Source organism: Peromyscus californicus, unplaced genomic scaffold (genome assembly GCF_007827085.1).
Source record: "Peromyscus californicus insignis strain IS unplaced genomic scaffold, ASM782708v3 Scaffold_4__1_contigs__length_199733344, whole genome shotgun sequence".
NCBI classification, from domain to species: Eukaryota; Metazoa; Chordata; class Mammalia; order Rodentia; family Cricetidae; genus Peromyscus; species Peromyscus californicus.
Window position 1 is genome coordinate 114,004,143 of NW_026294562.1, and position 126,778 is coordinate 114,130,920.

At 38.9% G+C, this 126,778-nt stretch overlaps 1 protein-coding gene across 1 annotated transcript; it reads right to left on the bottom strand.

The window, feature by feature from the left end:
* Positions 1–55,562: 55,562 nt before the first annotated feature.
* On the bottom strand, positions 55,563–119,319 carry Rab38 (RAB38, member RAS oncogene family). Its single transcript, XM_052763502.1, has 3 exons — positions 119,000–119,319; positions 95,717–95,997; positions 55,563–56,433 (listed from the first exon to the last, which is right to left on the bottom strand). The coding sequence occupies exons 1-3, from the start codon at positions 119,199–119,201 to the stop codon at positions 56,281–56,283; spliced, it is 636 nt and encodes a 211-aa protein (XP_052619462.1). The 5' UTR covers positions 119,202–119,319; the 3' UTR covers positions 55,563–56,280.
* Positions 119,320–126,778: the final 7,459 nt, after the last annotated feature.

Genomic DNA, 126,778 nt, shown 5'->3' on the forward strand with positions numbered 1-126,778 from the left:
CACAGGTATCATAGTTATTTAAGTAAAAGCTCTCTAACACACATTAGCATATATTAAGCAATAAAAATCATTTGTCTTACTGGAAAAGAGAAAACCTGTGCAAAAGATGAAGTCTGAGACTTGTTGACTGGATAATCTAGAAGGTTCAAGCCTTTCAGATATTTCTATATTTTAATGCTCATTGTTCCGAGATCACCTCAATTCTTCCGAGATCACCTCAATTCTTCCATGCCTGATTGCTCAAGGAAAAGACCCAGTCACACGGTCTTTGTCTTGTCTACTTTTTATATCACCTATAGTGTCTAGTAAAGTGACAGGCAAAGGAAAGTGCTGAATTGGTGTTTTCAAAAGGAAGGAAATAAGGCAAGAAGGCACAGTGGCAGGATGGAGGCAGAGGAGGCGATAAGGAGGAAAGGAAGATAAGGAATATTTTAGGGTTTTCCAGAATTATATAAAAAAGTATTTGCTGAGCCAAGATGCAGGTAGTAGTTTATAGATATAATTAAAATAGTCTTATTTTTAAAGCATTAGAGAGCTTTTATATACAGTTCTTAGTCTCCAGTTATATTTTCAGGTTAAACAATATTTATATACATTCTACACTGTTATAACCCCTGCCTAGAACCAGTCATATTCAATAAGCAAAACAATTGTGGGTTTGGGAGCAAGCAAATAAGTATTCAACACAAAGTTCTCCAAATAGTGTATTAGAATATGGATCTCCTTCTTTCTCTTAGTAGATATGCAGATAAAGATGGGGTGGTACTAAACTAGACCTATTTTATTTAAAAGAATTGTGTGTGTGTGTGTGTGTGTGTGTGTGTGTGTGTGTGTGTGTGTGCGTGTGTGTGTGCGCGTGCGCACACGCGTGTGCACACTTTACTTTTTCTACATTAGAGAAATAATATGACAAAATATTAGTAAATATGGAACACATAAAAGTGAGCCTCATGCCAGGGGGTGGTGGCACATGCCTTTAATCCCAGCACTTGGGAGGCAGAGCCAGGCAGATCTCTGAGTTTGAGGCCAGCTTGGTCTGCAGAGCAAGATCCAGGACAGACACCAAAACTATACAGAGAAATCTTGTCTTGAAAAAAAAAAAAGGGAGTTTCATCATAGAAGTGGGTTCCATTCCAAAAGTCCTGCTCATGCACCAGGGATGGATTCTGATCCTACTGCCAGGGGGCCCCTTAAGCAGATCATGCTATACAACTGTCTCACTATGCAGAGGGCCTAGTCCAGTTCTGTGGAGGCTCCACAGGTGTTGGTCTAAATTTCATGAGTTCCCACTAGATTGGTTTGGTTGTCTCTGTAGGTTTCCCCATCATGATCTTGATGACCCTTGCTCATAGAATCTCTCTCTTCTCTCTCTTCAACTGGACTCCTGGAGCTCGTCCTGGTGTTTGGCTGTGGATCTCTGCATCTGCTTCCATCAGTTACTGGAGAAAGGCTCTATGATGACAGTTAGGGTATTCACCGATCTGATCACCAGGGTAAGCCAGTTCAGGCACCCTCTCCACTATGGTGGGATACCTGGCACAGCCTTGAGGAATGGGAGGGGGCTTGGACCTGCCTCTATTAAATGTACCTCCCCATGGGAGGCCTTACCTTCTTGTAGAAGGGAATGAGGGGTGGGTTGGGAGGGGGAGGCTGGAGGGGAAGGAAGAGGGAAGAGGGGGATCTTTGGCATGTAAAATGAATAATTTTTTTTCTTAATTAAAAATAAGAAAGCGAGTCTCATGCTCATGATTTCTCCAAAACAGCATGGAAGAAGGAAATCATGGCAGGAAATCATAAGTTCTCAGTTACAACATTGCTTTCTTTCATTAATTTAGAAAGGAACATGAAAGAATCTCATCAACATAAACTACAGAACCCCTATCTAAGCCTGTCTCTCATACACACACACACACACACACACACACACACACACACACACACACACACAGTACTTATGATCCATGTACTTTTTCTTGGATATTGAAGAAAAGAAGGGAGTATAGTGTTTACGGCAATTTAAGAACATTATTGACAGGCATGGTGGCATACTGGAAATCTGTTATTCAAAAGGCTGAGTAATCGGGATCAAGAGTTGGAGATTATCCTGGGCTACTTTCAAGACCTTTGTCAAACAAACAAACAAAATCAAAGGCAAAACAAATAGAGTAAAAAAGAAAAAAAATCAGTCAGCCTTCTTTCCTCTGTAACATTGTTGAGTTTGCAGACTGTGCCAAGCCACACACAGGTCAAGGTTGTTATTGTGAAGGATGGGGTCTATTTGACTCGTCTGGAATAAAACCTACTTTAAGAGATCTCAGTTAAAATTTAAAAGATGAGAAGGTAAAATACTACTACTATGTTCAGAAATAGTGGTCCTTCTTGAAATCAGCACAACATGCCCAAATAAGAATGATAGTTTGTGTAACTAACAGAGAGATCCTTTGTCAGATTGTTTCTGCCTATATAAAAAGGAATACAATAGTCTTTGGCATATGCACATGAACTACCAAAATAAAGTGTGAAAAATGGCCTGGGTTACACAGAAGCCAGTTTTACTGGCCAACTACTTGGCCAACAATCTTTTCAATAGGGTTGGCATGGACAACAAATATGAGGGCCAAGCATATGTGGCTAGAGAAGAGTACATATGAAAAGTATTGTTTGCCAATCTAGTGTTTTCACCTGTCACTTGGATGTGGGTCTTGTCAGAACTACAATTGACAATGAAGCTTTTTCAGACCTGAAGGGAGCTGTGGATAAGAGGCCTGTCTGTCCCTCATAATGCAATTGATTTTCTACTGATGGTTTTGAAAGCAAGGGATTCCTTACACAAGTACCACTGAAGCACACGTGGATTAGAGTGTTGCATATTATACATGTTACTTGACAGAAGATGTTTAGAAGGAACAGTTTCCTCAGTACTTAAACAGCAGCTTCACTTGTTTCCTGGGTACCACTCCTGCCATACAGCAGTCTTCCCTCCTTCCCTCTCTCCCTCCCTCCCTCCCTCCCTCCCTCCCTCCCTCCCTCCCTCCCTCCTTCCCTCCTTCCTCTTTCTTTCTATCTTTCTTTCTTTCTTCTTTCCTTCTTGTCTTTTTAAAATATTTTTATTTTATAATTATTTTAATTTTACATATCAGCCACAGATTCCCCTGTCCTCCCTCCTCCCACCCCCAAGCCTTTCCCCCAATCCACTCCCCATTCCTACCTCCTCCAAGGCAAGGTCTCCCCTGGGGAGTCAACCCAGCCTGGTAAATTCAGTTGAGGCAGGTCCAGTCCCTTCCTCCCTATGCCAAAACTGAGCAAAGTGTCTCAGCATAGGCCCTAGGTTCCAAAAAGCTAGCTCTTGAACCAAGGACAGGTCCTGGTCCCACTGCCTGGGGGCCTCCTAAACAGTTCAAGCTAATTAACTGTCTCACTTATCCAGAGGACCTGGTCCAGTTCCATGGGGACTCCTCAGCTATTGGTTCACAGTTCATGTGTTTCCACTAGTTTGGCTATTTGTCCCTGTGCTTTTTCCAATCATGGTCTCAATAACTCTTGCTCATAAAATCCCTCCTCTCTCTTGCCAATTGGACTCCTGGAGCTCCACCTGGGGCTTGGCCATGGATATCTGCTTCCATCAGTCACTGGATGAGAGTTCTGTCATGACAGTTAGGGTATTCGGCCATCCAATCACCAGAGTAGATCAGCTCAGGCACTCCCTCAACCATTGCCAGTAGTCTATAGTGGAGATATCTTTGTGGATTTCTGGGAACCTCTCTAGCACTCTGCTTCTTCCTATTCCCATGGGGGTCTTCATTTATCATGGTATCTCTTTCCTTGTTCTCCCTCTCTGTTCCTGATCCAGCTGGGACCTCCCACTCCCCTAAGCTCTCTTTCCTCCAACCATTGCCCCCAATTACCCCCTACCCCTGTTTGTTCATGTAGATCTCATCCATTTCTCTGTTGTTGGGTGTTCCCTGTGTCTTTCTTAGGGTCCTCTTTACTAGATAGCCACCCTGGAGTTGTGAGTTGCAGTCTGGTTATCCTTTGCTTTACATCTAGTATCCACTTATGAGTGAGTACATACCATGTTTGTTTTTCTGAGTCTGGGTTACCTCACTCAGGATGATTTTTTCTAGATCCATCCATTTGCCTGCAAACCTCATGATGCCATTGTTTTTCTCTGCTGCATAGTACTCCATTGTGTATACATACCACATTTTATTTATCCATTCTTCAGTTGAAGGGCATCTAGGTTGTTTCCAGGTTCTGGCTATTACAAATAATGCTGCTATGAACATAGTTGAGCATATGTCCTTGAGGTATGATTGAGCATTTCTTGGGTATATGCCCAAGAGTGGTATAGCTGGGTCTTGAGGAAGGTTGATTCCCAATTTTCTAAGAAAGCACCATATTGATTTCCAAAGTGGCTGTACAAGTTTGCGTTCCCACCAACAGTGTAGGAGTGTCACCCTTGCTCCACATCCTGTCCAACATAAGCTGTCTTTAGTGTTTTTGATCTTAGCCATTTTGATGGGTGTAAGATGGTATCTCAGAGTCATTTTGATTTGCATTTCCCTGATGATTAAGGATGTTGAGCAATTCCTTAAATGTCTTTCAGCCATTTGAGCTTCTTCTGTTGAGAATTCTCTGTTTAGATCTATAGCCCATTTTTTTAATTGGACGGTTGGGTATTTTGATGTCTAATTTCTTGAGTTCTTTATATGTTCTGGATATCATCCCTCTGTCATATGTGGGGTTGGTGAAGATCTTTTCCCATTTTTTAGGCTGTCATTTTGTCTTGTTGACTGTGTCCTTAGCCCTACAAAAGCTTCTCAGTTTCAAGAGGTCCCATTTATTATTTCTCTCAGTGTCTATGTTACTTCCAACACAGTTATGAAAAGTCTTTAAACAAATAAAAACATGTAAAAATCTAAGCAAAGAATTGGAAGGCATGAGAGAAAACTCAGTGGACAGCTTTCTTCTTTTTAAATCTTTCTCTCCTTTGTAGCACTGAGGATTGAACCTTGGGCTTTGTGTACATCAGGCGATGTTTTCCCACTGACACATATCTCTGTTCTTCTTTTCATATTTTTTCATTTAAGACAAGCTCTCTCTAGGTTGTTCAGGATGGCCTTGAACTCACCCTATAGTCCAGACTTGCCTTGAACTTACAATTCCCCTGCCTCCGTTTCTGTACTAACTGGGATTGTAGTCCCTCATCACCAGATCCAAATCTCAATGGACAACTTCAAGACTAAAGGCATAGTAGCTGAAATGAAGATCCTGATTTGTACTTAACAGTGGAATACAGTGACAAAAAATATAAAGGATCAGAGAACTCAGAGATGAATCAGTAGAAGTTGTCCAGTTTGAACAGCAAATAAAAAAACTGAGAAAGATGAAATACCTGGGAACTTTCCATGTCAAGAGAAGAAGTTCTTAGGTGTTCATATCTCCATTCAATTGTTTTAAATAAAGTTCAATGATAAAGTTTCTAAAAAAAAAACTGAGAAAGAAACAAGAACAAAGAACTTTCCTAGAGATAGTTCTACTATTACCAGCCTTATTCCCAGAAAATGGAGAGAGAGAGAGAGAGAGAGAGAGAGAGAGAGAGAGAGAGAGAGAGAGAGAGTCCAAAGAGTAGATATGGAAATATAGCATATAGATATGATAGGATAATAGGGTGGATTGTTGAACCTACTTTTAAAGAGTAACTTGTTTAAAATGTTTTACATTGATATAGATTTTAGTTTATTGATACAAGTTTAAAGTTAATTTTGTTATACTGTATGTATATTTGTATTCTTGTTTAAGGTATTATGTTTATGCAGCTCATTTAAATTGTTAGGGATAATTAAGAAATACAGATTACTATTTAGTCTTCTATGATAATCAAACTTATAGTCATGTTGAATTTTCTAGATACACATAGATGTAATTCAATTAGGTATACATAGATATAATTCAATTAGGTAGGTAATCTTCAAACACTTCAAAGACCTACAGAATATGGCATTTAAAATGTTTTAAAAACTTAGACTTTCTGGACAATGAGACACATCTGCTCCTGGTGGCACCAATCTATTTCAGAGAAGATATGAGCATTGAAGAAACTGCATATGGAGTTAACTTTCACTGTGGCAAAAGTTAGCCACTGGGCAAGAAAGTGCCCTCGCATTGACTGCTGACAGTATGCTATCCAAAATGGAGAAACAGGACACAAAACAAAGGACTACTGATCCTTGCCAAGACAAGTGTGGTTGCAGCTTTGGCAACAGGCATCCTCTGAGGCCAGGACAACATGACACCATCACTGAAATGGCTTTGTAATCCAGAAAAGGTACAATGCCCCTTTCTTCAAAGGCAATTGGACAGACAGTAGACTGATGGCTTCTGGTGTGCAGTGGAACAGTAGCTAAAACAGTTATTCTTGAAGGAGTAACTAGGCTGATGGAGTCTAACCTCTCAATAGTGGACTGGCATTTAATAAAGAAGATGAAGCCATCCATAAGCCAAGAAGAATGGGAAGCCAAATTCCAAAACACCAGCAATTTCCAGAATTTAACATCCTGAAACATGACAGGACACTGGTGGAATTCAAGTTTATCTCGTACATGGAATGCTCACACAGAATGTGAGGTTGAGCTGTAGGCCTTGTGTACATCCTGCATGCTAAGCCTGTAGGCCAAAGACGATGCCCCAACATGCAGAGAAACCTTGGGTGACTGTCCAGGCAGCTGGCTGTTTCTGTCATAACTCATTTTTTAGAAGTTGCTTGTTTGAACTTCCTGTTTTATTAGGTAATATTATTTCCTTCTCGGATCTCTGAGGGAGTTGAAGTTTAGATAGTTATAGTTACAATTTTCCTTGTTAAGAAATTCAGAAAAAAAACTCACTAAAAGATGTTAAGTGTATATTTGAAAGACATCATAAGGTAGTTTTCTGTTGGTAATATGTTAGGATAGAAAATGAATTAGGTACATTTTGAACTCACTAAAATAGGATAGATAATGGAATATTTTCACTGAATTTGTCAAATGCAAATGGACTAGCCATTGTTGATATATTTATTGCTTGTCTATATTGTATATAGTGATTGTACTTATTGTATATAGTTTTTCTTATATTAGTTATAACTTTTTATTATTTTTAAAATTTTTATTAGACAATAAAGGGGAAATATGATGATATTTTGTTTGTGTGTTAATAAATAAAGCTTACCTGGAGATCAGGGGGAAAGACTTAGCCATTTTAAGTAAACAAAGAAGTCAGGCAGCACACGCCCTTAATCCCTTAGCAAGCAGGATCTCTGTGTGTTCAAGACCACACTAGGGAATAGAGCCAAGCGGGGGTGACACACACCTTTAATCTCAGTACAAAACATAGAGATCTGGAGGTCTGTACATACACACAGACAGTGACAGAGCTGTGTAGGAAGGGGAATTAAAGTAGCTGGGCTAAGAGCCAATGAGAGGGTAGAAAAGCAAAGCATATAAGCCTGGGTAGACAGGAAGTCACTCTCCTTAGAAGCTGCAGAGTTGGTGAGGTGAGGTTAGCTGGTGGCTTTCCGTATTTCCCCAATCTCTCTAAGGCTTTAACTCAAATTTCTGGCTCCAGATTTTCTATTAATAAGTCTGCTTAGCAATTCATCTACAGATTAATGGCCTGAAAACCTTCCAAATTGTTGGTATGTTTTCCCATACATTTCAGTGCATGTGGGAATTCCAGACCCAGCACTATGAACAAGTAATATAACACAATGGGAATCCAACTGTGGATCCTGTCTAATCAAAGACTGTATAAATATTTCTCATGTGTCTTAAAGATTACTTAGGTCTTACTCATCTTTCCCTTGGTCTGTGTCTGAGTAAACAACTACATAGTCTGTTTCTTAAAAATATCCAAAGCAGAATGCTATTTGGCTCTGGTGATTTCCTCTATTTCCAGCACCTCCCCCCCCCCCCCCGACAGCAAACTGTCATTGCTGCATTATGCTATGATTATGCTGGTGGTAGCAGTTTCCCTCAAAGCTGGCTTTTTAACAGTTGAAAATCTCCAATGACCTAGAAGAAATTGAGGCCACCTTTGAAAATCAGCATGAAATCTTTCAAGTTGTGAGATCTTTCTACTTGCTGAGCCGTGGCTGTCCCTTTAAAAGAGGATGAACAGAGGTTAATATGAATTTTATATACTACCTGTCACTGCCTATTTTTATGTACTATATATATGCAAACTGTGCTGTGTTTCTCAATTTTATACATACATTACATACATATATATGTCTGCAGTTCATGCTTTCAAAAGTGTCAGACCAACATGAAAGTCATCAAAGGCTGATTTTCCTGTGAGAAAACTGCATTTATGAAAACCGTGAGGGGTCTTACTAATACCAAGCAAGAAAAAGTACAGTTAAATCCAAGTCATACCAGGAGGCCAGGCCATGTGACCAAGGCAAAAATTTCAAATGAGTTCTACTAAAAGCCTAAAATACACAGAGGACTTTTACAGGTAAATAGTTACTTTAGTTCTCAATCAGGGGCACTGTTGGAAGAAAGGACTGAAGGAAATTTTTTTTTCCCACAGCAGGACTGCTAACAAAGGGGAGACATTATTTGAGCCAATGAATGAACATTTAAAGGCATTGGAATTCATGTCACTGTTGTTCATACAGCAAGTAAAGGCTATACGACCTAGAATAAAAGATACCTACTGTAAAGCAGATGAATTTTTGACAAATTTTACATTTCCTATTTCACTTTCTGTGTGAACTTGGCAAGCATTAAACTCCCTTTATCCACCTTTCCTTAACTATCATGAATGAGATAATCATACACAAATCACATGATTATCCTGAGGATTAATGCATGCAAGGACACACAGGGACAGCTTTAAGAGCTTGGTTATTATTAAGGCAGCAATTCTGTCTGCAAAGCAAGAGTTCCTCTCAATTGAAATTTTCTGTTTTCATCTGTATTTTGGAGGCTCAAAAACCAGGCTCAAATGAACCCAACTGCCTGAGTCAAACACATCTCTGTAGAGATTTCTGTCTTCTAGCAGTCACAAGCTATATGTGTAAGATGGGGAAATAAATAATTTCCTAGTCTTGAAATATCTCAGGAAAGCAATTATGTCTTATATTTAAAAAAAAGAAATGGGAATAACCATTACATAGGAGTGTGTCAAGTATGCTTTTTTTTGCCTTTAAAATATTTTATTAAGTTTTTGAGGTTGTGATAATTTTTTTTATTTTGCAATGTAGAACTGAATTGTATTGCAAGTATGCTTTTTAATGTTCAAAGTCTTATAGCTAGTTCAGCTCATTTGGTTTTACAGAGCATCTACTGGATGTGACAAGATCTCTATCATCAGATGGTGTCCTAGTTAGGGTTACTATTGCTATGATCTAACACCATGACCAAGGCAACTTGGGGGGTAAAGGGTTTATTCAGCTAACACTTCCTCATGACTGTTCAACACTGAGGGAAATCAGGATAGGAACTCAAAACAGGGCAGGATCCTGGAGGCAGGAACTGATGCAGAAGCCATGGAGGAATGCTGCGTACTGGCTTGTTCCTCATGTTTTGTTCAGCCTGCTTTTTTTTAATAGAACCCAGGACCACCAGCCCAGTGGTGGTTCCACCCCAAACAGACTGGGGCCCTCCCCCATCAATCACAAATTAAGAAAATGTCTTACAGTGGGATCTTACGGAGGCATTTTCTCAGTTAAGGTTCCCTCCTTCCAGATAACTGTAGTTTGTGTCAAATTGACATAAAACTAGTCAGCACAGATGGCCTATAATATATCAAGGGAGACAATTCTTTCAAGTCATTCTGTGTGGAAAGTTCATAAAAGGAAAATGTCCAAAGGAACAGGCAGAACTAGGAGAGGGGACTAACTTCACTCAGGGGTACAAGTGTGCTTTACAGAGAAATTTTGATCTAAGCACAGTGTGTGTGTGTGTGTGTGTGTGTGTGTGTGTGTGTGTGTGTGGTGTATGTATAGATAGATATAGTTATATAGTGTTTTTCAGGTCTAAGGTAAGTCCAGGTTTTCCACAGAAGACAGTTTGTATAAAATCGCAAAAACAAGTGATTAATTTGAGTTATCTGCAGACATTTTTAAGTCGGCCATGATCTCAGAATAAAAAACTAGGGATGAGAATTTTTTTTTTAATGAAAGGAATGCACCATCCTACACTGTATTCCTATGTCATAAGATAAGGAACAACATGTAGATACAAAATCAAGGTGAGCAACATGACCTTGGGCAAAGAGCTGTTGAGGATTTGTCTCTAACTATAAAATAGGTGAAACGTCATCACTACTTTATTGGCCATATAAGGAATTACTGCCCTGAAAACACTCTTTAAACTACAATTTTAGGGCTGATGAGATAGATCAGCAGATAAAGGCACTTGCTACAAAAGCCTGACAGCCTAAGTTGGATCCCTGGGACCCCATGGTAGAGGGAGCAAAACAACTCTTACAGGTCTTCTTCTAACAGAGAAGTTTAAACCGTATGAATCTACACAGTTGTTAAATTTTAATGAAAGTTAACATAGACCTGATTATTTATAAATTATCAACATTAGATAATTGTAAATAGCTATATTCATAAAGGAATGGAAAAAAGTGTCCTAACTAAAATGAGAACAGAATATATGACTCCCACAGAAGTACTCTGGAAAGTACAATTGGTCTGATAAAATTCAAAAAATGTTGAATAGCTTTCAAAATGTTTAGTAACTAAGAAGAAAAAAAAACCCAATCACTTCTATAATGACTTTCCAACTGCAAAGTTTGGAGGAAAACCTTTAATAGGAACAAGTATTGTGGCAGAGTAAGTGATTTAGTGGGGTAAAACGGTACTTTGGACAAAACTTAAAAATAAGGATGGAAATATAAAGCAATATACAAGGAGGAAATAGAGGCCAAGGGAGTGTAAAGCATAGGAAATAAAGATGGTGCATCTTCCCAGGGAGACTAAAGGGAAGTGAAAGATGCACAAGAGAGAACAGCTTCAGCCTGAGCAATTCAAATGCAGTGACTCCAAGGAGGAGGGGCCAGAAGATCTGCAAGAAAGAATAACTGCAACAAGATATTGCAAAGAAGGTCTTGATGGTCCAATGATGAAGAAAGGCCTGAGTTGTTTTGTTTGGGAGTGTTCTACAAGCTCCACAAGCCTTCCAGGATACTTACAACATTTTTCTTTCTTCCTAGCATGTGTGCATGTGTGGAGCAGGTTATGGTTTATGTAATAAATTGCCTTGAAACCATAGTGTTTAGTTCTTCTCTGGATTATGACAGCTTGTAAAAGCTTATTAATCACCTGGGTATATTATAAATAAACTAAAATGCTTAATTAATCAATAGATTCAATCTTTTACTCAATCAGTCCCCTTCGTGATGCCAGGCTGGATGTTATGAGTATAAAGTGACAAAGCCACTGTTCGGCCTTTGAAATGCTTACAGGCAATGTAGGAAAATGTTCAGAGGATTTTATAAGAATGTCACTTGCTGCTTGTGTGGGAGATGCAGTGTTTCAGGAATCTCGGGGCAGGAACATCCTGTCAGAAATTAGAGTGGCAATGGATGAGAATGACTGTCAGTGAAGGATTTCCAGGAAGGCTTTCTAGAGTAGATGCAGTTTTACCTAGGAGCTTCTTTTCTTCTTCTTCTTCTTCTTCTTCTTCTTCTTCTTCTTCTTCTTCTTCTTCTTCTTCTTCTTCTTCTACTTTTTTTATCTTGTTCGTTCCAAACATTTCATAAGCACTTGGAACATTTCCTTGATATAAGCAGACCATAGAAATCACTAAGTCACTGTCAGAAAAGAACTTCCACTGTGTCACAAGGTGACACATGAACAAAGAGAAAGTAAGTCTGCAAGGCAATTTTTACATTTGCAAAAGGGTGCTCCACAACCCGAACTGTGCAAGCAAGCACACTGGGGCACTTTGTTCTCATCTTAATCCAGAGTGACAACTGTTTCTCATTCAGTTGATGGGAGTTCAGTGTGACTGGCTAGCTCACAATCAGAGGGAAGTGGAGGGTAAGATAGAAAGTCAAGTCTCAAGAATACCGGGTCTGGGGGTTGTTGGGCAACAAGCATGTTCACAAGAATTTTACAAGAAAGGGGAGATGTATAGAATACTTGGCCTTTGGCAGGCTGACAGTCTTTCATTGAAGAGTGTTTCTCAGAGTCACCCAATCTAACAGACTAACATTTATCTTCAATTTATTCAATGATTACTTTCTTCACTAAGTGAATTTCCAAGGAATATTAGTGTCTCACATGGTCTAGGTTCTAAGTGTGAGCACTGAACAAGACTGACCTGATCCATTCTCTCATTCAGCTTTAATGGAGGCTGTATAATATCATCACCACAGCCCTGGAGAGCTCAAGAGAGACCCTTATCCCAAGTTAGAAGTAGAGACTCTTCCCTGGGAAATGTATCCTCGGAAAGTCTGCCATGCTCCTGAGAATCACTCTGTCAAATCTTTGCTGGCACAAAGGATGCAAATCTTCAACCAGATATTCTGGGAGAAATTTTTTTCTTTCTTTCCTAAACCATACACCAAGCAAATGTCCTTACTGTGAAGGCTTCATTAAGCCTGGGAGCAGAATGTACTCGGGAAAGTGTACCTTTGAAGTCAAATATACCTAGGCTGAAATATTAGCCTCAAAGGTTTAGTCCTAGGACAGCTACTTGCATTTCTCAGTCCTTATTTTCATTATCTCTCCAGAAGAATAAAGGAAAGCTTAGTTAATTCAGAGTTGTGATGAGGATACAGTATGCTAACCTATGCTAATATGAGAGCATAATAATAGCTACTATGCTAATTGAAGACAGAATGTTGCAGTCAGTGTACTGTTACCCTACGCTTCAACCTCCCATCTATTTGTCAGTTCATGTGTTAACACTTTCTTAATGTCCCTAAGCAGACTGTGGAGCTCAGATGTCTTCTCTGTTCTCATCCTTCTTAAATTCAATTCTTTCTATTTTTCTCAGGCTGAGTGCTTTCCCACCAACCTACAAACTGCTTGAGCTGGGTAGCCTATCTTCAGGGTCCATGGAAGCCCCTTGCAATAACACTGCTTGGAACATTTTAGCTGCTTTCCCCTCTAATAACTCTTGGACTCACCCTTACCTTGACTTTTGCCACAAACAAGAGGTGAGCACAGAGCTCAGGGAGGGAATCCCTTGCTAAGAGGAGGACAACCCAACAGAGATTTGCAGATCTCAAGTGTTTTCTTTAATAAGACAGGCTGCTTGAGAAGCCTCTGCCTCAGTCAGAGGAAGTATTTCCTGCACAGCGAGAGCCTATGAATTTGCAAAATGAGTGGTCATACTTTTGGCAGCCAAAACAAAGAAGAAAATATGAATATTTACAAGATTTTATGTTGGAAAGAAAAAGGCAAAGACAAGCATTAGGGAAGCATCATTATCCCTGGTACTAAAACCAGAGAGTTATTTCTCTAGAGCCTCACAGAGAGGACAGCATTTAATTTAATTAACAATGCCAGCAAGAGCATCTTTGCTGTAAATTCAGCAAACAATAAAAAGGCCATAGCCAGGAAATCTGGGAGCTTTTTTTCTGGCCATTTGCAACTGTGAGAGAGACTGTTCTGTATCTGGGGAACAAATGGAGAACATAATCTTCAAAGAATCATCCATAAATACTATTTTTTCGAGCCCACTTGGAAAATGCATGACTTTGACCATCTACTCCCTGAAGAAAATAACAGCACTTTTGTTTAGTTATTAAGAACCAGAGCTGAGTTGGGGGGTAACCTTTACACACTGCTGGTGGGAATGTCAACACATGAAGCCACTATGGAAATCAGTACAAAGGCTCCTTAAACAACTAAAAGGAGATGAACCTTGGGCAAGAAAAATAGCTCAGTGGCCTGGGAAGATGGCTTATTCAACAGAATTCTTCCCATGAAAGCATAAAGACCTAAACAGGATCCTAGAAATGCCAGTCATGGTAGCAGGTATTTGTTCTGGTAAATGGAGACACATCTGAGGTTTGCTAGCCATGGAGGCTAGCTAAATCAGTGACCTCTAGGACACTGAGAAACCTGTCTCACAGAACAAGAACAGAGTCCTGAAGAATGACTCAAAGTTCATCTCTGCCCTCCATATGCATGTGCCCGTGCGCACATATGAAGCCACAAGAAGATACAATTGTTCATACAGTGAGAACAGCCACATGACCCAGCTCTATCACCCCTATAAATATCCCAAAAGGAATCCAGGTCCATATACCACAGAGACACTTGTTCTTCAGATAGAAGCTGATACTGAGGTCCAGAGGGCATCTACAGAGAGGTTCCACATTCCTGTGTCCCCATATAAGGAACTGAGCAGAGACATATAGCTGGAGTTTTCCTGTGTCCTGGCCTACTGGCAGTTGGGGCAAATCTCTCCCACTAGCATCCCCCAAGTAAACACACAGAGACTTATATTACTTATAAACTGTATGGCTGTGGCAGGCTTCTTGCTATCTGTTCTTATATATTAATTTAACCCATTTTCATAAATCTATACCTTGTCACATAGTTCGTGGCCTACTGGTATCTTACATCATGCTTCTCCTCACAGTGGTTGGCATCTCTCTGACTCTGCCTTCCTGTTCCCCCAATTCTCCTCTCTGCTAGTCCCGCCTATACTTCCTGCCTGGCTACTGGCCAATCAGCACTTTATTTATCAACTAATCATAGCAATACTTTTACAGTATAGAGAACATCCCACAGCAGAGACACACTATTGTTCCAACAGAAGCAATCCATGGTTCATTAAGAGAGTATGATTTCAAGTACAGAGAGAAGGTCCAGTAAGTAAAGAACTTGCCATGCAAATGTAAGAACCCGAGGGAGTCTCCAGAATCTGCATAGAGCCAGACACACGGCACACATTTGCAAGGCCACTGCTCTTACAGCAAGATGGGAGACAGAGACAGGAAAATCCTTGGAAGCTCTCAGGCCAACCAGCCTGCAACTACAATAGAGAGCAACAAAGACACTCTGCCTCAAACACAGTAGATGACAAGGACTAACACCCAGGAATCTTCTCTGACCTCAATTCACATGTTGTGGAGTGCAAGAACCCACAATTACACACAGGAATATGTACACATACATAGTGATTATACACATATCACACACACGTACACACATACGTGCACACACATGCAGAGAGACAGAGAGAGAGAGAGAGAGAAGAGAGGTCAGAGGAAACAAGCTTAGCAGCTCAAGGGTTCCCTGTCCAAAAAGCTGAGGTTTTTATGTCACTTCGCTGTAGGCTTTTGGCTGTATAACATGAGCCTTTGCTTGACTTGTCTGGCCTGGGTTTTTCTGTGCATGCTCTATCTACTATAGGAAGTTCTACATACAACTTCATATATCACATTTCTCCTCAGTGTCTTAAGACTCCAGGTAGGAGTGTTCTGGTATTGCAATGAGCCAGAGGCATATTGTCCTGTGCTACTGTTCCTGTGCAAGTGACTACTTTTAGATGGCCTTGGGGAGCAGAGGGGGGAGGTCCTCTTTGCCCATTGTTTGTTTTTTTATATTCAGATTTAGTAAGGATTTGGGTAAGGCCAGACATCTCCCCTCTTCTTTTGCCTTATATTTATATTTCTCAGTGCAGGATTCACAATAAACAAGATATGGGATCAGTCTAGCTATCATCAACAGATGAATGAATAAAGAAAATTAATAGATATACACAATGGAACACTATTCAACTGTAAAGAATGAAACTATGGTGCTGTGGGATGGTCTGTATGGCAAATGTGTTGCTGATTAGTCAATAAATAAAACACTGATTGACCATTGGCTAGGCAGGAAGTATAGGCGGGACAAGGAGGAGAATAAAGCTGGGAAGTGGAAGGCTGAGTCAGAGAGACACTGCCAGCCGCCACAATGACAAACAGCATGTGAAGATGCCGGTAAGCCACGAGCCACGTGGCAAGGTATAGATTAATGGAAATGGATTAATTTAAGCTGTAAGAACAGTTAGCAAGAAGCCTGCCATGGCCATACAGTTTGTAACCAATATAAGTCTCTGTGTTTACTTGGTCAGGTCTGAGTGGCTGTGGGACTGGCAGGTGAGAGAGATTTGTCCTGACTGTGGGCCAGGCAGGAAAACTCTACCTACACTATGGTGTTTCAGAAAAATGGATGGAACTGAAGATTATTGTGTTAAGTGAAATAATTAGACTCAGAAAGGCAAATGTATCATGTTTTTGTTCCTGTGTGTGTGTGTTATGAAAACAGAATGAACAATGTGGGGGTCATAAAAGTCTAAAGAGAATACAAAGGAGAGCATCAGAGAGTCATGGGGATAAATAATACAAAAATATCAGGCTTTCTCACATGTACAGAATATATATGTGTAAGTTGTATGTGTATTTTATGTCATATATATGAGAGATATGTTCATTAAAATCAATAAATATATTGAAAAATCTCATACAAGTCATACAAAATAATCCAGACTCTGGACTCATATAAATCTGACTACTGTTAATTTTGTGAATATGAAAAAGAGCAGTGAAATTCAATATGACTCCATGTCTGCAGAATCCATGTCACTTTTAAAGGGGGAAATCACTTTAAGTCCTAACTAGTCATTTCCTCCTATTGAATCTAGTTCTGCATCACCCTGACTTGTAATTTCTGTTGATTCTTGATGGGTTCTCCCTAGTACCTCTGCTAATAAACGGGATGGGATCCACTTCACTGGGCAGTATATTCCATTGGGAAAGAGCTGAAGTAAGTCTCACATCTTGGAGAAGGAATATTTTATAGTAGCCATAAATTCTGTGACTCATAGACTGTGTAGGACACATGTGCCTTGGAGGAGGCTGTCTTAATCTCTGCCTAGAGTTCCCCTTTCAGACTTCAGAGTCAAATGTTACTAGAATAGTCTGTGCTGGGGTTTCTGGGATCATCAAGTACTTACTATGTCCCAGGCACCGTGGCTGGTACCAACTTTCCTGCGGTGAACCAAACAGCATGCCTGCACACATGGCTTCAGGCCAGGTAATCCGGGGTCTCCTTGGCTCCTGTCTATCACATCTTGACACATAGTGTGAGCAGCAAGAAGTCATGCCATGTCTGACACACTACATGGATCAGCGCTGTTAGGAAGGGCTGTGGATTCCAGTGGGAACTGATGTGATTGTCTGCCCTCTGTGTTTGCATCTGCTTTCCTACATGATGCTGTGTCCTTGAGGCTCCAGTTCACTATGATTTTAAAGCCTTTGTGATTCTATTAAATCAATTCAGCAAACATTCAATTTTCTAAGTACTTACTGAGCTCAGGAAGTCAGTGGAATTGACATCACACTAATGCTTCGGCATGCTTCTTGTCTTCATGCAGTCAGTCTAGCTTTGGGAAACAGAGACAAAAGTAGCTCAGAGTGACTCAAAGCACTGCTTTGGTTCTCTTTCGGTGAGCATATTTTAACTGGGATTTCCTCTCTTTGTGTCTCCAGGGAACAGCCTATGTCTTATTAAGACCCTTAGGTCTTTTTAAGACAAAAATCCATTTTCATCTACTTCTTTGTAACTAGATTCTTGTGAAATTTAAGTATGAAAGACTTTCAAGCATATAAGGAAACTTATATATATTTTAATACCTTCTATAGACAAAGCATTAAAGTAGATTATTTACATAATTATATAATTCCAAATAGGAAATAGTATCTTTATTTTGTAGAAGGACAAACTAAAATCAGCAAAGACAAACAACTTGCCCAAGTGAACAGATGAGTTGAGAGTAAAACTCAGTTTGACTCCAAAGCCTTATACATTTTTCATAATACTAGGGTTCTTGGAAGTTGGTACTGTTGGATTTGGGGACAGATAATTCTCATTGTTTTCATATATTACATATTTTATGGTGTCTTACATCATTACTAAGCTATACTAGGAGATGTCCATAGCATTTCCAATGTTTGTGATAATCAATATCTTTTCCTTGATATTTCCAAATATCTCACAATTAAAAAAAATTACCATATGCTAGACTAAAAGAAAACATCCATTAAATTACCTACTTTTTCTATATTAGAGAGAAAATTTATATTTATCAAATTATGTAGGGTAGCATGTTGGGAACTCTGGCAGTACAAAGCTATATGTAGCATTCTACATTTGAGTATGTTAGTAAGATGGGATTAAAATGGCTGGGACTCTAGCTCAGTGATAGAGCACTGGTCTACCATGCAAAAAGCTCTAAGTTTGATCCTTAGCAACACACACACACACACACACACACACACACACACACACACACACACACACACACACACACGGATTGAAATCAAGAAAAGATTTTAGGATTGGGCAAGGTCAGCAGTGTAGCTCAGGGAGTAACATGCTTCTTGTCATAGCTGATAACCTGAATTTATCTGATCCCCAGGATAAGCATCCTAGGAGAGAATGAACTTCTAAAATTTTCCTCTGTCTCCACATATATGCCATGACAGGTGCATGCATGCCCATACAATGAATAAATAAATTAAATAAATAATTTAAAGGTGCTGGGACTTCTTACAGATATAGTAATCTATCTCATCTACCAAGAGGGGGAAACTTTTGAAGTGAAGCACTGTCATCTCTTCGATGATCTGACCAACCTCATCAACACCCTAGCTAACTGTTTCTCAGCCATTGAGCTAAGATCAAGTGTAACAGCCTTAAATGATGAGACAACATGTGAGTAGTTATTATCACAATCATAACAATTATGCTAAAAGATTGACGGGCTTTTGCTGATTTTAAAAATAAAGATGTTGAGGCTGAGAGAAATAAATACAGGGATGTCAAATCACCCATCTGTGAAAAGGAAAGGCCAGAATGTGCATTCATTTCTGTCTGTTTCCAGACAGAGTTCAGAAGCATCTCAAACACTGGACAGTCACAGATGCTATAAGAGACCCAAGTGCAAGCAGTTGCCATAAGCCTCGGAAGTAAAGTGAAAACAGCAAATTAGGCATGAGTTTCAGTGCTGTGCAAAATGAGAATATTAATCATTCATATTTGGAGAAGACAGCCCAGATGTCTAGAGACATTAGCCTGCTTATGCAGCATAAATGAAGACATCACTTTGTCTAATGATCATTTAAGAATCAAATTGTAGTATGTGTTTGCCTCAAACATGGAAGGCTGATTCTAACTAGTGACATATTAAACTTGTGCAAATTAGGAACACTGGGGCAATGGAGAGCAACCATTAAAACATAATCTTGATACGTTAGGAGAAAAGAAACACCACTAATGTAATGTTCTTTTTGCACTCCCTAGTGAAATGCCTGGAATATGTGTGAGGCCTGACTTTCCTTCACGTGATCTAGTAACAATGTCAGCAGAGAGCTTGCCAGTCTGTTCCTTTGGGAGCCCATCGGGACCGTGCAGAGGTGTTGTTATGAGAGGAAATGGTCAAGCTTACAGCGCCACTGGTTTCAGTGTCAAGTATTTGTTGGGTGAGTCTTTTTAGACTTGATTCTACCCACCCTGAAATACAATGTATTGCCCTCTTTGTGACCCCCTCAATTTCACTATTCCCAAAAATATTTTTTGTTTCATTTAAAATACCAATCTCTCTGGAATCTTCAGATGAATATATTTTCCTGTTTTGAGGAGAGGTGTTTAATAAATAATAAAAGACAAAATATTTAAACTTAGCAATTAGATGGTAATTCCATGGTGCTCTGACATGTCTATCTATAAATATTACTTCTTTATAAATGTATCTTCACATAACTGTCTCAGAGTTGCTTATGGAAAACAGAATTTGTTCTGTATAGTAAGTGGTAAACGTACACTTGCTGCCTTCAGTTAACCCAAGTGAGGCAAAAGAACATTATAGAAGAAAACAAAGAATTTAGAGACTTTGGCTTCTAGTTCCGAGTTCCCACTGGCTTGGCTTGGCTTCTGTTAGTGACTGAGTTTCTCTGGATTGAATACATCTTAACCCTCCAACCCAACTCATACTATGTATCTCCTAAATCTCCAGTAACTGAAAAACTATGGACTCATAAGTTTGTTCAATGCCTACAGGTTCCACTTTAAGTTCATGTAAATTCAGTAATCGCAGTCATTATAAGAATACCATTTCTTATTTCATGGAATCACCATGCAAACTCAAAACCATCACAATGTGCACAATAAATGTTAGCTGGTGAAACAGTGGTTGTGGCAGCCCTGTTGAAAAGTTTATAAGTGGGAAATCTAGAATTTTAATTAGTTATTTTTGAAATGCATGTCTTTTAGATACCTATAGTATCTGAATATGACTTTTCCTTGGCATAACTTGATACATTTTACTATTTTTACACACAAAGTTTAGAGTTCTAATAAGAAGCAAAATAGCCAATCGAGTCCACTAGTACAGAGCGTGAGATGAATTATTTATTAGTAGCTTAGGAATGTCTCAGTTTTTTCCTCTGGCAGAATATTCTGGTTAGTTTTAACTGTCAACTTGGCACAGTCTAGAGCTATATGAAAAGAGAGTCTCAAGTAAAGAATTACCCAGATCAGACGGACCTGTGGCCATGTCTATGGGGAGCTGTCTTGATTGTTAATTACTGAAGGAATGCCCATCCCCTTTTGGGTGGTACCACTCTGGGCAGATGTTCATGAGCTATATAAGAATTTAGAAAACATGAGCCTGTAGGTGAGGCAACAGGATGCATTCTTCCATGGTTTATGCTACAAATTCCTTCTTGAGTTCCTGCCCTGACTTCCCTCAATGAGGGAAAGAAGAAGAAGTAAGAGGAAAGGAGGGAGAAACTTGGGTTACATCATGATTTTCACTCATTTGTTGGAAACTCACTTGTTAAAAAAGAATGCTTTGCAATCAACAGATTCTATGCAATCCTCATCAAAATCCCACCACAATTCTTCACACAACTCAAAAGAACAATACTCAACTTCATATGGAAAAACAAAAAACCCAGGATAGTTAAAACAATCCTGTTACAATAAAGGAACTTCTGGAAGCATCACCATTCCTGACCTCAAGCTTCACTCTAGAGCTATACTAATAAAAACAGTTCAGTATTGACATAAAAACAGACATATGGATCAATGGAATTGAATTGAAGACCCTGACATAAATCCACACACCTATGAACACCTGATTTTTTTTTAAGATTTATTTATTATGTATTCAGTGTTCTGCCTAAATGCCAGAAGAGGGCACCAGATTGAATTATAGATGGTTGTCAGCCACCATGTGGTTGCTGGGAATTAAACTCAGGATCTCTGGAAGAGCAGCCAGTGCTCTTAACCTCTGATTTTTGACAAAGTCAAAAATATACAGTGGAAAAAAGAAAGCATCTTCAACAAATGGTGCTGGCAAAAAAGGATGGTAGCATGTAGAAGAGTGCAAATAGATCTATATCTATCACCCTGCACAAAACTCAAGTCCAAGTGGATCAAAGACCTCAACGTAAATCCAATTACATTGAAGCTGACAGATGAGAAAGTCGGATGTAGCCTTGAACACATTGACACAAGAGACATTTCCTGAATATAACACCAGTAGCATAGACACTGGGAGCAATAATTAATATATAGGACCTCATGAAATTGAAAAGCTTTTGTAAGGCAAAGGACACTATCAATAAGACAAAATGATAGTCTACAGAATGGGAAAAGATCTTCACCAACCCCACATCTGACAGAGGGCTGATATCCAAAATACATAAAAAACCTCAAGAAACTAGACAACAAAATACCAAATAATCCTATTAAAAAAGGGGGTACAGATTTAAACAGAGAATTCTCCACAGAAGAATCTTAAATGGCCGAGATATACTTAAAGAAGTATTCAACATCCTTAGCTATCAGGTAAATGTAAATCAAAATAACTCTGAGATACCATCTTACATTTGTCAGAATGGCCAAGATCAAAAACACTAATGACAGCCTATGTTGCAGAGGATGTATAATAAGCAGAACACTCCTCCACTGCTCATGGGAATGCAAACTTGTACAGGCACTTTGGAAATCAGTCTGGTGGTTTCTCAGAAAGTTGGGAATCAATCTACCTCAAGGTCCATCAATACCACTCTTGGGTGCTGTGGGATGGTCTGTATGTCAAATGTGTTGCTGATTGGTCAATAAATAAATCACTGATTTGGCCAGGCAGGAAGTATAGGCGGGACTAACAGAGAGGAGAATTGAGAGAACAGGAAGCTGGGTGAGGGAGACACTGCCAGCCGCCATCAGGACAAGGAAGATGTAAAGTACCGGTAAGCCACAAGCCACGTGGCAAGGTATAGATTAATGGAAATGGATTAATTTAAGCTGTAAGAACAGTTAGCAAGAAGCCTGCCACGGCCATACAGTTTGTAACCAATATAAGTCTCTGTGTTTACTTGGTCGGGTCTGAGAGGCTGTGGGACTGGCGGGTGAGAGAGATTTGTCCTGACTGTGGGCCAGGCAGGAAAACTCAAGCAACACTTGGGCATATAACCAATGGGTTACTCAACCATACCACAAGGACACTTACTCAACTGTGTTCATAGCAGCATTATTCCTAATAGCCAGAACCTAGAAACAACCTAGAAGTCCCTCAACCAGAGAATGGATAAAGAAATACACAATGGAGTGAAAAAAAATAATGACATCATGAAACTTGCAGACAAATGGATAAAACTATGAAAAAAATCATCCTGAGTGAGGTAACCCAGCCCCAGAAAGACAAACATAGTATATACTCACTCATAGGTTGATATTAGATGTAAAACAAAGGATAACCATACTACAATCCTCAGCCCCAGAGAAACTAGGTAACAAGGACTCTAAGGAATGTGTTGACCTCCCTGGGAAGAGGAAATAGATATGTTCTGGGTAAACTGGGGGCAGGGGGTGGGTAGAGAGGATCAGGATAGTTGAGTTGGGGGTTGGACAGAGGGAGAGAGTAGAGAAAGAGATATCTTGATAGAGGGGGCCATTATGGGGTTAGGGAGAAACCTGGTGCCAGCAAAACTCCCAGGAAACTACAAGGATGACCCCAGTTAAGACTCCTAGCAATAGTGGAAAGGGTATGTGAACTGGCCTTCCCCTGTAATCATATTGGCGACTACCCTAATTGTCATCATAGAGCTTTCATCCAATGCCTGATAGAAACAGATGCAGAGATCCACAGCCAAGCACTGGGCTGAGCTCCGGGAATCCATTTGCAAAGAGGGTAGAGGGATTATATGAGCAAGGAAGCATCAAGATCATGATGGGAATACCCACAGAGACAGCTCACCTAAGCTTGTGGGAGCTCATGGACTCTGAATGGACAGCTAGGGAGCCAGCATGGGAGTGACCTAGGCCCTTTGCATCTGGGTGACAGTTGTGTAGCTGGGTCTTTTTTGAGGCCCCTAGCGATGGGCCCAGGACCTGTTCCTGATACAAGAACTGGCTCCTTGAAACCTATTCCCTATGGTGAGATGCCTTGTTCATTCTTGAGACAGTGGGGAGAAGCTTGGTCCTAACTCAACTTGATATGCTGTGCTTTGTTGATTCCCAAGGCAGACCTTACCCCATCTGAATGGAGACGGAGGAGGAGTGAATGGGGGAGCAGTTTGAAGGGAGGTAGGTTGAGGAAACAGGAGGAGAGGAGGGAGGGGAAATGTGCTTGGTACATAAAGTAAAATAAAGAAAAAAAGGAAAATATTTACAGGAAAAAAGAAGAATGCTTTGAAGGTGATATAGATCTATTAATTTTCACATGATATTGAAAATTTTACTTATGAGGACATACATATAACAAATACTTCTAGTTTATTTTAGACTATTTAATATTATTTTCATTTTATTATTAAACACTCTTTATTGGGCTAGAATCAGAGACAGAAACAGAAAGAGAGAGAAGAGGGACCACTTGTGATTTAAACTTTGTCAATATAGTTGCTTATTTCATTAATGCACAAGGAAATTTTATCACTCCATTCCACTATGGAGCAGTATTTCATAATGCTGCCTAATGATAGGTGTGACACCTCATCACTGTTCATGTTCTCTTAGTAACACAACACAAGACTATTACACAGCTCATTCAAGAAGGGAGAAATACACATAGATATGAATATTGGATAAGAATGGCAGTGATCAACCCAAGTGTGCTAGTGTACTTTCTTTAAAAACAAACTAATTAAAGAAAACCTTCTATATGACTAAGGCCTCCACATCTAATTACCAAGGTAAAGAAGTACAAGTTGGGGGAGGGGAGGACACAACAAACATCACCACAGGCTTGCAAGCAGCAAAAGTTTAACTATAACAAACAAACAAACAAACAAACAAACAAACAAAAATTCCAGAAAACTGTTTAATTTGTTCACTAAGTCGTGAGGAAAAATAGAAAGTTATAAATGATGGAAGAAGACCAGAAAGGCATATCAATAAAAGTTGATTCTACAAATTGAAAAAAAAAAAGCATACTGAAAACCAGGTGTCTCTTTTCTTGGTACATGAGACATATTTGGTTACATTTTTGTAAGGTACCATTCTCTTTGTAATATTAGTAATGAAATATACATATAAAGTGACGCTCTACAATGGGAGCTTCCCATCAGCACACCAGTGTGTGAATTGGGGGACTTAGAAGGTGGAATTAATCTGTTCTATGATGTTCATTGCCATATACGTTGAAAATTTCCAGTTTACATAAGACTGAGTTAAAACAGTCCAGTAGAATATTTTAGCCAAATGTATAGTCTTAGGGTGTAAAACTAGTGTCTCTTGCTGTCAAGTGATTTCATGTACATAAAAAGAAAAGAAAAGAAGAGACAAGAAAAGATATTAAATTCATGGTATGGAAAACAAACAGGAAACTAATCAAGCAGAGTTTAGTATCCTGTCTATGACAAAATTTGCAGTTAGAAGCGAATAGAATAACTCATAATCTAATCAGACTCTCCCCATCATGCATAAAAACACATTATTTGACATTTGAAATTACCCTTAGATTATCAATTTTATAGCCTTGGATTTGAAATTTTGATAGCCCTCGGGAAAGCTGCATTCTTATACCCACTTGAAAATGACCTAGGAGAAAAATGATTTGGGAGATTTCTCTTTGAGTGGTACCACAAAGAATGCTGGGAAAATAAGCCATCTCCTGTCAGAAAGTATGTGACCACAATTTCACTAAGGATCTTCACTTCACCTAGGATACAGAATCTTACAAACACATGCCCAGAAGGAATTTTACATTTTTCTTTGTTCATGAAACTCCCATGTCCCACTGGAAATGGATAAATTCTATCACTGTAAAAGTTTATACTAGGACAGATCATTGTAATGTGCCATATCAGTGACTGGAGATAAACTATCACTAATGAAAATTTTGAGCTTTGGGAAAGATCCTTGTGTGATGAATGACCAAATGCAACTGTGTGAAAGAAAGTATAGTAAAAAGTTGGTATTCAGAAAGATGGACTATATCAGTCAATGGGAAAACATTTGCTATTTGCTTCTACTGGTAAATAGGAAAATAGCTTTCCATAATCCATTTGTCGTCCTTAACTATAACTATGTGACTGCTACTGGCCAATGCCATGTAACATGTTGAATGTTGCTTCCAAGACAAGCCTGTTAAACCATGTAACATTCTGTGTGTTCCTGTCTCCTACCCCTGTTTTGCATGGTAAATAAAAAGCTGAAAGAAAAGAGTCTGGACTGACATGGGTTGGCATATGAAGGCAAGTGTACAAAACTTTTGGTTCACATCAGACTACAATCGGCATCAGAAAAGAACTTAATTCCATAAGCCTCTGAAATTCTGGTAATGTTTGTTAAAGCAATGAGATTCATATTTTGGGGTAAAACCTGATTTAAGCTCTCAGAACTTAAGTAATAAGAATGTCATATAATTTGAACTGGAGTGGATTTGAAATTACCTGTGCAGTTGATAGCTTAGGGTATCTTTAATCATGGTATTTGGGAAGTTATTTTTTTAATCTTTTTTTTTTGAGGGTTTAGTGCTTACCAAATGTTATCCTTGATACTAGGAATTGATCAGAAAATAAATACCCACCTTATATATGATACATATTCTAGTGGGAAATAATCACATTCAGAAATTTGCTGAGATCTCTAGGGAAAGATAAGGCTTCATACTATATTTTTTCCATTGGTCCATGATTCTTGATTTTTCTTTTCGCCATCCCTGTTGCAATCTTTGTATGGTCAGAGATCTGTTGAGTCCAGTATTCAACAAGCTTTTGGCATCTCCCTCTCAGCTCCAGGTATGAAGGGAGAGTTTGAGAGTTATCTTTCAGCTCAATATACAATGCTCTGTGAAGGTAATATTACCTTTTCTCTGGCTTGTTTTGCAAATATTGCCACTTCTGTAGCACAACCATGTTTCACGAGTTCAATAGAAACTAAGATTTCTCCTGTAATTATTGAATCAATGTGGTACACAATAAGCCTCATCTCTTGTTATCAAATAGTCCAAATATTCTTCTTGCCCTTGGAACTCACCTTTAATCCTTTTTCTTCAATATACAATGCCCTGAGATTCTGGGATTTTAAAGGTGTTTGAGAGTGGGGAACTGCTGAATGGGGTGGAGAGAGAAATAGATAAATTCTAAAACTACTTTCCAGATTCATTGCACCTTCAAAAGCAGGTATAGGCAACAGAATATATCAATATGTTTTTCTATTCTCTTGGGAAGAGATACTATATCGAATAGTAGAGAAGAAAGGAGTAGGGAAGTCTTGATTTTTACTTTTCCACTCAAAATCTGTGTGATGTGTGTCTTTGAGCAAGCCAGTTAATCCAACTAATATATCTTACAAACAGGCATATTCATAGTAAGTCCTTGTAGGGTTGCTATGAGAACTGAATTATGTACTTAGTTAGCATGGATATTGGGTAATGGAGAGTGACCTTAAATTGTATCTCAGAAATGCACTTTTCAGTTTATGATCACTGTGACATAGAGGAAAATGTCCTTGTGATTTCAATTGTCCTGTTTGAAATTTACATTTGAGATTCAGTTTTCTGTATCTTTACAGATGGAAAGCTGGGAAGTGACATATGGGGCAAGGTTATTATAAATTTAGAAGCTGCTGCCTCATTGAAGGAGGGAACAAATCTGAAGTGACCCAGCTTTGCAAAGACACTGCTTTGTTTTAAAATCATCAAAGGAGCAAGGGCCCTTCACTGACATGATTTAGAATTTAAATGTGTGCTTGTCACAGAGGGCTAGACATCTAACAGGTTTACCTGATTGCTGAAACCCTCTCTAAGAGGCACCCTGACTCTTTGCTGGCTCACTGCACAGCAGAGGCATTGACAGCAGTTCACTACCTTCGTTCTTACTGGGTGAGCTGCCATTTCAAAATGCTGCCAAAGGTGACTTTTAAAGACCTCATCCCAGCCTTGCTACAAATTCTAATAAATACATACTATTGCCACAAAATGTATCCTGCATCTCACATCCTTACTAAACATTTACAGATGGTATTTTTTTCTTTATGAAGTTTTGTAAAAAATGTGAAAACACCATCTCTCTAATCAGTAAATTAGGTTACTTCAGATCTTGCTTCTTTCTGTGCCTCAATCTGTGTCTAAAATAAGACAATAAGAATTAGAAAGCACAGGGCAATATGCTGTGTTTTGTCCAAAGGAGTGGTGCTAAGTAGTTAAATGCAAGGGCTTTGCACTAAAAGACTTGTGGATTTCAGTTCAGTGGAGATACCAGTAAATGTGAAGTGGATTAAATAATTTGATCATTCAAGTCCTTAGTTTTTTTAACTGAAAGTAGACATAAAACCAAAGCAGGCAAACACACAAGCAAACCAATACTACAATTCTAAGCAAATCCTGTTGGCAAATATCTGTAACTCCAGTATTTGAGGGACTGAAGCAAGAAGACCATGAATAAGGCTACTCTGGGTTCCACAGACTATTCTAAGCTAACCTGGGCTGCACAGTAAGCCTCTATCTCAAAACAAACAAGCAAACAAAATAAACTAAATAAATGAAAGAAAAAAATCACTTAATTCCATGTGATATTTCTCCTGTCAGTTTCCTGTTGGGGTGTAATTTCCTAATAAGGAAACACCCATACCCAATGGTAACCAACATCTGTCAAGGCAGAGTGCATTTTTATAAGTTCATGTACTTCCTTGGGGCTATTTCCCACTCACTCTCTGCTGTTCCACTCCAGAGACAACCACCGTTCTGACTTATTTTATTTTAAATTAGGTTTCCCTTAAATGAATCTAACTGTAAATGTAAGAATGGATTTGGAGTGCTTAGAATATTTGTTGTTGCCTAGTAAATGTTCCCTTAACTATTTCCCTTATTATTAATAACATATCCACACAAAGAGAAAACTACGACATTGATGAATCATCAGCGCTAGTGGCAAAGACATGAGAAAGTCTAGATTAACAGAAATAGGGTTATATAAGGGTAGAAGTTTTGAAAAAGTAACTAGAAGCAGGAGGTTGTTTAACGCCTGTTGAATGACTGCTGGATGCCAACATTATGTCAATAGTTTATTTAATTTAATAATAATATGTCAAAGTAGATGTTCTCTCTCTCTGTCTCTCTGTCTCTCTCTCTGTCTCTCTCTCTGTCTCTCTCTCTGTCTCTGTCTCTCTCTGTCTGTCTCTCTCTCTCTCTCCCTCCCTCCCTTCACAGACAAAGACATTAAGCAGTCCTTAATATAACATTACATCACTAAATAACAGGTGCTATAATTTAAAAATGGCGGCGGGCCCAGGTCTTGGCCTGTTGGAGCGGGTGAGAGAGAGAGACACCATGCAGACAGCGCTCAGTGCTCACGTAGAGGATTTTATTAGCTGAAGGGAAGAAGGGACGCAGAGGGGAGCTCTGGAGATAAGGGCCGAGGAGAGGAGGAATAAGAAAGAGAAAGGAAGAGAAAAAGGGACAGGAAAGGGGGAAGAAAGGAGGTGCAGACGCCACCTCGTGGGAAGAGAGAGGAAAAGAGATTGGAGGAAGGGTTTGCCTTAAACGATGGGATTCGGTGCGTGTGTGTATAAACTGAATCCACCCAGAGCACGTTCACCGCAGGACCTGGGCTGTCTAGGCATTTGCCTGAATGTTAGCAAACGCATCCTGTCAGGTCCCCAAAGGGTGGGCCAGGTGATGTCTAAATGCTAACAACAGGGACGAATTTAAGCCTTCTCCCAGCTCTAGAGCTCCAGCATTTCCACTAGAAAACTGGGACTCCTGCATTAGAAAGTAGCACAGGAAAGGACAAGGACACTAGTTGAGTCTGAAAATAGAAACGCAATCATAATGGTGTTTGCTTTCCAAATATTATTTCATCTAACCATCAGAAATACCATTTTTTCTCCTTTTAGTTGTGTGGAATCTGCAGTGCAAAAGAGCTGAGCATCATGTGATTTTTCTTTAGCTTCAACTGTCAATTTTCTACTTTTCAAGAACAGAAACTAACTAACATAATGTGTTCAGGTACAAAAGCTGGAAAATGAGGCACAATATCAGATCTAACTAAGTAGACCCTCTCATTTAATGTTATGGGTATAGCTTCTGAAATTACTAAGAGACACAATCTCACAGCAAGCTCCTCAATCCTGTGGCTCTTAAAATCTCTCTGCTGTCTCTTCCATGGTATTCCCTAAACCTTAGGTGTGGGAGTTGGTTTGTAGAGATACCAGTTACCCAAGACCAAATGAGCAGCCTCTAAAACATACATACAAGCAACATCAAACAGGCTGAACAGGTTTTATATATATATATATATATATATATATATATATATATATATATATATATATATATATATATAAATAATATGGATGTATGCATCCATATATGCATGAAACAACAAATAAAAAACAGACACTATGAATTTGGAAAAGAGCAATGAGGGGGTATATGGGAGGGTTTGGAAGGGAGAAAGGATGTAATTATAATATAATCTCAACAAAAAGAAAAAAGAAAAGAAAATTATGTATGGATTGTGTTAAACACCTCATTATTAATTTAGTTGTATTTACTTTGGATAATGGATCAATTAAATTGTTTTTTAAGCTATTTTTAAAATTTTTATTATATACTTCATATGTGGAAGTACTTACTGATTGATAAATAGAGCAATAAAGAGCTCTAAACCTTATACAATCTTGAAGTAACCCATTAAAACACAGGACGTACAACAATTAATACAAAATTAAAACAACAATTAATAAAAAAAATCCAGGCCCCACTCTCCTTTCTTCTCCCTCTCTCTCCAGATGGAATGTACGGCCTCACCTTATTCTGCCTCACCATTGGCCAAACAGCTTTATTTATCAACCAATCAGAGCAAAACATATTCACAGCATACAGAAACACATCCCACAGCACTAGATAGATACAGTTACAATCTTCTTGTATCTTAGCTAGAACATATTAGTACTAGAGTCAGAATCTTCAAGATAGGACAGTTATTAGAGTAATCCTGGTAATTTGCCATTTACCTATGTTCTGGACTTTTCTGGACATTTAGCATGTCTTTCTTGTTGGATGTTATTCTTGTTAGTTGTAGTTCCATTTTTGTTTATGTTACTACCCTTTGTTTTTCCTGGACAGCATTTGATAATCATTCTTATTGTATATAGTTTACATTAAGACTAGAACCTTATCTAGACAAAAAGGGGAAATGCAGTGTTTTTGCTCCACCCATGACCTTGGGCTAAATGGCCCAAAGGAGGCAGTACTTCCTGTCATTGTACATGACCTCTTTTAAGGAGTGGGAGAAGGACCCTTCTCCCTGCTCCAGCCTGTGAGGTGGATTCTTTCCTGGTCAGATCAGAGGACGACTTCTGCTGTCTACTCTGTTCTGTAATCATGAGTGTATTTCCTCAATTTGTATCTTAATAAATTCTGTTACCCATTTAATAGACTTACATGGACTGATTCATAATAATTATTCCAAGGAGTTTTAATTTCTCAGTTAACAAAACTCCAAAATCATGTACTTACAGCTTCAGTACATTTTTTGCTAGTCTGATGATTAGTAGATGAATCAATCAGGAATAAACCCACTCTATAAGGCCATGTCATGAATAAAGCATAATACAACTGTGCATAAAGCATAAAATATGAACCTGGGCTGCTCTGGTGTGTGTTCTTGCTCAGGCTCCTTCCTTATACATCTTCTCATCTTTCCTGAAGAAATCAGCAGTTATATGTCAACCCAACTGTACCATTTATCACAAAAGCAAATGAAATGAAGAGGTAAAAATATCATATCAGAGTCTAAGGAGACACATGCCAAGGACAGCCAATGTTACTGCTCTTCCCTTTGACCATGCACAGCTTAAAGAATGTTCTGCCTTAAGAGCCTAGCTGTTAATGTTCAAAGTGCTAACATTTAATTCTGATGTGAACTGATGAGCTCTGACACATGCTCATCCAATTACTCGGCCTCAGAATACCCCAAAAGATAGATGGTAGGGCTACGATAGGAGTTCAATTCAGCATGTCCAGATCAGTCAAATGATCAATTTTGTATTTGAATTTCTTCACTATGCTAGTAAATAGTATATATGCCTTTGATGTCAGAATATTAGCAAATAAAAAAGTAGATAAACAGATAGAAAGATCAGATAAATATTTAGGTAAAGTAGTTTGGACTTTACTGTCTTCCCTGAATGTGCCTCTTGTTTTAAATGCCTCATGCACAAAATGGAGAAGCTTCCTTCATATGTCTCTATAATGCAGGGTTTGGGGGGCTAGAGATAAACTTCTTACCACAGTTCCAATTCCTAGCACCTAGTAAATGTCCAAAAAATGTGTTTATTATTTATGCTGGAAAAACACCAAATGCACTAAAACGTGGACTGCATAGTGTTCTGGAACATTGAGAAGGATGGGGAAACTTTTCAGAGTTCTTGCAACACAAATCTCACTAACACAAAGAACAAAGAGGTGCAGGGATGGCGTGGAGAGAAACTGGACATTGGTTGATTCTCTTTCCTCTGACAGGCATCACGGACCTTTCTGAGCATGATATTACTTCGGTTGAATACTAGATTTTCAGTCCTGTTACTAGAGGTCAGTCAGAGGAGGTGAAAGCTCAAGACCTACCCTGTCCCCCAGAGCAAAGCCTTCCTGAGAAACGGACTAGGGCTTACCGTTTACTCTTACTGTTTTAAATACTTAGTCATAAAGAATGTGCTCTGTGGTTGTCAATGGTAGTTAATTCCAATCTTTGCCACATGTATGATAAATTCATATAAGTCACAGTTTAGGAGTGACTAGTCAACATTTAAAAGACACTGCTCAAATGTTTTTTCCTCAGAGGAACTATACAGATTATCAAAGTTTGGGAAAAGATCTCTAAACTCATGAGAATTTATTTTAAGGGCATGTGGGATCATAAAAGAAGACAGGATTTTCTTTTAATGTAACCATACCTAACAAAGATAAGAACTCTGGAACTTGAAAATCGTGTAACATACAGGGCATCTCTTTATGCTTGTCTGGGGTCCCATTATCATCATGGCTTATCATACAAGTCTGCTTCCTTTGTTCCAAACAAGGTAAGTTAATCATCTTTCTTTATGTATGTTTCAGCTTTAGACTACTTTGGGAAAAGTTCTGATTAACTTGCAACAGCAAACTCTTTGGTGAGTCTCCACGTGCCCCCAAGGGCAGACATTCCTTAGTAAGCTACTTCACAGACTTCGGTGACTTTCTCACTGACACACCCAGAGACGCACTCTCAGTCCTCATTTCTGGGCCTGTCAGCAGCTTGTGACATTATTTCCCTCAACTCTTGAAACTCTTATTTGTGTTCCAGGAGGCTATTTTTTTTTCACCAAGGACCAGGCTTTGCTTTGTCTTTTATTTTGTTCTTTCACATCTCCCAAAATAAATGTTGAGTATATGAGGACCTCCCTAAAATTGTTTGTTTTTATAGTATTTACATGTATTTACTGTTAACATCGTAACTTTAAATACTGTGTATATGCTTTCAAAGTTTTGATAAAATCTTGCACTTTTTCTCTATTCTAATGTCATGCATCACATGTCCAACTATTTTGTATCAGATTTAACAAGCTTAAATTTAACTCCTAACCTCTCCATCATCACCACGACTTCTCTCATTCATCCCAGAACTTTTACAGTCAAGATAAAACTCTCAAGTTTCTTCTGACTTCTTAAGGTCCAATCTATCAGAAACTCTCACTGACATTTAAAACTTTGTAAGCCAGTGAGTAGCTCACCCTAGTTTGCCATTCCACTTCTGGCAAACAGACCCCTCTAAACTCTTCTAGGCATGCACTGGGTCATCCTTCTTCACAGTAATTGTTATTGATCATCTGAGAGTTCTTTTTACTCAGTTTGCATAGAAATTCTGAAAATGCAGACTCAAGCTTCCTTGTTATCAGCTCTTAGCTCTTTGTTTTTACAGCTCCAGATGACCAGCCCTTAGTGGTCACCACCTCAGCCCCTGGTTCTTCCGTGCAATTCAAGAAAAAAAATCATGAAAAAGGTAAACCCAAACTATCCAGCTGAGACATTATTGGAGCTTATGATGCAGCACAAGGAAGGCAGTACACGGGACAGTTTTTCTGTACTGTCTCCCCAAGGATGGGAGGAGTGAATCTTGCATAGACAAAAGGTATGGATTAACACACTCACAATCTGCTGTCAGCCACAGTATTTCTGTACAATCATGCCAGATCTTTGCCCTAGGCACTGCAGTTTGTTTGTACTTGAAAGGCACTCTGCTCTTTTGCTGGGTTTCTGCATTCAGCTGTCATAGGAGAGAGGTGGGATGCTCATCTGAAGGCTATTGGATATTCCCTGACAAGTGTTTGGGAAGTAAGCAGCTGAAGCAATGGTGATTGTTCATGCTGCAGAGATGGGGCAGCTGAAGCAATGCTGCCACAGCAGTCACAACATCAGATGCTCTTGCCAGGACACCCTAAGAGTGAGAACGGCTGCTGAAGCAGTAGAGCAGTCACAGCAGCAGCTACTCTCCACTGACCACCCTAATCCTGTCCAGAGATGCTGGCACCACTACAGTATCTCAGCACACCCTACTCTAAGTCCTGAGTCTCTACTGAAGGCACCTGGCATCACAGGAGGCATGACTTCTGCCTTGCCTTCATCCCATCTTGCACACAGTGCGGCCTTAGCCATCCACAAAAACAATCTGTGCACAGACAAGTGCCCACCTCAGGAAGGTGGCCTTACTCTATCTTATAATAGTTCCTTATTTTATTTGAGTCAAAATCAAGGTAAGAAGTCCTATAGTGTCTTCATACTCTTGCTACAGCATTATTCACTCATTCGTTGGTAATCTCCAATACTGTCTTCATGTCCCTGGCTTTCTTGGGTTCCTTGGATACTCCAAAAACATCTCTACCTTGAGATCGCTATGTTTGCTCTTCTGTTTCCCTAGAATTTTGTCTTCCAGGACATTTTCAGATCTTGCTTTCTCATGTCCCATTTATTTCTGCTCTATTTTCATCTCAGAAGACTTCTTTGACTAACTTATAAAACAACTCAGCACACACACTGTCTTCCACTCAAGTATTTTACCTTGAACATTAATGTTGTAATACCTAATATACCACATATTTATTGGTGTACATTGTCTGCACATTTGTATTAGCTATGTGATACTGGGGATCTTGCTTTATTTATAACATTGCCTCAACAATGTCAAGAAAACTAACAAGTTTTTAAATAAATGAACTACATTTGAAGAAAGTATTTTATTGCAGCAAGAATGCAGAAGTGAAAAAAGAAATAAAACAAAGATAAAGCAGAAAGACTAAAATAAACGAAGTATAGAACAAAAAAGGCAGAGGGAGGAAAGGAAGGAAGAATAGTGTCAAAATAAAGTTCCATGTGAACAAAAATTTCTCTTATTTGGGGTAGAAATGAATGTGTAACTTGATATACTATTTATATTTTTAAATGAATGAAAATGCCTAATATATATATATATATATATATATATATATATATATATGTGTGTGTGTGTGTGTGTGTGTGTGTGTGTGTGTGTGTATATGTGTATATATATATATATATATATACACATATACACACACACACACACACACAGAGAAAGTACTGTAGAAACATAAATAGAATAGTAACAGAGCGTACAATTCAGCATTGTGATTATAGAGAAAATATTGCAGAGAAACAGGATTCTATTTTTTGTTGTTATTTTATATCTAGAAAACAAACCAAAGAAACCTGCTGTGGGATGTTCTGTATGGCAAATGTGTTGCTCTGATTGGTCAATAAATAAAACACTGATTGGCCATTGGCTAGGCAGGAAGTATAGGCGGGACAAGGAGGAGAATAAAGCTGGGAAGTGGAAGGTTGAGTCACAGAGACACTGCCAGCCGCCACGATGAGAAACAGCATGTGAAGATGCCGGTAAGCCACGAGCCATGTGACAAGGTATAGATTAATGGAAATGGATTAATTTAAGCTGTAAGAACAGTTAGCAAGAAGCCTGCCATGGCCATACAGTTTGTAACCAATATAAGTCTCTATGTTTACTTGGTCGGGTCTGAGTGGCTGTGGGACTGGCAGGTGAGAGAGATTTGTCCTGACTATGGGCAAGCAGGAAATCTCTAGCTACAAATGGCGTCCAACGTGGGGGCAAGAGTTTCCACCTAAAACCTGAGAAAAAAGATTCTAAAACAGAGCTAAAAACAGTTCCTAATTGTTTCTCTCAAATGAGCGGCAGCTGCCGGTTTGAGCTACTGGTGGGTTCCTAGCTGTGTGCTCGACCTGCCATATGGCGGGAATGAGACCTCTGCAAGTGGCACATTAAGCTGCATGGTGGATTTAGACTTTGCTAGCACAAAACAAAAAAAAGGTTTCTGGGCTACACGCTGCTTGGCTAAAAGCATAGACCCAAGATAGCTCCCAGAGCTGGCGGTAAACCACCACCATGTTAGGAAGCTGAGGTGGGTGGAGTCAGCAGCCACAGCTGCTGCAGTTTAAAGCAACAGATTCACAGTAAGACAGATTCAGATGTAATAGTTTACAATGTGTGTAAAATATACGTAGGCTTGAAAGAGACAAAAAGGTGATATATACAGTTATATAAACAAATACATAGTTTTAAAAAATAAAGTCTTTAAAGAAAAAGTAAAGTTAATATAAAAAATAAGCCATGTGAAGATGAATATTACACAGAGAATCTGGATTGTGTTGTCTTTGGAATTCTTAACTGCAGAAAAACATTTGATTGTAAAAGCTGTTGAGTTATGTCAATATGTATATTTTAAAGATATCTTGACTTCAAAATTTGGATATAAGGATATGTTGCTTTGGAAAAGAGTCTCTTTTGTTCCCACAGAAAGCCAGAGGCTATGGATTTGTTCCAGATTAAGATACATCAGGTTTGACCAGCCAAGACCCCCTGAAAGGTCTCCGATGACACCATGGCCCAGATGATCCAACATCCAGAATGGTTTCAAGGCAACTGGCTCAGACAATACAGCCTCACAGACTATTCCATAATCCTAAAATTTTCTTTGTGTCCCCATAAGATACAGCGCCCCCCTCCAGCAGGAAGTAGTAAGAGAAGCTACGCCCGAATTCCCAAATTATATGTAATTTTACTTTGTTAAGGTTAAAACCTTCCTTTTTGAAAAAAAAATGGGGGAAGTGCTGTGGGATGTTCCGTATGGCAAATGTGTTGCTCTGATTGGTCAATAAATAAAACACTGATTGGCCATTGGCTAGGCAGGAAGTATAGGCGGGACAAGGAGGAGAATAAAGCTGGGAAGTGGAAGGTTGAGTCACAGAGACACTGCCAGCCGCCACGATGAGAAACAGTATGTGAAGATGCCGGTAAGCCACGAGCCATGTGGCAAGGTATAGATTAATGGAAATGGATTAATTTAAGCTGTAAGAACAGTTAGCAAGAAGCCTGCCATGGCCATACAGTTTGTAACCAATATAAGTCTCTATGTTTACTTGGTCGGGTCTGAGTGGCTGTGGGACTGGCAGGTGAGAGAGATTTGTCCTGACTATGGGCAAGCAGGAAATCTCTAGCTACAGAAACCCTCAGATTTTCCCCTGTGAACAGTGTGTGTATGTGTGTGCACAGTCATGTGCATGTGGATGCTAGAAGACAACCTTGGGTGTCACTCCTCAAAGTTTTTCTCTTATTCTCTGGTAGAGTGTCTTGTGACCCGAAACTCACTAAGTAGTCTAAGATGGGGGCTGTGAAGTCCTCGAATCTGCCTGTCTCCAGAACTGGGATTGTAGGTGCTCTTCACCAAGCCTATTTGTTAGTATTGTTGCTTGCTTGTTTCCTTTATTTGTTCAAGTATATTCTAGGGATGGAATTCAAGTCCCTAGGCTTGCTTGGTAAGTACTTCACTGACTGGGGTACTTGTGAATGTTTTTAAACAGAGAAAAAAGTCTTAAGAATAACAAGATGTAGTAAAGATAAAAGAAGAATGTATGTTACTATTTTCCCATCTGCTTCCTAAGCAGAAAGCTCAACCACTGGACTAGAATTGATATAGAAACTGTTTTACCCATGAGGGAGAGACTTTCCTTTCTACTCCCATTTCCTCTGACTTTTCAGACTTCATTCAAAATCCACAGTACAAAAAACCTGCACTGTGTAGAAGTATATTGTAACAGGTCCAATTTCAGATGCACCTCTGGGCAAAAACAAATGGCAAGCACCTATATGACTGAGCTAAGTACAGAGGTAATAGTATACCCATCCATGCCTCACAAAGAGTGTAAACTATCAGGAAGAAAACAGTGTTTGCATTTGGGAAATAAAGCAGTGTCTGTGTCACTCATGTGTCTTAGTCTTTAGGAACACAGAGAAAAAAGTAAACAGGAATACAGTGAAAACTTCCTGAAATAAACCAGGGATGCTGCAGGGTATCTGGACATGCTCACAGTCTAATGAGCCTTGCGGTGTTCTCTTTTGTGACTCAGGTATGGCAGGGAGTTGATGGCTACACAAGGATCAAGACCATTTGCTACTGTGCAAAGAATGAAAACTCTTTTATCTCTTATATCCTTTTGTAGCTCTACACGTGTACACCCGGGATAATCCATTTACAAACTTAAAGAAATTCTAACATGAGTAGAAAATCCTTACAATAAGAAAAGGACAGACTGGGGCTTCTGATTGTGTGTCTATATAACTGAGGTCTTAATTTAAGGTCCCAGAATTTTGGCAGTCATATTATCAGCACAAGACATGGTTTTCAATACTGGGCAAAGTTTTACACATCAAACCAACTCAACAAAACAGCATCACTTCATCAGTGGCTAGTACTTATGGCTTTCTTTTGTGGGGTTAATCCTTCCAGAAATCCATTGACTTTTTTGTGGGGAGGCGTGAAACTGGAAGATCAGAGAGACAGAACAAGCCATAGCTAACCTCACCTGGCCAACTTCTCAGCTGGTCTTGTTTCCTCAGACTGGAAGCCTCTGAGTCCTCATCCAAAATGAATCTCAGCTGAACTGCTGCTCCAAAACCTGAAAGCTTAACCAGCCAAATGCTTCTTGTTCCTGGTCCTCACGCCTTATATATCTTTCTGCCTTCTACCATCACTCCCTGGGATTAAAGGCTCACTTTCTGGGATTAAAGGCGTGAGTCACCATGCTTGGCTGTATCCTTGAACACATAGATTTCTGCCTAGCTCTGCCTCCCGAGTGCTGGGATTAAAGGCATGTGCTACCACTGCCTATCCTCTATGTTTAATATTGTGGCTGTTCTGTCTCTGACCCCAGATAAATTTATTAGGGTGCACAATATTTCGGGAACACAATACCACCATATTTCCCCTTTTTTGTCTAAAATTAAAAAAAAGGTTATAACTAATACAAGAAAAATTATATCCAATAAGTATATACAATATACACAGTCAGGATTACATTAACAATGTCTAGTCCATTAACATTTGACAGATTCAGATAAAAAATTCCATTATATATATATGTAAATATATATATGTATATATATATATATATATATAAAACAATGTCCATTCCAGTAACATTTGATAAACTCAGACAAAAAATTTTCATTACTTATCTTATTTAAAACAAGTAGCTCCTTTTTAAAAGTATTTTTCTTTTCATAATAGATTCAGTACTCTACGTTTTGTCATTTTTTTATCTTCCCCTTTTTCTTTTTAGTGTAGATTCAGTGATCTACCCATTTATCCTATTATTTCTTTATCTTTTTTTTAAACAAAACTCTGAATCTAATCTCCTTGTTCAGCTTTTTTCCTGACCATTAACTATTAACAACTTTTAACCAACCATCATAAACAATGACAATATCCAAAACTCATTAAATGACCAAAAACTACCCACCCCACTTCTTGGGAATGTGGGCATCTTTTTCTTAAAATTACTTCCTGCTTTCTAGGGGTGAAGAATCTTTAGGGGATCCTGAAAAGAAACTTTTTGGGTTAATTGTCAAGTCCTGTATCATTTGTTCAGTCTCTGCATAATAGGAAAGTTCAGGGCACATCACAAGTCCTTGTTTGAGTAGTCTGTCAGGCTGGATCATCTCAGCCATCTCAAAATTGTCCTGAGTAGTTTGTAGGCCAAAGCAGATCTTTCCATGGTGTTAATCAGCTTAATGGCTTTACCATAGTCCATGTGGAACCATCATTGTGGGATCCTGTCATCTTTTTGAAGATTTCAAAGTTGCTGTTAGGCGTGGTCATGGTTCCTGCTTTTTTTTTTTTTGTGGTTTGGAGCAATCACAGTCTGATAAATGCCTGTCTCTCTTTTTTTTTTTTTCATTTGTCAATAGAAGTTATTCAAGATGTTAGGAATCTCCACCAGGCCCATTTATATGCCAGTATGTATCAGCTATTCTAGAAATGTAGTCACACCAACAGGCAAAAGGATATACCCTTATGATGGTTATTATCTAGCATCTCATCAGAAATTTAATGCAACAACAGATAAAATAGCAAAATCAAAGGGATTTCAACACCAAATATGGAATAGTGTGGTTTTAAAACCACCTAGCTTTTAAAAGGGTGTATTAAAATAATAGGGTGTTCTGTTTTTACCAACACCCTGTAGAAGCATCTATGAATCAAAAAAAAAATCATACTCAAAGCTGGGCTGTCACTATGCATTGAAGGTGACCTATAGTGGTATTTGCTCTGCCAATGATCTTGGGCTATAGAGGCCGAAGGAGGTGGTGCCATTATATGTGACCTCTTAAAAGGAGAGAGAACCTCCTCAGGAGCCTCTCACAGATCCTTAAATTGAACATGGTCCAAACATTTTCAATCATTGTAGAGGAAATTCCTCCAAGGATGATTAAATAACCCAGGGCCTAATGTAAAGAATGATACTGCACTGGATAATAGAACAACTTTGATAGATAGATAAAAAATTCCAAAAAACACCATGAAATGAATATTTTGGTAGACTTCCATAAATGAACAAAGACCAAAGCTTAAACTGCGAATTAATAACACTGTCCTTGAAGGATTACTGGACACAGGTGTGGATGTGACTATAATTACACCAAAATCAAGGCATCCGAATTCGACTCTTCAAGAGGTAGATTCCCATTTTCTTAGCTAGCTCAGTTGGTAGAGCATGAGACTCTTAAATCTCAGGGTCCTGGGTTCATGCTCCACATTGGGCGCCACTTAATAAGATCAATCCACATGAGTCTATTTAATGGGTAATGGGGATTTATTAAGATATAAATTGAGGAAATACACTCATGAATACAGAACTGAGTAGACAGCTGAAGTCATCCTCTGATCTGACCAGGAGCAAATCTACCTCACAGTCAGAGGCAGGGAGAAGGGGCCTGTGACCCTTCTTCCTCTCCTTTTTAGAGGTCACATACAGCGACAGGAAGTACCACCTCCTTAGGGCCCTATAGCCCAAGGCCATGGGTGGAGCAAATACACTATACTGACATGCTCACTGCTTTAGAATTTGGATTGGTCAGGTCAGGCTAAGGGGAACCTGTATCCTGTGTTTACATTTCCACCATGTCCTGGAGAACAGACCCAACCACTGTGAAACCCAAAACAATCTTTTCATTTTTTGTCTTCTGAACAATATTGATATTAAATGATTTTTGTTATTGTTTCACCTTTTATAGGTTTGAGGAAATAATAAAAATTCATTCCTTTTACTTAGAAAAGTTAATACCAAACTAAATCATTGATATTTATTTCCACTTGAATACACAGTAGATCCAAGGAACTCCAAGTGTTTCCTTAGTGTTCACTTTGGTTTTAAATAAAGTTCTTTGGTCTCTTCTGATTGTTTTAGTAATTGCTTAAATATTACAGATAACTATATCTGGACTTTATCAAAACATAATCTAAATATAAGGAGGAACTTGTCTTCAGTTTTCTCATATATAAACTGATTATGTATAGTGTATAAAATGCAATAATATAATGACAAATAAACTCTGAGATTAAATATTCAATGACATTCATGCCCTGGAGCACAGGAAAATCTCTTTCCTTGTTATATTATTTTATTTTTCAATTTTCACAGAATTCATTACCACTTCTTGAGTTGCAGGTTTTCTTTGATTGATGTTCTGAAAAATGAAAGGAAGTGATGAAAGGAAACTTCATGTGTACCTATGTGGAAAATTTTCACACTGAATTCCATTGTCACCAGCTAGAATCTTCAGAAGTGAGTGAATGGATTCAAAGTGTAAGCATAGATGGCGCAGCAGTGGGTTGGGTGAGGAGGAGGAGAGGATCTGGCAGAAGCTGAGAGAGGAAAATATCATGATTAAAATATGATGTCTGCTCCTAAAAGTGGGAGCAGGGGCTGTCCCTAACACTTTGGCTGGCTTTTGGAAACCTGTTCCTCATACTGGATTGCCTTGCTCAGCTTGAATAAAAAGGGAGGAGCTTAGTCCTACTGTACCTTGATATGTCATGTTTTGTTGATACTCATGGGACCCCTGCCCCTTTCTGGACAGAAACAAAGGAGAAATGAATGAGAGGAAGAGGTTCAGGGAAGAAATGGGAGGAGAGGCTGGAGGGAAAACTGTAATCAGGATGTAAAATAAACAAATTTAATAAAAAAATATAATGTCTGGAAAAGTTTAAGTGAAATAGAAAAGGAGTGTGAACTGCTCTTACAAAAGAATGGAGTTCAGTTCCCAGGAGACTCACAAGTGCCTATAAGTCCAGCTCCATGGCATCTGATGCTTCTGGCATCTGCCTAGACTTGCATAGACTATGCATTCATAATGCACATAAACATCAGTAAAAAATAATAAAAATAAACCTTGAAAATGTTTCAGGCATATGTGTGAGTATACACATGTGCACACAAACCCACAGAGTTTCATCCAAGAGATTCCAGTGAATGAGAGAATATACTTAGAGGTGTCAAATGAACTTTTGTAATACCATTAGTGTTTGTTACACTCTTAGAACAAAGATTAGGGTCAAATGTCTCAAATTTAAATGTATAGTTGTTGTAGAACATGCTCTCAGCACAAAAGGTCACAAAATGCCTTTTGTTTTGTGTGACATTTGAATTCCAATCACATCAGAATATCACTAGCTAACATCTTTGGAGAGCAAAAAGCCAGGGACAACTCTAAATATTCTACATCAGTTATCTCCCTTAATTCACTTAGGAATTCCATTATCAGGATCTTAAAGTTTTATCAGTAAATGTTTAGTCACCAGTTGCTTCTGAAGGCTTCCCCTAGAAGAAATTAAAGCTCAAACAGGCCATAGAGTGAAAGGAAAGAGAGAGGAGAGCAGGGAATTACCTAAAAGCTTTTTTTTTCATTTTTGAGATTATAAATACAGCATTTCTCCATTCCCTTTTCCCCCTTCAAGCCCTCCAAAATACCTCTCCAGGCTTTTCTTCAAATTCATAATCTCTTTTCTTATTGTTACTGTATGTATACATATGTATATATGTATACATGCATCCATGCATAAATATGTATATATTCCTAAATATAACCTGTTGAGTCTGTATAATGTTTCTTGTATGTATGTCTTCAGGGCTGACCACCTGGCACTGGACAACCAATTGGTGTGCTCTTTCCAGCGAAAACCATATATCCTACGCAGTTACCTGTAGTTCTTTGTGTGCAGGATACCTAAAAGTTTTTTTAAAAGTCATTCTGTCTCCTACTCTAAACTTCAAAGAAGAGAGTAACTGGTATGATATTAACAAATATCATTAATTCCAATTCAAAGTCAGCCAAGATAAACTGAAAATTAAAAGTATGAAGTACCAAAGGGGATGGTGTGATTATGTATAGCTTTAACACAAGAAAATCACATAAACAAGTCTTTAAAATGGTAGATTAATATTATTTTCCATAATCCAGAGGTTCTTAGTATCTAATATTTTGTAAATTTCCAATCTAATGGACCAAATAACCTGATTTTTGTTTATATTTTTGAGACTCACTACATAGAGTCAGAACAGAGTGATGTCCAATGCAGCATTCTCCTGCCTCAGCCTTTCTGAGTGCTGGGATGAGATTACAGACGTATGACACAAGGGCTCACAAACCTCTATAAATTAAGGTAAAAAACAAAAAAAAATTAAAAAAACCCTAAATTTTGCTGGGGGCATATTTTATGCTGATTTATTCTGTCACTGTAATTCAATTTTCTTCAAGATTAAAATGAAAGCAGACTCAATAGTGTTTTTTTAAATGCATTTTTTGTCATAGATTGAAAGCAGGCTAAGAAGATTCGATTATTGTTTCAAAAATGTTATAATTTATAGTGCTTTGGTAGAATAAATACAATACCATAAAACACAATACTTGACTCATTGATTTCATTAATATTATTAGCCAGCAGATTTACTGAAGCCTACAGGTTACATCTCCCTAGCAGATAAAAGACTCCTAGGAAAACCAATTTGTGCTTATCATTTTTTATTTAGTGCCGTGACACTTCTCCCCAAGGACTTGAGTGCAAACTGACCCTTTTCAAGTGTACTGAGGAGAGGAGGGAGGTGTCTACGTTTGTGTTTAATTGGGTCTCCAGTAAAAAATGACATCATGCCTTTGGTATCTGCAGGGATTTCTCTTCTACTCATACATTTGCCAGTCCACCCCAGCACAAACACAGGGAGGTTTTCTGCAAAGAATCTGCAACAGTTCTGAGTCCATGTAGAAAAGTGGAACCTAGGTTGCTCTGCTCACTGATTATTTTCAAATATCCTCATGAGAAGGAGAGATCAGTACATGATTTCTGCAAAACAATTTTTAGGTGGCTTTAAAATTTTGCATAAATTATGAATCAGTGTTTCATTTCCAGAAATTTATTCTAATGAATTAATCATGATTATATATAAAGGCTTATCTTTGAGATATTTTAAATTAAAATTATTGGTGAAAACAAATAAGTCCCTCATTAGTGATGTGATTGCATACATAAACTATACTGGATTATAATGTGTATAATTTCTATCCACACTAGAAATTTATGATATATAAGAAGTTCACAAACTACAAAGATATTCATCATAAAGAGAAAAAAAATCAGATTCCATCATCAGGTTAAACATTAATTCCCTTTAGACAGAAAAATGGTGGTTACTTTGGGAAGTGAAATCACTCATGACTTTTGTATTCATTTTATTTTTCATAACATACAGAAGCTTATAAAGACCTAATCACTCTTTTGTAGAACTAAAAACATTTTTATTTCTTTAACCACATGCCTCCTAACAACATCTTTAGCATCTGATTATCAGGTTACCAACAAAGAAACAATAGTATACGTAGTTAACCAAATTAAAATTAAGTGCTACATATTCATAGTTGTAGTGTTATATATCATTTGCATATTTACATTGCTGTCCATATGGAAACAGTTGGGTACTATTTCAATATTTCTTGGAATTCAGGGAAGACAGACTGGAATATGAACTGGAATAGTTATTATTGTGATCATGGAGAAAGTGGGGAACTAACAAAAACGAAAGCTTTCTACATGCTTGAAATACTTCTCTCCATGCAAAGCACTCATTGCTGTGCCTGCAACAAAGCATGTACTGCAATACTCCCGACATTTCTACTGTCCATGTTGTTGCTGTGGAATCTTCACAGTAACCAGAGACTATGGTATGATTAGCAACACTTCAATTTTGCAAATTAAAGAGCCAAAGGGTTAGAGTATGTGTGGAAAATTCATGCTAGGCTTTACCAATATCAAAGCTTCTACACGTAGAATTTCTTCAAATACAAGGTTCATGGCAAGGCAACCATTATCTGGCACACAGATGATTTTTTAATCCAACTACTGAGGGATCTGGATGCAGAGATCCATGACTAGGCCCCGGGTGGATCTCTGGGAGTCCAATTAGTGAGAATGAGGAGGGTTTATATGAGCGAGAATTGTTGAGACCAAGGTTGGATAAAGCACAGGGACAAATAGCCAAACGAACGGAAACACATGAACTATGAATCAGTGACTGAGGGGTCACCAACTGAATCAGGCCCTCTGAGTGGGTGAGACAGTTGATTGGCTTGATCTGTTTGGGAGGCATCCAGGCAGTGGGACCAGGTCCTGTGCTCATTGCATGAGTCAGCTGTTTGAAACCTGGGGCCTATGCAGGATCGCTTGGCTCGGCCTGGGAGGAGGGGACTGGACCTACCTGGACTGATTCTACCAAGTTGATCTCAGTCTGCAGGGAAGGCTTTGCCCTGGAGGAGATGGGAATGGGGGACGGGCTGGGGGGAAGGTGAGGGGGGCGGGAGGGGGGGAGAACAAGGGAATCCATGGCTGATATGTAGAACTGAATTGTATTGAAAATAAAAACAAAAAAAATAAAATTAAATTAAAAAAAATCTGTAAATTTGATCACTACAAAAAAATAGGCTTTTCTGGTTCCCACTATAAACCACAAATTGAATACTTTTCTTATCATATCCTCTTTAGGATACCTACACATATATGGATTTCTCTTCCAGCCTTCCTAATTACTAATTAAATATTTACTGAATATCAATACATGCAGTAAGTATCATCATTTTTTAAATTATATATACAATAACTGAATTTGGGACATTTGGACATGCTAAAACTTTAAAATGAACAAATTACTTAAAAATCTAGTGTGGCAAAGATGATATTACATTGTCTCTGGCACATTCTCAAATTCTCATAGAACTAGGAGCCTGAATTCTGGTCAGCTCAGTGTGAGCAAGTGTTCAATACAACACTTATAAGACTGTCTCTACTCTTAGGAACTTCTCTCATTCACTTCTGTCTACATATCTAGAAGCAAAGGACTCCAAGGTGATGGAGAAACTCAAGACAGGAAAAACCTCATCTGGTGAGCTCCACACCATGATTTCAGTGCAGGGAAACGGTTAAATTAAGCCTGAAACATGAGGAGTCTTTTATGGTTGAGCTATTGTGGCTTACCATAATTACCACAGTGTGTTGGTTACCGGTTTATTGCATTTCTATTCCAAATTCAGTCTGTGGTCCTTGCCTTATCTCTTTTTTATTTTTAAAATTTTCCCTAATTTCCTTGCAGGTTACCAGGGTTCTTTACGGCATTTTCATGCATACTTTGTTGGGGTTCATCCCTTCTCCTGTCCCTCCACTTTTGTATCTCATGTGCTCTATTGCCCACACCTTCTTCTCTTAGATTCTGGGGTTTTCTATATTCTCACTCATTCTCTTGTTTGCTAGACAGTCCTGACAGCTACTGCCACTTAATACTTGGAGTTAACAGTAAGAAGCTAGGGTCTGCACTCTTTCCTTTGGTTCCAGAGGTGAGCCTTCTTCTAATCTTCTGTCCTTTGCCAGCATGCACAGTGCACAGCCTTGCCAGTAGAGGGTGCTAGAAAGATCCCAAGGGGCGGAGGGGACTTTTCTGCTTAGATCCAGTGCTGGTCTTCCTTCTACAGTCTGATGCCAAAGGATTCTGTCCTGGCTAGCAGTTCTTTTGTCAGAAGACTTTGGTAGTGGTGCTCACCTCCCAGTGGGTTTCTGTAGCATCCTTGCCAATGATTTCCAGAGAGTGGTCCCTGTGTATCTACTCATGCACAAATCTCTTCACATTTATCCACTGGGTTCTCTGGACCTCAGCAGATTCTCTCTAGCAGTGTCCCCATGTCAGCCTCAGGCAGAGGATGAGAAGTGGGGAGGCTTGGCTAAGTTTTCTCCCTTGAGGAAGTGTTCTCTCGAAGTGCCGTCTTTCCTCTATATTCCTTAACTACTTCTTCCTAATTAATCTCCACTTTCTAAGAAGGAAATCCTCCTATTACATGTTCTCTGTTCAACTTCACGTATGTCTCCCTCTTTACTGAAATTCTACAGTTTCACACGCAAAACAAGTACATTTGAAAATTATCATTTCATTGCTATCAAATAGCTGTTACTACATGGAGAAATGTTCAAACTGTGGTTCCTGAGCTTTCGGCAGTCCCCTACCTCTGGTGTCCTTGCTTGAATTACAGGTCTTACTATCATGCCGGCTCCTCTCACACTTCTTTGGGTGATATTCAATGGGTCCATCTAATTCCCTATTTTCATAAAATTTTTATTCCTATCCTTTTTTAATTCCCCTCAGAATTAGCCATCTTTCTTTAAAATAGACTCCCAAATTATAGTTCATAGCTTTTTAAAAAATTTGCTTCCCTAATGGATATATAAATATACTTGAAACATTTCTGTACTAATTTTTAAATACAAATTGATACACAATGCGAAATGCTCTTTGTCTAACATACTGTTCTCTATAATCTTACCAAGTAATTTAATCACAAAATCTTAATATGCTTGTTTTTATCAGGTAGGCCACGTTTTACCATTTTATTATTTATTTTTGTGAGACCAACTGATTTTTATTAGCATGAAACACCCATCCTTTCATCAACTTTATATTTCTATACTACTAGACTATTTGAAGATAAAAGCCCAATTAAAAAAGTGGGAGTTGTAGTTGTTAATGAGCATTATGGTCAGGAATGTGGGCGTTGTGGACCATGAACACAATTAACAGGTGTGTTTGTTGGGGTTTCTATTGCTGCTTTGAAAACACCATGACCAAACAGCAAGTTGGGGAAGGAAAGGATTTATTTGGCTTACATTTCAACATTGCTGTTCATCACTGAAGGAAATCAGGACAAGAACTCAAACAGGGCAGCATCTGGGAGGTAGGAGCTAATGTAGAGGTCATAAAGGGGAGGTGCTTATTGGCTTGCTTCCCCTGCTTACTCAGCCCGCTTTATTATAGAACCCAGGACCACCAGCCCAGGCATGGCACTACCCACAGTGGGATGGGCCCTCCCCCACTGATCACTAAGTGAGAAAATGCCTTACAGCTGGATATCATGGAAGCTCAATTTTCTCAATTGAAGCTCCTTCCACTCTGATTACTCTATCTTGTCTCAAGTTGACACACAAAGCCAGCTAGTACAACAGGATACAGGTCTAACCCACTCTTGCTATGCAGAACTTGGACTCTGCTATAGTAGTCAGGGACATTTGGTTTATGGACAGTAGAGAATCAGCTCAATCTTTACTGAACAAAAATGCGAAGAAACAGAATGAGAATTTCTTACTTCTTATAACAAGATATTAAAGGTTAAATCAGGATTCTTGCATCGTTGAAACCCAGAGACTTAGACAGTCTCTTTCACTGTCTTTGCTGCCCCACTCTCGGTGCTTGGCTCTCACCCCACTGTGCACAGGTTAGGAGTTCGCTGACCTACTGCTGGAGTGAGAAAATGACAGACACACCCTGTAGTCTGCTTTACTAAAGTTTGGAGGGGGGAGCACAGAGGACTACATGGTACAGCCTGCATCACAAATACATCCCTGCATCTCACATTAGTTAAGGAGGGAGTATTCAAATTAAGCAGAAAGGCAGATATACTGGCTACAAATCTCTCCAGAATCATGATAAGAACATTTTTCTTTTTCTATAAGCTTATTTATTTATTTATTTATTTATTATGTATTGCTATAATTTGAAACCCTCCAACCAACAGAGTAGTAAGGATAATTAAATGGCACTGTATTTGGAAGAGATATATTGTAGGGTCTAGCAATAAATAATATCTATTACCTCTTACTGTAATAAAAAATACTATAAAAATGAAGAGTGCCACGTAGTAGAAACAGAGACAGTCACCTCCATCCTTGGTTCCATCTTTTCCCTGTCTTATTAACCACTCTCTCTTCCTCTAAAGAAATTCCAAACTTAAAGTGCAGAGAACCATGACATTTTATTCTTCAGGTTTCCATGACAACAGCTATCACAGAAAAAAAAACTAACACATATTAAGCACTATGTATTTTGTTACAAACCTTGACAGGTGGCCTATTTAATACAAATACAGAGACATGCTCAGAGCAGTGACTTGAGAGCAATTTGATTAAAGACTTCTATGAATACAAATTGATTGATGTTGCACATCCAACATAACTTCTTAAAACTTCGGTTCAAGGCAACAGAAAATACAAGAATGTATTACAAGTATCAGCACATCCTTTGGTATTTGATGTGGAAAAGAAAAAGAAAAAGAAAAAGAAACATTTGCATAAGGTTGATTCGTGTTCGAATGGAAAGCATGATCCAGACCTTCTGCATTGTTAACTTCCTGGGCCTTATGTCTAAAGTCAGCTAGCATACTGAATTTAGGAATATACTGCCTGTGCCTGGACAACTAATTCGATTGAAGAAAATAAGCTGGTTGTTGAAATGGAGCATTTCAGTCTTAGCCGTGCTAACAAACATGTGTGCAGCCACACTAACAAACGTATGTGCAGCCACGCTGACAAACGTATGTGCGGCCACGCTGACAAACGTGTTTGCAGCCACGCTGACAAACGTATGTGCGGCCACGCTAACAAACGTATGTGCGGCCACGCTGACAAACGTATGTGCGGCCACGCTTTGCAGAGGCACTTTCCTCCCGTGTTTCAGACTCTCGCTTTAGTTCATCTGTTCTTCTCACCTTGCATCCGGAGTTTCTCATGCTCCTTTCCTTCCAGTATTGGAAGGTGTTCTATTGATTGGGGGAATTCAAAGCCGCAAAGAATATCAGGGGACAGGGACAGCTCAGAAGTAGCTAAATTTAAAGCTACGCACAATGGTACTTCCCAGCATCTGAGAGCAAGCGGTGAGTTCAGCAGGGTGGGCTGGGGAGACAGATATCAGCAGTGATACGAGCACACTTCAGAAGACACCTTCCTATGGCGTCAGATCATGACAATTTCCCCCAGCTGAACTACATTAATGCTTCAGAAAAAAAACAACTTTGTGTTTCTCTTTTTCTGCCTTTTCTTTGTTTCTTGTGAGGACTTTGTAATTTATTTGCTCACTTTTTATCCCACCTTTCAATGGATTTTAATATATTCATGAAGTTGTGTGTCTATCATTACAATTAATTTTCTACTGTTTTTGTTTTTCCCCAAAGAAAATCATTCTTTTCAGCTATCACTGAAACCAACCACTAAACTGTACCAGTGAGTGGGTTCTAAGGCTGTATACATCTCTAAAACATATATATCATCTCATCAGATGATTATGCTTGCACTTCTTTAGCTTAGTAATAACTAAGTCAACAGGAGAATAGCACAATAATCACTTTTTACTACTTGCCATGTTTTAGGCACTGTGCTAAGTGTTTGTATAGATAGTGTAGCAGCATCTCTCTCGGTGCTGAAGAGAAGTGCTTGGTAGCAGCTGGTATTTAGTAGCACTGCATCCTGCAAACATCTAAGAAGAGAGTTTACCATAACATTTAACAACATGGCCATTGGCATCAGGCTTCCTGGGTGTGAGTCCTTGTTCTGACAGCAAGTAGCTGTATGAGCTTGGAAAGTTGACCACTGACTACAGAACTGAGTGATCCCATATTACTACACCGTTGTTTGGATCCTTGATTCTAAGACACTCCCTGCCCCGTGACAGGCACACAAAAAACAAACAAGCATACTAACAAACAAAACCCCTGAACCCTAAAAAACCCAGAATATTCCAAATAATAGGAAAAGGTAGCCAAACAAATTTTTCTAGGGTGTCTAAATCTTGATGTTTTAGGAAGAGAATAGTAGGAACACACCCTTTCCCCCCTTAATTACAATTATAGCTAATGTCCCAACATCTAAAAACAAATTATATTTTAATAAGAAATATTTTACCTTATTGGACATTTACCTTCTTTCTTAGCACAAAATGAATTGCTTATGTGTTTGCGTCTTTGACCATAGCATCTTAAGGTCTAAGACCATGACTTAGTCATTTATCTCTCCAGAAACAGTCCCAGCTGCAGTAGTGGCAACATAGTAGTTGAGTAATAAATGTAAGTTTGTGGAGAAGGCCAATGAATTACCTGGTGCCTCTTGCCAAGCTTGATGACCTGAGTTTGATCCCTGGGCCCCACAATGTGATGGTAGGAGAAAAAGAGAAAACCGATTTCTGAAGGTTTTTTTTTTTTTACAGCCTCCACACATGTTTTCAAGAATGAGTATGTATGCATGTATACACAAATACAAAATAAAGAAATAAATGTAATTTTAAAATTTGTGATTTATAATATTAATAATTAATAAATAATAAATATAATTATACAAATTTAGATAACAGCTTCTGTCTTTAAAAACATGTATCAGCCCTATGCATCAGTGGATGTATTGTATATAATGTAGGAGCTGGAATGAAGGTGAGTGATGAGAGCACTGGATACTCTTCCAGAGGCCCAATGTTCTGTTCTCAGCATCCACAATTCAGTTCACAATTGTCTGTAACTCCAGTCCCAGTGGATCCAAAGCCCAGTTCCAGCTTCCAACAGTACTGCACAAACACGATACACAGATATACAAATAGGCAAAATACCCCTACAAATGAAATAATAAAATTTAAACATTTTAGAAATTAAGTAGTAATGACTGGATGGGGTGGCACACATCTGTAATTCCAGTTACTCAGGAGACTAAGGTAGGGATAACATGAGCTTGAGGCCACTCTGTATCAACAAATCAAAACAAATACAACAAGCAAAAAATGTGTTTTATAAAATTCACAGTTACCGACTAGATGCCCTGATGTCTTAAGATCCACAAGCACTCAGAGCTCAAACAAAAATGAAAATTACTTACAGATCCTGGGACTCACTGGCGATACGACAGAAAATGGAGGCAGGGACGAACGGAAACCAAACAGGTTGCAATAATCAGTTTCCCACTCAGTGTAACTGTCTTTGGAGGCCTCTGGAGGAGGAAGCCTGAGGTTTATTCAAGCCAAAGTGAGAAAGGTTGACTATTTGCTAATTTACACTAGTCTTGCATGAGGCTTGTCCAGGAGGTCTGAATTCTGTGGTGCTCTGACCCTAGGCATCTAGAGCAAGCTTGCAGGCAACGGCCCAGGAGACTGTAGCAGATCTTCCACAGAACGTCTTTGGCATCCCTTGCTATTGTCTGTGTACTCTGCATGTACTCATTCTGCATCTTCCGAACACTCTGGTCTTTCATGAATTTTTCAAGAAAGCCACTGGTTTTAAGCATTTTTTTGACTTGTGACCCCTTCTCACAGAGAAACTTTTGAAAAACCATGAGCATATAGGTATACAGACTGGGTATAGATCTCAAATATTTACAGATAACAAATAATAAATGAATAAATTTTAAAAATTCTTTGCTGTACATCCGATTTTACCATTTGTTGAAGATTAAAATCTATTTGCATCCTAATGAGAGGGATGTTATTATTTTTTTCATAAAGAATTAAATTTTTCAGGACATTGATGATCTTTCAAGGATATTTCTGTTGTTTGATGTCCTGATTTTGTAGTCATTAATGTTGACAACTCTACTTCATATAAATATGTAGTACGAAATGGTAGAAGTGCGTTTAGGGTCATTTCAGCAATTGCTTAAAAGTCTATCTTAACCCCAAGTCAAAACTCCTTTAATGGATTTTTGAAATTCAGTTCAGAAATTTAAATAGCAACTTTTCAAATCAAGTATTCTGACATGATGTAGTTCAAATCGTTCAAATATTTATTTTACATGTGCATGCTGAGGCATGGATGTCAGGAAAACATTAAAAGTTTTCTCTTTACAGAATTACGACACTACACTTCTGTAAGAGGAGAAAACTCTTTATGTACAATAAAAGCACTGCAATTCTCAACACACGATAATCTCCAATCTGAGCCAAAGTGCTTCAGGCAGCATTTGGTGGCATTACACACCCAGTGAAAAGAGCATGTGTTTTATATTCAGAACTAAGGCTTCAGTAAGACCTTGTGATACAGCACAGGTTGAGTGCAGCCAGAAACACACTGTGTTCATGACGTGTTGGTTTTTAAAATAAGGTTCAGTTGTAGTGTGTTCAGGAATCTTTTAGTGTTGCTGAATTTTCACAGTCCCTACATTTGATTGTTTTGCCCCTTAAAAAGTCCCGACCCACAGTTTATGAAGCTTGAGTCTTATTAAGAAGGAAAAGGGGAGGGATAAGGAGAGAGTAATAAAAATAGGAAGGGTAGTGAAACAATCTCCGCTACCTTCTGCTGTGGTTTATCTTTGAGATCATAACTGATGTTCATGATTTTTCTCTACCACTCTCACTCTCTTGACTCAGTTGCTTCTAGACCAAGTATCCCATATAACACTACAGGTCAGACTTTGTCCCCAGGAATGTGAGTCCCTGGTTATTCTCACCAGGGATATTGCAATTGCTCCAGCAGCTATCATTATGCATGGAAACATCAGAAGGATCCCAGTGAGCCCAGACTTCCAGACATATGCCTCCCTGATCCATTGGTGTTCAGCAATCCTGTTTCCTCTTGCACATCATGATGAATTATCCTGTCTGAATTAAGTACCTTTCCTAAGTACCAGTCTATGAACATAAGTGTCCAGAACTAATCAAGCAGCAGCTGACAGTGAAGTAGAATCCTTCCTATGTACACTGGGTAAGTATCAAGATTTCTAGTTCTAGTTTGCTACAAATGACAGGATCATATTCTTTTTTATGGATAAGTGATATTCCACAGCTATCTACACATTTTCTTCATCCATTTGTCTGCCAATGGATACCTTGGTTGACACCACAACTTAGCTGTTGTGAATAGCAATGCAATAAATATTTGTTTGATATGCTTTTCTCAATTCTTTTTGAGTATAGACCTAGAAATGTATGGCTGAACCATGTAGTAGATACATTTTTAGATTTTTAAGGACATTTATATAGATCATCATAGCTGTTGTATTAGTTTTCATCCCTATCAATAGTGTATGACTTTCATTTTCTTTATATTCTACCAGCATTTGTTATTTTTTTCTTCTGTGATGTTAGCTATCCTGATTAGAGTAGAATTATATCTCATAGTGTGGAATTACATCCCTTTCTTTGATGTCTAGTCATGTTCTACTTTTATTCGGTGACCATTGACATTTTTCACATTGGAAGAGAATCTCTTCAGATCATTTTTATTGGGTTATTATTAATGTTAATGAGTTTTTAGAGTTCCCGTATATTTTATATGAAATCTTTACCAGGTGAATAGTTTGAACACGTCTTCCATTCTGTAATTTGTCTCCTCGTACTCTTGATCGTATCCTTTGCTGTGCAAAAGCTTGTGTTTGAAAGAATTATATTTACTCTTCAGCTGTCTTCTCCCCACCTCATGAGAATCTTAGTAATCTGGTACTACTGCTTATAGCTTTTCTCACCCAGCAATGAGTCCAGCCTGGCTGTGCCTTGTTTGGAAATGAGTCAATTCAAGCATCTGATACTAAGACTCTTCCTCCTCAGTTTACCTCCATCTTAACAAACTTAGGTTGCCTTTCACATAGTAAGACCTGGATTTGCATGAATGTAATTTGTTTGGAAGCTTAGCCCAAGAACATCAGTAGAGGAACAAGGTAATCATTTTGAATAAATCAAGTGGAAAATTCTCTCCATAAAAACCAGGTACTTAATGTCACTAGGGACAGTCCTCAGAACATGCCTTGGCACTATTATTTGTGACTGAAAAGAAATTTGAGGGTATGTATAACTCATTCTTTGCTCTTATATGTGAGAGCTGGTTCAAGAAACATGAATTCCCAGAAAATTCTGGACTATTTGCCTCATGGGCCAACTGCATCAGAGGTAAGTGCACCTCTTAAGGGAAAAAGAAACACAATACTAACACGTGTGTGATGCTTACAGAAACAATGAATGTCGAGAGTATACACTAAAAATATATGTTGTAAAATTTGAAGATTTTGTGAGTGTACTGTGAATATCAAAGGAAAATAGTTCTATTAAAAATGTTACCCACCTGCAACATTTCAACAATATGGCCAGTTGTTTGTTTTTATATTCACTGTTCTGTAAAATTCCTGGTCAGAATGTATAGATATATTTCTGTGATTAGCCAAAAATGCATGAACACTGGCTATTTCCTTGACCTAAATACTGAATGAAACAGTTGACGCAGACAGAATGAACTCATCCCAATTCCACACCTCCTTTCTAAAATCAAATGTAGAAATGGAATTTGAGAAACACGATTGCATTGTTAAAAAAGCCACAGTACTAAGAAAGAAATTGAAGGCAATATGAGAAATAGGGAAACAGCATCTTTAATGTTTTATTTTCCACTTGTGAAAATATATATATAATATATCTTACATGTACAGAGCAGTCCCACAGCTTGAGTCCGAGGATACTAAAAGAAAGGCACACACAGGGAGCAGATCTTTCCACACAGTTTTCAGTTAAACCAGCATTCGGGGCACAGCAAGTAACGACAAAGGCAACAAAAGCAGAGGCTGCCTGTGCTCACGACTCTGAAGAGCAACATCACAGATAACCCTCAGGTCTGCCAAGAACGGCAAAAATACCGTTTCTATTTAATAGACCTATAGGACCACCCAGAAACAAATTGAAAGCTGAACAAAGAGACGTACCGGGGCAAGGCAAATCCCACACTTAGTTTGACCTCTGCCTTGCTCTCTTATTCCCCTTCTCAAGAAGACCAGAGGCCTCGGCTGATTTAAAGGAACATGTATCCCGGCTGGATGTGTCCCTGAGTGACTTTGCTCAGTGATAAAACAGCATTTTACAACACACTAATATTTAAAAAGCTTGTAAACACTGTGCTGATGGTTGGGAAAACATATAAAGACCATTTGCTGTTCCTCTCTGACAGGAAACATGCCATCATACGTCTTTGGCTTGTCACGTGTGCTCCTCTATCCTGACACTTACCAAAATGGTAATCAAGCAAAATTGAAGCACAATTCATTAGGGCCATGGGGTTCTGTCTGGCATATGCCAGCAGAGGCGCCTTCTAGGATTTGGCACAGCCAGAGCAGCTGACAACCTTGGGTGATGTGAGGTGGGGCTTCACAATGTCCGGTTCTATAGTCTCTATAAGGTCACACTCATTTGCAAGTATGTGCTTCACCAGGCATCTTGAAGCTTCATCAATGTTTATATTTTCCTGAGGGGGAGAAAAAAAAACAGTTTTCTTTTAAAACAACATTGTAAAATAATAGTCTTATAAGACAAAATCCAATATTTAAAGTAGTGTGTGTGTGTGTGTGTGTGTGTGTGTGTGTGTGTTGCTTTTGTCTCCATGCATATGTGTGTATAGGCATGTAGAGGTTTGACGACAACCTCAAGTGTTGTGTTTCAGGTACCTCCACCTCGCTTTGAGACCTTGTGTCTCACTGGCCTGGAACTAGCCACATAGATTAGGCTGGCTGCCAGTGGGGCTCAAGGATCTGCCTGTGTCTGCCTCCCCAGCACTGGGTTTAAAGGTATCTTTGCAGCAGCTTGTCTGGATTTGTTGCCTTGGTTCTGGGGATCAAATGCTAATCCCTGTGCTTGCAAAACAAGTACTTTACCCACTGAGCTTTCTCCCCAGCCAGGGCAGTGTTTTTGGTGATTCATGTAAAAATCGTTTCTGTACATTATCTATACATCCTCTTATTTTCCCTTACTCTTACTGCCTACTTCCTTCCTTCCTTCCTTCCTTCCTTCCTTCCTTCCTTCCTTTCTTTCTCCCTTCCTTCCTTCCTCCCTCTCTTCTTCCCTTCCTCCCTCTCTCCCTCCCTCCCTCCCTCTCTCCCTCCCTCCTTCCCTCCCTTCTTTCCTTCTTTCCTTTCTTATTTTGCTCCTTTCTCTTTTTCTATCTCTTGGTTCTTCACAAAAGTTAAGGTATAGATTTTATTTTGTCAAATAGAAACAATATTGTTTGCTGGATTTATTTAATGTTACTTTTTTAGATTTCAATTTTCTTATTTTTCACCTAATCTTATAAGAAAAAATAAGCTTTCAGTCTAGCTTAGATTTATAATTGCACCAATGCATATTGCTTTTAAAATCTCAGTAGGAATAGAGGACAGCAGTCTTTTGTAGCAGTCATTAGCAGTTTAACCAATATTTCTATCTTTTCGCCTGCCAGACAACTGCTATGTTTCTGGCCTCCTTGAATTCAGGTATGAACATGTGACAGCTGGCAGCCAATTAAATATGAGAAGCACAAAAAGGTATATGTCCTACTTTCTTAGCTAGAAACAATAAAAGTTAGGATTTAATTGTCCTGCATTCTTTTCATATGAATTCATGAAAACTTTGAGGTGGGGATTCTAAGACTCTGTTGCAATGAGCTCATGATGAGACACGCAGCATAGGTGGGAATTATGCCTTTGCTATTTGAAATCACTAAGATTAGAAATCATTTTACTGTGGCATCACCTAGCCACTCCCGATGGAGGTAACTCTTTAAAGGAAAATGTAAAATCAGAAGTGGATCCAGGGCTGAGAAGACAGCCCAGTGAGCAGCACTTGCTGAACAAACCTAAGGATCCGAGTTCAGAGCCTCAGAATCCACGTGGAAACCTGGATGCAGTAGCCCAAGTGTTTGCAAGGCTAGTGCATCCCTGCTGTGAAGATGTGAGACACAGACAGCAGACTTGCGGGAGCCAGTTAGTGTGCCACTTACACTAGAAGTACAACAAAAAGACCCTGCGTCAAACAAGGTGGAAGATGAGAACCAACGGCCAAGGTTGTCTGCTGACTTCCACAGACACCTGGGCATGGCAGCACCCCAACACACACGTGCTCAGGCAAGAAGTGAATGTCGTGCACAATAGTAGAACAAGCTCTAATTTAAAAAAAATATGGAACAGATATTTTAATCTAAAATACACATCAGATATTTAATTACTATAATATTTTTCCTTCTGAGCAGAAAAAAAAAGTAACAAGGAGTTTATTACCAGGATACTAGAAAAAAATCTTTTCTCATGCAAAATACAATGAAGATCTCCAGAAAACTTTCATTGTTTTAAGTCATTATTTATAGAATTTTTAAAAATGTACTTTCAGACATTCCATTGCTAAAAGAAGGACTTTTGTCTTGTCAAACTGTTATATCACTGTGTCTTTTTGTACAACTTGAACTGAAATTACTTATTCCTAATATTTTGTTTCTCCAAATCATTGATCTACTTTAAGATCCTTGCAAAAAAATAAAATAAATTTTTTTAAAAAAGTGCAAATTAAAAAAAAAATCCTTGCATGAAGTCCTATTACCTAGAAAATGCTAAGGGTGATGATGGTCACCAAATGTATCCATGACCAATGGCTCTAACTGAAAATACATGTTACCATACTTCACATCCTTCAGACCGACCCCGAGTTTATCTACTGTCAAAGTACATGCTGTCACACCTTGTTCCTGGTTTTTTGCTGGAATAGTCATCACAGTAGTTTCAGAGCCTCTGTTTTGTCAAGTACGCAGGGGTCTTTCCGACAACACAGAACTAATAAAAAGTTGTATCGCTTGACTGGTCACCGGTCCATGCACTTTATATCCACATGCCCAACATTTTAGGCTCACATTATTTCATTCTCTTTAGAATACTGAAGGATAAACATTATCTTTTGTTCTTATTGATTCTGTTGTTACTGTTGGGGTGGGAGGTGGGTGCCCTCTCTTCTGCAGCTCCAACAGCTGTTCCATTCCATGGAAACTAGGGTATACGTGGGCCACTGCTTCCTGATGGGAAGACCACTGTGCCCTGAGATCACAATCCATGGTTGGTACGCCTTTCACACTCTTTGCTCCCACCATCATTCCCAGAGGTCACAACTGAACTCCTTGCTCCTAGGCAATAATCTGGGCTTAGGCAGTATCTGGCTCAATGCTTTGCTTCTGAATCAAACCAGTTGTTTATGTCACTAAGGAAGAACCTGGTTACTGGTTCTCTGCTATGTTACATTCCTGATGCTGAGAATAGGTAACCTCACTTAGCCTTATGGAAGCTCAGCATATGGGACAGCATCTCTCACTAAAGAAATCCTATGTGCTAGTGGGACTTTAAAGTATATTCTCAAGTAATTAATAAGCCAATACCATTTTCTTATTAACAGTTGCTTGTGTGTCAGAAATGAAGGCACTATAATCTCACCTCAAATGCCAGACCTGAGTTATTATCGTATGTAGGCAGATAAGAAACCTTAAGTTTAGAAAGGTTACAGACATTCAGCATGATTGCACAGTAGGTGGACTGGAAGGCCATACCACTCTGTGGCATTAAAGCAAGTTGTGTTACTTTTCAAGACTTTTTTTTTCTAATTTTGAAATATTTATTCTTTGACTATATATATATATATTCATAAGTCTAAAGTTCATGTATAGAGCTATATAAAGTTCATATATAGAGCTATATAAAGTTCATATATAGAACTATATAAACTATATAGAACTTTACATCTATATATGAACTTTAGTCATGTTTGTTCAGCCCCAATACCCTCTCTCAGTCCCTCCCTCTTCCACAGAAGTGCTTCCTCTTCACAAAAAACTCCTCACACTTTCACTTCTTTTGCTCTGTGTGACCCACTAAGTTTAATTAGGGTTATTTGTATAAGCATGTGTGAAAGGTTATTTACTGAAGCATGGACTACTTTTTTGTTTTGTTTTTTGAGACAGGGTTTCTCTGTGTAGCCCTTGCTGTCCTGGAATTCACTCTGTAGACCAGGCTGGCCTGGAACTCACAGAGATCCACCTGCCTCTGCCTCCCAAGTGCCGAGAATAAAGGCCTGTGCTACCATCACCCAGATTGTACTACTTTTTTGTGCCTACACTACTGAAGAAAGTGACACCCCTTTCCCAGTAACCAGTCACCGCTAATAGTCCCTCAGGGAGAGGTGGGGTCTCATATGTTCTTCTGACCCATGACAAAATGCTGTCAAACTGTTTTAAAGATTAAATGCAGTAACAAAGATTTTTGCCCAGCATTAGACACGATAGGTACTAAATATTGCTCCTTTTAATTTGTTATACACTATAAAAGTATGTTTATATGATAAAAAAACTTTAAGAGGGCACCTCCTTCACATATAGTATAACTTAGGCTTTTTAGTCAATTTTTTAAAGTTTCAGTTTATAGGTTAACATGGCAGTTAAGTATGGTTTTCAGTCATTAATGTAAAATGTAGAAAATTTCTTAAAGAATAGGGTTAAATGCTAACAATGTGGCAATTAAATGAAAATCTGTTTATCATGAGGAGGAAACTACTAAAATATCTGTCCAGTCAGTGGCAGCCTAGTAAGACGGATTCTGTAAAAGATAAGATGAATAAGGAGGAACTGGTTTTAGAGGGAAGCTGATCAAGTCAGGGTAAGTTGGGTTAGGACTGGGGTGGGCCTTGGGGCTGGTTACAGAGGAAACAAGCTTAGCAAAGGAGTAAGGGGATCTTCCCTGAGGCCCCAGCTAGCAACAAAGTGGCAGTTCATGGTGTCTGAGCCACATCCACTATTTTAACCAGTATTTATGTGCATTCCTGCTAAGTCCTAGGATAGATATGAAGATGAGAAAGTCCCATTTCAGTTCGGGCATACGCACCAGAAAAGTTTGTAGGAACCCCAGAGGCATAAAGTGTCTGGAAAGAGGATCTGGGGGACAGTTTATTGCAGAGGTTTGATCACTGGGATCTCTTGGAGGGGAAGTGCTAATAAGTACAATTCTCTACAATCCCGTTATAGGCAAGACTGTAGAGACACTGAGCACTCTGCCTTCACCACCTATCAGTACATGTTTTATGAATACCCATGCTTGTGTGCTTCTAGTTATCATGGCAGCATGCCTGATTCCGATCAGGGACTTACAGATGAAGCCAGGAAGCATTGAGGGCTCCCATTTATCACTATATTCACCATAAACCTGCTGTAATAAGGAAGGAATACAATGGGTAGGAAAGGTGTCTGAAGTCACATGCTTATCTTAGACCCCACTCACTTTTTGACTGAGTAATCCCAGGAAAGTTCAAAGCATCAGATGTTTCAGGAGACAGTAAGAATGAGAAATGTGTCCCACAGACTTGTGTGCTTGAACACTTGGTGCTCAGATGGGGGTGCTGTTTGGGAAAGTTATGGAACCCTTAGGAGGTGGAGCTTTGCTGGATGAAGTAGGTAATTAGAAGTGGGCTTTAAGGTCTTACAGCCTGGCCCCACTACCCGCTCTTTCTCTCTACTTTCTGTGTCTGCATGAAGCATGATCTCTCTTCCTCCTAACTACCAGGCCAGCCTCATGCTTTTGCTGCTATGTCTTTCTAGTTATGGTGGACTATACACCCTTTGGAACTGTCAGCTAAAATAAATCTCTTCTACTCTAAGGTGCTTTAAGGAATGATAAGTCACAACGACAGAAAGGTAACCAATACACTAACTATCCTCTTCTCTGCTTGAAAAGATGAAAAATCTGCCACACAGGTGATTATAAGTAAATTATATTAAATGCTTAAAACAAACAAAATACTTGGAGCAGTGAAGGATATAGCAGCATCTATATTCTGCTCTTGTCGGGTTGGACTCAGCATCTGAAGAGCAGTAATGTCTGGATTCTGTCCCTTTATTGGCAGTCCAGGACATTGAGATTGAAAAAGAGTAAGTAGCTAGCCCCAAGACACAGGTGTGAGTGCAGGGAAAATAGTAAATAGTGATAATGACCACATGCTTACTGCCGAAAGGTGAGGGAAGTGTGCATGTAGTGTCAAAGGCAACTTGAACTCATTTCAAATCTTCTAAAGATTTCCATAGTAAAAACAGGAATAAAATGGACAGGGTACTCTGAGACAGGCTACATTGTTTTAGCTTCTTTTTCTTTTTTTTAAATTAAAAATTTTTTTCATTCATTTTACACACCAATCAAAGATCCCCCTCTTCCCTCCTCCCGCCCTCCAGCCTCCCCCCAATGCACCCCCACTCCCCCCCACAAGAAGGCAAGGCCTCCCATGGTGAGGCACATCCAGTAGAGGCAAGTCCAAGACCTTCCCCCGCCTTAAGACTGCACAAGGTGTCCCATCATAAGTAGTGGGCTCCAAAAAGTCACTTCATGCACCAGGGATGAATTCTGACTCTACCTCCAGGGGGCTCCCCAAGCAGATCAAGCTACACAATTGTCTCGACATGCAGAGGGCCTAGTCCAGTCCCATGTAGGCTCTACAGCTATTGATCCAACTTTCATGAGTTTCCACTAGTTTGGTTTGGTTGTCTCTGCAGGTTTCTCCATCATGATCCTGATGCACTTGCTCATAGAATCCCTCCTCTCTCTCTCTCTCCTACTGGAATCCTGGAGCTGGGGTGATGGGTTGGCAATGGAGGGTAGGGGATGGGGGATGAGAACAAAAGGGAATGGGATGGCAGAGCTGGAACATGGATGGAGTGAGAAAGCAATGAGAGAGATACCATGATGAAGGAAGATATCATGGGGATGGAGAGAAACCCAATGCTGGGGAAATTGCCAGGAATCTCTAAGGGTAACACCAACTTGGACTACTAGAAATAATGGAGAGGGTGCCTGAACTGAACTGGCTTGCCCCATTGATCAGATCGGTTAATACCTTAACTGTCATCACAGAACTTTTCTCCAATGTTTTAACTTTCTTACAGGACCCCACAGAGATATCATCCCTCCCTAGACAGCAGGAAGGAATTTTAAAAAAAAAGGACGCCCCCTTTCCCAACAGTTTTTTTTTTTTGTTTCTCAGTGTTAGGGATAAATGTCATCTGCTAGGGTTTGGTTATAAGTTGTAATAGGGTTGCAGTTCCATTTTTGTTATGTTATTACCCTTCTTTCTCCTGGAAAATACTTCATAATCGATCATTCTTATTGTGTATAGTTTGTATTAGGTTTAGAACCTTCTTATTTAGACAAAAAGGGGAAGTGTAGTGGTATTGTTTCACCCATGACCTTGGGCTATACAGCCCAGAAAGAGGCAGTGCTTCTTGCCTGTTTATGTGACCTCTTGCCTGTGACCTCTTAAAAGGAGAGATGGGTCATGCTCTCTTCTTGGCGCGATCAGATACTAGATGGCCAGGTGCATTCGCTCCTGGGCAGAACAGAGGACAACTTCAGCTGTTTACTCAGTTCTGTATCCATGAGTATATTTCCTCCAGCATATCTTTTTTAAAAAATTAATTTATTTTTTATTAAGGAATCTTTTTATCCATTTTACATAGCAATCACAGATCCCCCTCTTCTCTCTTCTCCCGCCCCTCCTGCCTCCCCCCGCCAACCCACTCCCATTCCCTCCTCCAAAAAGGTAAGGCCTCCCATGGGAAGTCAGCAAAGCCTGGCACATTCAGTTGAAGCAGGTCCAAGCCCTTTCCCCTGCATCAAGGCTGTGTGAGGTGTTCTATCATAGGTAATGGGCTCCAAAAAGCCAGCTCATGCACCAGGAATGGATCCTGACCCTACTACCAAGGGGCCCCTTAAGCAGATCAAGCTACACAACTGTCTTTCTTAATAAATATCAATTACCCATTAAACTGACTCACGTGGATTGATCTTGACAGGTGTGTGTGTGTGTGTGTGTGTGTGTGTGTGTGTGTGTGTGTGTCCATGCATGCCAACTTGAGGAAGTCGGTTCTCTCCTTCCACAGGGGATTGAACTCAGATCACCAGGTTTGACAGTAAGTACGCTTACTTTCTGAGTCCCCTCTCTAGCATAATATAGATCAAAACTCTCTCCCTTTTTGTCTCAAGGCCAAGGTGGATGATCAAACACTGCCTGTTAAAACTTCAGTTATGTTTCGGGTACCACTGAGCTAGTTGGCATCCAGGTAGACAAAGTCAGTCTCATAATGCAGGTGACTGTGCAGAAATAGACCTGCTGGCTAAACTGTAAAGTGCTGTCTGGGGATTTTTGTATGCATATGTGACTCAGAGCAGTAACAGCATCCCAGGAGCATCTTCTGCCTGAAGGGGAATTTACACATCCTGTAACTCCCAAGCTACACACAAGCTAGCAGAACCTGGCTGATTCATTCACACATGTGCAGTATGAGGAGATGGTCTGCTGTTCTGGCCGTGTCAGGTCAGAAGGCTCAGGCTGAGGCCACTGCTATGGGTTTGCTTCACTGTATCAATAGATAAAGGCTTAAAACTGCCAATAAAGCATTTCGCTAAAACAAATGGTGTGAGTGGTATGGTTAGACAAGTGGGTTGTTTACAAAATAATGTTCTTATAAACTCACCACACACACACACACACACACACACACACACACACACACACACACACACAAAATCTATGAAAACAACTTGATGCCATATTCTAAAGGTAAGGAAGCCGTAAAGCCAGGAAAACTCACCCAGAGCAGAGCTTGCCCTTGCTCAATCTGTCATTTCCATCAAGACTCAACTTCTGTGCTGCTCTCCAAGCACTACACATAGTTTCTCAGGTTTAAAACAGATAGAAAAATAGCCTCACTTCTAAACCCAGAGTTCTCAGTCATGGCTACATCTGTCTACCATGTTAGTTTACAAATGTACATAACCAGGCTCCCCCTCTCAGGCATGGATTCAATTGATCTAGCATGATAACCCACATGGACATGTTTCAAAAGATTCTGGGCTGAGGAGATGACTCAGCTGGTAAGAGCACTTGTTATGCAAGCCTGAGCATCTACATTCAAGTCTTCAGCATGCATGTAACAGCTGAGTATCAGAAGGGTGGAGAGGTAGATCCAAGGAGTTCACTAGCCAGTCAGCCTAGCTGAAAAAGACTGAGCTTCTGGTTCAGTGAAAGATGCTGTCATAAGAGAATAAGGCAGACAGCAGTACAAGAATACACCAATGGCCTCTACGTGCACAAGTACTAGGGTGTGGGCACCCATGGACACACACAAATATTCGTTCCTTCATATATACATACAGTACACATACATATGGACAACACACACACACATTCAGACCAGGGAGGTGGATTAATTGGTAAAGTGGCTGAGTTCAGTTCCCCAACATCCATGCAAAAACTGAGTGAGGTGCCATGCATCTCTCATCCCAGCACTGGAGGGACAGAGACAGGAGGGTCCCTGGGACTTGCCTGGAAGCCAGTCTGCCAAGCTGGTGAGCTCCAGATTATGTGAGAAAACCTGTCCCAACAAAGGAGCGGGTGATTGATTAAGGAAGGCCCTTAATGTGAGCCATTGGTTTCCATATATACATGCATACATGTACACAGGAAGAGTACATGCACCTCCTTTATGAACAAACATACACAAAAATTTAGAAACAAAATGTGCATCCAGTTATAAGACACCCATAGTAAAGATATCTTTATAGTACAGATATCTTTAAATACTCTGTCCTTTTTATTTTTATTTTGGAACTTCTGAAAATACAATTCAGTAAGTGCTCTACACTGGAGTGATTCTGATTTTTCCCTGGAGTAAAGCATCTAAGTCTATGTGAGGTCAGGAGATCTTGTCAGTTTTTTAATCAACTCTTTAGGACATCTGTCTGAGGTTGAATTATTTAATCTTTGACTGCCAGTGCCAGGGGGAGGGGAACACTAGCAGAAAACTTTCACATCTGCCTCATTAGAAACTGGCGAAGAATTCACTTTCCACAATCTTTCCAAATACATCAACCTCAAACAAAATACCAAATGTACCAGAGGCCTGAGGTTAGGGCACCAAATTCCTCAGCACTGTGACGTTCTAATTAGAGCCAGTGGAAGGTGGGTAATAACACTACAGTAAGAAGTCTCACACAGACAGGGACTTATGACTCCTTACTCTAAGGAGAACATGCGTCACTTGTCTATTGAATGTGCCAAAAGGTCTCTTGCTCCTCGTTGGTCGATATTTCTTTTCTGTGGTCGATGTGAACACTGGTGACAGACTTGAATTTGTGTCTGCCTTGCCCTTTCTTCCTCTCCTCCATTTTGTTTGGGACTTCCTGACCCTTGTGGATCCCAAGCCTTGACTAGGACTTCCTTCATCTGGGACTTATGCCTCACACCCTGTTCTCAGAATGAAGTTTTTCACTTAATCTTCATGGTAATACTCAGTGATTTTTTTTTAAAGAGAAAATTCAGTTCGTAGAATGTACACAGGATCCTGTAACAGTAAGGTGCGGGACCTGGCTCATGCCTTCACAGCCTGCATTTTCCATTTGCTTGCAAAATGCTTGACTACCTTTCACTTATGTCCAAGCTATTAGTCACAAGCACCCAAGGCTTTGTACTCTGCTCCTATTTCTGGATGAGAATGCACATGTGGTACATTAAGAGAAACTAAAAGTTAGCCAGCGTCAGTCTAAGGCTATTGGGAAGGACAGACTGAGCTGTGTCACTCCTCATCTGGGCACAGAAGGACCATGCTGTCAGCAGAGAGAAGTTTTCAAATGCACTGAACTAAGAGGATGATGTTCCTCTGCCAACACTGCTCCTGTGGCCACCTTGCTCTTATGGTCTTACTGTCCTTTACTTTCAATGGTTATTTTTTCCGGTGCTATGGTTTGAACCTGGGGCTTTTGGCATGCAAGACTACTGCCCTCCTACATCACCTACCATGTGTCTTTTACTTTTTTATGTGTGAAAGTCCAATTCAACCTTCTTGTGTGTTTTCCTCCAGCTTCTCTTATCTGCCAATGAACGCATCCTCCATCACCCAGGCAGCCGTGCACCCCACTTTAGCCCTGAAAGCACCCTAGATTTACAGTCACCAAACACTAATGAGGAAGGGAAAGAAGTCATCACTACATCATCCTCTTCTGACACCCCAGAAACTGAAGGAAAGGTGACATCCATACATTACACAGGCTATTGGACTGCACAGGGGGACAGGCCACATGAACCCCTCTTAGCTTTTGCTGCCTATTCGCATCCTCATTTCTGAAAACATTTTATCTTCTGAGCAGCCTTGTGTCTGTTTTGTGAAATGCTTCCTCTATGTTCTCTGGCTCTTTCTAGCCTCCTCAAGTGACCCTGAGGACTGTGTCTTTCATGCCTTTTGCTGGTGGCCCCACAACAGAATTATGTTTAACTACAATACACACAGTGTGTTACTGGCTTCCAACATGACAAGAGCTCTCTAAATCATATTATGCAATATTACTAATACCTATGGACAAGCTATTATAAATCATGTACCATTTACATCCTTTCCTGTCTCAGCTAAGTTAATCCTCCACCCAGAAAAACTCTAAGCAAGAAAAAGGAGATTACAAAACTTTCCCAGCATTACCCATAGCTATATATGACTCAGAAACATATTATATAGAAGACAGGGCCACAAACCAGTTGAGTCCCTGTTCTTAGCCTACTCTGTTCCATAAATACTTATGTAAGGCACCAGGCATCAGCTCGCCTTCCTTCTTGCTCTATTGCTTTCTTTATAAACCTGAAAAATTAGATATGGGCAGTCTACAATGTTTTTCAGTTGATCCATGGCTAGTAATTAATTTGGTGGCTTTCAGGTTTACTGCCTTTAAATGGCACATGCATACTGTCTCTAGCTTGTTACCTAACTCACTCATTTCCATTAAATTCCTGAACCTGAAGAAACATGGCATCATACCTGTTGTTTTCTCCTCCATCAAATGCCTGCAACCCTAAAATTAGGAGGACAGCTTTTTGAGTTTGCCATTCCTGAGAAGTATTTTCCAAATTCAGTATGTGTAACTTACCATGAATGATCACTCAGTCAGAACACTCTTGGATTCTGCTACTATTAACACTTCACTTTTAATTTAGTCATGTCTTAATTACCCTCACTGTGAGTCTTTTGCTAACACAGTGTTAAGACACCCAATAATCAGTTTTAAAAAGAGAATACCCAAGTTTCAATGCTATTACTTAGTCAGACTTAATAACTCCATTCATGAAGAATAGCTTCAGTTAATATCCTTTCTCATTTGTCAGCTCTGGAAGGCAAATGACCCAACAGACACAAATATTAATAGTAGTAATTGTTATTACTGCTTGAACACTTACTCAGTATTCTGCTCTGCATGCTGCTACATACATCAACTCATCTGAGAAGTAATATACTATTAACCCCACTTTAGTGAAGAGAAGATTGAGACACATATAGAATAAACACTTAGCCACAGTATGCGCTGGATGTATTTGGTTCAATTTCAAGTGTTATTGATTACCACCATGAGCAGAAATGATCTGTCTTAAAATCTATTTCTGTCTTGATTAAATGCTTTTGTTCTGGTAACTCTGTGTGTTAAGACGGCAGACTGAAATAGGACCATCATTGTCTCAGGAAGCAGCAGGGTGTAATGGAATTAAAGAAAGCTTCAGAGTCAAGATCTATAGTGTGAATTATCTCTGGGACCAAGGAGAAGTTGAAAGGTTCTGTCTCCACTTCTTAGTCTGCAAAATGAGACCAGTAATAACTCTATTTCACAGGGCTCTTGATAGAGTTAAATGATAAACAGAGATGAAGCACCCAGACATTACTCCAATACAGTCACGGGTACTTCAACAAATGTAAGTCCCTACTCCTATCTCATTCTCATCTTGCTTCAAGTCATACTTTGGTTATCATATTCTGTGGGGAGTCTCATGATTTGCTTTGGCTGGAACAGAAGCCCTTCAAACACTGTCCCATAGTTCAGATCAGCAGAAAAAGGCTTATTTGTATGCATCCTTCACTGAGATGCCAGGGCTATTGCTGTATTCCACTGTCCACCACAGTGGCTGTAGACAGCATGTGAGTAAATGAACAGCCAATCAACTGACTAACTGATTGATCATGTCCTCAGAAGAGTGACAAGTTCTGGTTCCAAAATGAAAATAAGTTTAGATATGGGTGATTTGAGCAGAGAGTGAGAAAGAAAACATGCTCACAACAGAATTCACTCCACAAGCCATGCTTGCTGCCTATTCTAATTTGTTCCCAGTTGCCAACATCACTCCATCCAGAGAAATCTGGGCAGATTGACTGAACCAGTTTATTATCATTGAACTGGATTCAGTTAGATAATTGGACTTTCACTCAATCTGACCTAACTTGTATATTTATTTCCTTTAGAAATAATTATTTATATTTGTTGTTCCTAACTGCTTAGACCAACCATTGCTGCTTAATAACTCAATTTATTTAGGCAAAAAACTTAATTTTCTTGAGCCTTACCTATATAAGATAGAACTAGTTAATAAAACCCACTTCTCATAATGTTCAAGTTACATTTCCATGGAGGAGAGAAAATATCCTGACAAAACAGGGAAGAAAGGATTTATTTGGCTTATGTTCCAGGCTACAGATCTTTACTGAGGGGGAACCAGGCAGAAACTTATAGCATCACATCCACAGTCAAGAGCAGGGGGAGAACGAGTGCATGGATCCTTGCTCACTTGCTCTGATCACTTTCTCTTCCCTTACCTACCCAGGGTGCTATGGTGGCATGTGCAGTGGGCCAGTCTTCCAACATCAGTTAACAGTCAAGACAGTTCCACACAGCCACAACCACAAAACAACTTGATCTAGGTCATTCCTCATTCAAAACTTCTTTTGTGCTGGAGACATCTCAGCTGTTAAAAGCACTGGCTGCTTTTGTAGAGGACCTGGGTTAGGTTCCCAGTACCCACGTGGTGGCTCACAATTGTCTTTAACTCTGGTCCCAAGGGATTGGATACTTGTTTCTTGCTGCCATGTGTGTCAAACACAGAAAGAGTGTGCATATATATATGTGTGTGTGTGTGTGTGTGTGTGTGTGTGTGTGTGTGTGTGTGTGTGTGCAGGTGGAGCACTTATATTCATAAAATAAAAATAAATCCATTTTAATTAAAAAACTGTCAAAGTGACAGTTAAAAACTAAGAGATGCACAAAACTATAAGGATTATAAATATTACATTTGGCAATATGTATACATATTACATAATACATACATAGTATATAATATGTAAGTGCTGCTATTTATGAATAGATGCAAACATCGTACATATGTCTATATAGGTATATAATTAGTATTATCTTTCCATAACACTTTTTTTAAATAAAATTAAATGAGTGGTCAGTTTAAGACTGATAATATCCTTTCAGTCTTTCAGTTTGTTTTTTCTTTATATATTATCCTTTGGTTTGTTCATCTGTTAACTCTTTAGTAAGTGTAGTGGTTTGAATGTGGTGGTAGGAATGGCCCTCATATTTGAATGCTTGGTCATTAGGAAGCAGCACTACTTGACAAGGATTAGGAAGGGTGGCTTTGTTGGACTAGGTGTGGCCTTGTTGGAGGAAGTGCGTCACTGGGGGTGGGCTTTGGAGTTTCAAATGCTCAAGCCAACCCCAATGTTTCTCTTTTCCTCTGCCTGCCAATCTGATGTAGAACTCTCAGCTACCTCTCCAGCACCATGTCTGCCTGTGGGCCATCATGTTGCCCACCATGACAATAATGGACTCAACCTCTGAACTGTAAGCCAGCCCCAGTAAATGCTTACCTTTATAAGAGTTGCTGTGGTCATGGCGTCTCTTCACAGCAATAGAACCCTGACTAAGAAATAGATACTTCGAAATTCTTGCTTTTTCAGGTAGTGCAAATAAATTTATCTTTAGCACTATAATCAGAATAATGCTAACTAGGATTAAAACAAAAAGAGCAAGAATGGTGTGTAAAAGTGGAGATGGTGGAAAAAGCCATGAAACTCATCTTTAATCACATTTTCATATCTAGAATGTCTGTGATGTTAGTTAACTACCAGAACCCTAGCCTGCACACTGGAAACTAAGTCCACCAACCTCCCTTTCCAAATCCTTGAGTTCTAACTACTAAGTTCCACAGTTAGATAATGGGTCATCTGCAGCCTGTGAACATCCTGAAGTAGCACATAGCATCTGTTATATAATTTATTTCTTTCTGATATAGAGTCATATATTCCTTTCTTCATTCCATAAATTTATAATTAGAAAATTAGACACTATAGGACTTGAAATATAGCATCATTGAAGAGAATAAATGATTAGTTAATACTAATTAAATGATTAGCTAATATTAATTAGTAATTAAAAACAATTGATTAGTCAGGAAATAATCATGAACTTTCCAACAGATCCGATACATCTTATCTCAGGCTGTATTTAAACACACTGGGTCAGGCACTGTGATTGTCACCATAGTCCAGGAGTCTTTGTTTATGTTTAGAGATAGTGGCAGACATGATGTGCCTTCCTCCCACACTCATTCTCCACCTAGTTCATGCCCCATATAATCTCTTGAGCTTCATGCCTCCAGTTTCTATCCATTAACAGTCACCCTTCCTTTTCCTGCCAGGTTGTCTCCAGGCTATTTTAATGAAAGTATAATTCTGTTCATACCTCATCCTCATTATCAGCTTATAAAACTTTATTGGCTCAGATCACTTACTTGAATGAGTACAGGCTACTAAAGCATGCCAAGCTTGTTTCTTCTGTCTCATTTCCACTGACTCCCCTGCTTAGCAAAGGCCAGCTGAACTAGATCATAGGACTTGTTGAAGGCCAGAGCACTCATTGTGGCCTCTGCCCAAGTTAGTCGTACTTCCTTTCAGGCTGTAGATCAACAATACAAATCTGGTTTGGTTTTTCTCTCTGTGTAGATGACTTGCCCATTCAGAACATCATGCAGAGAACACAGGAAGGTTTGTATCCACAGTGTATCATTAGGCCATGGTGGATTCCATTTGAAAAAGGAGGATTAGAGAAAAGCAAAAAGAACTGCCACCCCATTTAATTCCTCCTGTGCTCACACATGGAAAGAGTACCAAACAGTCATACCTGTATCTGACCATAGAACTATTACATAATGCTGTATCTCTCAGGTTTAGAGCTTATCTTTATACAATTAGCAGCTACTAACTTGATGTAGTAGTGGTATGTAGGAGAGTAGTGGATGGAAAAGATGGACCAAGGGAGACATTTATCAACTGTTTTTATATAACATGATATTTAACCTTTATCTATGTTATTTAACCTTTATCTATGGTATACTTATTGTGAGATATTTGATTACATTGTGTAAAGATATGTCACTGTGATTGGTTTAATAAAAAGCTAAGCAGCTAAATGGCCAATAGCTAGGCAGGAGGTATAGCAGGGATTTCCGGAAAGAGAGAGCTCTGGAGAGAAGAAAGGCAGTGTCACCAGCCAGATGCTGAGGAAGCAGGATGAGTAAAATGGAAATGAGGTAATGAGTGCATGGAAAAGCATAGACGTAAAATAGTGGTTAATTTAAGTTATAAGAGTTGGTTACAAACAAGCCTAAGCTAAGGCTGAGCTTTCATAATTAAGTCTCTGTGTCATTTTTTGTGTGTGCTGGAGACCCAAAGAAAAATCTCTCTATATATACTATTTCTACTTTCACCTTTTTTACCTTTCTCCATTTCTCTGAGTCTAGCTGAAGATGAAGTGTGTGTGTGTGTGTGTGTGTGTGTGTGTGTGTGTGTGTGTGTATGTGTGTGTGTGTGTGTGTGTGTGAGTTTACATGCGAGTGTGTGCACATGCATACAAATATCATGTTAACAAAACAGAGTCACATAATGCAACAGTGGTCCTGGTTGTTTATGAAAAGACATTGTGTACTTTGATAGCTTGGTACTCTCTGCCAATCAAAACAAAGTGGGACTAGATATCTCTTCTAGGTGCTTCATAGTAGTCTCCTGCAGTACTATTACCTGGTATGTAGGGAAATAGTTTTTAAAATGTCATTTTTAGATAAGTTATCCTGTGAGAGAGAAAGAAAAATGAGGGGGGAAAGTATGAGCTGCCTATGTTGATATCCATTATACTTAAGTTCCTTTAAACTCAAGACCCATTAAGATAGGGAATTCATCTTGGCACTGGTGTCACTGCAAACTGTCCTAGTCATTAAAGGCATGTCAAATCTCTCTCTCTCTCTCTCTCTCTCTCTCTCTCTCTCTCTCTCTCTCTCTCTCTCTCTCTTTCTCTCTCTCTCTCTCTCTCTCTCTTTCCCTCTCTGTATCAGTTTCACTAACTGTGAAGGCAGGGAATTTATACTTTATACTCCGTCTTTTTCCAAACAGACTTGAAGATGACCCTTGAGACCATCTCTGTCTGTTGACTAATGCAGTGAAACTTCTGAGAGACCTTAGAATAATGCTCGCTTAATGTGGAAGATTTCTCATATTGAGGCTTTAAGTAGGAGACATTTGTTTAACGAATCACTTACTAGAGCAAGTACACTCTATCAACTTGATTAGCCATAAGTTTTTTGGCTATAAAATTTAGAAACCCATTGAATTGTTCAGGGCATCTGGAGTTTAGTTCCTGGGAGTGACAGAATTGCTGAAAGACTCAGGCTATTCCATGAACATAAGGCAATAAAATTAGACTCTCAAATGCTATCAGGCCAGCTTCATTTCCTCCATCTGTAGTGGCTTTATGTATATGAAGAGACTTGGAGCTTCTAGGTTCATTGGTTCATCATTTTGATGTCTGAAAAAAAGATTTCCAGTCCTCAACTTCAGATGCAAAAATCTCTAAAGAAGAACTCGGGTAACTTTAAATTTGGTTGCATGTTCACATTCAAGGCTAGAGCACCTTACAGCACAGGGGTTCCAGGAGTGGCCTCATTTAGATCTCATGGACACGATTAGCAATTGACAGTGATTTGATAGGCCCAGCATGAAAAAATGGTAACTTATATTTATATAACATGCAGGGGATGGGAAAGAGGGACATGGATATGAACAGAAAAGGAAACCTGACATGGTAGAATCATTTTGAACTTGAAAATCTTTAGTTGTCCATGTTATATCACTTCATAGACATTTATACCATCAACACCAGTGTAGATAGGGTACATGCTTGTGTTTTAGATAGCCTAAACAAAACATGAACAAGAAAAATATTTTCCACAAAGCTACATTCTCCAGCAAGTACAGGGACATCCAATAACTTCACCATGTGCTGGACACATGGATAATTTGGGCTACTTTACTAGGCATAGTGACAGAGACGCTGAAGAGAATAAAACAGGAATGCTTTGAAAGAATTACCTTAATCAGAAAGCTATTATTTCTCAATATATTCTTTTGTAAAACAATAATGATAATAATAATATAGAAATAACAATAAAGTACTAAAATGACCTACTTGAAACTTAACTAAAACCTAATTCGTATTTTTTGGTTGCTTTATAGGATTTTATCAACTTATTAGAACAAAATGAACAACATCTTTGCCAAGTAGAAGAAGCTGCTGCTGCAGATGTGAACTTTAAATTTTTAGCATTATTGCTGGGAACGTCTTAAGGTATATACACACTGTCCGCATCATCAAGCCTTATTCAGAAGAGGAGTTTTTGTCACTAAGCATATTCGCTTCTCTACTTATTGCAGCTGTTACTGTACATGCAACAATATACCTATAAATAACAACTATGTGCCTGTAGATAATGAATCCATCCTGAGGACTGAAGTGTCAAAATAAACATAGTAGTTCGAACAGAAATACAACAGTAGTTAATGGGGCTGACTGCTCTTCCACAGGGCCTAGGTTTGATTCTCAGCAACCACATGGTGGTTCACATGTACTTCCAGTTCCAGGATAACTGATGCCCTTTTCTGGCCTCCATGGACACCAGGTATGCCTATGGTACACAGACATACAAGCATACAAAATACCCTTACACATAAATATAAATAAGTAAAGTTATAAAAAGGAATAAACATGCATAGAAACTTAGGCTAGAGTTGCTTTTTTTTTTAACAATTTCGTTATTGGTAAGAAACAAAATAAAATATTTACGGCTAATTCAATTAGTCATTAGATTTTAAATTAATGTTAATCTTGTGTTTTTAATTGTGATTATTTTCTAAGTTCTCCATATGATACTTATATGATAATATTCCCACTTAAAGGTAGAACCAAGAAAATAAGTTTTAAGCCATAAACAACATTAGAACACTTAAAGTTTTTTTACTCCTAAAGTGCAGACAATATAAAAGAAAGAACACACTGATAAAATGCAGGAACTAGAGAAATAAAGAGAAAAGTAATATAAAAAAATCAGTATAACTATAAAAAGATCAGGTTAAAACGAACTTGTACAGAGGACAGACAGTCTGGTATCTTAACTCAGAACAGATTCAGAATTAGTATGAACTTGTACCAATAAAGTCACGAAGTGAACCCAAAATTTAGGACATGATTAAAGAAACTGCTAATGGTACTTAAGAACAAAAGTACTGTCACAGAATGCAGGAACTCACAGAAGGGAAGGACTCACTAAAGTGAAGCTCTCCAAGGGAGAATAGATGGGACTCTAGTTCCATTTTCTATGTGTTTCTTCAGCACCATTTGTTGAAGAGGCTGCCTTTCCTTCCATGTATGTTTTTGATATTTTTATCAAATCTTGGGTGGCTGTTGTTATCTGGGATTTTACTTGAATCCTTTATTCTGTTCACCTACAATTTTGTTTTGGCCCCAGTATATGTCATTTTGAGTACTGTGGCTCTGTAGGAAAACTTGAAATCAGGTATGGTGATATCATCAGTATGATATTTTATGCTCAGCGTTGCTTTGACTATTCTGGGTCTTTTGTCTTTAGTGTGAAGTTTTGGAAGTTTTTTTCTAGTTCGTTAGAGAACAAGACTGGAATTTTGATGGAAATTACATTGAATTTGTAGATTACCTTCATTGGTATAGTATTCTCACAATATTAATTCAGTTTATGTGAATAGTAGGTCTTTCCATCTTCTAGTGTCTACAATTTTCTTCTCAATGTTCAAGTATTTTCATTAGAGAGGGTTTTCTTTCATTGGTTAGATTTGTTCTAGGGTTTGTTTTTATTTACTTGTTTTGTTTTGAGGTAATTGTGAATGGGACTGCTTTCTAATATCTCTTTTATTACATCAATTACAATATATTATTATTACCATTATATTTTAAAGAAAGTTGCAGGGTTTCATAAGTTAATTTTTCATCCCGCTGCTTTTGGGAAGTGTTTGTCAGTTCTAAGAGTATTCTGGTGGAGTTTTTATGGTCTCTTACATATAGGATTATATTTTCTGCAATAAGGATGTTTTGGTGTCTTTCTCTTTCTTTCCTATTTGTATGTTTTTTATTCCCTTCAGTCATCTTATTGTTGTAAGACTTTGAGCAGAAGTTGGAGAGAATAAGGAGATCATGGTGGTTCTGGGAGGAGGTCATGAGAAAAATCAGGTGTTTGCATGAGCAAATACATTGCATGTATAAAATTCTCAAAGAATAAATGAAAATACTTTCTAGAGTGTGAAAGTAGACATCCTCTTTTTGTTCATGATATTAGTAAAGATGCTTGCAGGTTTTTCCCTTTTAAGATAATATTGGTGATAGGCCTGTGGTATATAGCCTGTATTATGTTGAGGTACATTTCTTCTATCAGTAGTTTTGTTATGGTTTTTATCATGAAGAGATGTTGGATTTTTTTCAAAGGCCCACTCTTCTATCTAATGCATTGTCTTCAAACTCTGACAGTCTGCCTTCTACTTGACTCTCATTCTACTCCTGTGGGTTCTACTGAGATTTTTCTTTTACTTAGAGTTTTCATTTCTAAAATTTAAAGTTAGCTTTTAGTATTTCTAACACTGTGTGGAATTTTTCTTTATGTGTTTTATTGAATTCTTTATTTCACTCAGCTGTTGATGTGCATTCTCTTTGAATAAATTCAGGATTTTGTGTCCTTGATTTTGTTAAGTAGGCTTATAGTTATTTTTCTGACTTCCTTTGGGATTTCATCTAATCCACTCTAATTGGAATAGCTGACCATGCCACTATGTATCTGCAGTCAAGACTTGCTTTCCTGTTCTACCCTGTTTCTTGTGCATCTGCAAGGCTCAAGTGCTTGGGCTTGTGTAGTTGGTTGGATTTTTCTTTAATAACCCATATTCTTTAAATGAAAGTAACTGCAATGTTCAACTTGGTCTAGGCTGTAATAGGGTTAAAGTGCCATTCTGCTTTTATTGGATTAGGGGAGTAGTTCACCAGCCATGATCTCCAGTAGCTTTCTGAGAGTAGAATACTAACTGTGAAACAATTATAGATAGTAAACCCATTGTGACCATGGTCAATTACAAACAATTCAGCTGTATTAACTTCAAGGGAATAAAGGAGCAGGAAAGTGTGGTATATAGAAAATATTCATTACTAAGGGTAAGAACTGAAGGAAAATAAGCTTAGTAAGACTAGGGATTAATATTAGAGTAAAAGAGAAAACTAAAGAAGAAAAAGAAAAGAAAAAGAAATAAGAAATAAAGAATAATTTTTTAAATAAATGAATTTTTAAAAAATAAATAATTTTTATAAATAAGAAAAAATAAAGAAGAAAAGAGAAAGTTGGTTAAATAGTTTAAAATTATTAGTGCTAAAGATACTTATATTGAAGAAGTAAAATCATGATTTGATAGTGGATAAAACAGAGAGAAAATAAGATATGAAGACCACATGAGAACAGGAAGAAGCAAAGTGCTAGAGAGGCCCACAGAAATCCACAAAGATACCCACACAACAGACTGCCGGCAATGGTCGAGAGACAGCCCGAACTGACCTACTCTGGTGATGGGATGGCCAAACACCCTAATTGTTGTGCTAGAAACCTCATCCAACTACTGAGGGATCTGGATGCAGAGATCCATGACTAGGCCCTGGGTGGATCTCTGGGAGTCCAATCAACGAGAATGAGGAGGGTTTATATGAGCGAGAATTGTTGAGACCAAGGTTGGATAAAGCACAGGGACAAATAGCCAAATGAATGGAAACACATGAACTATGAACCAATGGCTGAGGGGTCCACACTGGATCAGGCCCTCCGAATGGGTGAGACAGTTGATTGGCTTGATCTGTTTGGGAGGCATCCAGGCAGTGGGACCAGATCTTGTGCTCATTGCATGAGTTGGCTGTTTGAAACCTGGGGCCTATGCAGGATTGTTTGGCTTGGCCTGGGAGGAGGGGACTAGACCTACCTGGACTGAGTCTACCAGGTTGACCTCAGTCTGTGGGGAAGGCTTTGCCCTGGAGGAGATGGGAATGGGGGGGGGGGGGGGGGCGTTGGGGGGAAGGTGAGGGGGACGGGAGGGGGGAGAACAAGGGAATCCGTGACCGATATGTAGAACTGAATTGTATTGCAAAATAAATTAAAATAAATTAAAAAAAAAAGATATGAGAGAGATAGAGAGTTACATGCATTGTAGGAAAATAGCAGAAAGAGCACAACAAAAGAGGTATAGAAACAAATGGAATAATCACACAAACTAATTGAACAATATAAATTAAAAAACACAATAAGGAACACTTATATGTAAATGTATTTGTTACTTTTCTGTTGCTGTGATAAATCTCATGGCCAGGATAACTTATGTAAGAAAGAATGTAGTTTGGCTTATGTTTCTAGATGAGAATTCACCATGGAAGGGAAACAGCTATAGCAGTGAGTCGAGAACTCATTTCTTCCACCTCAGTCATGAAGCAAAGAGAGCAAATTGGAATTAGAGCACTCAAAGTTCACCCTAGCAACATACTTCCTCCAGAAAAGCCATACACCCCAAAGTTCCCTAAACCACATAACCACCTGGGAACCAAGTACGCAAGTGCTGGAACCTGTGGGGGACATTTCTCATTTCAACCACCACAATAAATCAAAATTTCAAACAAATAAAAGCCAAAGTGGCATATATAGCTTCAGTCAATATCCCTTCTTTGCTGAGATGCATGTTAGATCCAAATTCTCCAGGAAATGTGATATTTTATTTGGGCTCTAATAAATGTGATATTTTATTTGGGCTCAGAGGACAAAGCCAGCCACCATATTAAATGTAGAGGTCAGGCAGTGGTAGTAAACGCCTTTAATCCTAGCATTTGGGAGGCAGAGATTCATCTGGATCTCTGTAAGTTCAAGGCCACACTGGGAACAGAGCCAGGCATGGTGCCACATGCCTTTAATCCTAGCACTAGTTAGCCATAGAGGTCTGGAGGTCTGTACAAACAGACGGGAAGTGATAGAGCTGGGCAGAAAGAGGAAGTGGTGTAGCTGGGCGGATAGAGGAAGTAAGATGGCAGGGCACAGAAAGGTATATAAGGCATGAGTATATATGAAGTAGCTCTCTTGGGCTGAGGATTTCCTAGTGGAAAGAACTTGTGGCTGGCTTGTTCTATTCCTCTGATCTTTCAGCTTTCACCCCTGGTGTATTTTGTTAATAAGAATATTTAGGATTCATGTTACAATGAAATATTTTCTAGAGCAAATTGATGATGGGACATGCTGTTTGTATCTCCAGATGAAACCTGGCATATTTGATTGGTCAGTATGGATCTGTGCTGGATTTCTGCACAAACATCAGAAAGAGTGGGCCATCCTCCTGGAGTTTCCCAGACATCCATATTAAGTGTTGCCCGGAGTACCTCACCCACTAATGTGCAAGACTGGTACACTTCCCTGAGTAGATATCAGCACCCAAGGCTCTGATGTGGCAGGCCCTATTTACCTATATTCTCATCTTACTAATGCTTGGATTGCTCGTGTCAGCATCATTAGCCTTGGCTTGAATAAGTTTGCTCTCCTAAGCTTGAGTTTAGGTTGGTTCCTATGAGGTTCTCTGGGCCTCACACTGTTAATGGGAAGATGAGGGTTTGGTGTTTTAGTGACACCATGGTGCAGCATTGTCTCTCTAAGCACCCCCCTCCCAGCTGAGCAGCTTGATTGGAAAGTTTCTCTTGGGATCTGTTCCTTCCTTACTCCAGCATTATAGGCGGTAATGAAGCATGACTGACAGTGGGTGCATCCTCACCCAGCAGCCTCTCTATGGGTCTTACAGGTCTTTTGCTTTCACATTTACAGATTTTCCATTGCTTTCTTTTGGCACAAGCCCAATTCTCTCTTTCAGCATTCTGGGTTCGACTGTGAATTCCCTTATAAAGTTACCATTCAATAGTTCTATATTTTATCTAGTCTCTTACAGTCCAAAAATTACTGTGATCTTCTGTCGCCATTCCACACTTTTCACCGCTTTTTGAAGTCACAGATGTGTTCTTTCAGATTTATCAGAGTATAGGAAAGTGCTGCCTCTCCCTACTGGGCCACCTTCCTTCTCCCTATGACATTCTCATTGTTTTAGGATATAACTGGGCACAGCGGGCTAAGCAGGCCTTTGAGTACTGTCCCAGCATGTCAGGTCAGTGGGCTGGCGGCTGAGGAGCTCTGCTACTCCTCACTTAAGTCTAATGGGATATTGATTTTCCCCCAATCTCAGCAGGCTCTTGCAACAAATCAATATCTCACTTGCAGTGAAGCAGACAGAGATGAAATGGAAGGCCTTGGGATGATAAGGCTGTCACCAACAAATCAAGAATGCTTCAAAGACGGCAAACAAGACACCATCAGAGAAGGCAAAGCACCACAAAACAGGGGCCAAACAAAGTCAATACAGAAAACAATGAAGTAGCATGAGGAGGGAGAAGGCAAACAGGTCTTAACAATGAAGCCCTCCTGAAGCAGGAAAACCCTTGCCAGGTTTAGAAAGAGGAGAGAGACATTGGTTCTGACAGAGGAGGCACAGTTTTTGTCCTTTTTTTTTTTTTTTATTTTAAGTAGGAAGCTGGCAAGGAGAGCATGTTGGTGAATCAACTGTCACGAATTTCAGTCCCAGCTCGGATACTAACTGGATGACTGGAAGTAAAGTCTACTTACTCATCTACTGCTACATTTTACTCTCCACATGATAAAATTAGGACAAAATACTATTTTTCAATTGCAATAATTGTTATATATTAACAAGGAGTGGAGTGAGAAAGCAATCAGCAAGTAAACAAGAACATGCACACATTTCAGTTAGGCATGGCAGGACAAGGAAATGTGCCCATTTATTTTCTTTACCAATATTCTGCAAAAATCACCTGAGAGTAATACAATACATTAAATAGCATCTTAATGATTAGAATAAGAAAAATGTGCATTTATGAGATCTTGACATAGTTTTAGAAACTTGGAGGTAATGGAAAATTGGTAATGGGTTGGTTAGCATGTAGATAGCATAGTCTGAAGTTCATGTAGAGGGAGATGCAGATGAGAGAAACTTCATGTTCACAGAATCCAACCATCCCTAAAATTACATATTAAGGTAGCTAAAGTCAGAGGGACAGACTGAAAGAATGTAGCACTCCATTCCTTCTGCATTCTACTACCTAAAATACCAGCAACATCGGCAACATCTAGAGTCTGAATCAAATATACCCATATCCTCCAAATAGCTTAATAATAAAAGAATAGAATGTTTAATCAAAATGAATACAATAAAATAAAGATTGAAAAGCATTGAAATTATGTGGAAAAGTGAAAAGTTCACAGACTTAAATGAAGTCACACTAAATCAGAAAAATCAAAAGGAAAGAACAACAAAAAAGTAGAAAACTACCAAAGGAATATTTTTTTTTTAAACTACAAGTGTCTATGTTAAAAGGACTCGGAGTCCAGGAAGATAAATGAGCAACAGCAATAGACTGCAATAATGTGTGAAATTACAGATTACCAGGCTTAAGTATATGACCCCCAAACCTGACAGACAATGGAAAATATCTTCAACATAAACTTGTAAGCATCAGAAGGTAGGCGCCCTCTACAGAGCAACACACAGTGTTACGCAACAGTGGAGCAAGGCTTTCCAGCTACAAAGGGAAATAGTTTTGAATCTAAAATTTGATACCCATCCAGAGAACTAAAATTGAGTGAAGCTGAGAAAACTCATACTTGAAGCTATCAGAATCTGAAATGTCCATGTAGCGTTCCCTAAACAATCTCAGAAGCCTGTGTTCCCATAAAACAGAGCTGTAGCACAGGGCACCAGGGAGCGGGTGAGTCATAAAGTGGAAGAGCAAAGGCGACCCCATTGAGGAGAAGAGTGAAGTTCCGGAATTCCAAGCTGTATGATGAGTCTTCAGGGCAATCAAAACAAACAGGAAGTGGGAAATAGAGGAGCCTGGGATGGAGCCTACTAGAACAAAGCTATCTCAACAGAATAATCAGTATGAGGGAGAATTTTTGAAAACACTGAAGAGTAAAGTTTCACTGAGGATAATTCTTAATTACAAACTACTTATGGAAATAAAGTTGTCATGTTTAATTATATCAGATAGAGTCATTACTTAGGATTGAACTAAAAGCAGTGGCACTGGAGAGATTTGGGGTCATTGAAGTGGACACAGACATGGACAGGAAGTCACCTAATACAGCAAACAACATGTATGTTTGTCTATGTTCCACAGACTAAGACAAAATAATAGGAAACTTCTATTTATATTTTTGGAAATGAGGAAAATAACATGGAATATGAGGTTTGGATAAAGAGAGCTGCATTCTAATTCAGACTCTGCCACAAGCTAAACAGATGATCCCAGACAAATAAGTTACCTTCTCCAGCATCTGCTTGTGCTTCGTAAAGGTTGGTGAGAAGTTGGTAGAATGAATAACTGAATAACTTAGGAGAAAGTCCCTTTAAAAGAAAACATGCATGTTTATAAAGTTTCATTAATATTAGAATTCTCTGTGGCCTTGTAGTGACAATTTTCTAAGGACTTGTAAAGTTAGATAACTCTGGAGTAGCAGCAACATGCTCTTGCGTAGACACTTGACATTAAGATGAGAAGTTTGAGTGCCTTCAACAGTCCCTGGGTCCCTAATGTAGTTCCTAAGGCTCCACTCTACACCCACGAAAAAGGAGTTATCCTGAGTTTCCCTTGAGTCTTTCCTTGGTACCTCCTTATGCTCAGTGACCCTGATCAAACAGAAAGCAAGGTGCTTTGCAAAGATGTGGGTAGCAGTTTTACTAGCAAATTCTCTCACAGTTCTTACTGAGAGGACTTTTTTTTAAATCAGACTTCACACTGTACCAGAGTTGTTTTGTGAGCTTTCTCCTAGGGGACCAGGGGCTCTTTGATTAAGAGAAACTGACCTTAGTTTTCAGTGTCTCAGCACTTAGCAAAAGGCCCACCTGTAAACACAGCAGACATTCACAGAATGCTTTGGGAATGAATGAATGAATGAACACTAATACAATGATGTTAATTAGTTTCCAAATCAAAGTCACTAAAGCAGTGTTTTCCAAAAAAAAAAAAAAAATTGCATTTTTCTACAGTTATTTCTAAAAATTAGACCAAAGCACCTACAATTTCAATAAGCCCCTTAGATGTCCCTGATGTGAAGGCCTCTTCAAAACTCATTCATTATCAGTGGGCAGATCATTGGCCTAGATCTGAAGATGAGGCCTGATATGTTCAATAAACATCATTGAAAAACTTTCCTGGGGCTCTAGGGGTGGCTTAGCATGCTTATTATTCTTGTAGAAGGCCTGAATTCTGTTCTTAACATGCACATTGTGGCTCACAACCACCTTTATCTCCAGTTCTGGGAGATTTGATGTCCACTTTTGGCCTCCTCAGACTCCTATACACACGAAGTTCATAGAAACTCAGTTAAGCAAGCACACATACATATAAATGAATGAACAAACTTTTTAAAGAAATTTTATAAAGTTTTCTTAGAATTCTGTTCTTTATTAGTAAAAACAGACAAATATGATAGCCATTTTGTATGCCACAAATGACAGTACCAGAAAGACATGAGAGGACCATGGAAAAGAAAATCAGTGAGGAGAAAATGTAGAATACCCTGGGGGATCAGATCCACAGACTAATGTCAGGTTCTTACTGGACTCTAGGTAGCATTATCAGAATCTGCAATCCCAGTTTAGGACGGAGGGCATTGAGGGAGGAGGAGGCCTCCTTCACCTTCATTTCTCCTCTCTGGTCCCATTCCCCATCCACACAGCAGGGCACAGCAGCAATCTGCTTCCTGTGCTAAGTGTCTGGAGAGCTTTCTAGATTAAAGGACTTACATACTGTAGAGTCCTTCTGGAAAACACAGAAGTAATTCAGTTTTTCTCCTCTGCAGAGTTAGAGTTCTCTAAAGATAGAAATTGTCCATAAATGGCAGGGAGAGAATAATACAGTAGACAAATCTTCTGGAAGTGGCCTTGAAAGGCACGGCAGTAAACAATGCTCTTCTATTCAGTAGCTTCTGACAAAGCGATCACCTTCTCTGTAATAGACATTGCATTGGGTGACTAACAGGGACACTCACAGATGAGGGTAGGGCCCAAGCTATAGAAGAAATGATTACTACATAAAGTCTGAAGTGAAGGAAGAGATAACCTGTGGTCAGTAATCTTGTATATGAAGCTGAGTCCTGAATGAAGAGAACTATGTTCATAAAGGTAGGAAGTAGATTCTTCCAAGCAGAAGGGTACAAAGACCGAGAGAAGACTTCATGCCATGCAGCAGCATAATTATGGAAAGAGATGAAGTATAAATAAATAAACAAACAAACAAATAAATAAATAAACAGCAAAGCTCTGGGGAAGCAGTCAAGAGGCTCTCTATGGGAATTGTTGATGCTCAGGAGAGAGGATCCTAAAGGATGAGTAAGAGGCTATAGTAAAGATTAGTTTAGCTAATTCTATGTGAAGTTAGCTAACATCTAAACAAGATGATGGTATTTGTAGAAATGCACTGCAGTCTAGACACATCAGTTTTGCAATCTCTGGGTGGTATGAAGGCACAGATCTATAAAGAGATGGAAATCTAAAGAGTGGAAAGAATTAACACCTGAAGGTAGATATTCAAACAGAAACAAGAATCCATATGCAAATTCTGGTTGTATTTAATCATCTCTTGAATGAGGGTGATGACCAATGTGGTCTACTGGTAGAGTCTAGAGTTCAAAATTTAGTTATAACTTACACCTGGCTGCACACAAGCAGTATTTTCATCCCTAACACCCCAGAGCTTTATGAGATGTTCTTATTACCTGCAGTTTTATGAAGAAGGGTTTTCGTGTTTCATATGAAGCTTGAGCTAGGTGGAGCCTTGGGAGGATCTTTAATCTTTGCAATTCCAAAAAGAAGTGCATAGCTCTTTTTTTCTTAAAAAAAATCTATTGAAATAAGTATGATGTAGAGTTGGGAAATGATTAAAAGAGAGTGCAAAATGAAATTTTGAGTGTCTAGGGAGGTAGATCAGTGGATAAAGCACTTGCCTTGCAAGCATGAGGAATGGAGTTCAGATCCCCAAAACCCACATAAAAGCTTGGCAGTAATAATGAGCCCCTTGCAATACTAGCACTTGAGTGACAGAAACAGAGGATCCTCTAGGCAAGTTGATTAGTGAGACTAGCTGGAGTCAGAGAGAGACCATGACTCAATAAATAAGGTGGGAAGTGATTGTAAACAAAGACACTTGATAGTGAATCTGGGCCTCCACATGCATGTGCACACATGCATATGCATTCCCTCACATTTGTGCAGCCACACCTTTGTGAACACACATATGCACATGCACATAACACACATGCAAACAAAACAAAAATAATCCACTTCTTAGAGATCCTGTTAACTCCAGCCTTCCTCTAGATAAGCTCATTAGTATGTAACTTTTGTTCCCTTTCCCACAGTGAATTCATTCCTACAAGAACCATCTCTAAACCCATACAATATATCTCTCAGGAGAAGGATGGAGGCAATGGGACCATCTACCAAGGTATCTGGCAAAGTTCTTTGAGTTTTCATTAAAGGAGCTCCCCCATTCTCTCCTCTCCAATTCTGATACTCAGTCCTCCCTGCAAATCATACTCTTGCACTCTGAATGTGTTTCAAAGAAGACTTAAGAAATTCAAGGCACTAAGGGAGTAACTACAGAGAATTCCATGATTTGATTAACAGGATTTTCAGAAAAGCCTTTGGAATCCAGGTGCAGTGACTTCATAGAGGTGTGTTATGTATGTCTATGTATGGCATTTGAAAATTTCATACTTGAATATAACATTTTTGGTCAAGTTCATTCCCCATTCCTACCACTCTAATCCCTCATCTATGACCCACATCTGCCCTATTCTCTCCAAATTCCAAGTGTTCATTAAAAAAAATGCTAAAAGCACTGTTTTAGTTAAGGTCTATGTTGCTGTACAGAGACACCATGACCATGGCAACTCTTATAAAGGAAAAATATTTAATTGGGGTGTCTTACATTTTCATAGGTTTAGTCCATTATCATCATGGTGCAACATGGTGGCATGCAGGCAGACATGGTGCTGGAGAGAGAGCTGAGAGTTCCACATCTTGACTTACAGGCAATAGGAAGTGGTCTGGCTCATTGAGGGTGGCCTGAGCATATATAAGAACTCAAAGGACACCTCCACAGTGACACCTAGTCCAAAAAGGCCACACCTCCTGATAGTGCCACTCCCTTTGGTGGCCAATTTCTTTCAAACCTCCACAAACACTGAGTCCACTTAGTGCTGTCTGTACATGCATGGGGTGTAAGGCTGTCAACTGGGGCACAGTTAGCCACTCAAGGGTTGAATCGCTGAAGAAAACTGACACTTCCTTTCCCAGAAGCCATTAATTGCCAATAGATTCTCAACCGGAAGTAAGACTTCATGCCCACTTTCCCTCTCCATGCTGAGATTTGGTCTGGCTCGATCCTTACATAGGTCTTGTATATGCTGATACAACCTGAATCCGTATGTCCAATTGCTTTATGTGTTCAGAAAACACTATTTTGCTGTAGTTATCCACTATCTCTATCTTTTAAAGTCTTTCTGTTCCATCTTCTGCAATGACTCTGAATCACAAGAGGAAGAAGAGTAATAGACATGTCCCAATTAGGGCTGAGCACTCCAAATTCTCTGCATATTGATCAGTTGTATAAATTGTCACCCACTGCAAGAAGTTTTTTTTTAAAATGTATTTTTTTATTGAAAATAGATTCTTCTCTCATATAATACATCCTGACCACAGTTTCCCCTTCCTCTATTTTTCCCAGTTAACCCTCACATCCTCTCTGCCCCAGATCCACCACCCCCATTTCCTCTTCAGAAAACAGCAAGCCAAGAGACAACAGTCAAAGAGGACAAAATAAAGTATAACAAGATGAGGCAAAGGGCCCTCATATTGAGGCTGGACAAGGGAACCCAATAGGAGGAAAAGTCTCAAGAGCAGGCAAAAGAGTCAGAGACACCCCTGCTCCCACTGGTAAGAGTCCCACAAAAACACTAAGCTAACAGCCATAATATGTATGCAGAGGACTTGATGCAGACCCAAGGAAGCCCACCTTGCCACCCTGCTTACTTGATTCACTGGGCCATGCTCTCCTGGTGTCCTACACCCCCGCTGACTCCTATAATCTTTCCTCTCCCTCTTTCCAGGGGTTACCCATTTTCCTAGGGAAGGGACACGATGGAGACCTCCAATTTAGACTCTCTTTCCCCATAATGTCTGGATTTTATTTATTTATTTATTTATTTGTTTGTTTGTTTGTTTGTTTGTTTGTTTATTTATTTATTTATTTGGACTAGCGACTGAACCCAGAGACCTGTATTTGTTGGGCAAATGCTTTGACACTGAGGTAAATCTCCAGCCTAATTCATAATTTTATGGCATTATTAGGAGGCAGTAGAAGTTCTCAAAGTTGGGGTATACTTAGGTTAAGTAGGTCATGAGGGGTGTACCCTAAAAGAGTACTTCTTGTCCATGTTTCCTCTTCTTCTTAGCCTCACTCTCTCTTTCCTAGTCCTCCCTTTTTTCTCTCTTTTTCTGTTTCCCCTGATCTTACCCAGTCTATCCTTGCTCCTGTCTTTTTCTGATTCACATGATGTTGCCCTCACCTCAGTCAAAAAACCATGGATTGAAACCTCTGAAACCGTGGACTGAGAAATCTATGTAGACCTCTCTTTCTTCTGAGGTACTTCTGTTGGGCATTTTGTCACAGTGAAAGAAAGGCCTATTTTCATTGCATGTGTCCTCTCATTAGACCCTAATCTTCTGGAAAACAGGCTCAGACTTTACTATCTGCAAGTGTCAGTTGCTCAGTAAGTAGTTATTATAGACGGGCACAGGGGAAAGCTACAAGGTAGCACAATGTGGTGCTTGGGTGATTAAGATGTGCTGTTGAGACACCTGCATTGAAATCTCACCTTTCTTACATGCTAAGCATGAGTACTGTGGCTAGTCATTTACACTTTCTACTTTAAACTTTAATATCCTCATCTGTAAAACAGAAAACTAACAGAAGCTTATTTACAAACTTGTTTGAAGGAAATCAATAGCATAGTATTTTATGTAAACCCATAATACTTTGATAAGAGAAGCTGTTTTTGTAATAAAACATCCATGGCAAACTTTAAAAAGGGACAGATATTGAACAGTTCAGGGTTTGCAATCTACAATGCCTCTGTGTAACTTAGATGTGCAGGTTACAAGGCCTCTGTAGTTGAAGCAGTACAGGAGCCATTAGTAACCTGTAAACCAGGAGCACAGATCTGCTCTAATAGAAGCTTAGGTTAATACAGAAGGGGCTTGTATGTTGCCCATGGGTCAAAGTTTACTGACACTTGCTAAGTTGTCTGAATATTAATCATTAATAAATGGACCTTATTGGAGATTATTGATCTAGGCAGTAAATAAATAAAAAACAATCCCTGTTCAGGGTGAGTTTCAGCATATGGCATATAGTTGGAAGTTTTTCTGTGTCCCGCCTGGCCCGTGGTCAGGACAAATCTCTCACCCACAGTCCCACAGCTTTTTATAAAATAATCACAGAAAAGCTTAATATAACTGCTTGGCCATTTACTCAGGCTTATTATTCACTAGCTCTTCCATTTAAATTAACCCATAATTCTTATCTGTGTTTAGCATGTGGCTTGGTACCTTTTTTCCGTTTTGCCTTCACATCTTGCTTCCTCTGTGCCTGTCTGGCCAATCCTGACTCAGCCTTCCTCTTCCCAGAATTCTTGTCTGCTTATCCTGCCTATCTTCCTGCCTGGCTACTGGCCAATCAGCGTTTTATTTATCAACCAATCAGAGCAACACACATTCACAGCATACAGAACGATATTCCACAGCAATGTACCTAAACTAGGCTCCCCTGAACAAGTCTCAAGATGAGATACTATAGTTTTCTAACTGTGAAAAAGTAAAGGTTGGAAGTCTGAGTTATAAAATCAAGAAATATGAAGGACAGAGTGACAGGTACAATACTGTGCCTTCTAATCACCAAACCATGGTTATATTTGCTTACAGTCTTTTTCTACTATCCTGAAATGGGATGTCAGCCTATCTAGTGATAGGTAATACAGACTGGTAGTCATTATGAAACCAATCACGACTATTAAACACACCCATAATCTCCTTTAAATTATACCTTCTAACTTCAAATTGACTTTAGATTTCAAATGGGTCTCATTCTTTTATGTTCCCAAGTTCTAACAGCTCCAACCAGAAGAACTAAAAATGCAGGGTAAAATGTATGACCAGGTTAAAAGCCATGGCCAGAGAAGTCAGTCTAGCTGCATCCTCTAACTTCATTGAAATCCATTGGAGCTGAGTGTGTAAACTGATGTATTTTCCTTAGGACTTTGTTAAAAAAAAAAAATGTTTCTTTCAAAACACTATGTGCTTAGGGTACACCATTCATAACACAGATCCTGAAAGAGGTCACCTGATACAAATTGTGCTCATCAATGAATACACAAGGGACTATCAAGGTTTCTTTTTTTCACATTTTGACATTTGAAAACTAGAAAGAATCAGAGATGGATTATTACTTGATTTAATAGAAAAAGATTTTTAAAATAATGTGTTATGTTCAACTCATTAAAAAAGAAATTAGAGTAACTATTTACCCATACCCAAGTTCAATTATCTATGCAATTCCAGTTTGTATAAATGCAAGTTTTATAACTGTTTATTTTCTACGTGCCTGTAAAATAAATGATGTGTGAGACTACCCTTGAAAAAGCTTCCAGAAAACTCGCCAATCTTAACTACTTTCTATGCCAACTTCTGAATAGCTTAAAAATAATAAAAGAGCTCACTAAATTTAATGAAACACACGAAAACTTTCCCTTTACAACAACAACAACATAATTCTAGGTTATCATTCCCACTGCTCTGTTTAACATGGGGCAAAACACTTAGGAACTGCCACTTGATACAGTTGTCTAATAGAAGAAACAGGGAAAAAAAAAAACCTGCTGCGTGTTATGACACAGCATCAGACTACAGGCCACACCTTAATTTTTAAAATGCACTATAATTAGATATAAAGAAATGTGTATTAAAATAAAGAAATAAAATAACTAGGCAACTTTAGGGTGGTCACCTGTGCCTCAATTTTTATTTCTTTTGAATGATAATAATGCCTACTCCATGAAGGCTTACAAATAATTGAGTGGGTTCTTACACAAAAATCTTTGTACAAAGTAACATCAAGGGTTGGAGAGACGGCTCAGTGACTAGAGGTGCTTCCTGTCCTACTTCCAGAAGAAGCAACTGAGGAAACTATGAAGAAGTGGGATGGTTTCGTGGGTAGTGGTGCTTGCTGTCCAGTCTGACAACCTTCCACTCCTGGAACCCACATGGTGGGAGGAAAGACCTGCTCCTTTTTAAAGGTTATTCTTGGACATGTGTCAACACACACACACCAAAACAGATAAAAGTAATAAAACTATTATAAATAGCATATTATAGTGTGCTTGTCAAGACTATGCAAAGCTTAGAGTTCAGTTCAATTTGTATCACCTCATGAAATCTGTGGGCACATGCTTAGAATCCCAGGGCTTAGAATGTGGTGGCAGAAAGATCAACACTATAAAGTCTGCCTTGGCTACACAGTGAGTTTGAGGCCAGCCTAGGATGTGCAAGACTTGTCTCAAAAGTGAAAGAAAAAAAAAGAAACAAACAAACAAACAAACGAAGAAAGAAAGAAAAAGGAAGGAAGGAAGGAAGGAAGGAAGGAAGGAAGGAAGGAAGGAAAGCAAAGCAAAGCAAAGCAAAACAAAACAAAAGATTTATAGATTTTTTTTGCATAGGTGAGCTAAAAAAAATCCCTAAAGATAATAAATATGTTTAGCACTTACTAAAATTCCAAAAACCGCTGCAGTGTAAAATGTCCACTCTTCTACTACAATAAGTCGCACCATCTCAGAAGGTGTACAGTCAAGCACATTCATTCTCTGAGCAGAAGGCATCCACAGGCATATTTACTTTTAAGCCAAATTTGGGAGATTTAATTTAAATTAGTTGCTTCCCAATGTACCTATTGATCCTAGAGCACTCTTGGAGATGTGGGTATAGAGAATCACTATACACAGAATAGAAATAGTTGAGGAAATTTGTCAGAAATGGGGCTTGAGCTAAAGGAAAACAAGAATGAAGACACTGTAGGTTTTCCTCTGTGGATTTGACTCATCTCAGTACTACACAGGTACAACATGCTTCATTATTTCCGGCTACACTGTTGGCACCTAATGTCCTACTTGTGAACACAACTACACCTGAAGCACTACACTTGAAGACCAATAGGAAGTGAGTGGCAGGCGGGGGGGGGGGGGGGGGGGAAGGCTAAGATACAGGAGGACTTTTCTCAACAGAGTGCAGCTCTGTGTGCCTCAGAGCCAAACACAGAAAGTAAAAACCAGACTAGCTCTAGCTGCTGGGCTACGGTAACAATCAGTAGGAGTGTGTGTGTGTGTGTGTGTGTGTGTGTGTGTGTGTGTGTGTGTGTGTGTGTGTGTGTGTCTGTGTGTGTCTGTGTGTATATACAGTGGAATCAGATTTAATGCATCTGAGAAATCCAAATACATTTTCACAATGATTACAACAACTTCAGAAGGTGGAGAGAAAGCAAATCCCAAAGCTGTAAGAGGGAAGACTCAGATAAAAGGCACCAGTAACGCACCAGGTGAACCTGTTAGCAGGTAGTAGGGTTCAGTCAACACTTGAGATGAGCCCAGATGGCAGGACCCCAGACTTTTAGTATGAAAGCACATTAAGAAGATTATCTATGACCACAGGAAAGCATAAAACATTCATTGTTAGAGTAAATTGAAAGAGTAAGATAGACTGGGCTCCTGAGCAATGTACACATATAAGTGTAGGAAATTTTAATAATTATTTTAAAATAGCAAGCATAAACCAGGAATGTTTGGGGGAAACTGAGACATTTGAGCAAACAATCACATGCTACCTAGAGAATCCACAGGGAGCATTCATTCAGGCAGACTGCACAGAAAATCTGATTTAGTAAAGATCATTTTTCTTTCCTTTGAATTTAGTATAAAAAGAGATAATCTAAAGATTAGATGTACCACAATAAAGATATATATTGTTTTCATTTTAAAATTTGTTAGTCAGCCAGGGGCTACCATATTGTTCCAGCAATAATAACAGGTACAAAGGCTCTCACACAAAGTTGCTACAGAAAATGGAAGTCCTACTCAGCGATAGAGTCAGCAGCAGGGCAGACAGTGGTTTCAATCACAAGCTCTAGTTTCATTTAAGAAAGGGCAAGGCTGCTGCTGCTGCTTTCCACAGGATCTCTAACAGGAAGTGTCCATGAGGGTAAGCCAGAGCGTGTGGCTTTGGCTCATTAGTAGTTTTGGAGATGTAAAAGGAGAAGAATGGAAATCAGATGTTCATTGCCAGCTGATTATGATGTCATGCAAGAGATCTTTAACTGTTTAAAGATCTCCTTTATAAAAATGCTTTCTACTCGACATGTCCCCTGACCCCAAATGCAATCAAAGAAGGAACTGTTTGCTGTTCCCAAATGCTGTCATCTCAGGAACCAACAGCAGTCTAACCTGGGGCTCAGCTTCATAAAGGGTGCAATGCTGTACTCAAAAGTTAGCAGACCTGTTTTCTCAGATCTGTGAGCAGCTTGTCACTTCACTATGTCCATGATGCATATTATTTCAGAGGTTCCTAATACTGCTGGGGAAAGTTAACCTAGTGTCAGCCAGCCGTTTGCTTGAGGAAACTCAGAAGGGCAACTCCAACTGCATTGCTTACAGAGAAGAGGGAAGTACAATGTGGATTCGTGGTTCACCACAAGGTCTTGTACTCTCGTGGACACATTGCTGTGAAATTCCATGCCCTGCTCTCCCACACTTGTGCACAGCCTCTCTTCAGACTTAACACTAGTGGGAACTTGAAGGATTAGAAATGCAGTACTTAAGTGGGAGGGTCAGCCAGACCTTAAGTTAATGAGCATAGTGTTCTCAAACACATACAGTTTGGCACTGCAGTGAATGAACCAAGAACGTCAGAGCAAAGTGAGGAAAACAAAGTGAAGGAAGTTCTTAGGCCCCAAAGTAATTCCAATCCCCCATAGCTCATAGCCTCCTCTCTTTTTTCTTATTAGTTGTCAATCACTATTCAGCACACTATAGATTTTACTTACGCTGCGCTATGGCTCTCTATGAAGACAAAATTGTGTCTGTTTTACAAACTTTTGCAGTTTCACTCACAGAATTCCTAACTGGTACGTAAGAAATACTTGATGGTTTTTAATGCAATGAAAGAGTAATAAAAGACCACTTCTCCATAGAAATCATTTGGTCCAGTTTACCCATAGCTACAAAAAGTAATCCAGAACCCTATGTCTCCTTATGCCTAGCTGAAGAGTTTAAAAAAGAAAGAAAAAGAAAGGAAGGAAGGAAGGGAAGAAGGAAGGAAGGAAAGAAAGAAGGAAGCGAGGGAGGAAGAAAGGAAAAATCTGAAGGAAAATGCAGAAGATATGAAGGTGGAGTGTGTGACTTGGGAAAAAGAGAGAGTGAATTAGTTTATATTTTGAAATGAAAAAGAAAATCCAGGCTAACATCCAGGGCAAGACTGTAGTTGTGAAACTTCTGTAAGTTAATTAAGAACCAAGGGAAGAATAATAAGAAATGAGCAATTAAGGACTAAAAGAACTGGAGACATGCTCTAGAACAGGAGAGCCTTTTTAAAAAGACAACACTGGGAACTGGGAACAATGACCTCTACACACAGGAAAGCTTCGAGGTAGCACATAGGTGGGCCAGGTAATGAGTGTGTCCTGGAAATCACTATAACAGACACTGTTTCAGGTAGGACCCCATCAGAGACCACCAATTCCCTTCCCCTTTTTCTCATTTTGTGAGTTAAGCGGCAACTTAATCCTGCTGGGTTTACACTTTAGGGATACTCTCAAACAAATTTTTTCTTTTCTATCCCTATAGCCACTGATCTTGAGCAAGGTCATTTTCCCATAGGAATACAGGTAAGGTTGAAATCAAAGTAAACCTGTTTAGTGAAATGTATTATTCTCCCTATTTTAACATATATAGCTATATTTAAGATATACAATAATTATCATATTTATAGTCAGAGTACTATGTAATAGAGCACCCCCAACCCACTTTAAATGATGGCTATTGAAGAAATTTCACCCACAATTTTCTGGGAACATGTACAAATGTCTATAATGAAGTCTACATATGAACTCCATAAGTAAAGAGACAATACCTGTCTTATGCACACCTGAATCCCAAACAAAAATGCTTGGGCTTCACAAATATCTAAATATTTTACACTAACAAAAGTAGAACAGCCATGACAAAAAGTATACAGATTGAAATCCTAATAATCTAAAAGATATATTTAAATTCACACAGAAAACTATAACAAGCTAAGGTGATGAATATGCTAAGTGTCCTACATTGACTATTATCCAATGAATAAATGAGGCAAGGCAGTACAGTGCATGTCATAAACTTGTGTTATATTATACGCCAATTAAAAGTAAAATGAATGAAATAAATTTATGTTCAAAGATACTTTCTTTTAAGATTGAGATTTAAAATATAAACCAAAAAGGGAGCTGAGAGTGAGCGTAGAAAAGAAAACTTGTACTAACAAATCAGAGATCAGTGAAAGGCCCAATTTTAAGTGCAATGCCTTTTTGTACCACAAAGGATCCTGGGTCTTGCAGTCTTGCATATGCTCCCACTTCCTGGAACTTCCCAGTCTCCCAGGAGAATCAGAAGTACCAAGCTATGTTATGTACTCCACATTTGTACTATTCCCTTTCTTACCCTATCATTTTAGTATTCCCAATATGGTGGTCCTATATTATTGTCATTACTTCATTCATATGACAAAGTGTAACTCCTGACATGCAGGTGAATGTATTTAACAGTCACAGTGTGAATTTAAGAATAAGACAATGACAGAATGTCACATCCATTTCTTTCATTTCCTATGAAATTATAGGATCTTGTAAGGACTGAGCACAAGAACGCTTGTGAAACACACCTGGTATATAGTGAGCTCACAAGAGTTGTGCACAGTACAAGAATGCTTGTGAAACACACCAGTGTATAGCTAACTCACAAAAGTGGTGGACGTTTATAAACTATTATCAGTGTGGCCATGTACAAGTGGTTTTCCTTCCTTAGTCATAATCATCTTAAATAATAGGTAATAATTTCATTCCCACCCACTCATTACCTTGCTATGAGACAGAGCATAAAGCAATTTGCAAACTATATCATTGGACAGAAATATCACAGTAATCTATGATAATGATAATGGTTATGTGCCGGGTTCTTTGTGAATCTTAGTCTATTAGACTTATTGTTTAATGTGGCCTTACCTTGGCTGAAGTTTCAAACCATCCCACGAAACCATGCTCCTTGCAGAACTGGTCCATCTTGAGTCCATTGTTCACAAGCACATCCTTCCCCTGGTCACATTTGTTGGCCAATAAAACCACTGACACTGGCTTACCATTAGGGAGAGTTAACTTTGAGTCCAAGTCATTTTTCCACTTTGCCACTGCTTCAAATGTGGCTGGCCTGGTGACATCGAAGACAATAAATGCTCCCATCGCTTCTCGGTAATAGACTCTTGTCATGTTTCCAAATCTTTCTTGACCTATCACCAAAAAGAAACAGAATTCAGAGAGTTTTTAAAATTGGAATCATAATTACACACTACACTAGAGACTCATAGGGCCTTCAAAATGAGAAGATGATGCAATAGAGAGTTCTATCGCTAATTTGGAGTGGATAAATATACAGTTATGTAGCTGTGTTATTTAATCTTTACAGCCAGAAGGGAATCTTTCATTAAAAAAAAAATGGGGTTTTGTATACTGGGTCTGTGAGATGGCTCAGCAGTTAAAGACTCTTGCTGCTTAGCCCTAGGCATGCATTCAGTCCCCAGACCCTACATGTGAAATGGAGAAGACAAACTTCTCCTACAGCGTATCCTCTGACCTCCACCAGTGCGTTATAGTATGTGTGCGTGTGTATTTGTATGTGTGTGTGTGTTCAAACACATGCGTACAAAATAAGTAAATAACTGTGAAAATTATGAAATATTTATTGAGAAAGTATTGTGTAGTGTATAATATTCTAGAGCTCTGCTTATATAGTATCTTGGTAGGTGTATGTGATTATTTACATTAAATTAATTACTGCTGAATAAAATTCGAAATTCAGTCTACGAATCACAGTAGTTAGCTACATTTCAAATATTCAGTAACTACATGAAGTCTTCTTTGAAGTTCAGGGTAAAATGACAGATTTGAAGCTGTGTCTGAGCCAGTTGCTGATGGCTCACACCTTTAATCCCAGCACTCTAGGGAGGCATAGGCAGGCATATCTTTGTGAGTTCAAGGCCAGCCTTGTCACAAAGCAGTTCCAGGACAGTCAGAGCTGTTACACAGATAAACCCTGTCTCAAAACAACAACAACAAAAACAAAAACAAAAAACACACACAAAACAAACAAACAAAAAACAAAACAAGAAGCTGTGTCTCTGAGATTGGGTGAAAAAAAAGTTACTATAAAAAACAATAGATCCTTTTCCTATAAGAGAAAGAGCTATGGAAAACAGAAATATACTTTGGTTGATTTTTGCCCACAAAGCAGCCAACACTCCAGCCAAGCCACACTGTTTGTATGTACCCTGGCAAATTCAACTGTAGCTACCTGGGAAGAGGGTTCACAGGCAACCAACAATGTAAGAGGTAGAGAGAGACAGTCCAGATTTCAGAAACTAGAGGGTGAACATACATTTCAGGGAAAGGTGGCCCGAGTACAGCCAGCTGGGGAGGTGGAGGCAGTGTGGCAGAGGTGTGTAAAGCTGAGAGGAGCTCAGCACTCTCACACCCACTCCTGCCCTTTGCCTGAATTAACTAAAGCTCAAAGGACCTTGGGAGTGGAACTTAGTGCAGTGTCCTGATGGGTGCAACAAAGCTTCAAGCAGAACAGGCTGAAGAGAGCATCAAGAGTGTGAACCTGAAGTTGAAACTTCTCAAGAGTCCTCAACCTATACTCCTGCCACTGCCTAGATACGCTATGAAACTTGGTATGGTATTCAGATAGACTCCATAAAAGGTAAACAAGGGGCAGGTCTCCCAAACTCCTTCACAATCTCAATCACAGAAAGTTCTGACAAAAAGAATGATCTTCAAAACACCAGAGACAAAGTTGTATTGTGGTAGCAGATATCACAGACTGGAAATTCTGGCAGAAAGTGGACTTCAGCTATACATTTTTTTCTCACTTGCAAGGACAAACTGACGTAACTTGTTTGAATTATTGACACTATAAATCTCCCCTACCCACCTATGAAGACTGGTTCAAAAGACAATACAAGGTGAAGAAGAAACCATATCTTCCCAAATAACACTCATAACTCCTTCTTCTATTTCACTGAAGAGCTATTATTATCATCATCATCATTATTTACACTTTTATAGATTAATTGTTTTGTTATTATGTTTTAACTTAGATCTCAGGTTTTTTTAAAGCTTTTATAACTGTCCTTCCTTTCTCTATACCTACTCTAAAATATTTTCTCTGGTAATTCTCATAATTTTATTTCATATAAATTCCTTCTTATTATTCTATCTTTCCCTCTTCCACACCCTCTCTTCACCTCACTCTTAAATATTGATACCCTTACCTCTAAAGGCATTACAAAATATAGTCCTTTAACAAGTACCCCAGAAGCCCTGTCTCTAAACTCTATCAGAACTTAAGCAAGAGAACAAATTATCTTCTTCCGAACATTAAGATTGAGATTACTATTAAATCTGAGGCTGCGGTTGGTTTCCCCTCTAAACAACATTCTAGAACATAAACCTAAGTAAAGGCAGCTCACCAGGGAACAAACATAAAAAAATAAAAATAAAAGAACAATAGAAAAATAGGAAAAAATAGAAGCTGAGAATACCTCTAATTTAACAGAAGTGTGAAGTACAAATGTATGAAACAATCCACTCTGACATTTCCACAAGCTCCCAACTCTTCAATACTAGAAACCAAAGATAATGAGATTCAAAAAAATGCAAGAGAAAGAGCTCAGAGTTCTACGTTAAAAAAAAAAAAAGATCAGAGACTACAGCGAAAGCTCAAGAAAGCATATGAATGAAGTAAGGAAATCGGAACCTGGACAACAAAGATACTAAAGTAGATAAAACAGTAACTTGGAGAAGAAATTCAAATATCAAGCACTCGGAGAACAATTTCAGAAAGGGTATTGAAACTCCAAAAAGAGAACCAAACAGAAATTTTAGAAATTAAAGAACAAAATCAATCAAATAAAGAACAGTGAGAAGTATGTTCAACAGAGAATCCCAAGCAGAAGATTCTACTCGGGAACAAAGGAGAGAGCTGGGAAAATAACAAATTCACTTATGTAAAGATGAAATTAATGAACATGATCAAAACTCCCAAGAACTATTGGATGTGTTCAAGATACAGAATCTAAGAATCCATGAGGTACAAAATGGATCTGGTAAAGCCTAGTGGAATAGAAAATATATTAAATTATAAGAGAAATTTTCCCATACCTAGAGAGATATTTAAACGTAAGAGGCATTTAGAACCTTCAAATAGATATGACTAGAGAAGAATCCACCACAATATACCTGTTGAAATGTCCAAGTTACCAAGAAACAAAACCCAAAAGAGCATTGAAAGCTGAAAGTTAAACATGTCAATTCATTACATGGACAAATATATCAGAATAACATCAGCTCTCATATCAGCAACCTTCAAACCCAGTGTGAAGCTTTATCACTTCAGAATTGCTATTCTAATATTATTCTGATATGTTCATTGAGGCTTATAGATTTTGAGCCTTGCTAATCTCATTGCATACTGTGTTTTACTTGCAAGTGCTTTACAATATAGTTTGAGTTATTAAAAAGAAAAGCCATGTAAGCATGAAATGCTATGTTTTAAGCCCCCAAAGTAAAAAAAAAATTGCTATTCACAAGAAAGTCATCTCTTAAAATTGACAGACAATTAAAAACCATTTCAAGATAAGAACAAATTAAGTTACTTAAGACAATCAGGCCAACAGCGCAAACAAGGTTAAAAAGGGAAACTACACAGTGAAAGAAGAAACAGATTCATCAGTGAGCACACAGGAAATAATACAATTTGTTTTAGGAATAGATAAAAGATGGAGAATTGGTCAGGGATCAACCATGTACAACACAGTAAAGCAGAAAACCCCAAAATGAACAGAAGGGAGGAAGAACCAACCAACAGCCAAAGAAAAGCGTGAGAATATCAAATCCCTCTCAGCAACAACCTGAAATGCAAACAGACTCAACTCATCAATCGAAAAGAAATAGACCAACTGATGGATTAAAAACAACATTCAGCTAAAATCAATAATAATGTCCATTACTTTATATACTCATTTTTTTTTTTTTTTGGTTTTTTGAGACAGGGTTTCTCTGTGTAGCTTTGCGCCTTTCCTGGATCTCGCTCTGTAGACCAGGCTGGCCTCAAACTCACAAAGATAGGCCTGGCTCTGCCTCCCAAGTGCTGGGATTAAAGGCATGCGCCACCACCGCCTGGCTTTATGTATTCATTTTTTTAAATTTATTTAAGAGAGCAAATTTTTTAAATAACCACTATATTTAGTGGCTGCTACATTATATGATGACAATACAGAATATTTGAATCAACACAGGTCATTGTACTGAGCTACAGTGCTCTGAATACTTGACATGCAATGATGCTAAAAATCTCTGTTCTTGGGAGTTTATATTTTAGTGGAAAGACGGATGAACAATTAAAGTATGTAGTATTATAAGGAAACATCCAAAATCAATTTCCATCAAAGGTAATAAAACTATTTAGTATACTCTATGTTTACTGCCCATCAAAAATATAATTTATACAAATGACCATGAAAGTATAATTATTATCTTCACTGTTTAGTTTCTTATCATTATTCATGTTATGGAGATTAGGATCAAATCTATATTAGGAGTGTTAGGTAAGCAACTCTACCACAGGGCTATGTTCCCAACCATTATCCCTAGTTTAAAATGAGAAAACTGAGAATTGGAACGTCTGTGTAGTTTGCTCAATTAAAACAGATGGTGAGTTTGCAAAGTCAGAATTCAAACCTCAGCTGCCTGATTCCAAAGCCATGTTATCCACCAACATCAAGTACTTTCAGCTTCTAAACCACACTCTTGAGCTAACTTGACTCCAGATTTATGTTCCAGAAACAGCCAACTCAATCCAATTTTACAGATACTTGCTGGGGATCTTTAGAATCTGTGCCAGTCTCTGGTCTGTGTCCTCACAATATAACAGTGAACCAAACAGTCTCTCCATTAAGGAGTCTGCAACCCATTAGACAAAGAAATAAGCCTGGTATTGAAGAAAATCATTTTCTTTTAAAGAATAGATTGGTTTGGGAATTAGTTGCAGTTGGCCAGAATCAGTTTTGCTCTGAAAATCTTCCTAATGAGTACTGGCAAGTTTCTTATGCTTTCTCAATTAAGCCCTCCTCATCTGGAAAGTGTCTCTAAGACTTTGAAGACCAGTTTTGTGCAGATGGAATGCATTAACATAGACTAAGCACCCAACAGTCAAAATTTCTTTACTATGCTGAAAACATAATAGAAATATGATATAGGTCCTATAAACAGTGTTCTGGATCAGAATTTAAGGCAAAACACTATTATAGGTACTTCAGCAGAGACAAAAAGTGAGAAAAATCCTATTACCTTTAATTATGTCCACTAGTGATTTCTGTAGGCAGAGACTAACGATGGATGGATTTTTATTTTATAAGCCCCAAACCTTTTTTTACAATGGATCATAAAATTATATAAACCAGAACAAAAATAGGTATGCATCAGTTTTCTTAGATAGAATAAAATATTGAAATACAATGTATTTAGGAAAATGAATGTCAACACAACCTCAAAAATACTTTAGATAAATTTAGAACACAAGAATTTGTGCTGGTGAATTTTAATTCGAAGTAATGAATGTTTTGTAGATTGTTTTCACACTAGTATTAAAGGATGCTTTCCTAAGCACGTTATGGGAACTGATGGAACTCGACGGCTCTTGCCTTAGTATCTGAGCACCTGCTCATGAATGTGTGCTGGAGAACAGCATTTCATCAGGATCTGCACTTGACAATCTGATAGTTCTTACATCGGTTGCACCACAAAGAAATCTGAAGCTGTTTTCATAGTCATTCAGTCAATGAAGAAGAAGGGTAAAACATTTTTCATATGACACACAACCCTCGGATGAACTTCCCTTTTTCCCAAATGACCTCTCTTTTTTTTTCTTTTTTAATGCATGATACAAATAATGATCTCCTTTGATACTGTTCAGGGTGGGGTATGACATTTCAGAACAAAAGGGAAAAAAGCCTTCTGTGATCATTCAGAACTCTGAGGGCCTCTAGGCTTGTTAAGGATGTCTTATGATCTCGCTAGAGATCTAACCAGATGAAGGGCAGTCATGGGTTATTCAACAATCTGCTTGTCCAGGGGTTTGCAAAATACATGGCTCCCAAGAATGAAGATTTTAAACTTTAACATATGGACGAGGATCATACTCATACTATGCAAAAAGCAACATACAGTATCTTATCCTGACTGACATTTTAAAAGGACAATGAGTGTAAGAAAGTGTGTGAGTGAATGGATCAGAAACAAGCAGAAGGCGATTTTTCTAGACAGAAAAGATCTTTGTATGTGGAGGTCACTGGGCCAACCCACTGGGAAAGTTTGTATTTTTGACATTCCAAGAAGGGGTCACAGGCAGACCGGAGCAGTTCTGGCTCTCATATCTTATCCTTCCTCTGTCAGCTGACAACCCTCTCTGCTACTTCTTGTTAAAAGTGAGAATCATGTGAGCCTCCGCGAGTGCCTACTTGTAGGTAGAACAGAAGCTTGTCCCATCTATCCTAAGCAAATTTACTTTAAAACAAAACAAAGACTATAATTCAAAACCCATCTCTGCGTAACACTACTCACTCAACACACATTTACTGGACAGCTACTTAACTCTGTGCCACTAATACATAGGGCTTCTGGACATGAGAAGTTTCTTAAACAAGGAGAGTCATACTTGGCTTTTCTGCTGAAAGCCTACTTCACCAGGTGGAACAACACTTTCTGTATACCCTCTGAACACACACACTCCATTGTAATATGGATATGGCTCATGATTCTGCTCCATGCTTTGAGGGATGTGAAACTGTAAACACATTTCTTTAAGGAGTCAAAAGACACGGGCCTTAATTTTATCACTAGTGGTCTTAAACAAACCAAGATAATTTTAAACAAATGTTTCTCTCTGAATCTAGATAGGGCTGATCGTTAAGGTCCCCCAGCTGCTCTCTTTTCTAAGATTTAGTCAAACCTTGGCTCTGTTTTCTAACAGCCTGAAATGGTTTCCTTGGTGTCACAAGCTCAGGTAAAAATATATACAAATGTCACAACCATAATGTGTATTTAATGGTATTTTTACTTAATAATGAGTGTTCTTGTTTGTTTTCTGTTGCTGTGATAAAATACTAACCAAATCAACCAGATGAAAAGGGTTTATTTGGTTTTAGATTCATCTTCAAAGGAAGTCAAGGAAGGGAGTCAAGGCAGGAATCTGGAATCAGTAACTGAAGCAGAGATCACTGAGAAATGCTGCTTACCAGCTTGCTTTAAGGCTCGGAATCTGCTAGCATTTTTAAAGTCGGGGCCTACTTGCCTGCAGATCAGGCAGTACTGCCCACAGTAGGCTAGGCCCTCCTACATCAATTTACAATTGAAGTTCCCTCTTCCCAGGTGACTCTAGGCTTCTTTCGAGTTGACTATAACAATTAGTACCCTAGATGTTCTCACTAGGAACAGCCAAGCAGTGAATCTCCTAAACAGGCATAAAACCTATACAGAAGTATAGAAGGTTATAATCTACAAAGCATTCATTACTTCATATTGAATTCTACCATTACATCATCTTGTGTTCAAAATTTATCTAAAGTATTTTTTAAGGTTATACTGACATGCATTTTCCCTAAATACATTGCATTTTCAGTATTTTATTCTTCCTAAGAAAAGTGATGTGTACCTACTTTTGTGATTCAATGTAAATAAAGGTTTGGGTTCATAAAATAAAAATACACCCTTTATTAGTCCCTGCCTCCAGTAACCACTAGTAGACAAGTTAGAGGTAATAGGATTTTATTCACTTTTTTGTCTCTTCGTAAGTACCTGTAATAACGTTTTGTCTTAAACTCTGATCCAAAACTGTTTTTAGAGCTTTGCATCATATTTCTATTAAGTTTTTAACACAGTAAAGAAATTTTGACTGCTGACTGCTTAGTCTATTTTTGTCTACTGGGTGCGTTCCATCTGCACAAAATGGTCTCCATATTCTTATAGACACTTTCCAGATGAGGAGGGCTGAACTGAGAAAGTACAGAGACTCATCAAAACTAAGCAGATGCTTTTAGCCAATTGACCCTAAGCCACCAGTTTGTGACTTCAGATTAGTCTGTTCACCATAATGGGGCTCAGTTTTCTCACTCTTTACTGTAAACTACATATGTCACTGTTTCTGGCAATCTGGCAGCTGTAAGAGCCAGTATGATTAAGTTCACAGGAACTGGAATTGCCCACAATACAAGTATCTAGGCTTGCCTATGAAGGATTATCTGAATGAGGTTCAGAAAAAAAACAAATTAACTGAGGACAGCACCATAACAAGAGGTAGGGCCCTAGTCTAAAAAGGAGAAGGAGAAAGTGAGTTGAAAACTGGTATTTACTGTTTTTTGATTCCTGAGTGTGACTGCCATGTGACCAGCCACCTCCCGCTCGCTCCTGCCACCACACATGCCAAGGTGAACTCTATGTCATGGAAGTGGATGCAAATGAACCAATCCTTAAGTTGCTTCGATCAGGTATTTTATCAGAGAAAGGAGACAAGCAACTGACCCAGCAGGTGCACAGTTGCTCCCCTCCTGCCAACCCTGTTTGCCAGTCTGATTCATGGCGTCACTTACACAACAACCACCCACAATGAACTGTCAGGCTATCTTCCAACACACTTTATTTTCCCATCCACAGAGTCTCTATTACCCACCCCAAATTCCATTTCTGAAGTGGCTCTTAACTCTGCCACCTCCTATCCATCAAAATCGCCACTGCTCAGCAGAGCCACATAGAGCATCACCTGGATCCTTGGTAGGTCTTTTACTGTCCCTCATCACTTTCTCACTACCAAGATATAAATATAAGTAAGTGTGAGTATAACTGTACCAATACAGGTCTTCCAACAATTTCAATCTGGTAGCATTTTTAAGTATCTATAGAATACCAATTCCTGTCCTACACTCTTTGTTTTTGTTTGCTTGGTTTTTGGTATTTGGTTTTTTGAGACAGGCTTTCTCTGTGTAGCTTTGGTGCTTTTCCTAGAACTCACTCTGTAGACCAGGCTGGCCTTGAACTCACAGAGATCTGCCTGGCTCTGCCTCCCTCATATGAGATTAAAGGCATTCTCCGCCACCACCTGGCCTGTCCTACACTCTTTAGAGAAGTATTTAGTGTGGAGCCTAGAAGTCTCCACTTTTAAAGACCCTCTAGGTGACATTAATATATGCCCTAGTCTTATAACTCCAGTTTTGAACTACCCACAAAAGGTAATTCTTACTCTTATTCTTTGTCATTTTAGTTGTTCATTATTCACACAAATTTAAGAAAAAGTATTTTTATTAACACTATACATAATGCTGTATGTCTTTTGTCTCCATCTACTTTTACAACTTCATCTCACTTCCTTCAAAATGCGTTATGGCCCAGTCATATTGGAAAATTCGTCTCCCTAAGAGTCTTAGGCAGCTTTTATGTGAGCGCTAGGGATTTGAACTTGGGTCCTCATGAGCTCTCTTATTCTTTGAACCATCTCCCCAGGCCCACACCGTTGACTTATCCTACATTGTGGTGATCATTTATTATGGTATGTATTCATGCTTCACCCTCTCTCATGGCACTGAAAATCTCAGAGAGCAGGTTAGTCATGTTTTGATGCTGTAAAGCTCGAGGGCCATTTCTTCCTCTTTTGGATACAGTGAGAGCACAGAATGTGATAATGAAAATAAATTGAGTTGAAAGTTTCATTTTTTCTACAATCCATCAGCATATATTCACAAGCCACTGGTACATGCTGGCATACTTACTTTATAATCAACTCTCATTTCTAGTGAATAAATAAATAAGTGTTCATTGAAGGAGAAAAATCAACATTATTCTACCAAGGTCACGTACGTATCTGTTGCAGTAAGTTTCAGACTAGAAGGCTATATACTTTGGTAGCCATTCTCATCCTTAAGGAATTGTCCCTTGTGATGAATTTACTATAAATAGTATTTTGGGGGAGTTATGGTCCAATCATAAGATCTAAAGGGGACATATATGTTCTCTGTACTTACATGACTAGTATATGAAAAGAAGAAAACCAATATAAAAAATCAAAAGTAAATATAGCTATTTCATAATGCTCTGAAAGAAAAATAATCAAATTATTTAGTTCCTGCTGTAGTGAAAAGAACACTGAGCTGTCAATACAGAAAGCTTGTTCCGAAGGCTTAGGGAAACCCATGTACTCCAATAGATAACATCTTATGAAAGTTTTCTTGTTTTTAGGTGCCTCAGAGCTCATCTGGTGGAAGGATTTTAATCTCTTCTCTCCTCACTATTTTTCCCTGATATGCCAGTGACAGACAGGTATCTATTAATCACTAGTTTTCCTCATTTAGGCATAGATTATACTTAGTACCAACCTCTTATAATCACCCCTGAAACACTACCAACTAATCCACAACCATGATCAAATTTTTATCACCCCATGACCAGCTTTGAACTCTGTACAGTTAAAGTTCATTAAGGTTCGTCTGCTGCATAAAGGAGACACTCTATGTTGTGATTGGACAGGAAGAGTCTCCTAAAAAGGTTCAAGTACTGAAAGTCTGAGCTTTACCCTAGCTGAGGAGACTGGATCATTAAGTTACTGTTTTCATATAGCCAAGGATGATTTCACACTGCACAGAGATGAGACCTGGCTGAAAGAAGACCTCGTCTGTGGGCCTCTCTCTTTCTTTCCCTCTCTCTCTCTCTTCCTCTCTCTCTCCATGTATATAGTAATGTTTCGAGTAAGAATGGCCTCCATAGGATCATAAATTTGAATGCTAAGTTATGAGGGAGTAGCACTATTTGAGAAGGATTAGCAAGTGTGGCCTTGTTGAGAGTAGATGCAGACTTGTTGGAGGAGTTGTGGTCTTGTTGGAGGATGTGTGTCACTGGAGGTGGACTTTGAAGTTTCAAAAGCCCATGCCAGGACTATTTCTCTCTGTGCTCGTGGATCAGGATGGATGTAGAACTCTCAGCTACTTCTCCAGTGCCATTTCTTCCCACCACCATGGTCTCTGCCATGATAATGGACTAAACCTCTGAAACTGTAAACAAGCCCCCAGTTAAATGCTTTATTTTATAAGAGTTGCCTTGGTCATGGTGTCTCTTCACAGCAATGGAAAAGTAACTAAGATATCTGCATGTGTGTTTGGGGTGGGTGAGTGGGGTATGTTGTTGGAGTAGATGTAGTCTTGTTGGAGGAGTTGTGGCCGTGTTGGAGGAAGTGTGTCAATGAAGGTGGGCTTTGAGGTTTCATATTTATGTGATGTGATGTGATGTGTGTGTGTGTGTGTGTGTGTGTGTGTGTGTGTGTGTGTGTGTGTGTGTTATCTTTTCCCTGTCTTTCTTTCCTAGGTTTCTTGGGTGCAATGAGATGATAAAAATAAACCTTTTTACTTTATTAAGTGTTTTTCCCTCAGATAGTTTGTCACAGTGCCAGAAAAGCTAGCTAATAGCCCTAATCCCTTAGCTCCTTCCCAACAGACAAGTGTAAGCTTACCAAGTCTTAAACATGCCTATCTTGTCTGTATATTCTTCACTGTACTTCTACTTGAACTGGAATAAACCATTTCATCATGCAACAATAAACAAACAAACAAACAAACAAAACATTGTAATGTTTATGATTTTCTAGGAATTATTCCAGCAATTAGAAAAAAATTTCTTTGACTCCATGGTGATTACATTCCACTGGTGAGAGGTAAACAGCAAATTTAAAAAGAAGTAAGTTAAATTGAAAGAATACTATTTATGTGGTTTTAAAAAAACATCATGAGGAGAAAAAAATGAAGCAGGAAAAGAGAAAAAAAGTATTCTGAGGGTAGGGACAGAATTTTAAAAGGTGGATAAGGAACCGTCCAGAAAATGTATATCATTTGAGCAAACACCAGAAGCATAAAGTAAGAAACTACATGAACATTTTGTAGGTTTAAACAGAGGGAATGCCTGGCACAAAGATAAAGAAACACAGGTCAGTCTGGCAAGTCTTTGGGAAGTAGTAAAGGGATTAGGTGGGATACCAAAGACTGCTCACACGTCAGAGTACACTGGGATAAAACAGAGACCAGGAGGTCCAGAGGATAAACAGTTTGGTGCCATGGTATTGATTCTGTCTTTAATTCCAGGCAAGATATGAAAATACTGAAGGATTGCAAGCTGATGAGAAATCACAGATTAGTAAGGGTGCTGCATTGAGAAACGGTTTGTGGGAGTGAAGACAGAACTGGAGACACCAGTTAGGAAGGTATTGCAATGACTAGCGAGAGCCTATTATTTGAACTAAAATAGTAGTTGTGAGGATTGTTTGTTTTCTGTATACAACTGGAGATGGAGATAGCAGAGGAATTGTGCAGGGAATAATTCAGGTATGACTCCTAGACCCTCAAAGAAAACATGGCTTTACCACAGCTAGGATAGGGATGGAGGCAGTCAGGGCTGTAGATTTAACTTATTCTCTTTTAATTTCTATATATTACTACCAAATTCACTTTCCATGGCACTGTGTCTCAGTATCAACACTTGTAGAGATTCATGTGCTTAGAGCCTGGAGCTGAGGTATATAATTAGAAGTTAGACTGCTAATGTGTGATGTGATCCACATCAGGTTTCAAACAATTTAAATTATTCCCTTCGGACCATTATAATAGAAAGGAAGTGGTATCATAACTATCCACATATTGGAATATTTGAAAATTTCTGAACACTTGGAAATACAGGACTCATATTAATTATAAACTAGCTCCATATATGATTCGCTTGTGAACACTTTTGAACTAACCAATACTAAACTCCTAAATTTCCATTTTAAGGAGGAAATATGCTGAGACAACTACTTCCTTCATATAGTCATGTTCAAGAAAAAAACATTTTAGATGTAAGTTTTGCATTCATAATATTTTAATAAAATAAGTACCTTCTTTCTAACCAAAATATGTAGCAATCAGTGAAAGATACAATTTTATTTTCTCAGAAACCACTGCAACTGGTCCATTGTTGTATGGTTCCAATTAGGAATTACTTAGGACATCCTGGTGGTTTCTGTTTTGTTCTGCTTTGCTTTGCTTTTTCATCAAAGTACATGAACATACTTTGGTTTATTCAAATAGAAAAGCACAGACCCAAGGCCGTGGAGAAGCTTGGTTCCCATTTCTTAGGGGAAGGGGAGCAATTGCTTGAGTTATCCAAAACTGGGAATACATTTTCAGAAAGCCTTTTAAAAGATGAACATTTGCCTTCTGGTCCCCTGTGGGAATTTGGGGATTGTCTACCTAAGAGTTGTGTTAAGAGCAAATCAAACTATGCCTTGTTAGTCTCTGCTAAGTCCTGTGTCTAATACTGAAACCTTCACGTTAAGGTGACCAACTCTCACTACAACATAACCTCTTCCGTATCTTCCTCCAAACCAAATTCTACCCAGCCTTCAGTGTTGAACCCAAGCCCAGCCTTCCTGGAAACTATGACTATTTGCCTTTGCACTCATTTCTCTGTAGGTTCCCATAGCAGTGACTCATTATATCACCCTCTCGGCTATTTCACTCAACACCTGTTTGTAGGATTTTTCATGTTCTTCAAGCCTCTACAGTGTGTCCCCAGTGACACTGCAGACACCTCAAACCACGTATTCAATTACTCAATCACAGTACCCATGTCTGCACAGCACGTAGACCCTAAGAGGCTCTAAGTGTGTGCTCCTAATAGATTTACATAACACATGAAACTAGCAATACAGAGACTTCGTATAACAAAGTGAATATTACATTAGTGAGAAGGAGCCCTGGCAAGGAAAGGAGTAGACCAAATAGAGCAGAATCTTAGATCCCGTGTTTTTACTGCCTATTCCTACTAAACTGTTCATAAAGATCTCAACATTTGTGTAATTCAGAACTACACGGGCACTTCTCATCATTTTAGATCTCCTGTAGACACCTCTAATTTCATTCTCTTGGTAGTTAACATTTCTTGAATCTATCCATCAGGAATAAACAAGTTATCTATGATATATTTAACTGAACCAAAATGTGCAAGAAAATATGACTCCATAATTTTTTTTACTCTGTAACCCAAGGTAGTTTTGAGTTTGTGATCCTCCTGCTTCGCATACCAAGTGCTAAGATCATAGGTGTACACTACCTTCCCTGATCTTAATTTTTAAAATTTTATGATGCCTTTCATTACAATTATTAAACACCAACAATTTGTAACTAAAAATTTTGTTGCTCTAAAATTACTAATAGTCAACCTAAAATATGTTCATGAAATGATAAGCTTAATACATCCAATGGAAAACAAACTTTGAATTACTTAGCATTCAAAATAGTAGCTCTAAGTAGCCTTAAAGACAATTTAATACATAACATATAAAAACACACTCTTAATTCCTAAATCTTGATTCCTGAAGGATTTCTAGACTCCTTTAGAAAACAAATTCCCCCAAACACATGCCAGAAATGCTCTAATATGCCCCCAGGAAACCCATGTGATATTTCAAAATCTTGGGGCAAACGCAGTAGTATTTGTGGTCAAGCACAAATAGTATCAGACACTATTAACTTAGGGTAGTTTAATTTTGAAAATTTCTGTCATAGAAAACAAGAATCATGCAAAGAATCAATGTGAACAGGAAATGGGGTTAGTGGGACCACTCTGTCTCAAGGTTTCAAGAGATCATTCTATAACCAAAGGCACACACATATCCCTAAACTGTAGTTTTTAAAAATCAAATAATAATAATTCTGTCTTATAAGTTATACTATTTTTCTCAAATGGATAATTATTTGCTAGAAGATACTTTTGTGTGTGTGTATAACAAAGCCTCATGTAGTCCAGGCTGGCCTTGAAATTGCTACACAGCCCAGGATGACCTTCACATTTTGATCCTTCTGCCTCCACCTCTGGAGTGCTGAGAATATAGGCAACATCACCAGGCCTGGCTGTACATAGTGCTGGAGATCAAACCTAGAGCTAAGATGTGTGCCAAGTAAACACTCTACTGATTGAGTTACATCCCTAACCCCAAAACATACGCTTATTAAGTCAGCTGGTGTTAATTTTTTTAAAGAACAGAATTTTTAGGTGCTTCTTTTGGCTGAAGGGCATAATAAGAAATTACTTTGACACTAAGAATTTGGTGAGTGAAGACTGTGAGATTTTCTGCCTTAGCCTCCAGATACTACTCTATTTTCCTTAAATTTAGAACACACATACATAAATACATATCCACAAAGAGATTGTCCTGTCACCATAGGAATTAGTTATTATTTGGATAGCGTGCAGCTATTCTTAGCTACGTTTCTCAAATAAGAGACTTCTGCCCCTCAGGTACTGTAGCATTCCAACCTAAAAGTCATATATGAGGATGGTTGTTATTAAGGCCAGTAACCATGAGCTTTCATTGATGATGGATGTAAAGAATTTAGTTACCCTATAGGCAAAATTTAAACTATCTATGAGTTGCAAAACTATTGTATCATTTCACCATATATTGGGAAGGATTATAGCATAGACTAGTCAGAAAATAGGAGTTGAGGCCATATAAATCACAAATCATAACTCAGCAGAATCCTTATCTGTATGCCTTTCAAAATTTTTATGTGCTTCTCATTTTTATAGCCTAAATAAGCAGAGTTTTCTTGTCTCCATGTAATAATAGTGTCCAGATAAGCTCATTGTGAGCAATAAATATAATGATGCATATGCCTACAATATGCCTGACCTTCAGTAAATAGAGCTATTAATAACACATTATATTGTAGAGGAAAACAGCTGTCTCGGCAAGGACTTTGAATCAATTTGTTTTGAACTTCCCCCTATGAATTAGACAGAAATTTTTGGAATCCCCCTTACACTATAAATATTTCATCTGTATTAGACTCGGGAAGTAAACAAGAAAGTTCATCATTCTTCCTGGGAGAGCAATTTTATGCAAGAGTGGTAAACCAATTAAAAGTTAAATTTGAATATAAATATAGGGAACAAAGGTTAACTAATGCATCAGGATAACATATACTACAAAAATTACAGAATCAGGAAAAAGATGACAAAACACTTAAAACAGTTCAGTCTTCTTAAATTCATGATCATAGCTTCAAATAATTAGGATTTTTCTTGATTGTGCTCTGAGATGACAGAGTCTAGATGGGCACACCTGTGGGAGATTATCTTGATTATGTTAAATGACATGGGAAGACCCAGCTTAACTATATGTTTGCCTGAACTGTATAAAACAGAGAAAGCGGGCCTGGGAGGAGGGGACTAGACCTACCTGGACTGAGTCTACCAGGTTGACCTCAGTCTGTGGGGAAGGCTTTGCCCTGGAGGAGATGGGAATGGGGGGGGGGGGCGTTGGGGGGAAGGTGAGGGGGACGGGAGGGGGGAGAACAAGGGAATCCGTGACCGATATGTAGAACTGAATTGTATTGCAAAATAAATTAAAATAAATTTAAAAAAAAAAAATAAGATGATACACATACACACATATCAGCACCACTACCACCAACACAACCAACATTACCACCACCACCACCGAATTTCATCCATATACATTGTTCTTAATCTAATAAACTAATATATGATCCAAAAAAAAAAAAAAAAACAGAGAAAGCAAGCTAAGCATTAACATGCATTTGTTCTTCTCTGCTTTCTGACTGTGAATATGATGCTTCAGGCTTCTGCTCTTGACTCCCCTACCTTGATGGACTGTGAGCTAGAAGAACCCCATTCTCACTTACATTGCTGCTGTTGGAATATTTTATTTCAATAGGAAAAGTAACTAGGACACCCTAAGTAGCATTTTCTCTTTCTTTACTTCTTTGCTGACCACGATCATCTAATTAAATTGTATACCAAAAAACTCATGGCTGAGTCTTCTGAAACTTGCAAAGGATATCTACAAAAGAACAAAATAACTTTTATACCAGACTTGGTAAGAGAAGTACTACAGGGCAAAAAAAGCAAAAAAGTCACATGAGATTGAAGGAGGAAGAAGCTACAGCTGACAAAAAAAAAAAAAAAAAATTGGGGGATTTCTGGAGAGGAGTTACTTTTCAAATGAGTCAAATATTAGCAAGGACTATGATATGTGGAAACAAAAAAAAAATCACATGGATCTGTAGAAAGACTAGACAAAGGATAGAGAGAATTAACATTGGACCAAACAGGGAATGCCAAGGAGTTAAAATGACTGAAATATAAATATCCCAATGGATAGTCAGTAGGATAGTTTTAATTTTAAAATTGTTGTTAAAGTGCCTGAGGATGTAGCTCCATGGTATATCCCTTGCATAGCCTTTACAAGGTTCTGAGCTCCATTCCTAGAACTATAGAAAAAAGATGTATGGTTAGCAACTGAACTGCGGATCCCTCTTGCCTATCCAATTCCCTGACCATTGAACTTCAGTGCTTGAGATAACATCAGACATCTAACGTTAAAAGGGGTGGGGGGTGTTACTTCTCCAGAGTGCACCAATAGTAAACATGGAATTAGTTCTACTATTAATAAGTTCTATGGGCCTGAGAATCCAACGCTAACCCCCTTCCAAATCATAGCTGCCTTGTCTCTAAAAGGACTTGCATGGTTTAGATGAGTACTTACAAGATGATGTAACTATAAAATTACTTTTAACAAGTTATTACTCCATTTAATATATTGAAAAATCACAAAGAAGATAGCTTTCCACTTGACCTTCAAATGAGTGACATTTTACTTCAAATTATGGAGATTTTGATAAATGAAGAATCACAGCTTTCATAGTCATATTTAAGTTCATTCCCCAGTTTTTATGTTTCCTGCACAATATTGAAAATTCTCCATTTCTACTTACTGTACACTCTGTTTAGCTGTAAGCTCACAATATGTCATTCCACATAGTGATCTGAAAACCTATAATTATCCAGGACAGAAAGGAGGCAACAAATTCTCCTGCAGAAATGGGTCCATCCTTGGATTCATTTTTGTTTTACTTGACATGCTTGTTTTCAAAAGTTAGCCTTTTCTATATATCTATATCCCTTGCCAAGACACTTAAACCTTATAAAATTCATGAGATAATTATTTTTAGACATAAATACTAAGGAAGTGGCCCAGTCCAAACCCTTCCTTCAGTTTAGTTCACAACATGAGAGTTTGGAAACTATAAAGCAGCCTACGATGGTGACCCAAGTGAATGAGAACAGACAGTATAGCTGAGTCCTGCATGGAAATGGAAATGCTGTTCTCATAAGTTGGGTCTTCTCAGATGTCACTGTCATGTAGAAGATGGCTGCAATGAAACTCCTCCATGGTGAAGAAACAGTCTATCTGCAAATATGATGTTTTATGTTGCATGTGTTGAATTTGGAGTTAGGTCTTGTGATGACCAGCAGACTCAGTCAAGTTTTACACACACACACACACACACACACACACACACACACACACACACACATTTCTGTTAGGCAAATATACTATTTCTGCCCTTCTGTGAGCAAGTCCCTTGCTTCTTTGATTCTTGACCTTCATTAGTATAAAATGACTTTGATACTATCTTCTCCATCTACATCAAGATCAAGCAGGAAATGTATGTAAAAGTAGTTTATACTAATGGCAACTATCATAATAAGAATAAAAATAGTAATGTGTTTATTATGTGTCAGGAGTATTCATGAATTAACTCATTTATTTCTTATAACAGCTCTAACAGATGCAAGTTCTGTTGCCCTCATCTTACAGACAAGGCGGAGGATATGAAACTTGTATGTCAAGACTCACAATTAAGAAAGGTAGGGAAAACTATCATGTATTACCTACAGTGCAGGCAAGGTGAGGCTATGATATTAACATTGGTGGAGGCTGAAAGAAAGAACATCTTCCAAATGTGATATCATAGACAAATAAAATAATTGCTATTCTATGAGTGGAACACCTGAGGTCCAGTAAGATTTCATGACTTGACCAATATCAAGTATTATATTTTCACCATATATAATCCGTACTACATATAGAATGTATCTGAAACACTGTACTGTTAAACCAGAGGAAGTAGAGAGGAGCTACTAGGAAAGGTGGGGAGGGGCATGGTCAACAGCCATGTTTTAAATTGTGACACTACCATATGCCAGCTATTTTACTAGGAAATTAAATGTCTTTGGACAACCATAAGAATAGGTGCTTAAAGGATGGTACCTGCTAGGTCTGCAATTGTCTTAACTCCTAAAGCTGTGTCCCAGAGTACATCAGATGCTTCAAGGAGAATTATTCATGTCTCTGAATGGGCTAATGTGGCAATTGCTAGTATCAGGTTTGGAGAGTAGTTAGAAAAGAAGTCTCAAGTGTAAACTCTGTTTTTTTCTTGGTTGATGTATATAGATAAGGGGAAATATAAACTCACATCTGAGCCAATGATAAAATTTTCAAAAAAAATATTTTCATTCATTTATTTCCATTTTCTCCATACTGGTATCTAATAACATCCAAAAAATTATGGGAGAAAATAAAGGATTACTGAACAACTAAAGAAAGGGAAAGGTGGGGAACAAGTGGGAGGAGCAGGGAAGGGGAAAGGATAAGCAAAATGTATCATATGAAGAAAATCTATTTTTAATAAAATAAAAAAATGAAAGAAGAAGGCTAGGATTATCTACCAACCAAAGAAAGGAAGAGGGCCTTATCCACAAGAACCCACTGCTTGTCAGGTACTCACAGGCTGGTGGACTTGCAGAACATAGTATGATTTCAAATCACAGAATAGGCACAATCCTGCCTGTCCACTGTTAACAGGTTCATCTTGGACAAAATAACATCTTTGACTCTACCAAGAACATCTGAACAGAGTTGACCCAGATGCTCCCTTGTGGTGTACTTGCTCAGATCTGGAGCAAACACTGTTCCCTGTGTGGTTTGGGGGAAATTACCTTGTTTCACAAGCCCTTCATGTCTTGAAACTTTCAGATTGGCTACTCAAAGTGACTATAAGATACATATCATGGGAATACAAATAAGGCCTTATATCACTGAATCAAATAAAATGCAAAGTCTACCTAGGGGAAAAAAATAAAAAACCTTTAACATAAGCTAGTATCATATTGGGCCAGAGTAAGTCCTTTCCATCTCATCAGGAGTGTCAAGGTTGAAGATAAATCTCAGTGGGCAAAGTAATTACCTAGCACGCACAAGTCCCTTAATTTTGTTCCCAGTATTGTATAAACCGAATATGGTGGCAATTGCATGTAACCTCAGCATTTGGGAAGTATAAGAAGATAAGACGTTTCAATCATCTTTAGCTTCACAGTGAGTTCAAGAGTAATCTGAGCTACATGGTCTCAACAACAAAACAAAACAAGGGGAGGGACTAGAGAAATGTCTCAGCAGTTAGGAGCTCTGTCTGCACTTGCAAAGGACCTACCTGAGTTCAATTCCCAGCACTCATTTGGTAGCTCAAAATTATCTGTAACTCCAGTTTCAGAGGATCCAATGCTCTCTTCTGGCTTCTATGTTCAATGCATACTCATTGTGTACAGACATATGTGCAGATAAAACATCCATACACATAAAGTAATATTTTTGTTTATAAGTTAAAAGAAAAGAATTTGAAAATTCTCAAAACTTGCTTCTTTATACATACACAGCATAGTTAAGAAAAACAGGATGGCATTCTGTGACTTGAGTGTACTACAAGACATACTAACCTAACTTGAATCTGAGTGAAGAGTTGAGGTTGGATTTCACATCACCTTATAGCCCAATATATTTTGAAACATTTATGTTACAACCATCCTATCCCCAGTTACCTAGCTTTTTACCTAAAAGAGTTTTCAACCTCTAACTCAGTAGTTCAGGGCATTTGAGTTTGAGGCTCTCAAAGAAAGAATGAACTGGGCATTACCACGAGGATGAAAGCCATTCTGCCTGCCAAATGGATCTCAGATCCTTCAGACTTTCTACTTGCACAGACTTCTGTGATTATAGCCTTCACCACAACTTTGGTCTGAAACTATGGCTTAGAAAAGGACTCCCAAGTCTGGGAGTTAAATTTTTCTGACAGCAAGTTTGGAACTTAACCTGCTTTATGCTGCAAAATGGGTGAGACTAAAAAATGATACTGGCATTTGAGGACAGGATATATGTGGGGTATAGGAATTGCATCTTATGAGGATTTAATTGCTACATGTATACCATGTTCCTCTTGTTTCATCTGTGTAATCGTTCAGAGAGTGGTAATTTAATGAGCTCCTGGATAGTAGGCATTATTGTCTTTACCTTGAACTATTGGTTATTCTTCTCCCATTTGGTGGAATAAAACACACTCCCTGTTTATAGGTAAGAAAAAAAAAACAGATTGGGGGATTTGTCAATAATCACATAATACATATGAAATAAAGCAAGATTCAGAAGGAGGTATTCCACAGTAGGTATCCCATTCTAGAATTTGAGCTCAGAATCATTATACCTTTCTCATCCTCCCATTTAGAAGAGAAAACTAAAACTCACAGATGTTTAACAAGGCTAGAGACATATTACTAGGACTTGAAATTAGTGCTAGTGACAGCTCCATCTTTTAAACAGTAAGCTATTCTAAACTGAGATCCTGGGGGCTTTGGTGCAGTCAGAAGACACCTCAAACACTAAAACACGCAGCAACAGAATCCACAGACTTGGAGGAAAACTTCGAAAGACTCTAGTTGATGCCATCTTCAAGTCTCCAACAGCTCATGTTTCTCTAAATCTGCTAAAGACTCCAAACTATGAACTTGTCTACACTAGCCTTATCATAAGACCTGTCAAAGCTCATGGTTACAAAAGCCCTGGGTCTCAAGACCAGAAATGTCCTTTCAGGAATCTTCTTCCTTGGTTCTCATTTCTAGTCATGACAAAATGTTTGCAGTCAAATGCACTAGCTGAAATGAATGTATTTTCTGAACAAGTATTGTTTACTTTAGATCTGGCACCTATCAAAGGGTTCTTGGTGCCCCAAACCATGAACAAAGATTAAGTAGGGCTATTTGAAGTGGACCATGGAGAATCTCATTGGAGCTTCAAACTTCTGAACAGGAAGATGCTGAGCCATTACTACCTTGCAGCTTAACAGGGATGCTGCTGATCAGGTAGGTGACTAAGCATCTAGAATAAGAGGCTAGCCCAGGTTACAAGCAGAAAAGTAGGACTCACTCTTGAGTGAAAACTGCCTCTTCAGTTTTCACTGTGCCTATGAGCTGGTATACCTGTTGGTCAAATTCTGGTTTCAAACACCATAAAAATGTTTACCAGATTTTGGATTTCTCAAAGAATACACCAGGATCAAATCAAGAAATCTTAAAAGCAAATGCCATGAACATTATCACAACCCCTACCCCTCTTCACCACCGCCATCTCTGCCACTGGGGAGGCAATAGCAAGTGGATCTCTATGAGTTTGAGGTCAGCTTGGTCTACATAGGGAATTCCAGGCTAGTCACAGTTAGATGGTAAGACCCTGTCTCAGAAAAAAACAGTTGTCCTAAAACACATACACAGTCTCCTTTCTGAGATAGACTATGGAGAGAGAGCCAGAGATATAAAGGGATGGAGAAGAGGTGAGTGGTATGGGAAGAGATAGTTTGTCCTAGATGTATACAAAATCAACAATCTCAAACTTTCTTGACTGAAGAGATGACCATAGTAGTGAAATTTGGAATAACCTAAGTTCCTGAAACTCGAGAATGGACAAACAAGAGTTAACCTGAAACAATCCTGTTCCCTCTTAAGTTTTCTAGGGGCTTCCCCTCTGCTGGCCAGAATGAAGGCCACGTGGGAAACTCTGGACTGAGTCTGGGCTACTTGTGTCCAGAAAAGGACTAGAATGGAAACAGAAGGGCGCTATAGTCTTCTGGGTCCCAGCCACAGACTGACTGCTCTGAACCCAGGAATCCCAGGGGAAAGTGGAAGAACCAGCTTGTGCCATGGCCACAGAATACCCAGTGAGAGCAAAGTTACTTCAAGTTGCAGCTAGGGTTGGGTAAGAATCCAACAGAAACAACAGCAAAACCAAGAAAACACTTTCTTTTCTTTGAAAGTAGGTTTCCAAGTCACTAGCCAAAGTTTCCTAGAGTGGACCACTCTGGCGATCTGGATCTCCTACTTGGTTGCACGCCAGGATCCCAGAACTGGAAATCAGCTGAAAAGTCACTCTCCACTCCCCCAACCCCTCCCCTTTGCGCGCGCTGCTCAGAGGCTCACCTGCAATGTCCCAGAGCTGCAAGCGCACTACGGTCTCTGGGTCCCAGTGGAGCACTTTCAGCGCGAAGTCCACACCAATGGTGGCCCGGTAGTGCGAGGAGAAGTTCTGGTGCACGTAGCGCTTGATGATGCTGGTCTTGCCCACACCCAGGTCGCCGATCACCAGCAGCTTGTACAGATGCTCCTTGTGCGGGGCCTGCATCCTGGAGGCCCGTCGGACTTGCAGAGCCTGGAGCCTGCCCTGGGAAGCGCAGCCGGGGCTTGGGCGCAGGAGGAGACCCAAGCGCTGTCTGGGCGCGTAGGCCGGGCGTGCTGGTGCAGGCTGGGGAGCTGGGGCGGAACTCCTCCCTCGGGGTTAATCCTCCTTCCTACACTGCGGTCTCCAAAGTGGGAGGAGACAGGAGAGACTCCTGGGACTACAAGCTAAAGGACCTGAGTGCTATTGACAATTCCAGCTCTTATTTGCACTGCACTTCATAACCTTTTGCAGAGAGTTTTCTCTCCTTTCGTCCAGGGCACAAACTTGTAAGCCGTGGGGTTTGTTTTCCATTATTCTACCAGGGAAAGAACTGAGTGTCAAAAAATACCCGGGTCTACTGAGGTTACCGAGCCCTGCTGCCACCCACACTGTGGTATGAGGTTGGGGAAAGCCATGAAAAATACCAGTGTAAAAGGCTCAACTCTTCGGTTTGGGTTGAGCTAGGCCCCTGAAATTGAATGACATTGGGCAACCCTTTGAATTCCTCAGCCTGGGTGTCCGTAAAATGGTAATGCTCTTAGCACCTTTTCACCTATTAAACCGTTAATGACCTTAATGAGGCCCCTCCCCTTGAGATGAAATGTTGAGGGTTTGCTAAACTTTCAGCCTCCACTCCCATCCTAAGGCATCCCAGCTATACTGAGCGACTAGACAACATGAGATCTTATCATTCGTTATAAGTAGCAACAAATGTTTATAAATCCTCTCACATACGCCACTTATTCATTCTGGCAGTCCTAAAAATCAGGGTAATTATTCTTCCTCTTTTACAAATGAGGAGCCCCGAGAACTGGATATACCTCACTAGTGTAAAGCAAACACCCGTTTCAAACCCTAGTCCGGCTGGTATCAACACCTTCTTTCTTACTCTTTCACACATAATGGTGTGCTCTATGCAGATATCTGTGTGCTTGTGGGAATATAAAAGAATCACAGACCCACAGCGGGATAAATGCACCCGTAAAATGGGAAAAAGAATGTGGAAACTCTGTGTGGGCTTGGCTGTTTATTTAGGGAGGCCAGAAAAGGTCTTCCTGGGCAGGTGAGTATTCCCTGAGGAGCTTAAGGAAGTGAGGAAAGGAACATGCGGATATTGGGAATCAGCATTTCTTGTCAAAATGGGTAATTTTTGTACTCATTACGATCAGAAGGGAAGGGAGCTCAGTCTGAGTAATCTTATTTCATCTTTACATTCCTTTATGAAGTGAGAAATTTGTGCAGCTATAAAGGAGGAAAGCAAGATTCAGAGCTGCCCTCCCAAGGTACCATATAGCTAGAGAGTATAAGAAATGAGATGTAAACTATGTAAAATAGTGGATGAAAAGTTTGCTATGGCCCAAGTCTTTCTGCTCTGCTTCTCTGAAATTACATAATACCTTCACCTTCAGCCTCCATTAGCCCTTCATGAGCAGAGAGATCCTTTCCTGGGTGACTACACACATGCACCTATATGAACTTTGGTTTTCAGAACAAAAGAAAATAATAATGTCTAAATGACCTGAGGGGTGTGTGTGTGTGTGTGTGTGTGTGTGTGTGTGTGTGTGTGTGTGTGTGTAGTAGGTGCCTATTAACTGTGACTAAATGACAGCTCTTAATGGGAAATGACAGGCAAGTTTTAACTCTGTCAGTATGGGTTTCTCAGCTTTGTTTCTCCTTACAGGAGAATTCAGAAGCTTTTCTCATAATGGAACACTAAGGGAAGATGTGTAGAACCATTCTGGCTTCTTTGTTGAAATGCATAGGTATCTGGGTAAGCATCATCCATTGGTTTCCACATACACAATGTGCAGATTATATCTAACAAGTAAGAGAAACATTCTGCCTACTGACAGAATTGTCCAATACTGTATCTTCACTTCCCAGGAAGAGCCCTAGGGAACTGGAAGTACTTAAACCTTTTTATCATCAACAAAATCAGAGATTCTGACAAAATAAGACCCTTGCCAGATCCCAAACCACACCTCTGTAGATATGAAAATAAACACACAGACAAACAAACAAACAATCCTTATTGTAGGCAAAGATCTGATGGAAGAAACTAGCAGATGGGTAGAATTTTGAGACACAATATGGCCCATCCCTCACTATTACGCCTGACCCAACATATTTTCAGGCCCCGGCCTGTTTCCCAAGCCAGATACCAGCTGTGTCATCTTGACCTTGATCTGATCTCTCTGGTTAGGAACACTTTGGGACATTGGATATTCAAATGTATGATTTAGGACAGGTGGAACAAGACTCAGGACTTCTGGAGCCAATGTGTATAAAAATGGACAGGGGCGGGGGGGGGGGGGGGGGGCTCTTTAAGCAAAAGAACACAAAGTTAAAACTTAAAAAGTAGGTCTAGGGCCATGGAAGGAGCCCTGCCATGTCTGTTTAGATGACCTTCTCAGGAACTGTACCCAACTAGAGTTATCAGCACTCTGACTAGGCAGGGTTTGTGTGTAATTTGTTTCCATAGGTATTCATTGTAGTCTTATGACAATTCCTCATAATGGGAAGACATTACTCTCAGTTTCTTTTTAAACCCTTTAGACCTCAGTGGCGTGGGAAGTACAGGCTAGCAGTCCAGTGAAACCTAACTAGGTCCCTGAACCTGTAAGGGCACCGTCTCAATATCATATTTGCATCAGGGAAACCGGTTTTTCCCAATGACTCTCCACACATCCCTGGCACTGTTTTCATGCTGTTACGATGTTCTTCTTGCCAAACCACTGCACACCCTCTCCCCAGCAACAGAAAGGCAGATGACTCAAGTCATAAAGTTGTGAGACTACAAAGTATTCCCAGTTCAAGGCCTTCATGATATCCCAGAAAGCACAGCGGCAGCTGTCTCTGTCTCCAGTCACATGCTGTCCAGTGTGGATACAAAAGCTTTCACTTATTAAATGGAAAACCTAATTTAAATGATTGGAAATTGCTTTGCAAATATAAACTTGAAAGGCCAATCCCTTTTGTTTCTCTCTGGGGTTGCCAAATTAGATGAAGCTCCAAAAAGTTACTTTATTTGCTTTTGCCATTAAAAGAACCACAGGGAGTTACTTGTTAGCTTATATGAGCTCTTAATTATTGCATCAAAGAAATACTTAAAGGACTGCAAGATAGAGTTGGTCCCAGAGGCTTTGTTGTAGGAAAGGTAAGCTAAATTTTCTTAGATTAACACAAGGAAGATATCATAAAGAAGGTGGGCTTTTGCTCTACAAGGGACCTTTGAAGAGATGACCATATAATTTATTATCCAAAATCGGATCTCTTGGGAACAGAAAGGTACATTACTAATAATTACACCAAATAAAAGGAATGAGCCAAGGCACTCTTCAAGTATATTCATTCCTGAGGCAAAAGCAGGGAGTTAAAGATCTGAGATCTGAATTTACCAGTGGCATCTGAAAACCTCCTAAAGCAGGATTTCAACAAATGAAGCTGCAAAGTTAAGGCTGCAGTTTGTTATTCTGTTATCTTCAAAGAGTTCCCCTTTTATCCGCTAGGCTTGTCTGAAACCTGTTCCTCTCAAACCTGTGCTCACTTGTAATGGGCGTTAGTTATATCCAGCATTGATTCAGGAATGCAGCAGTTCTCTACAAGTGGACATTAACATTCAGATTATTTGGAGAGAGGCCCAGGTGGATTTAGTGTTGAAAGTGCTTCAAACAAACACATTTCCATCAGTAAGAATTCTGATGTTGGAATGTTTTTCCTCCAAAAGCTTATAAAAAATCATTTAGCAATTATTATCAGAAATTAACTGCAGTTGAGGTTTTGAACTCTCAATTAGTCTACATCAGGAAAACCTGATTCAGTCCTAAATCATTTTAGGTTATAGATCCATTGAAAGAATTATGTTTGTAGCTGCATGTGTTAGGCTTGCATTGGACAGATCTGTGGGACCTTGATCCTCTGTCCTTTCTTACCTGCTCAACATGGATGAGAAGACATAAGCTATGGAACAGCTGAAAGGCAAGTATGTGAGAAGTACATGCATCAAAACATTCCAAATGGAGTCAAATTTAAAGTTCTTTACACTTTTTTTTAAGCTGAATTTATTCAAGCCTCATAATTATCCTGGAGAAAGTACCTTCTCTTTATTTGAGCAAATTAGGCATTAAATCACTTAAACTATCACCCCAGAGTCACAGTAACATACTGTGAATTTCAATACATAGATCCAACAATTGTTTCTTTTTGTATGTACCACATTTCTTCAGCATCTGACAAAATAGAGATCCAAATTTCTTCTCCAGATTTTTTTTTGTGCTATACTATCCTATATTCAGGCTACACAGAAAAGAATTTGTTCTATTCCTAGTTTACAAAGCTTACAAAATGGTAAGTTTAATGATAAAAATATATATTCCACACTTGCTCAAAAAATACAAATAGCATTCTTTTTATTTGAACAGTGATCCAACCTCGTATCTATAGCAAACATGTGCCAGGGTGTCTTCTTCCGTTGCTCCCAGAGAAGACAGTAACACTATGATCCTGAGGATAGATATTCAATGTTGAGTGAGCCCTGAGTCTGTACAAGTAATGATATAAGAAGTCATGCAATGTAGCCAGAAGGACAAAATTATGCCAGAAAAACTATTGGCACATTATTAAAGCATCAAAGATATTTACATGTAAAACACTACATTGGACACCTTTTTTTTTTTAAACTTTTATTGATTCTTGGTGGATTTCACATCATGTTTTCTAATCCCACTTATCTCCTCATCTCCTCGAATCTGCCCTCTGCCCTTGCAACCTCCCCTCCAAACAAAACCAAATTTAAAGGAAAAGCCAAAAATCAAACAAAACAAAGAGACAAAACAGAACAAAAACTACCATCACACAATGGACAGTTTTAGGGTAAAGGTCAAAACAAGGATCTCACATCTATCTGAAGAGTAGGAAAGACATAAGCCCCTACCATCAAAATGCACCCATTCTGATTAAGCTACCAACATGGCCCTCTACCTACTCTGACCATTTCTGAAACTCCTTCATGTAGCATGAATCTTAAAAGGTCTTATTAATTAAATCAAACCTAAGGCCAGTTATTGTGGTGAATGCTGGAAAATCAGAGAAGCAGAACAAGCCACAGCCACCTCACCTTGCCAATTCCTCAGCTGATCCTGTTTCCTCAGACTGGATGCCTCTCAGCTGAACTGTGCTGCTCAAAGCCTAAAAGCTTAACCAGCCAAAAGCTCCTAGTTTCTGGTCTTGAAGCCTTATATACTTTTCTGCTTTCTGCCATCACTCCCTGGGATTAAAGGCGTGAGTCACCATGCTTGGCTGTATCCTTAAACACACAGAGATCCAGGTAGATCTCTGCCTCTGGAATGCTAGGATTAAAGGCGTGTGCTACCACTGCCTATCCTCTATGTTTAATATTGTGACTGTTCTGTTCTCTGACCCCAGATAAGTTTATTAGTGTGCACAATATTTCAGGGAACACAATACCTCCACACCTTCAATGGCAACTTCTTTTTCTTTTATGTCTGTCTAGTATTTTGCTGTTTTCTATCCTTTGGATCCTATCTCTCTTTACTTGAACTCATTCACTCTGTTACAGTTTATCAAATTAGTGAAAAGATTAAGTTTTCATTCAAGTTCTACCTTACTACCTTCCACTTACTACCAAGTAGTAAGACCTTAGCAACTTAATTTTTGTAGCTATGTTCCTTCCTACATACAATGAGAACAGTAATGATTTTTACATAATAAATTCTTTAAGAAGACTAAATGAAAAATGCAATAAAGCATTTTGCATAATTCCTGGCCCAAGATATACACAAAAAAGAAAATGTTAAACTATCAAATGTTTGGCTGATGGTTTCTGCAGCTGCATTTTAAACCCCAGCATTGCTCTTGCATTCCGTACACTGCCAACAAACTGCCTACCGGGCATTTCTGCCAGGTTTTCTGGCAGGCATTTCAACTGCAGCATGGGCAAAACTGAATTCATTATCTACCCTAACAGACTTGTTCCTTTTCCTGTACTCATGGCTTTTGGTCTGTGGTTCCACCCTAACATCATATACAAAGCCTGGAAAGTCAGCCACATTTGACTCCTCCCTCTCTCTTACCAACATCCATCAGCTGATCCCTCTGATTCTATGCAGGCCAGTTCCGGAGTGTGCTTCCTCTATACCGCAGCAGTAGTATTACCCGATAAAGGCAAATGGTTACTCAATATTATTGCTAGGATGGATCACATGAAGGCAGGAATGATAAAAGGAAAATACTCTGTGTACATGTGCAAGTCTGTATGTGTTTGTGTGTGTGTGATGTGTGTGGTTACATGTGTTAGTGCATGTTTGTGTATTTGTTTTTTTATATGTCACTGTGTGTGCTTGTGTATATGTATTCGTGTGTTTGTATGTATGTATGTCTTTGGAAATGACAAAAGATGGAAACTGGTTGGAAATTTACAACTAAGAAAGGAAAAGTGGTACATATACATAAATATATATGGTATATATACATAAATTCTCATTAAATTATTTTCAAAACAACTCCAAAAGTAAAAGAGCAAAGATGTAAACAAACAACTTGGTACACAAGAAATACAAAAATCCAATAATATGAAAAAATATTTTCTATCAATTTAAAGAGTGAAAATTGAACAATCGAGATACCAACAAGACACTGAAATATGTTCACAATATTTTCCTCATAACATTTATTTTAAAAATGGGCAAAAAAAATCAAATCACTACCTATAATCACCAATTACAAATAAAGCATATACTTTTTTAACTTTTATTACACAAACACATTGATATATTATTCATAGAAGCAAATCAAAAAATAGACCATTGTATACAACTGAAGTGTATTCTTGGGTGGTGAGACAGCTGCCTTTTGACAGCTGTGCTGCTCCTGCTTTCCTAATTTTCTGTTTTACCTGTACAGGCAACACTGCTGGGACCTAAAAGAGATAAGAATCCGAGTGTACAAGTAGGCCCTGGACAAGGAGTTCCAGCAACTCTAAATGCGGGTTTCAGGGTTCAGTGTGCAACGACAATGACATCCAAAGTCTTGCTGCCAAGTTCTCAGTTGAGTGTCAGTATTTTTCCAGCCAACATTTGTCATTCTCATCCCACTGATCTTATCAGTGCTGAGAAGATTTCCCTCACCACAAACCAACACACTATTTCATGTGACACTCAGAACCAGTCAGACAGGGCCTGGCTGCTGTCCTGGAGTGACTGCCACAGCAACCCATGCTTAGCTCAGGAAGCATTGATGGGCGCTATCCCCATGAGCTCATTGGGGTTAAAATTCCTCCAGGCTCATGGATGTCATCAGATAATATCCTTGTCTCCATCCTGGTCCTTCTCCAGTTTCCAATGGGCAGCACTGTGCTGATTCTTGTCTCCAGTGCCTCTCCCATTCATCTTGTCCTGTTCCCTATTCTCACTCTCTTTTTTTCTCTCTCTCTCCTTACCCCTCCATTTATTTATTTTGTGGAGGAGGAATAGGGGTACCTGAATGCCACAATGTAAGTGTGGATGTCAGAGAACACCTTGCAG

Excerpts from the sequence above, each read along its gene's own strand:
- Rab38 (XM_052763502.1), bottom strand. The coding sequence starts at position 119,201 with ATGCAGGCCCCGCACAAGGAGCATCTGTACAAGCTGCTGGTGATCGGC. Across the intron at positions 95,998-118,999 it reads GCAGCTCTGGGACATTGCAG|GTCAAGAAAGATTTGGAAAC; the intron begins GTGAGCCTCTGA and ends TTTTGGTGATAG. Across the intron at positions 56,434-95,716 it reads GGTTTGAAACTTCAGCCAAG|GAAAATATAAACATTGATGA; the intron begins GTAAGGCCACAT and ends TCTCCCCCTCAG.